Raw genomic sequence first — 134,828 nt, forward strand, 5'->3', positions numbered from 1 at the left:
CAGCTCTAAATCGAGGTTAACGATCACAAGCGCACCCAGGGCCAAGAGGGCGGGCCAGGGGGGGTGTCCCGGGGGGGTCTGGTCTAGTCCCACGCAGCCCACTTCCCACCACCGAGTCCCGTTTGTTTACAGACGAAGCTCACCAGCGCCCGCCATTGGCCGCTGCCGCCGGGACTGCAGGAAAGCTGCTGCCCAGTTGCATGCAAGTCTCAATGCACTTCCGGATCGACGTAGGCAGAGTCGGACGTAGATGCATGCACACACTCTCTTTTGCTCTCACACACACACCATCTGTCTTCTTCTCCCGCCGCTGCTCACACCTCTGCATCGCGACCGATATAGCCAAGTGCCGCCTGTCCCAGCAGCAGCAGCAGCCGGACAACAGACACACCTCGGATCCTCCAGCTGACCACTCGGATGCTGACCATCTCACCTCGTCTGAGCCACGACTTCTGTCTTGCAGCAGCTCCGCAACGGCCGTGAATACCGACAGCATGCCGTACAGGTAGACATGTAAGTAGATGAAACAACACATTCGCCGGACAACATATCTCTGCCTCTGCCTCTGCTCTGTTCGAGTCGCGGCATGCGCCAGCCTTACAATACATGGGTGAGCGGCCAACTGTGACGGCCGCAGCCTTCTCTCTACGTCGGAGCCTCGCAGATCTGCGTGCCTATCCGGGACCTCTCCGGATCCCGACTGCTCCGTTCTGGGCCTTAGGAATGTGACTGAAGCTTACTCCCTTGCCGACAGACCATGACCGCCGAAGAAGACACCTCGCCGGGCCCGGAAACTCCCCGTCGCGCCTCTGTTGCCGCCAACCCAAAGACTCCCAATGCCACACATGCGCGAAAGCTCTCCGCCCCTGGCGGTGGTGCTACTCCCAAGAGTGCCCCCGCCGCCGGGGCTGGACGTCAGCGGTCCGCCACCATGAAGCAGCAGCCTACATTACTAGGGGACTTCCTCCTGGGCCGCCCTTCACCGGCGCGGGTTGCCGCCGAGAGAGAGAAGTGGAAACAGAAGCAGAAGGAAATGACCGTGGAGCAGGTAAAGCAGGAGATGCGCGAGGCCGCTGTGCGCCGAGTGCAAGCGCCCGGTGGTGTGCACGACCGGGTGAAGCAGTGGCAGAAGAAGAACGCAACCTCCATGGCCGACGCCGACCCCTTCGCAACACCGAGCGAGCCCAGCGAAGTGAACATACAAGTCGACGAGGCCAGTGTTACAGAGGAGGACCGCGTCAGAATCAAGAAAGGGATCAAGGCGAAACCACCCCCACGGGTCATAGTAGTGGAGCGGACCAAAGGCAAGGATGACGATTATGAGACTGAGAAAGAGAACCAGGGGGAGTCGCCGTCCGCCAGCCCGCCTAAGAAGCGGGTTGTCAGCGATACGAACTGGATGAAGAACAAGAGGAGGAGCCCCCCGAGGACGCGATCGCCAAAGACGCCCGGAGAAGCAGGCGCTGGATCACCGCTGCCAAAGACTTTCTCACCGCGTACCGCACCTAACCCCACCGTCAAGAGCAAGATCAGAGACTGGGCCGACAAAGTCGAAATCCCCGACGAGCCTCGTGTCAAGCGCTATAATGTCTCAGGCTCGGTTGGTAGCGCGGATGGAATTCGGGTCAGGCCCATGCGCAGTGGAGGGGTTGATTCCAGTGTCTCTTCGGGTCCGGTATCGAGCGCAAAATCCGAGGACTCTGAGATCGTGGTTGAATCGAGCAAACGTCGCAGGTCCAAACCAGCCCAGGACGATGGTATCCGGGTGACGCCGGCAAAAACAAGGACGGGCGACGGCGATGGTATTCGAGTCCAGGCGCAGAAATCATCGTTACCAGACGATGGGATCAGGGTATACTCGGGTGACCGCCGAGCCTCGGAAAGTGCCAGCACGGTCCGGGCTTCCTCACGCCGTGGATCAGCGCGTGCAAAGAGTGCTCAACGAGAACCATCGCCGTCGGATAGAATTGAGGTTTTTGAGGAGTCCGGATCCGACGAGCCTAATACGCCTACGAGGCGCAGCCGTGGGAAGAAATCCTCGAAGCTTTCTTCGCAGTTCACCCAGACAACCGCAGATACAGGAACTACCATGACTGAGGACGTGTCCGACAGCGAGTCGTGGACAAGCGGGTCAGAAGGTGCTGATGACGATTCGGATATACCGTCGAGTCTCCCATCGAAGCTAGCGGATATCCCGGTGGGATATTCGGCTTTCAGCGAACTAGATCTGCCAACGAAGGGAGGGTCGAGACGACCGAAAGCGAAGAGGAATACTAGCTTCAAGGGCGCTACTAACGTCCTGAAGAAGGCCTTCGTTGAGAGCAAGAAGATATTGTCAGAGAGGGCTGAACCACCTCCCAAACCGGTCGCAAACCAGCCAAGAAGCATCGAGTCTTGGCTCAACAAGACGGTTGATCCCTTTGTCGAAAACTCTACTACCGACGCACCGGAGCCCAAGGAGCAGTCCATCGAGGATGATCGGGCTGATGAGAGCAATATACGTGGATCATCATCTGCGTCCAAGCGAAAATCCACAGATGAGCCACAGTCGGAGTCGACTTCCACCTCAAGAGATGAGGACAGCACCATTACCAAAGATGACGAAACCGAGATCTCTGACAAACACGAAGAACCTGAGAAACTCAAGGAAAGTGAGCCTTCAACACCGACCTCAGCTGGTCTGAAAAGGAGTCGTGCTGTTAGGACCACATCGTCTCCTGTAAAGCCAACCACGAAGAAGGGGTTCAAAGAAAGGCTTAAAGATGCTTTCCGGGGAGAATCGAGCATGACTTACTCTGGCGGTTTGGATGATATCAGACACAACGATGAATACGAAGACGAGCGCCGTGAGCGGCGGCGCTCATCGGGTTCGCCGCCAAACCCGCCAGCCCAAGATGATGAGTCGATAACCTCGTCTGAACAATCGAGGTCAATGCCTGCAGCGACATACCCTCGGCGGCGGCCGCCCCCTACGAAAGGTGTTCATGAGTTATCAACGATCATGTCTTTGGAGTCTTTCAGTGCAACAGAATCGGATCTCTCCTCAGTCCTTTCTGATACTACGATAACCCAAACGACTGCCCTTACGGGGAGCACTGGCTCGGGATTGTCGCGTCATAGGAGCAATAAACCAGGCCTCAAACGACGATTGACGAAGCATTCCGATTTGGTCTCTGTTCTATCACTCCCAGACGAAAAGGCAAAGGTTGGCAGAAGCAGCAGTCTCAAATCAGCCCGCAGCGTTCGCAGGACGTCAAATCATCTAGACACCGCAACGGTCGACGGCCTGCTGAAGGAGTTTGCTCAAGATGAGGATCTCTACCAGAGAGAACTGAAAACACTGGTTGATGGAGTTATCCCCGTGCTTCTCAACCAATTCGTACACGGCAACGGGTCTGTTGTATCCGAGGATCTGTTCTCCTCCCCTTCGGCCAAGGGGAAAGAGGACAGCATCGCCAAAGCTGTGGTTCAAATGGGTATTGCATTGGAAAAGCTTCGGAATGCCCACAAGCGCTGTCCCTTGAGGGATGCACATAGGTTGCCGCAATGGCTCGAATCTACGCACTCGATCTACAACAACTACTTGGACGTGTGGCGACTTGGTTTCAACGACTTAATTGTCAACCTCGCCCCGCTCAATCTGGACGAGAATGATTCCCTCGTCAATGCTTTGCCTCGGAACGAGGACGGCGACATTGTCAATGAGGATGGAGAGCGTGTCGATGTTGCCCATCTGCTGAAACGGCCCCTTGTCCGAGTCAAATGGATCACCAGATTTATAAGGGTAATTTTGTATGGCGTTGATCCATGAAAACATAGGCTAACTTCTACTCAGGGCTACCGCACAGTCTCCAGCACCGACCAATACAGAGATCTGGCAGCTAATTGGGAGAAGCTTCAAGAGAAGGCGCGCCGAAGGCACAAAGAAGAGAGCGCGAGGGTTGTCGACGAGGATGCCATTAACACAGATACTACTCGGGTCCGAGACTTGAAGACCCTGGAGCCACTCGACAATGTCAGGATAGACCGCTTCCGACAAGTATATGCGAAGGACCCGTTCTCCTTAGATCTAAGACACAGCAATGGCCAGCGCCTAGACTGCCAGGTCGAACTTGTTTCTCGAGACAACCAACTATTCAAGTCAGACCCTGGCGACCTGCTGATCCGCGAGACGGGTAGCAGTGGCCGCTCATGGCTTCTGTTCCCACCTATTTTAGGTGGCCAATACTCGGCAAGAAAAGGCGATGAAGATGGACAACTCATCGTCATGATTAGAGGCAAGCATGATGAGTGGTACCAGCTCCTGACACTGACTACCGACAACGACGAACAAGTGCAAGATTGGATAGAAATTCTTGGCACGAGCCCAGAACCGCCCACTCTCTCCAAGCCAGACCCAACTGAACTCCAATCGCTGGCCATACAACCCAGACTAAACCGGGAGGAAGCGCCGCTCGGTGAGAGAAAACGAAGATCTCCTTCATCGGCCGTTCAATCACCGATTCGGGCAGACTCGAGTCCGGAGGTTCACACGAGGACCCCGAGTCGACACCACCACCAGCGGACAACCAGCGGGCCAGCAACGCCTACATCGACTTCAGCCATTGTATCTCCAGAACGGACGCCTACTCAAGATTCTTACGCGAGGCCCAAGTCAAGATCGGGCTCGGAGACGTTGTCGCCTGCCAGAGACGAAGGCCGATCGCGTCCTCTGCGGGAGCATATGCGACCTGATCCACTCAGCTTCCAAGACTCGACCCAGGAAACTCAAGCTGAGGAAGACAACGGGCCACCTCCACCACCTGCCCACCGCACATTGCCGTCTAAGAACTCCCCGAGTTTGTCGCCTCCTGCTGACCTAAGAGTCAAGCGACGCACATCATCTCCGCTAAAACATGAATACCGTCCTTCTGATATCTCCTCCGCAGATTCTACCTCAAGCTCAGGTTCTGATGAAGACGATGACTCGGCATCAGATTCGTCTGATGACGAATTAGAGGCGGCTGATATCCCCGATACCATGCCAGCCATTAGCATCAAAAAGTCGGATGAACAGGAGACCCCAACAGACTCTGTTATCTCGGATAGCACGGTCAGCCTCACCCCCTCTGCATCGGCTTCTCAGGCAGGGGTGCCCAAAGTAAGGGGCCAGCAACCAGCCTACGCTTTCAAGTCGATAGCTGCCATCTCATACTGGGACAACAAGCGAGGTTGCTGGAAAGACCTGTGGCCCGATACGTGCTCTATCGTCACTACACCCGGCTTGATTGAGGCATACCCAATGCGTGGTGCGCATGGATCGCATGGAGTATCTCACGACGAAGACCGCCCTCTGATCGCGCTTGATCTGACACCATTGGTAATGCTCCGAAACAGCACCGTGCTGGATCTTGAAATAAGGTCTCCAGTCCTCAGCTACGCGCGGCTGTACTCTAAAGTGACAAAGATCGAGACCTGCTTTTTCCGATTCAGGGCACCGTCCTTCCTGGAATGCGAGCAGCTTTATATGGCCGTACACCGAGCTCGCATGGACAATGCTAAGTTCAAGGCCCTCGAAGAAGAAGCACGGATCCGCAACTTTGGCCAACACCAAGCCCCTGAACAAGATGGTGACGCATCCTCTCGTCGCCGTAGTTGGTTCGGCCGGAAGAACAGCTACCGTGCTTCTACCCGCGCGCCTTCACAATCAGCTGGAAGCACGTCTCACGCCTCCAGTGTTTCTGCGTCGTCCTTCCTCAAGAAACTCATGGGCGGTGGCAATCAAACTTTCGATATCGCAATGTCTTCAGTAGACAGGCAATACCGCGGAGGCTCAGCCGAGGCCTCCCTATATACGAGCTCTTCTTCCTCTGGCACACCACCGCGTTCCCCGTCGGTCAGTGCGGCAAACAGTGGTAACACAGCCAAGATGAGCTTGACGACGAACAATCTGAAGATTCGTCTACACTTAATGGTGTCAGCAAGCAAGTGGGAGGATCACGGTAACTGCTTGCTCGAAATTACACGACCGCCCTCTGGTACCCGTCAGAATTTACGCAAATATCAAGGCATGGAAAAACGCGTTGTCGTGGCTCAAAAGCCGAAGAAGTCTGCCGATGGAGACAAGATGACCATCAAACTAGACGTCGTGTTGGGGTCGCGGTGCTTCTCGAGGCTGGGAAGCAGGGGCATTCTATTGAACGTTTGGGAGGAAGTTCGCGACGAGAATGGCGAGATGGGTGTTGCTCCTCAAGGAGGTGCCAGTTCTGGAAACGTGAGCAAGTGGTGTTTCCAGTGTGCAAGTGTGAGCGAGGCAAGCTGGATCTTCGGCCTGGTGACGCAAGAGGTGGTCATCGGCTGATTTCGTCGCGAAAAGGCGACCAGGGTCCCTTCGGGCTCTGAAGAAGATGAGAGAAGACGAGGCGGTGTCAGGATGTTTAAGGTGTAATATGGGGCGTGAGCTGGATGCTCGGTTATCGTTGACTTGAGATACCCTGTTGCGGAGCGAGCGAGGTGTGGATATTTGCTCCTTGTTTGCTTCTTTCAAACGTACACTTTTTTTTTCTCCTTGTGTGTCAATAATGAGCCATGATTCCAAGAGACACAATGGCTGTCAGGATGGTGTACAATGCATTAGAGGACCCGGCGTAGGGAAGGGTCTTGTTCTTTGTCTGGCGAGATACAACTCAGGACACTATGGTACATAGAAGGGAGAAGGGGAATAGCAGTGAATACATACATTCATCCGTTCACATCTGCGCGTTTACTCACTCCCTTCTGCTGGAAAGTATAAAACACACCAATGCTCATCCAGAAGTATGCTGGGGCCTCAGGCAGACCCAATGAGACACGACAAAAGGGACAAAGACTGTATCAAATAGTCAGGGGTATGTATAGTTGAGTATGTAGATGTCATACTGAGCAAAGCGTTAGTTCCATCTCAGACTCTCGCCATGTCGTGCACACCCATCATCCAGACGTGTATTTAGCTCGCCGCGCACCTTCCAGATGGGGTCGGGAAGCAACCCGCAACCCGTAGGGACATCCATCGAAGATCCTAAGTCAAAGGAGTCAACACCTACGCATCAAGGACCGAAACTACAGCAATGCCCGTCGTCAGCAGACAAGCCCAAACCCAAGCCCCCGCCGCCGTGATCGGCCTGAGCGTGGGCATCGGCGTTGGCGTGGTCCTGCTTGCCATCATCTATATCGTGGTGCTTCGCGTGCCCCGGAGCGGCACCAGACCGTCGGATTCGGCGCGCCGGTGGCCCGGTCACGGTTTCATCCGCAGTCCCGTGTATGGCCGCGCTCCCTGGAGCTGAGCCGGGCTGTTCGCGGGCCGTTATGGCTTAGGAAAAGTTAGAGAGAACGAGGGCTGGAGCAGAGGTAGAGCGCAATGTCATGATGCTAATTGAGTATCCCTACAAAGATTGACTGTCCATGTTACCATTATGCCGTGCCCCATTTTCTGTTTTTGTCTTTTCCATGCTCTGTTAGTAGCCTGAAATAGAAAAATTGGCATCATGACACGTCTGATTTGTATGATGGTCCGTTTGTGCGTCAGGTCATGACTATCTAGCTACTCTTTCATGGTGTTTCAAATGTCTACGAACAGATGTTCATGGCATCTGCGCTGTGTCTTGGCTTTTTTGTCTTCTCTCTGAGCCTGGTGATGAAGATGCCTCACATGCCCAGAACGCTCTGTATACAAATAGCACGCCGGATCTATGTGGCTGTAGAGCAACCCCAGATCGCAAGTTCTTCACATTTCGGTCTTTAGAGCCTGTGGCTAAGACTCTCTCCTTCTGGGACGCACTGCAAGTAGCGATTTTTGAATTCGCCTCTACACCATTGTCTCGTACCCTGAGGCCATAGAAACTCCAAAGGCCACGATTGCATTAGTATAACTCGATACTACTTTTCCCAGGGTGTCTTCTCAAAGGGGAAGAAACGTTCGCTTGGACCGAGGCCGGTGGAGATGATTTGGATTATCCGAAGAAGAGTACCTGCGATGCGCCGTACACGACGAAAATCCCTGATTCCCTAAGCCCAAGAGACTTGGCTATTTTGTACGTCAGCCCACCCTTTTCCCGACCCTCACCTACTGATAGTCATCTGACTAGGGAGCTTCCTCCATATTTCTTCTTTATAGGCGTCACCTTCCTGCTCTACACGGCGGTGTATGTGGCTGACCTTATCACGATGTACCGGATCTTCTTGCCATATCAGTGGCTCGGCCCGGTACTGTCCCTCATCAAGGCGGTCGATGAAAAACTAGTGGCACCCATCTTCGGATCGGCATTCCGCAGCCTGCTCGGCTGGACGCTCAAGGCGTTCGGCATTAATCAGCTTCTGCCCAACGTCCCCGCGACCTCGATGATTTCCCTTTACCTATAAGTTCCGGATTCCCGTAACCTAGTCTGTGGATCAGTGTTGAACCAGTTCGCAGAACATGGTGGTTCAGCCTTCTTCCGGCGATCCAGGCGCTCAAAGCAGCCTTACGCGCCCCCCCCGCCCCCGATTGGAGCCGAAGTCTTCCGAGGACCTTTGCGCTGCAGTTTATGCTGTCTGTTTACATGTTACAGAACCTAGACCCGTATTCGTGCCAGATCCAGATTTGTAGTGGAATAGCTGAGATCGTCTTCGGTATGCTACGGGTCATCATGCATACGACCGAGTACTGGCATCGGTGCAATGCACAATATGTTGACAGGATCCTCAGAAAAAGATACCCGAATGTTTAATACATGACCAAACCTGTGTTCATGCCGGTGCCTAAATGAGGTCTTTGTCTGAATGTCGACTCGCCCTTTTCGGTTCAACTTCGTTTCCAAACAAACTTGTATCCAGCATGAAATCAGATTGAATCACCGAGATAAATTCGTTTCCAAGTTTTAGATACCCTTGATATCAAACAATTCTCACTCGTTCTTAAACTAGTACTATCCACTCACAATTCATGATCGACAGGCACGCGACGGCTATACGTGATTGAGTGGTAGCAAAGCGTGAGCCGCGTGACTATCGAAGGTCTTGTAATAGCAGTAACATTCTCCCAGCGCACCATGCGGCTCTAGAAGCCCCACTACAAAGGCATCCTGCCAACAGAACAAAGTCTCCAGACAAGTGAAGGCTGTCCGCATTGTTATCCAACAACAAGCCCCATTCATGAACTGTCCCTATAAGTACTTATCACTAACAATACCTCTGTCTCCGTGATACGCATAAAATTATATTTAAGGACACAGCATCAGTTGCCTTTGAGGATCTTTCGAAGACGCAACCACTTCCCAAACATACAATTGTCTAACTAGGGTTTCCTCAACATGGGCGGCGATGCAATGGACACTGCGACCGTAGTCGCCATCACACTTGTTGTGTTCATGGTCGTCGCGTTGATTGCGGCGTTGATCGTACACTGTATATTGACAACATTAAAGACCAGGAAGGTCCAGGCAGCCAATGGGATCAAACCGTGGGTGCCGGGGACGAACGGGGGAGGTTTACCCCCGGTATGAGGGCTCTTCTGCGGGCCAGAAAGGAGTTTCGATGTTTTGATTTTAAGAAGGGGGACCATGGGGCAAGTAATTCACAGTAATTTCATTCATCGAAGATAATAATAAGATGTACAGTTTTTTGTTTAGCAAGTTGCGTCATGCTTTGTATATCACAATACTATAATCCACTAGCGTACACGGCTAGCTCTGGCCGCCAGCAACCAGTAGTGCTCATATGAAATGGCCCGGGAATGGGAGGGAGCATCATGGTGGCTCAGCAGAAGATTGGGTCCAAAATATGGACCGCCAGACCGCACGAGCAGCTACAGCGCTTCTTTATACGGGACTGAGACTCCAGAGGGTTATGCACGCTGTGGTTGGATGATATGCAGCCGCCGGCGGCACGTGTGATCGAGTCAACGCACGTCACTATACTCCACATGGCGCCAAACGTGCGACGCCCCTGACTCAGATCCGAGGAAACATGCACGGCTCGACCAACAATCAATCTGCGTTTGTGAATCGCTCCCGACTCTGAAACTTATAGCTACCACTTTTTGCCAAGCCCTTGGGACAGCCACGCCCCATACTCACGAGTTTTCCATTGTAAGCAAACCGCGGGCCGCCCTAGCGATTCAAGATTCCCGGCATGGAGCACCCCACCTGCAGGATCCCCATAGACAAAGAAGACGTCTAGAGTACTCGGACAACGCAACGTGACAATCCCTTTCAAGGTCCTTTTAGCAGGTTCCAGACCAATCTCTTTATTCTGCTCGCGCCGTACAAATACCGGGGGGTAGCCCCTCCCCTGCCGCCGATCAAAAAGTTTTGAGGCATACATTCACTCTGTACATTACCACCTTCTTTTCTTTCCCCTGCACAGGCGTCTTCGGATGCCTTTCTTTCATTAACAACCCCTAGGGCGAGTTGATCTTGCCGCGGGCATATACTAAGAAGACGGTTCCTCGTCACACACCTTCACTTGACCCTGCTTGACCTGACCGGCCATTGCATTGCCTACGAGCACACACCTATCATTTCATCAACGACATACTTTCGCTACTACATACTACACATCAACGTGGTTTTCCTCCAAAGGGATAGGAAAAGGGGAAAAAGGAAAACAGGGAGGAAAGAACAAGAAGCAGAAAATGGCAGAGCACTCGACATCAACACGCATGGCGAAGCCAGCCAACCCTCTAGACTCCGACTGGACGGCCATGTACGTGGTGTTGCTGCTGATACCGATCGTCTTCGTCGCCGTCGCATGCTTTGCCAACTGGCAGGACCGGAAGGTCAAGGCAGCGACCGACATCGAGGCCGTCAACGCGACGTACGAGCAGTATTGGTTCAGCTGGCGCAAGACGGTGGCCGACGGCGAGAGAGGGCACCTACCCGAACGGCCGCCGGTGCTGCCGCCGGTACCACCGATGGCCCTCGCGACGATGGAGGAGGCGCAGAAGCTTGGCCGGCCATCATTCTCAGCGTACGCTCGGCCACAGATGAGCCCTCGTGCGCCGGCCATCACCGTGACGCCCACGGCTGCGACGCCAGCTTGGGGGAAGCACACACGCTCGAACGACTCTCGGGACATGCACGAGACTGTTTATCCTCAGCAGGCCCGAGGACACAGCCCGTGGTCAAAAGACGACGGCAAGGTTCCATTTGACGATGTTGCTTGGAGCTAGATTCATGGTCCCGTCAACATCGATATCCTAGAGATTTAATTCAATGTACAAATTCCTGTGTACACTATGAACCGCACTTACTACCGCCTACGGCCTACCTAGGTACATCTGATTGACAGGCTCTGTCAATCATAAGAAAGTGTTGTAAGCCGACGTGGGGTTCTGATCTCATGTTTCATGTTTGAAGTCCCATGTGCCATCTCATATAGACGCCGAAACAGGCGTTGGCTGCCCGGCAATGCATCTGGTTTATGCAGGCGGCGATCGCTGCTGACAAGGTCATGCATTAGCTGGGTGTCGTCTCACACTAAGCTCGTTCTAGAGCCAGGATTGGCTATCGGCACATGTTTCCCAGTTTCGATTGTCCTATCAAAATCGGCATAGCCATTGATGGGCAGACAAATACGGTAGTTTGCGAAGCCGTCGCATGTGATGGACGGCTATCAAGTTGACTTGATTCTTGTGCTCTAGTGTGGTGTCGCCTCTTTTGTTGAGACGCTGCCGAAGACATTCAGCACTACCAAACATTATGCTTCATATTCCTTTTGTGTTGGCCTTAAAACCGGCAGATGCAACACCAGTAACGTGCGCGAAAATCGACGCTCCCCCATAAACCTAACGAGAACACCAAACGCCAGCCCAATTCCAGATGCCTCATCTAGTGACGAGTTCCGTTTCGCCTCTTTGTGGTTTTATGTCGTGGTGACAAGTATATACAGTGAATCGAGTCGAACGCCGGGTGGGTATCGATGCGTAGCTTTAGAAAGCCAATCGAAATCAAAGCATATTCAGAATCGCAAGTCGTGCTGCTCATCGTCGACTTGTACAGTGAAAAAGTAATGTTGGGTGACAGGAGTTCGTCGCGAGACATCACTGCCCTTGCGGTTTCCAGATACCAGCGCCGAGTGATTTGCTGACACCGAGGCCGACGGCCACAGCGATGCCGATGATCAATGCCGCCATGAGAATCTTGACAACCAGTCTGGTCCGCTTGCTAAGATGGGCCATGCATTTGCAAGATCGGTTCTTCAGCTTGGCGGCGCGGGCCTTCTGCTTCCAGTGGTCCTGACCTGGCCAGACAGAACAGTTGGGGTTGTTCAGGGTCCGGCCCGTGAACTGGGTTGACTTGCGGTTCAGGTTCTCCGAGGATTGACCTGCCTCGACATCGGTATCGAAGGGGCTCAGTCGACGAGCCGAACTAGGCGACGAGTTGGCCGAGTTTCGCGGCATGTCAATGCTGGTCTCCTTGGGCCCCTTCTCGAGGCTGTTGCTGGTTGAGACGGGAGACAGAGCAGCACCATTCTGAGTCTGGAGCTCCGTGGTGTGCACAGCCAGGTGGCCGGGCTGGGACGCCTTTTCTTCCGTTTGTTTCGATGCCATGGCGACGAGGGTGGGCAGTCAAACCGTGTTGGCTGTCAGAGTAGAGTATGTGATGCGTCGAAGACCTCCTCGCACCAGCTTCGGACCGGGGCAGAGATGGTGCTGGGTCGAATATTGGTTGGCAACACGGTGACCCAAGAAGTCTGATTATCGCAGCAGAATCTGTGAGGGGAGGGATTAGTATGTACTTATTAAGCAAGCTCTGAGCGTATTGAAACACGGCCTTGCAGGTGTGGAGGCAGGTATCATGGTTGTCAGTGGCATGAAAAGAGAACGTACCACGCGACAATCGACGAGTGGGAAGGTCAGGAGGTCGACTCCCAACAGAATGGCTCAATGAACCCCGTGATGCTACTGCCGACGCGAAAAGCGACAATGGCAAGCTCCTTCTTGGCTTGTTTTCCCCGTCTTGGTCGTCACGAGGAACGTAGCGGCCAGTGGAAACCGACAGCAACTGAACTCAGGCTTGCTCAGGTCAGAGCATCTGGTGACGAGGGCCAATGAGGGTTGCCGGGGCACAAGACGTGACTCGTGATAGCTCGAAGGTCAAGCTCTGGAGCTGCTGAACAACAAACGAACGAACGAACAAACGATCAATCGGAGAGGGGACGGGACGGGAAGGCGAAGAGAGGGCTTAAGAGGAATACAGAAGAGTGAAGGAGCAAGCTAGAGGGAATACTATGGTACCCTAGTGAATGAAACAAGGTCGGCTCAAGGTCATAGATAGATTGGGTGGACGATGGCAAGAGCGAGCGATGGATGGGCGTCCAAATGAGAGTGAGCGGCCGAATGTGACGGGACAGGGGACTGAGTTAATGCAAGGCACTGGAAACGGCCTGGCGCCTGGCGGGCGACAAACCCACGCACCCGCCCACCACGCACCACGCAACACGCGCACCCTCTCTCCTCTCTCTCTCGCTCTCTTTCAACGAGAGAGAGAGAGAGACAGAGAAGGCCCAGCCCAGACCCAGACCTGGACAGCCAGACCAGCACACCAGCACCAGGGGACCAGCTACGAATGGACGGATGGCTCGATGTTGTGCCCCGTCCCTGCGCGTCCCTGTCCATCCCAAGTCTTGGGGCCACAGCCGCTGCGAATCAGACGGCGGCGGTGGGCGGCTGGGCAGCCGAGATAGGCAATGCCCACTGCAGAGAGCACGCTAGACAGTGGAGCGGGCACGTTGAGTCGGGACCGCCCTTGTAATAGAGGGGAGCCGGTGCGCAAGCCTGGCAGGGGCAAGATTGAACTGACATGGTTCCCTCTCTAGCAGAGTTACACGGATAGGGGGATCTGCTCTCGTTTTTTTCGGGCGCATGTCGTATTCATCAACCGTGCTATGGTACTTGCAGCGGTGCGCACTCGTAGCTACGTAACCGTACGGGTTACGGACCACAGCAATTTGGCCTCTGGTGGCTTTGGTCCTCTTCGTGATGCCATGGGAAAAGGCCCTTTTTCTTCGGCGCCGGCAGATTGAGACCAGCAGAACGATGGGCACCGGCTGCGCCGTACAGCTAGAGGTTGCAGAATCCAGATGCTAGCGTACTGTAGGTTGTCGTTGACGAGCGATCACGTCGCACGTCGTTCATGTCACTTTGCTTCTGATAGCGCCACCGCAACGTCTGCGCCGCCGACCCATGTCTCCCACTTTTTGCCGACTTCTGCTCCCCTGGGACGAGACTGAAAAAGGCCTCCAGTTCCAAGCCATGAGAAACATGGGGGGAAGGAAGGATATCCGCCAGGCGGCAGCATATCTTATCTCGATGGGGGTCTCGAACCGTGCTGTTGCTTGCAAGGCCTAGACGGAAACGTCCAATTGTCGGTTCCCCTCCTTGACATCGTTTAGGGATCCCCAGGACAGCCAGGGCGGTTCATGCACAGCCTGACTCGCCACTACTGCTTGTCGATGGAGCATCGACTCTAGTCGCCGCTGTGATTTTCAGCTACCTGAACATGGGCAAATCTCGCTGTTAACTACATAGATAGTGCGGGTTACATAAGTCGCAAATAACCTGCTGCGTCGTTCCAAGACCATGTATGCATTGCGCATTTACCAGCCAGCGCCTGTTCTCATGCAATCCTTCCAGCCCGCATGGGGACTTTTGGTGAAGATCTCTGGCCGTTGGGCCATCGTCATGGTTCATGAGGCACAGCGAATGCGTCAATTGTTCTGCATGGCTGGTGGTGGTCCAGCTGAGGCTAGGCCTTGCCTCGCCGTCCACACTGCAACCACTACCCGACGCCTACTACTACATTTATATACTATGTATGTGTGTGTACGGATTAGTGTCACGCCTCCGCAAGTATTGAGTCTAGCATTGGCGGCACCATCCTCGATCCCAGGGCTAGCGATGCAGGCTGTCGCGTGGGAGCAGGTTCTACTGAATAGAGCCAGCCAGAGGCAAACAGGCACAGGCGTTCTGCTGGCCTTGGTAGTTTGGATGCGGAGCTGCCGCCGCTCGGCGTCGTTTGACAATTGTACCATCTTCCATGGTCTAAACGCTCTGTCGATGATTGTCTCGGTTGTTCCACACAGGAATCCTATGAATCAGTCACTTGCCTTGTCCAAGAAACGCCAGCTTCTAGAATGATGTCTGACGGCATGGCGCGAGCATCTGCAGACGAGATGAGTCTGCGCGCACGGGGCACGAGAGCGAATGGAGATGAGCAGAGCCCACAGAGCTCACCAAATGCCCATCCCCACTGATCCCCAACGATCTCTCGCTAACCCCCTGTCAATCGACTAGCACCCATGCTTCACGCCAATGATCTTGATCTCGTGTCTAACCAGGAAAGGGGGCAAACTCCGCGGGCTAAGGATAACTTGGGGCGTGGCCTGTGAAGCTTAATCCACGAGCCGACTTGACACCAAGTTGTTCAATGTTGTAAGTCATCGGCAATCGTCAAGTGTTGCTCACATGCACAAGCTTTGCCAAGTTGTCCTCCGCAGCACCACAATCAGACCATGCACTTTTCACGGTGGTAGAGCCGCCTCCGTAGGTCTAGACACGCTCACTTCGCTTATAGGTTAATGTACCACCCTCCGAGTTCCATGGGGGGGAGCGATCCACCCTTGGCGAGAACCGACGGAGCTGCAGTATACATAGTAATACCATCCACTAAGCGAGCCGGAACTGACCCAAAAGACGAGCACGTTACATAACTCACGCAGTATCCGCACCTCCATCAGTGATACCGCTTATAGCCTATCGTAGTCACGTGTCTCCGCGCACACTGCTCTTCTGGAGTATGAAGTCGTGTCCAGCTGGATCCGCCGAAGACACTGCCGCAAATGTGTGACCGACACAATCATCGAGGTTCCACATCAACACCATAATACATCCGATCACGCTGCACGAGCTGCAAAAGCCCGAATAAGCGAGTTTGTGTGATGGCCAAGCTGCAAATATCTACTTAAATTGACAGTTTGCCCGCGTGATCTCGTTAGTTGAAGCCTTCGACAGGTGGTTCCGAGAGATAAGGATGCTTGCTGCACTCACTCTGAACCATGGCGATATGTATGTAGTGACAGCCCTTGTTGAAGTGCGTGGAAAGAGCTGGGGAAACAATTATGGAACGCAAATCAGCGAAATTGTTGAGCACAGTGATTACATGGTCGCCAGCGACAAAATCTGGGAGTAAAGAATTCATCTGTGTTATCGCGTGTAAGCAAACATGCGGGTCATCTTTGCTGCAATAAGGCGACGCAGGCGAGCCCATTTGCCCCCGGAGCCATCTAGGAAACGGTGGTTTCGTCGTTTGTTCAACCAAGGAGGTGATTCTTGCCAGGTTACTTGGCCGTACAAACTTGCGATCATATGTGCTACTATCTCGATCCAATGATATTGCTAATAATTTTCGGGTGAGAAAAAGTGTTCGAAAGTGTGTACTCAACCCATCGAAATATCTCCTCTACTTTGGTCAGTTAATTCCTATGTCACTTTGCCTCTCGGTCAACTCTAATCAAGACATTTCGTCCAGTCGTTCGGCCTGGTTGCCATGCAAATCGCCACTGTCTCTACAATCACCGCGGCCATGGTCGCCATCGGCCTCACGCGTGGTGCCCATATCCAAAACCACATGGACGTACAGGTCTTCGAGGATGCCAACGACCACGCGCTTGGTCAGCCCATCTTCACGCCATACCTGGACGAGAACCTCGGGCCTAGAGAGGAATATCACCGGGTGGGAAAGAGAGGATACTACACTTGCTACAATAGACAGGTGCGCAACGCAAATGACGATTTCCCTCCCCATCATAATGAACACTAACGATAGATAGACCAACTCCATCTCGGCTGACGACTGCCAGAAGGTGATCGATAGGATTAACGGGCTGAATCAGGTCCTCACTGTTCCCAACGGACTATGCATGGTCTGGTTCCAGGGAACCTGCATGTCCCGACTGTGCGCCAAGAACGGAGCGTCCAAGGGCCTCAACACAACTTCCGATACAATTGTTGGCCAGCTGTCTGGCACGCTCCTCAATGACTGTGTCAAAGTCGGCCAGGACGGGGTTGCCGGGGACTGTGCCAACATGAACGGCAACTGCGGCACCTACCGCCTCACCTTCGAACACCATGGCAATGAGGTTTTGGGCGGCGGACCGAACTGAGATTGGGGCCACTGGTGACTGCAGGTCGGTGCTATCAATGATAATTCTGTATTCTCTCTGAGCTCTCGGACCTCAACGTCGCCTGTCACAGTGCTGGCGACATTAGACAGCCAGCTTTGAATAAAAGGTTATATCATAGTCCCCACAGGTTCCAACTTCCAGCCCATAAGTCTTCTCCGATGGCTTTCAATCACTCCCGCCTAGATAGCTTGTGAAAGACATGTAGCTTCCTGCTTCCAAGAGTAGTCGGCGATCTTTGGTAACCTCTTGTCTCGGCATTCTCCCTGTCACACATTTTCCAAGCGGGGGGGTATAGGCAGTATGGACAGCGCCACTCTTCGTTCCATGAGGCCTCGTGACCTAGTTCATCTCCAAGCAGCTTGTGTTCCAATACTCGACGACTGCGTTACCCATGAGAGCATTGGACTAGAGGCTAGGAGACAGTGTTTACATCGTTAGGCTGATCGTGCACGAGGACAGGACACACGTCTGTGAGCAATTAGTAAAGCCCAAAGATGTGAGTATTCATGAGGCAGAACGGGCAGCGCTCGTACGTATCATGGAGTGGAAGAGACCTCCCGGTCGCCTAATCAAAGTCTTGTACTCGCGAAGATCCAATTAAAATATCCTGTGGTTTTATGCATTGACTGTTGAGCACTATTGCCGCTGGCGCTTGACGGGACTGTCTCGTGAATTTCAGATAAAATCTAACGTATTTGCGTCATCATGACCTTGAACCGGGTCTTGCCCGCCAACCTAATGATAATCGTTCGGCGTGCGCGATCGTGGACCTGGCTGACCCGTAGAGTGTGTCCTCTCTATGGATGCAAGCGAAGAGCATCCACAACCCTGAAAGAGACAATATCGCAAACAGTGCTCTACGCCAGAGAAGGGATGACGGGTATTTTTCGTAGATGTATGACCTGGAAATTATCCGTCGCAGAAGGGGGAAATTTGCGACTGCAGCCTTGAGCTCTTCCAGACTCGATCGATAGAAGACAAAGGCGATCAGAGCTATTCCATAACCAAAGACTTGAATGGGTGAGATGGCAGTACCCCATATGAGGACCGATGCGACTACGAGCAATATGTTTTTGAGGACCCCTGTTAGATGGAGGATGAGACCAGAGGTTTTGCCAATCTACATGGTCAGTGTCTTATCTTCAAGGGTGGGCGTAACGAGACAAGCGACTCACCAACATAACGCTCGAGATATTTAGTAGGAACGCTATTAAGGCGTTGAGGAACAGCATTGTTGCCCCCGTCTTCGCAATATCAGTCCACTGGAAAGACTGCCACTCCGCAGCCCATGCAACGAATAGGTTCATAACAGCACAGACGGGTGCGAAGTAGTAGAGGCTGACGAGAGGATCCATGTTCATGCCGGCACTCGACATAAGCGCCTGGATCATGACAACGCGGATCGACTCAAAAGCCAGGCCACCGAGCTGGAAGAAAAAGCCCAGCCATGAGAAATGGATTTCTCCAGCGCTAGCCACCAGAACGCCAAAAACAATCATAAGGATCTTGCAGACAACCAATGTGGTCGGATTCTCCTGACCCCATAGCCAAGCCACCACAAGAGTAGAGAACGGTGACGCGGCCTCCATTAAGTAGTCAGTATAGTCAGCATAGCCTTATAGAGGAGAGAAAAGACCCGTTGCTCACCTTCAACATCTGAATAAATGCAACACTCAGGTAAAGGTAGACAAGGTTGCTGCAGACCAAGCTCCCGCTGTACAATAGGCCGATTGGCACAACTGCGCGCGTGTACAGCTTCTTGGTCATCTTGACATTATGCCGACCATCAAGCAGTCTTGTTGTCTTGGCGAGCAGCTGTGTCGCGAGCGTAGCAAATATCATGTGCCAGAAAGTCAGAATAACGGCTAGAATGCGCTACTCAGCATTTCCAGGTCATTTGTACGTTGTAACCTAGACACTCACGGTATCCTGGAATACAGAATTAGTCAGTGCTGTAGCGGATTTGTATTGTACTCTTTAAAGCAAAACATACTGAAACCAGCATCATCGATCAACCATTTGTTAAAGAGAATTGTTAGGTTAGAGAAGAATATCCAACTCCTGCAGAGGCGATCGTGGTCAGCGGAAAGACACACTACGTTGCGAAGGACTGTCCCACCCAACATAAAACGCCGGATGCCGAGAAAGGCCAGCGCGTCTCTCAACTTGTTTCTCAGACGAAGCCGATATTGGCAGGAGCGGTTGAGGCATGCTTGCACAAAACAGAATGAGCGGACATGAGGCAAAAGAGAGCGAACATGGGATCTAGCTGCTGCAGATATGGATGAAAATTGTAAGAATCTAAGAGTAAGTGGCCGAGGAGGGTGAATAGATATTAACAGGCGGGCGCATTTTGGGGATGTCATGTCACTTCAGCTGTACCTAGGTAGGGGCCGCCAGTGTGACGAGGAATGGGAAGAAGAAAAGGGAGGCTGATGATTCGAATGAGGCGAGTCTTGCCTCCCAGCCATGGTGCGCTCAAGAACAACATCAGCCGCTGCTCCCTTTTTTGAATGCTTCTCAACCTGCACTTCCCAGCTGAATCTCTTGCATCTTGGCACGTCAGGTGGCACCTGACAAGCCCTCTGAAAGCAATAGCCCTTGCCGTATATCTGGCATTGTGAGAGGCCCAGCCACGAACTACGACAGGCGCTGGTCTCGTTCCTAAGACACGCCGCCTGGCCAGAGTGAGACACGTTGCATTTCCGGCCCGGGCGACATCGCCCACCGGATCCGCAGAGGTCAGGTCTCAGCCAGGGAAGACGGAACAACCGAGGAGCGCGTTGCCATTACTCATAATATTGACGATGTTTGCACGTGCGGTGTGTGGTGGAATTGGTGGTGCCATCTACCTAGGTATCGGACGAAGACCTCCCTAGAAGAGGTGGGCCGTTAGCCCCGTTTGGATGCCCTGAATCTGGGGAAAAGCTTGTTTAGGGGGCCTATTGTGGTAGTTCCAGGGTTCATTCGAACAGCCATCAGCTCCCCCTACCTACCTACCTATCTATGTACCTAGGTCAGGTACTTAATAAGGTAAGTTACGTACCGTAACAAGTACCCAGGTAGCCAAGTGGTGCGAACTGTAACCTTGGAACAGTGCCGGGTTTCCACCTGCGTGCAGCTGGCGAGACAGCGTCTGCCTGGGTGCCCCTGAGCTTCAGTGGGCCGCTCTTTGTTTGGAGATAATCCCCCGAGCTATGGGTGTGACGGCAGCGGCGGCGGCTCAGCCGAGACCACCTACCTTAAGCTTAACTAACGACGCTGCGCGATCAACGGCGCCCGGTCAGAACTGTTGCGAACACGCCGCATCCCGTTGAAGTGCCGACACCCTCATGAGCAGCGCTTGAACTGGGGACCGCCAATTCGTCAGTCCCTCGGGGGACAGCTTTCTCTCGCCATGTCCAACTTCAAACGAGCTCCGCAACCTGGCCACGCCATGGCTCCGAGAGGCGGCATCTTGAGTGTGCTGCAGGCAACGACGATGCTCGACTCGAAGCCTGTCCTACCGGCCGGTACGTAGACATCTCTCCAGGTCTCGCGGCTAAATCCGGTTGCTGATTGTGTGAATAGAGATCATCGCAACTATCTTGGACTACCTGCCGGTTTCCGATCTTATTCGCTTCGCGAGAACCTCACGACGCATGCGCGAAATGGTCTACGACGATACGAGATGGGTACCGCGACTGCAAAGCATGGGAGTTTGGAACGAAGCCGAGGCGAGGCAAAGATTCGAAGATGCAATGAAGCGCAAACGTGAGGCGGCCGAGCGTGGAGCAGCGAGCAGCGGTCCAAGTCCAATCACTCCGAGAGTGACAAACACCACCATATTTGATGCTGCGCTGGAAGAGGAGCGGCAGCAGAAGCCTGTGCAACAAAGCCCACAAGCTCCAGAAGTAAGGGTGGACGGCTTCGAAACGCTTACCTTGAACTCGTCCCAGTCCAAGTCGCCTTACGAAGACCCCGAAACCCTTTTAGATGTTTTGAAGACCGTCAAGAGCATACGTGGTCATGCACGGCCTGAGTATGGCAAGGTATATGGAGCTCTGGCCCCCTTCTACTTTGACTTGGTGGAGGCAAAGAGTCATGTCGATCCTGTTGTGTTCCGAGTATTTCGGGATCCGGACCAACAGGCTCGAATGTTGAACAACTTGTTCACCTTTTCCAAGAGTGATTGGGCTCAAGGATGGGCGCAAAGAGAAGAAAAGCTGTCAACTATGGCAAGCGTGTTCGAAACGGCCGTGTTGCGCGAATTCGAGCAAGGCTATGAGTTCTGGGACGTCGACGGGCGAATGAAAAAGTATGCTCATGTTCTGCATGCTCTGAATGGCGGGAGCGCGGCAATGGACCTGTTCATCTCAAAACACCCCTTGTTGGACGATCGCGATGTCTTGGCCAACTCTACGGATTGCGTCAACCAAGCTTCGTGGGAAAATATTACCCTTGAGCCCTCGCGTATGTTTTTTGAAACACTGGCTAAGAAGGCAAACGAGCAGTCCTCGGTTATAGCCCGGATTTTCCCCAATGCAGCAACAGTCTTCTGGGCGCTTCTGGACAAGCTGCAAGAAGATGTCATTACGGATTATGTCACCTCGCTCCTTGATGAGTTACACAGACGGAACAAGGCCTCATACCTGAAGGCTGTCTCTGGGCTCTTTGAGCAATGTCTTGCCTTTGCGCGATCCTTACATCCGCCATCAGGCTCTGCAGAGGAGCTAGAAGAGCATGCAAGACTGATCGCCCTGCATGTTTTTGAGCAGCATCTAGATTTGTACTTGCAGGATGAACTGGACTTCTTCACACAGCATGCGGAGCGAGAGGTCACAAACTGGGCTCAGCGCCTGTCTGAGCAGGATCTGACTGCCGAGTCATTCTATATGAGCAACTTCAATCGGAGGGCAGACAAGAATGACTTCTTGAGTTCTTTCAAGAAAGTCGTCATGATGCCCGTGACGGTGCTGCCTTTCGGCGGTGCTGCAGCGAAGCCTGCTGCAACGCCAGCAACTAATAGAATGAGTCTCCAGCCAAATGGAGTACCAACACCCTCTACCTCCCGACCGCATACGCCTGGCCTCGGAAACCCGCTGGAGAGGAAAGAGAGCCCTCTTCCATCAGAAGCGCCAACCGACGAGCTGAAAGCAAAGGCAGCGCTCATGGCAAGCAGATTGGAAGGTATTAAAACCCTCTGCAGCATCGAGGTAGCTCTCGATTTAGTGGCACAGGCCAAGACGAGTCTGGGTCGAGTCGCTATGTTTGTGCGGCTCGGCGGACAAGCTGGTGGGGAGGCACGAGAGCAGTGTGAGGCTATTTTCATTTCCCTGTTGAAAACTCTCGGTCACATCCATGTGAAGGAAGGCTTTGTCAAAGCCGTTGACCACCTGTCTCTGTACAACCCTAGGGAGGTTAGCGACCACAGCCAAACGGGGGTCGCGCCACTGGTTACTTTCATCGAGCTCGTCAATGTGGGAGATCTCATCTCACAGATGATTGATGTCTTTTACGAACAGCAGCTAGCGGCACCAAAGATCGCAGATCGGAACGACTTTCTCGATCCTGCAGGTCTCGCCAAGAAAAAATTCGAACAGATGCTGGATGAGAGCGTTGCAGCGGGTCTCAACAAAGGTATTGACGTGCTCATGGACGAAGTAGAATATCTCTGCGCCACTACACAACTGCCGACCGACTACAATCCACCTCCGCCATCAGAGGAAAAAGGAGCCTCCCAGGACTTTGACATCGGGCCCTCGCAGACTGCGAAACGGATCAAGGATCTTGTCTCATCCCATACGAACATGCTCATTGGTAGTACCGAAAAGACCATGCTCGACGTTTTCAATGGCGAGGTTGGGCTCCGCTTATTTACAGCCATATGCAAACACTTGAAGCGGCAACGCATCAGCACGGAGGGAGCCATAAAACTAATTGCTGACATGAACTTGTACTTCGATTATATCCGCACCCTGAGAAACCAAGATCTCCTGGCGTATTTCAAGGCTCTCCGGGAGCTGAGTCAAATCTACCTAATCGACGCGAAACATGCAAAGGAGATGGCTACTGTCATTGCAGACGGAGATCGGTTCGGCGGTGTCTTCAGGGCCGAAGAGGTCTATGAATACGCCCAGCGAAGGGCGGATTGGTACCAAGTGAAGCGCAACGTCGAGAGGGCTATGTATGGCATGGATTGTAGTGTCATGTGAGACGACTTAACGCCGCATGACACTCAGAATACGAATGAATATACAAAAGCCCTTTAGTGGCTTGAACCATTATGTCTCGAATATTTGCTCTCGCCGGGCACGCCAGAGCAGATATTTCTTCCTAGTCTTGATTTTCATAACGGGCAGAGACAGGTCGAATAATGAACGCAGAACGCCTCTGCCTCTTACGCTAAGCCGCGACTGGTTCGATGCTTACTGAGCGCCTTTTAAGATTTTGACATCGCTCTGCAACGGGTAATATTTCCGTTTCGGCACAGGTGTGCCCAAAAGTCTAAGTGTGTTATTCCAAAAACCATTGCTTGGCTGCCAGGCAGCCATTTCTATCGGCACTTGCCTACCCACTCTCGGAACCAGTAGGGCTGACAGCCTCCTGCACACCCGTTACAGATTGCAACTCCCGAGTCCTTGGGTTTGGGACCACACCACGGCTATGAGAGATTACTCATCCAGTCATGAAAAGGACGGTCCGGCGAGGTCGAACGCCCCATGACTGTTCCCTATCACGACTCGGTATATCCCAGTACCGGTACGTAACAAATATGTGCACCTCAAGATAAGCTTGATCAACCACCTAGACTAGAGCCAGAATCACAGATGGCGATACCGGGCCGCATTTCCTTGCGAAGGAGAGTACAATCTCGTTGTTGACTTTTCGTGGCCTTTCCCCAGCCAGCAGTTGGTCGACTCCAGGCTCCTGGAGACGTTGATCCAGGCACTATCACCCCGCGCGTGCTATTTTAATCAAACCCACTGACCAAAAAGGGTGGCCCGTACATGAAGCAACGAGATTGAACCCCTGTCATTCGTATACCCAACTTGAGCACCTACCGTTTCTCACGGGAGAGGAAACCAATTTTCACCCCTCTCTTTGACAGCCGCGTGGCCACCCGATGTTGAATCAACTACTACGTTAACATCAAGCATATTGTCGATGCCGTTTACATTCACAGAAGCTCTTCAATATTGCCGGCTACTGTACCCATGAACCTCGGAAATTGAAAACTTCCGGCCCCTGGTCCGTCCGTATTTCCGGTCTGGCCAACCTGAATAGGAAACAAGAGAGTCAAGCTTCGACCAGGAATGGAAACAGGGTCATCTCGCGCCCTTATCCTCATGGTCTACATGCTGTCCATGACTCAAAGGCTCAAGAGTAACCATGCAGAAACACACGGAGAAGACCTGCCCTCAAACAGACACATGACTCCTGTGCTATCAACCGAGAACACCATCCAGTAGCACTTTGGCCTCTTGTCTGTGTATGGCGTTGAGGCGCAGCGTCCCTCTATTGATACTAGGGCCCACGAAGGTTGCCCGACTACTATTGGGTCATTGTGGCTGGTACATGCGCGGTCCGACAACTAGTGGCCGCATTTCACCCAGTCTACTTCGTGTGCGTGGTAGCAGTTGTCAGCACTATGCTTATTGGTTCCCGTGCAGCATTTACACCTGTTACGTTCCACAGCCTCTACCTTAAGGCTGAGAGCCGAATCATGCAGGTGCCACGAGGCAGAAGCTCGGGCGGTACGGGGCTCATCCAAATCCGATTGCAGGTTCACAGGTTCTTGGGGTCTCTCGGCTCGGTGGCTGCAAAAGTTCTAGTGCATGCAGCTTGTGCTTGCCTCCCAGAACTGGCTAAGTAAGATCTGTGTCCATGGTCTAGGCCACCTCGAGCAGTCGACCTGCAGGCATATTTCTAGGATTTTCTCAATCTTAACGACTTTGCCAGCTCTTGAAATCGACATGGGCTCTGGCATGGCACGTCCAATGATGTAGAGTCCCGGGGTGGCAGTTGAAAATCTGCGAGCTTATAATAGATACCTTCATGGAAGAAGTGGCATATCGGAAATATTTGTTGCCACGCCATGATCTCCAAGAGAGGAGAAGAAAAGGCAATTTCCCGCCCGTTCACTCATACATAGAATACAAGGATACATCAACTATGTTCTGCGGTCAAGCCGTTAGTCGACCTTGGTGGACGATTGGGGCCCGTTCTTCACCCTATGATTTGCAGATCAGGATGCAGCCAGCCCTACCAGTCCCAAAATAGTGACCGTTGCTCCTTCTTGGCATTATGTATGCCTTGGAACTGTCTCAATTCTGAGGGGCTGACCAGTAACCAGACCAGCGGCGAGACCAGTGACGGGGGGCCCCAGATTTCAGCCGCTTCTTGACCATGGGAGCGAAGCACTTGGGGGCCACTCAACTGTGAGTGACGTTACAGGCCTTGAAATCTCGAGACGCCACGCAGGAGAGCGGTCTGTCCTGGTTTTCCAATCAGCTCAAGCGGATGGTGATGTTGTTGAGAAGCTGGATGGCCTCGGCTCCTTCATCACAGCTCGAGGTCCCTTTACCTGCCCATCGATACACGTCCACTTGGTGGGGCATTCCAATAATAGCTTGAGCTTAAATCTAGCTTCAACCGCTACTGTGGGATTCCATGCACCACACCCCTGCCTGGCCACCCAACCACAGCCAATCCCCGTTTCCCAGCATCGTGAAGGCTGGTCGCTGGGAGGATCTTTTGATGTAAATCCATACCTCTCATGGTTCCGGTAGAGATTCTCGAGTGAACCGTTACCATTTCATCCTTGAAGCATCGGCATGTGTCAATGCTAACAACAGAACCTCTTTGGGTTAGCGATAGCTCCGAGCTGAACCACAACGGCGTCTTCGGCAGGCCTACCCGAGTACGGTCTAGTCCTTGGTTAGGGATCAGACCGGATGGGGGTTTGACACAGTCACTCGTGCAGAGTCACAATTGCTCGCACCGCATGGCAGTCGTCATCAGCAAGGTGAGCAAGGCCCGTCAACGTCAGTAGACCAGCTATATTGATGCAAGACACGAGATTAATCTTTCGCGGATATAATCACTTTTCGAGAACTGTCGGTTGAAGTAGGGATCCTACAGAGAGACACATCCAGGATTCACGCTCCGCTGTATGAATCATCGGGGTCAGGTGAGAGAAATGAGTCGCCCTGCAGCGAACCAGAGCCAGGCACCGAAAATGCCGCTAACCCCTGATGCCTTGCTAGACAATGGTACGCCCCGACAAATTGCCGTCTGCCAGAATAGTCAATTTCAACGTCGGGTCACTTGTCCACGAGACTCTCTACTGAACACATCATCGAGAGCCCGTTTCCCAATTGTAGACGTCTCGTTCCCCATTGATCAATCACAGCTCGGGGCAGAATTTCGTATACCCCCGACAAAAGTTCTATTTCCGGTGGCCGCCTGCTCCATCCTGTTCCCAGCACGGAATAGCACGGCGCTCGTTTATCTCGGGTTTGATGCCTGTTGTGCAGCCAGGTGGCTCTCTGAGACTTTTTAGTGCCTGTAGATCAATGACAGACCGGCTCCTTCCCGTCGGCTGGAGCGTCCCAGTTGTGCATAACCATTTACTGGGATGCCGCTGCTTTGGATACCGCAGTGCGCTGAGCTAAAAGTGCTTTGCATCGTACTTCGCGTACTCTGAGGGTCCCCAGCGTGCCCAGCCAGCGTTCGCCTAAAGTTCCGCCTAACGGGGCTTCGTGGCATAGTGCCCGATTGGGATAAGCTGCCCCTGGTAATTGGAGGATGCCTTACACAGGGGACTATTGACGAACTCCCTCCACTCCACCAATGCAGCCGCAAGTTCCAGTGTCAGGGTCCTGGCCATCTCATCTTGTTTTTCAGTTTCAGTCATGGGACCCGGCTATTTCCCGTTATGTTTATCACTCATAGCAACAGCAAGTCCATTCAGTGATCGACTACTCTTGCCTGAACCGTATTTCCTCAGGTGTCTATATATGCTGGAGAGGACCTTTGGATGTATGTTCAGGAAGCCTCCTCGTCAGTAGTCAGTCAGCAATGATCCAATGGTCGACGGCCCTTTCATAATTTTTTCTTGACTTTCGTGTATAATACCCTTGTACATCCTGAACTCACTAGTCATACCCAGATTGGGAACCGTGAATCAGCCACCAAGGTTGAATGGTACTCAAACTGAACGGAGTGTCTATCCGTTTCTTTCAGCCGCATCGCCGCTATATATATACGCAAGTTGGCCGTTTCTAGTACTTGGGCCATCTGTGTATAAGATCGATGACTGCAGCCCGAAAAGATTCCTCAGAATCGGCATCTTCCCAAGAAACAATACGAAGAAGTACAAGAGGAGAGCCCGCAGCTCGAATAGAATATAGACAGGCACGTCGTGGTGACCATTTACATTCAACCACTCCTATCAATTCACCTCCTATTTCACCTAGGATCAGGACATCTCGACAAACAACAGTTAGGTTTGGCCCAGAGAGTGAAGAAATCGAGATGCCTTCTTCGTCGAAACATCACGACTCTAGCTCTAAGAGGCATTCATCATCTAAGTCCAAGTCGTCCAAGTCAGACAACTGGGCCGAGGTCTCAGAACCAGAGGAGAGAAGGCGGATCCAGAACCGTCTAGCTCAACGCAAATTCCGTACGCGTTCCATCTTTGGTCCATCGTGAACACACGAGGATCCTGTTTTGCATCCAGGACTAACCCCGTCATCACAGGCGAGAAGGCCAAGGAGCACAAGGAAAAGACCGAGCGCGACTCGCGGAACCAAGAACTCGCAGGCAGCTCCTACCAAGTCGCCAGCTCCGACGACTACCTGCAAGAGGAAGAATGCTCAGGCCTCCCGTGGGGGTCCTTCAGCATGCGGCATGTGGTGGCTCGCGGCCACGAAAGCGAGAGTAGACGAGGCAGCGGCCGTGATGAGCACGCCCGCGATGCCAGCAGCCAGGTCTACGGGCAGTACGGCGGATACGATACCCACCGGAGTTACAGTTATGGTAGCTACAGCCACGGCAGTCACGGCAGCAACAGTGGTGGTGACTTCTTTGACGACAACACCTACTATTACCCAGATTACGACAACACAGGCAGTGGCTCCCACTCATGAGTTTCAGTGGCAAGACCACGCCCGTAGCAGGACCACAAGACGCCATGGCTACAGTCGGATTGTCTCTATAGATCGGCCACTCCCATTTTCTTCCCACTTCTCTTAGCTTCGGTGAATATGGCATGAGAAGCTTGGCGGTACCTTGGTGGTTTGGGCCGTTTGGTTGGCTGGAATACGGCGTGCAATGGAGTTAAGACTCGGCGTGTTTAGGGCTGAAATTCCTTTGATTTTGGCGAACTGTATGTGTGCGTGAGATGTTTCAGCGCTTGGATACCCCCATCTCCTGTAGAAATAGTTGCCTGTTCCCCTTACTGCATTTCCTCACTACTCTACGTCTCCAACTCAGATAGAAGCAACAGCGTGTAGACGATAACGACGAATAGATGTCATTCCGTCAGAACCTGACTAAATGCGTGCATGGGTCTCCTGCACTACAACGCAGCAACTCACACCGAATCCAAGCAGAAGGGCGTGCATGACATGTCGGAGAGTCCGAATAAAGCAGCATATTGACACGAAGGACCTTAGGTGACGACAACAATTGTTGCGAATCGTTATGGGTACTCGACCCTGTCGATGTCAGATAGCAAAGAGCCAAGTTATTCGCAGGCCGCTGCGTTGTATTCTGGCGTTGCTGCCTGTGGGCTTAGGCCTGGTTGCGTACCTCGCGGCTAGGCTGCCATTTCTGTTGAGTCCTATAGGCATATAAGGGCGCGCGTTACATACACGTAACGCAAAGAGGCTTATGCGGCTAAACTATAGACTAGGCTAGTGGCTGCATGTTAATAAGATGACGGCGCGAACGTTCGTTGGGGAAGTATGGGGAATTGGGTCGGACAAGGGCCTGACTGAGTCTGTCTGCCTTTTCCTTGGTTTGGATGCTTAAGCGAGCAGCCCCCGGCAGGCCCCGGTACTGGCGGTCGGTGTGTGACTAATACATCTCCGGACCGCTGGCCTCGCTCGTGCTTTGCGACTGAGGCATCGAAAATGAAGGGCCTCGGATCTGTCGGGCCTAGTTCAAAAAAGGTTATGCAGGTGTGTTATGTCATCATTGCAGATGATGAATCAATGTCGAGGTTTGGGTAACTCACGGAGGCTTGCGACAGCTGACATACTTATCGACCATGCGGAACTCGAGAAATATGGCTCGACTCAATAGCATACAGCGCTCCTGAGAGATGAACACCGAACAGGACATGACCTGCCGCACCAAAGGACAAGTGCAGCTTTAGCCCCGTGGCTATGCCTGAGAAGACTGACGGCCAGAACACATCGGTGCCCTGCTCCTTATCTGTTTGTGGTTAGCTAAAGCGAAAATGGAGATACTCCTTGTGCATTTTTCAGGTGTCCTTGTCAAGCCTGGTTTGATGTTTGAACAAGTATCAAGGGGTTCTTCAAACATTGTTGCCTCACCGGCAACTCTAATTTCCCATCTCACCCTCAAAACTGGCATAACTGAGACGTGTCTGTGCAAGGACGCCCAGGCAGCACAGACAACAATAATATGAATGTGAAATCATGCTGCTTCAGCCTGCAGCACCATACACGTATTGTGGCCGTGTCTGAGGTCGTAGACTATGGTTAGGCAGATCCCGCCCTGCAGGATCTACTGAAGAAATTGCATCTTACTGAAACAAGGATCCAGGCAATGTCCTTGAGCCAACCGACAGATGGCTGATGACGAGTCCTAAATTCGGTCGAAGGCATGATTTCAGCTTACTGTCCTCTGCTGAGGCATAATTCACCTGACATTGTGCAAAAAGTAGGCACCGCATGTTTCTTGGTTTGATTAAGTGAGGGTCACCGGCTCCCAGAGTGCCTGGCCACTTGCCATTGAGCAGAGTCACTGTGCAGAAATACCAGTCGTTGACCCCGGTCCTGCAAAGCGCAATAGGTTGGAACATCCAAAAGCGAGAAAACTCTTGGTTAATAAAGCAGCGTAAACCAAAGTGATAGGTGTTACGACTTTACAGCGCGTTAAGTAGCCAGATAATGTCCCCAGTCAAACCCCTTAGTGGGGACTCTCTTCAGACGTATCGCTGGTGCGAGACAATTTTTGTTCTTTCAGGAAGGGACGCAAGTGTCAGAGGTGATGGTAGGGTAGTGCCGCCCGCCCTCCTACGAGTAAATGAGTGACATGAACCCAACGACTGGCTTGTTGATACATGCAACTCGCAATTTAGTGCCTTGCAGGCTGTGATCATTGACAACTTCTCCTCTACAGTGATTTCTGTAGAGTAATCAGTGCAAGTGGTGCAATTGTCGTTCTCCTTGGCAGTATCTAGGTTGAGAAGGCGTGATTTAAAGAAACCTCGGGTACAGCATTCTTTCTCGACCTCTGCTACCCTTGTCTGTTTTGGGGGAAAGGGGACCTAGGGTCAACCGGAAGCTTTTCTCTGAGATATAGATGATCAACTTATATGCGAGAATGTGGCCAAACGTCAGCATTACCTATACATGGGCTGTCATGAGCACATTTGGATATCTTCAACCAATACAACAGCCGCGCCAGGATGATGGAACTAGACAGAAAAGGTGGCTTAGTTTGAGATTTCAATAGCAAGCAAGATAAAATGCTACATAACGGCAGCTTTGCTGAGAGTACATAGGGTAAGACTGATCTCTACCCTAATAGAAGGAAAATGACGAGTATCATGTACAATCAGCCCCTCGGTCACGACATGTCAAGCCCGCGGTCCCGTGCACGTCCTCGTCTCAAGTCCCTTTTCAAAGACTTGCTGGGTTGGTCCAAGAAATTGAAGTAGCGGGGATCGCTGGGCGAATGCGTAGGGATGAGACCGAGTGCCGTTGAGCTGGGTGCATGTCGTGCGTGTAACTGCTTGAGATAAGTTGAGTTGACTTGACTTACAAGTCGGGTTAGGGATCGTACAAGTGGGGGCCTGCCTGGGCTGAACTAGCCAATTGACGTTTTTGGAGGAGGACCCCTTGAACCCCCAAGACCCCCTTTTGGCCATCAATTAACAATTACCCCCCCAAGAGACGCACTGGCCACTTGCGGCCGGAACGCGACCTTTCGACTTTGACGCGTGGAATTCGCGTCTTTGGCCGTCTTTCTCGTCTCTCGACCCTGCTCCCACCAAGTTACCCATAACGTGACCGCCGTGATCAAGCCCCAACACCTCGTTCAGATGTAACCATTGCCTTTCCCCACGCGACGCAATCGTGATTTTGGCCTCGTTTGACTGCTTCTCTGTTTGTTTTTCCCGTCCCCCTCCTGCTCCCGGGACTTATCATCGACTTGAGCATACGCGACCCCCATCACTCGTGTAATAAAGCTGAGCGACGTGACCCGGTTCGTTGAGAGGCCAGGCATTGGACGCTCGAGATCGAGGGCCGCCGCGCTCGTGCAAGACTTCCAATGCCTCTGTTCGAGATGTCAGCCAACATCCAGGAATCAGAAGCTGCGTTCCGAAGAAGAAGCCACGACCAGTTCACCGATCCCGCTTTCAAGGCCGAAGGCGCCGCAGCTGGCCTGGACATCAAGGAGGAAGAAGCCTCAGCCATCAATGGTTCACTTCGAGGTAAGTCAAGCAAGAGAAGAAGAAGAAGACAATACCTACCCGGTTTCCAGTTCTTGCAATTAACTCTGACCCACTCTAGATATCCCATCTGTCTCTGTCACACAACACGACGTCAAAAGGGAGAGGGATAACAGCCCAAGCTTGAGCTCAGACTCCGACCTCAGCTCACTGAGAGACTCGCCCTCTCCTACGCAGATGGACCTCACACCCTCGACTTCTCCCCTGGCACCGGGTCACAAAGATTCACCTTCGCATCCGACAGCCGACGCCTCTAAACCCGCAGACCCTTCCTCCACACCGACAACATCTGCGCAGCCTGCCACAATGCCCACTTCCGCCCCGGCTTCTTCCTCGGCTTCCGCATCTGCCTCTGCTAAGCGGAAACGGAAGACCCCCGCAGAGAAAGAGGCGGAGGACCGCGAGCGCGCACAGAAGAAGGCCAAGAGGGAGGAAGAGCTAGCCGCCAAGGCCAAGGAAAAGGAGGAAAAGGAAGCCGCCAAGGCCAAGGAGAAGGAGGAGAAGGACGCCGCCAAAGCAGCAAAGGCAGCCGAAAAGGCAGCAGAGAAGGCCAAAGCTCAGGCCGAGAAAGATGAGAAGGCTCGCAAGCAAAAGGAAGAGGAAGAGAAGAAGAAGAGAGCACAGCCCAGTATCTTTGGCTTCTTCAAGAAGCCAGCCGCGCTCGGAGAAGTGTCTCCCAACAAGCAGCCCGCCTCCAAGCTTGTGGATGGCTCCCCCATCCGCCCAAAGGCCGCATTCACGGCGACGCGAAGTCTCAGCCCCTCGGTCAAGGACGTCAAGCCGGAGAAATCAGCGTACGAGAAACTCTTCCAGCCCTTCTTCATCAAGTCGGACGTCACCGTGGCACCGCCTCTGCTGCAGATGGACGACGAGACAAAGGCTGCCAAGTCACGCATATTGGATGAACATCTCCGCAGCGAGCGCAGCGATGTTGCCCCTAGGCCATTCGACCCCGTTGCCGTTTTTCAGTTCAACGGTGTCCCATCTCCACGTGGCATTGAACACCCGGCCGTGAGAAAGGTCATGGCCGAGATGTTTGGAGATCCTCTGGACAACACCTCGAGGACGGAATCGCAGCAGGTTCGGTTCAAGGGTGTCCAAGATCAGTTAAACTCGATTCCCGTCAAGATCCTGCATTTCTACGAAGATGTACGACCCCCGTACGTGGGCACCGTCACGGCGACCCCGAGTGAAAAGCTACGACGACTGGCCAGACGCCCGATTGGACGACTACTTCCCCTCAACTACGACTATGACTCGGAGGCTGAGTGGGAAGAGGAAGAAGGCGAAGACCTGGACGATGAAGAGGTCGAGGACGAAGAGAATGAAGGAGAGGAGGAGATGGCGGATTTTCTGGACGACGCAGACGACGTCGCAGCTGCCCGCCCGGCCTTCTTGGGTGAGACGGAACCCGTCAGCACCGGAGTCTGCTATGAGAACCGCAAGAGACTGTCGCAAAAACCCAACGGAGAGGACTGTGCAACCGTGTACAAATATCGCATGGAATTCCTGCTAGGTAAGAACATCCGCGCAACCACGCGCCCTACTCTTGACTAACGCCCTGCAGAATCTCTCGAGTCCCACCACTCCATTGATCCCTTCTCGACACAGTACTGGAAGCCCAAGGTCGCCGCTGTAGAGCCGACCAGTGCGCAGTCCAAATTAACGGCCGGCACAAAGCCGGCCAAGTCCGGCATGGCACCGCCGCCGCCGCCCGGCTCGGCACCAGCGACATCCACATCGGCGACGGCGGCAGCAGCAGCAGCATCGCAGGCGCAGCCCGACTGGAGCACGCTGGTGCCCAGGAACCTCCTCCGGGACTTCAAGAAGGCCGTCGTCAGCTCCGACATCAACTTCCTGACCAAGGCGGGCATCGTGGACATGCTATCCAAGCGCTTCGACGGCGCGACCAAGAACCAGGTCAAGGCGACGCTCGACTTTGTCGCCGAGCGCTCCGCGTTCCCCGGGGAGAAGAAGAGCGCCAAGCGCTGGGTGCTGCGCCCCGAGCACGCGCTGAACAAGGAGTAGAGCGTGCGCCGGGGCCTCCGGGAACCAGACGCCATTTGTTTTTTGTTGTTGTTGACGATGATGCCTGGCTTGAGAGGCTTGCATTGTGCGATTCTGTCTCTCTCTCCACCATTATGTCGTGGAGTTGTGTCCATGGAATGTACACCACGAAGTCGCTCTAGAGGAACAAACCAGCTAGATCGGGGTACGTGACTGGCTCAAGGCCCAACTTTGTCGGCGGGCGCAGAGACGTTGGGAGCCGGATAGGCTGACAACACTGCCGTTTAATGATGTCGTCTCATGGAAAAGAATATTGGTCATGTATGGGAAGACACAAAAGAGCCAAGACACGTGCTTCTTGTTTTTGCTTTGTTACGGAATAGGGGATTTCTCAGGGACGCAGGCGGACAAGGGGTGGGGGCGTACGGAGTACAACATGTGTTGCGGTTTGTGTCGTGCACGAAATACCTTGATAGAGCGTTTTGCCCAGGGAATATTATGATGATGAAAACGTGCGACCAATTCGGCTTCCTTGTGCGTGTACGCAGTAGTAGGAGCCAAGAAAGTGTCGAGGAAACGTACACCTTCTCACGAACACAGTCGGCTCAGGAAACATTTTCAAAGACCACAATGGCGTATATAGTCCACAAGGAAGTTGTCAATTGCAGAAAAAAGCTATCGCAATGTCACAAACCTCGCTAGCTAACTCTGGGGCAAAAGATCATCCACCTCCAAAACGGGTGGTTTCACATCCGCTGTCGGGGTGGAACTATGCCTGGCCTCAAATGGACCGCCTTTCCCCCCTTCCGCTCCGGAGATATACTTTTCCCCCTTCCCTAGTGACTTGGTGTTACAGATAAAGATACACAGAGTTGGTTGGGTTCGCCACGGGGTTTTCACCCAGTCTGCTGCCGGACCGAGGTCTCAGTGCGCGCCGTCATAGGCAGTGACCACAAAGGAGTGGTGCTTTCCTGTCCCTCGGAAGCGACGGGCACCTGGTTTATCCACGCCCCGTAGGGGCCCGCAGCGTGCCTGTTCACTGTCCTTGCGAACCTTTGCTTTTCAGCCTCCTCCCGGGCCGATTGAAAGATAGTGTGGATCACGAGGCTGGACAAAGTCTCCCTACGACCGCTGCTCCTCCTGTCGTGCGTGGTGGTTATCGTTGGTGGTGGTATTGGTGTTGTGGTTTTGGCGCTGGTTGCGCTTGTTTCCCTGGTTGTCGCCGTGGTGGTTGTTCTGCGCGCGTTCTCGGCGTTGCTCGTCGATGGTGGCCCGCTGGATCATGCTCTCGTCGTGTGTTTTGAACTCGAAGCGGGTCTCGGGCGGGCACTTGAGCAACGACTTCATGGATTCTCTTGTAAGTAGGTTAGCAGCGTGGTGGTACGCATGGCCGTCGCCGAGACAGGAAGGGGCCGACCTACCTGATCTTGAGAACCTTGCCCCCCGTAGAGGCGGTCCAGATGCTGATAATGTCCTCGCCGTTGCGTACACTGATCACAGCGCCGTTAACCTCGTCATTGTCCTCGCACAGCGTCCCACCCACACAGGCCATCAGGATCTCCTCCCAGTAGCGGTCGGCAACGCCCTTCTTCAAACGCAGCACCCACTTGCCACCGCGCTTGTTCTCGTCGTCCTCCCATATCGGCCGGACCCCCTTCTTGAATAGATGGTAGTCGGTGACGAGGGGGAGCTGTGAGGGGGGCTTCAGGTGCTTGTAGACGACCCAGAACTCCTCGATGGTGGAGCACTGGGCCATGGGATGCAGCGTCTTGTCGTAGTCGATGTAGCCGTTGGCCTTGCTGATCGGGGGCCGCGTCCAGAAGACCCAGCTGTCCTGAAGCATGTGTGAGGAGCCCGAGTCACCCAGCGCCGCCGATTCGGCCGCGCCGGGTGTCGGTTTGCCACCGGCCGGCTTGGTCGCGTCTTTCAGCGACTTCTCGGCCGACGGGGTCTTGCTACCGGCGCCCATTCCCACGGAGCCCATGGCCATCTCGAAGGGGTTGCCGGGAGTCTTGGGGGTCTTGGCGGAGCCGAAGGAGGCAAAGGCGCCGGACCCCAAGCCGAAGGCGCTGGATCCGCCGGCGCCTATGGGGGAGGCGAGGCCAGCTCCGGCGCCAGCTCCGGGGGTGGTCGCGGAGAAGGGGTTGGCGCGGCCGTGGGAGGATGTGGCGCCATTGCGGCGGGAGAGGGACGAGAAGTCCCTCGTCGAGGTGGAGGGGGACTCTTGGGTGCTTGTAGTCAACGATAGGTTGGTGGCGCTGGCGGGTGGCATGTTAGCTGTGTGGAGGCGGGGGACGGGGACGGGGAGCTCGGCCGCGGGTGCAACTCACTTGGGACGACGGTTCCAGATCGTGTTCTTGGAGTCCATTACCACCAGCGTCTAGACTACAGCAACAAAGGCGGGTTTGGACGAGGGGGGGCGGTGGTGGTGATGTCAGTGGGCGGTTGAGAAGCTCTGGTCTGGTGAGGCGTGCGAGGGGCGATGGAGATGGAAGTGCGAGTTGGAGGACGTATGCGGATACTAGCTGGGCAAGAGGTGACCCGGCGGACAATGGGAGATGCTGGATATGGAGGTTCGTAGGACGAGGGGGTAGAGTCGTATGTTGCGCGTTGGGGGTCGTGTTTCATTCAATAATACTGGCGAGTGGGAGGGACGTGTTTGGATCGGGATGAATTCTGTAGGTCAAAGGTCAGGTTCGGGGTCAGAGGTCAAGCCAGGTCGGGTCAGGTCAGGTCGGGTCAAGGACCAAAGTTCTTTGCAGCGAAGAGCAAGGCATGGCAAGGCCCCAGAGTGGACGGCCAGCCGGGGATGGGGACCTCGACTTTTCAACGCCGCCCTGTTACTGGTCCAATCCGCGCCGCGGCGCCTGCTGGCCGCTGGCTGTACCACAGATAGTGCCCCGTCGTCGTCTTGATTTTTTTTTTTTTTTTTTTCCCTGCCAGCTTGCAGGCCACGCTGCTCTGCGGCTCCACAGGGGCCACAGCGCCTGGAAAGCCGTTAACCCGCGACCGGTCTAGCGCTCTGGCGACCACCCAGCCGCCTGGAGAGAGGCGCCCATGACGGGTCTGCAACCCGGAAGGGCCTGTCAGCCTTGAGGTCCCAGACAGAGGCCGACACGCGCCTGCGCGCATTGGATGCCACTGAACACTGAACACTGCACACTGCACACTGAACCGGAGCCGCACCGCACTGGAGCCACTGGAGCCACTGGAGCACCGGATAATGGCCGGCTAAATCCACCAGCTCGCGCCGCCCATTTGACCTCTGAAAATTTCGAGGCTGCTACAGTCCTCTTCTCTTCTTCTCTCAACAAAATGCAAGACCACCAACTCAAATCATCGCCAGCCTGCCATTTGACCTTACGCTGCTGACGACTCCGATGTGTGTGTCGAGATTGACCTACGAGCCGTTGTTTAAAACCATCATCACGAGGGCCCCTTTTTTGCGTGTGCTTCCCATGATGCGGTGATGACCTGAAGCAATATCGGACATACTTTTTCTTTTCTTTTCCTTTTCTGCTGTTGTTGAACGATTGCTGCGTGCCAAGTCCAACTGATGCACCCTTTTGAATGATTGATCTCACTGTTCGTGGGAGGACATGGGCACGTACACTGTCTCGCTATCTCTTCCGTGTGGTCAAACACCACACCACCTTGCCCTAGGTAGGTCTATTTATCCAGTTGGAGCGTCTACTGTGCACATGAGGTGCTTTTCTTGCCATGATGACACTAAACATTTCTGGTAATCCGACTCAGCCAGCTCATGTCTTCCGGGAGCCCCTTCGGGTGATCGGGACGCGTGGTTGAGCGTGTCGACAATGGCTCCGTCTGAGCATGAACCCGTTTCTTAGCCATTAGCTGGGGTGCAAGCAATACCGGCAGGACTTGACTGATAGATAGTCTGACAGAACACGTCTGGATTAGAAGAAGAAGAGGATTTACCTCCCCGTCCGTCTCTCGGCTCTCGTGATTCTTGCCCCTCCCGAGGTTTACGTATGATAGGGCCGGGTTACCATGATGAGACCACGTCGAGTCTCTCGCCAAGTCACCTTACGTACGTTTGCATCATGGCACTTGATGCGCCGGCCGGACTCGGGTTCGGTCGTGACCTTATCAAGGCTTGCTATGTGTGCATGAAGTCTGTACGTAGGCCAGCTCCGAGGTGACCATCTCCTCTGGTTATTTTGAGTTACTTCGAGGTTTGTCACCGAAATAGCTACGCATATCAGAAAGCCAGACACACGGTGCGCAACGGAGAAGACGTACGAATGGAGTTTTGGCAGGACGCACCATCCCAGGGAAACAAGATGCGTTTGAAACTTCTTCTGATCTGTAGAATTTTATCACGGCTCCAGTAGACAGTATTTTCGAGATCGCCGGGTGTGTTGCGCTTATGCTCCCGCACAGCATCTCAAGATAGGCGTATCTCAGCAGACCGCCATGGAGATCACAAGCATTACCACCACATCTGGACCGTGTACCTTGCAACGCCGTTCTGGTAACTTGGAAACAGTCCAGGGAGCTCGCGTCACGGACCGAGCAACCCCTTTGCCACGTTGTTTGAAGCTTACCAGGCCGTGGCACAAACGTAGACACAACGGACAGAGCACCACCGTCCGGGTTGCCGGGCACCTCTAGCCCCCATTCGCCATCCATATTGCCCTGCACAGATAAATCCTCCTCCTCGAGTCTCGGGCGGCGCCCAAGAGCCCAACGAAAAAGATGTGTTCTCGCCAGGGTGGGAGCGATGGATTCCAAAAACAACAAAATGAATCGTACCCCCTCACCCGAAGGCGAGGGCTTTTAGACAGTTTTCTTAGGAAATGTAGGAAAACCAGGCTATCAAAAATATAGAGCGAAGCAGGAAAGGAGAAGAGAGTCGGCGACTTGGGGCGGGAGAAGGGGCGCCTTGAATAGTGATGGGGTTGTCCAGGCTACTGATTGTGCATTGTTGGCCTCAGGTCGGCGAGGCCTTGACACTAGGGGTATGACACAAAATGCATACACACAGGAGACTGCAGCCATGCTATGAAAAGCACACCGAAATTTTTGCAGTGCCTCCTTTGCAGGACTAGGGAGATGCTAAACTTTGGGCTCATGTCGACAATGCGTTCGAAGTAGAGTATCTACGAGCCGCATTGGGAGCTTGCCAGTCGAGATTCATGTATCAAACCTGCCGACCATTTTCGGGCCACCTTGAATGAGTGGTAGACGCAATGGCTGCCCTCAGTGGTAGCAAAAACCAATGCAGTATACGTTCTTGACTGACAAGATAGAGAACAAGTGCAATTTGGGGAGGAGTACAAGAATATGGCTGAGTTCCTCCCGAACAGTTCTTCTTTGACCACCTCTTACCAGCCCTGTGACGCATTATTGGCACCACGGGCCGGCGTCTTGTGCGGTTCCTCTTGATCATCTTTGTCGTCCCACTCGGCCATACGACCTCGACCTAGCTTCGCCTCTCTTTCCATCTGCTTCTCTCTCATGTGCGTTGGGAAGGGGAGATCCTGCATGAAGGGTTTGGGGACAATGAAGCGCGGAGAGCCGTCTTTAAGGCAGTCCGTCTTGGCGTTCAGACCATCAAGCATGCCGCCGCTGACGTGGTTGACGAATTTGCGGAACTCGTCCGTTTCGCGGATGTTGCAAATGCGGCTGGCCTGCTCGGCGTGCGACATAGCTGCGGTCATTGAGTTGTAGATACGCTGGCAATGCGGACATTGGAATTGAACAGTAGGCTTGTGAGCCGGCGACTGAAGATGAGCGATCAACCCTTGAGCGTTCTTGAACTTGGAACTGGAGTTGAGTCAGCGAGAGGAATCTGCATGAGAAACGGCGGCTGCGAGAAGGAACATCACGTACTTGCACCGGGGAGCATGTGGGCACTTGAAGCGTTCAAGCAGGGGAACGTAGAAGACAGCAGCATTGAATCCAGGCTCGCTAGGATCATCAATGCGCTGGTGAAGATCGATGTCTCGAGCAGAAGGAGCCGCCTTGGTACAATCCGCAAGCTGACTAGGCGTAGGGCTGATGGAGGAAGTTGCACCAGGAAAGAGGTTTTCCTGGGTATTCCACTTGTTCTCAACCTCTCTGACAGGCGGGATCTTGGGCTTCACACGGACATTCCCAGTCAACAGATCAGGCTGTTTCGAGTAACCGGCCCGAAAGTCCTTGAGCTCCTGGCCGAGAGCAGGATAGTTACCAGACTGCAGGTCACCAGGCCTCTGCTCAAGCGGCTGAGCGCCTGCAGGGTACCAATTCTGCATCTTGAGATTCTTCATTTTACCGGCCAGGACAAAGTCTGCGTTGGCGGAATCCTTCTTCTTCAGAGCTTCTTCAAACTCGACCGCCTTCTTGCGTCGTTCATGGAGCATCTCAGGGAGGAGAGGGCAGGAGCGTTGCTCAACGTGTTGCATCAAGGCGCCCGCTCGGATGAATTCGTCCCCACAACCGGGACAGACGAGCTGTTGAGGCTGTTTGTGGACCTACAGATTGTCAAGTTGGTGTAGGCAGCCTCGAGGAGACAGCAGTAAAAGTGATTTGGCTCGAAGGTAGGGTAAGGTACGGTGCGTGGTGGGAGAGGTAGAGAAGATTGCTTGAGATGGGATTTGGCAAACATATGGACGTCAAGAGCGTTGAGGCCAGCAGTGTCACCTGTATGTTGAACAGGGGAACGTCAACCAAGGGGTGGAAAATTTGAGCTTCTGATATTGGGAGATGAGATGCCACAAAGTGGGAAGGAGTGGAGGGTTCAGAAGCTGAGGGAGGACTGCGTGGCCTTACAACGGACGAGAGATCTCATGGATCACCAGACGAAGACGAGAGGGGAGTCGTGGTTGAAGTCAAACGGTGCTATGAGCATCTTCAGACCACAAGAGGGAGAGAACGAAGTTCAACTTACAGTTCCGTTGTGAAGAAACAAAGCGTCCTCGTCATAAAAGTGCGTCTTACAGAGATCGCACCAGAAGTGGCACCTCTTCTGCCGGTGAGCATTGAGGCCGGCCTTGGTGTGGTAGTCAGGGCTGGGGCATTTGGGGACCTCGCAGCTGAATCTCGGCGGGCTGTCGGGCTCGCGCGTGTCAAGGCTCTCGGAAGCGCGGAAACGAGTCTCTTCATGACCCGAAGGCACGTCGTCGTGCGGGTCGCTGATGTTGCCCAACGCGTACGCGATGTTGGCCGCGGCCACTCGTGTGCCGTCCTCAACGTAGCTCGACATGGCAGCGATGGCTAGAAAGGCAGAATCTAGTTGATGGTTGTTGATGAAAAAATGACCCAGTCGGCGAGAGAAAGAGGGGAAACGGACGGAGATGGAAAATCGTCCTTCTCAAATTTGCGAAGTCAGGGAAGAGGGGTTGCGAACAGATGGTTGGACCTTGGTGGTGTTGGACAGGTCCTAATATCTGTGGACTAGGAAATGTTGCCTGTTGTCGAGTAAGCGGGATTAGTCGACGGCAAGGGAACCCGGTTGCTCGAGAACTCGGCTTGCCGCGCGCCGGATAGGGGTTTGTCAGTTTTGCAGCGGGATATCGTGGACAACACAAAGGTACTGATTGTTAGAATATTCGTTACGCCGCCACAACAAGCCAACAAGCTCATCTAAACACAGCAGCTATTCGAAGGAGGCAAGACCCAATATGCTGCCAAGTTAGTAACCTCAGACATACCAACATCAGTGGTGTTCGCTCTAGCGTAGTGAACCCATGGTCCCTCTCGTATGGGGCTTGAGACGGATTGTATATAGTTTCACGTGCCAGTTAGCCGTTCGCCATCTGGTCAAACTTGTGGCCCCCGATGCACAATCTAATGAGAAGTGAGAATCTTGTTGTGAATAAATCACCCATGTCGAACCTGAGTTCATGGTTTCACATATAGTCACATGGCTACAGACAACGACAGCATGTGTGAGTGAGGAACAAGTACGTTCCTATGCAATCAGTAGCATTGTCCAAGCTTCTGTATGTGGGTATCAGAGGAAATAACCTCCTGTACGGAACTCCTCGCCAGGATTCCGCCCTTGGTCATTGAACGCCGCCCGATGCAATCCCTGCGACGCCGATCGCTGAATAAATCACGAAGTACATCATTCTTCTTTTTATACAGGTGCGCCCCCAAGGTCTTGGCATGTACTCCTCCACTTTCTGGCACAGCGCCAATCATGCTTTGTGTTTTGCCTTTTCTGCTTCCACATCATGAAGAAGACTCTGCATCTGCGCCAGCAAGTCCGGCTCGTTGCTCATGGATCCACTACTCCTGACTCGCTTATGAAGACTGGCTGAAGCTTCACTTCGGTAGGCAGCAAGATCTTCATCTTCCGTATCATCGTGGTGCAGTAGTCTCTTACGCTTGAACGAGACGTTCGAAGCGACAGAGGGCGACCGACTGACGTGGCTTCGTCGGATGCGCTCTCGGGGCAGGGGTGGACTGTCCTCAAAGAGCTCATCGTTAGTCGGCAGCGACAGTGGAGATGTTTCAGAAGCCGTGGCTGGAATGCCGAAGTTGCCCAACCCGGGAAACCGTTTTCCCTCCCGTAGCATTGGCAAGGCGAGAGACTCGTGTAGATACTCGCCGTTGGGCATCTGGACAAGCCCATGTGCCTTCATTCTCCAATAAGGATCGGAAACGCGGCTTTTCTTGGGTTTTGCAACTCGGCTACTATTGAAGCCTTGGCTTGATCGATAGCTCGAGCTGAATGTTGAGTTTCGCAGGCTTCCCGTTGACATGGAAAGTGAATCCCGACCGGCTGCGAGAGCTCTGAGTTTTGCTGTCTTTGTACCCTCCTTCTGGGGGCGAGGGTGTCCGAGTCGGCTGAGCGGTGGTAGGCCATGCTTCTCGCGTCGCTTGCTTTCCTGCTGATATAGCATCTCAGAAGGCAACATACCGGTAGGCTCTTCCTCGTCCATCACAGCGTCACGGGCTGCGGCACGCTCATCGCGTACTCCGCTGAGTATACCGCTAGCGAGCAAGGCATCCTCGACGCTTTGGCTCCGCGACTGAGTTGATTCTCGTAATTTCTTCTCTTCTGTTGCCTTGCCTTGAGCGCTCCTGCGAAGCATGCTGATGGCCTCCTTCTGGCGTGTCTCCCTGGCTTCGGTAGCTTCAGCCTTTCGCTTTGCAACATTCTCTGGTGCTTTCCACTGGCGGAACTTCTCTTTCTCCATCTGAATGCGTTTGACAACCCTGCGCTTCCGGAAGATTTCGAGCCATCGATAGAAATAGGTCACTTGCAAACTGTAAGTCCGGAATTTGCGGGCCTCAGCCCATGATCTCTCGTCCTCCTCCTTTCTTTTTCGTTCCTCCTCCTTTACTTGAAAATTGTCCCATACATCCTTCAAAACCGTTTCCACAGCCCATTCCTCCAAATGATCATCCATCAAACCCCGATCACCACAGACAAACCAGCGGGTCAAGCTGTCTAAGGGGTTCTCTTTTGGCTGCGTTTTAGGAGGGGGCAACTGCGTAGTTGGAGGAAAGAGACTGGTCGCAGTTGCAGTCCCACCCGTGCTCGTTGTGGCGAAGAGAGGATTGGTTGTTGTCGCCGAGGGCTCAGAAGTATTATTGGGGGTGAACATCGGCTTTGCCCCGTCACTTCCTGTTGCCTGAGTCGTGTCTAGTGCTGGAGGTTGGTTTGCGAGTTGAGTTTCACCCGGTGTCTGATTAGTAGAGGGAAATGTGAGAACAGGGGGTGACGAGAGGCTTCTGTTGCCTGCAGCTCCGAACAAAGGGCCAGATGGAGGTGTGCTTGAGTCGGGAAATTTGAAGCTGCTGCCTGAGGTAGAGGATACCCCAGAAAGCACTGATCCGCCTTCCATTTGGCCAGGTTTGCTGGACGAACCTGGGAGGCTCGAGGGGAACCACGAAGCGCTGCTGGAAGTCGATTCTGCGGGTGCAGTTGGCTTCTTGTTATCATTTCCAAGGAAGCCAAATATTCCGGACGGTGCACTGCTGCTCGAGCTGTTGACATCGGCACGAGATTCTATGTATTTGACCTGAGTTTCACCAAAGGTCACTTTCTTCGCTGCATCCGTGGCATCGGGCGCTTTCGCAGTGCTCTGTGTGGTCGACAAACTGCTAAAAGGGCCACCTTGCGCAGGGTTTGTAGACATGCCACTTTGTGACAGCCCGCCGAACAGACTGACGGTAGGCGAACTGCCGAATATGCTTCCGCCTGTGGCACTATTCGACGGAGCAGGCGCCTTCTGAGCCTCAGGTCCTGGTTGTGAGAATATCGAGGTTCCGGGATTAACACCGAGGCTGGTATGCTGTGGACCAGCCGCGCCGCCGGCAGATGGGGAGATACTCGCCATCGGAGGCGCCTGGAGGGATTCTGTGTCTTCGAGTTCAGAGTCTTGGATGGTTGTATTATTCGATGTGTTGGAGATAGCTTGTGTTGATTCAACAAACATGCTTTCTTCGTCAACGTCGGCATTTGATGTCATTCCAGGCTCCTCAAAGATGGTTTCGTGGACACAGTCAGGAAACGGCCTCCCACAGCGTTTCCTTTCGACAATATCGTAAGAGAAAGAATGAGGTATACGAGGCTTCTTGAGCTGCTGGTGAGGTTTGACAAGCAAGTAGCGCAGTCCATTCTCCTCCTGAAACTGTAAGCCTTGCAATTCTGCGAAGGCAACCGCGTCTTCAACACTGTCAAAGCGAAGCTGCCGCCTGAGAAATTCCGGAGTTAGATCCTTGGGTGCGCCTTTCGGGCGAGAGTACGATTTGATGAGCATCTCAAGAATCGACTGCCTGACAACGCCGAAATGGACCTCGGCGATACAGGCCATTGTATATGAGATCTGTGGAGAAGCAATAATAGAAAAGAACATCGATGCGACGTTCACAGCAATCTCAGTCGGAGCCTCAGGTCTCAACGGGCCATGCGCCATGGTTGTGTTCTGCATGGCTTCGATGACGCAGAGAGCCGTTTGAATGGCCTCCGAAGTAGATATCTCCCCCCAGCTCTCGACGATGTCCTTCAGTGCCGGATCCCAGGCGAAAAACAACACGTAGTAGGCGCGGAATTCAGCTTCGTTCTCACAAGCGATTCCCATATCAGCGCAGTCTTTGTATCGTTGCCGTAACGTCATTAAACACTTATTGAGTTGTTCGACCTCCTGCTGTTCGGAGTAGCTCTCATAGGCGAAGCTTGGCTGTGCAAGCAAATGTGCCGAAGTTGCGTGAAATCTGGCGATAGTTTCCAGACAGTAAACCTCGTGCTTGATCTCCTCGGGACTCATGGACGGCGTCTGCATAGATAGATCAATGCGGATAGCTCTCGTGCGATCCCAGGCAAAGTGATGATAGGTTGAGAGCCGATCATCGGACGCAATGAGGTCGTCGATCAGGTAGTCCAGCGTTCGTCTACACGCGGCTGGTGATCGCACGTCCATCGGTAACGGTGCTTCTTGGCCCGCAGCAGAACGTGCTAAACGCTTGAGCATCTTTTTGGGGATAGGAATTCGACGCGGCTGGCCATCCTCATCCTCGTCCTCCGCTCCTTCCGGTTTCCATACACCCTTCTCGGTAATTCGAGTGATTTTCTCCCACTCTGGACACATTTCCTCGCAAATGCCCTTGAAGGGTAAAGCCTGGTCCAAACGGCGGCGCTTGTCGGGGTCGTCGATAAGGTCAGCCTTCATCAAGGCCTCACGCGCCTTGTCCCGATATGCTCTGTGGGCTTGGCGTAGATTGTCCATGGCCTTCGGCTGAAGCAATGCATCGGGGTCCGAGGGCCATACCGGAGGCTTGATGCCAACCTTTGCCAGCTGCTTGTAAATAGTCGCCGCGAACTCGCTCGGGGCACTCTTAGGCTCTGGTCGTTGCTGCCGGCTCCCAAGCTTGGATGTTGAAGGCTTTGTGATATTTGGGCCACTCTTGCGTTTGCCGTTCACCTGCGACGGCCCGTGGCTGGCACCCGTAGGCTTGGCAGTGAAGGCATTCGCCGTCACCTTTGGTCCGCTAGGAGGGTTGAATCCGCCTTGTTTTGCGCCATTGCTTTGGGAGTCTGTCAGGGATGGCTTTGCGGCTGTCCTGGAGAACGGGTTGGGTTTCGGTGATTCAGCATCATCCACAAAGGGGGACTTGGAGGGTTTTCGTGCGGCGGCCGCAAACGGGTTGGTAAGTGATTGCTGAGCTGCGGGCGCAGAAGGCGCTGTGAAGACGTTTGTGCCAGACGGCTGGGCCGACCCCATTTTGGCGAAAGGGTTGACGGGTGTCTGTGCAGCCCCCGAGGGAGCGAAGGCTACAGTGGAAAGAACAGTTAGCTCAACACGGGCATACGGCATACCTGTCTATACTGAATCACACTCTGATCATGGCGATGATGGGTTACGACTGGGCTGACGTCCAACCAAGTCTTGTAGCCTCCAGGCTGGCAGAGACAAGACCGCGGGTTTTCGAGAGCGACGAACGGCCGGCCGTCTTCTCCAAGCAAAAGCATGCAGCAGCAACAACATGGGCCGAAACCAGTCCCTAAGCTCTTTCTAGCCGCTCAGACCTGGCGCGCATGCTATGATCTCCCAGTCGGGTTCCAAACAATTCCATCGCTGTGATCCTTCCCCTCGAAAACATCCCGCCGCTCCCAACTGGATCCCGACATGGTCGCGAGGAAAATACCGGCTCGGAGTCGTCGTGATCGTAAGGTGGCATTGTACGCAGGGTGGCTGGTAGGAGAAATCCATGAACTCACGATTGTTGGAAGCCATGATTTCAGCGTGACGCCAGCAGCCGGGCTGCGGGTCAGTGATGGCGGAGAGCCTGGCGCCGGATCATTGATGGGCGGACGAGCACGCGGAAGGCGGTGACGAGCGTGACGAGGTCTTCACGGCGGCGGCGGCGGCGGCGGCGGTCAGCAGTCGTGATGGCGCGATGTAGAAGCTGCAGGAGGTCTGTCGCGGCGGGACGAGTGCGGCGACTGGACGCGAACGCAGGCGGCGGAGATGGATCCCAGCGCGGTTCAAAAGGCGGTGCGAAGGACCTGCAGCGCTGGCTGGAGCTGAGAGACCGATCCTCGGTGGGCGGAATTGCCAGACGACGTCGTGAGAGGAGATGGCTGGGATTGTCGACGGTGCCGCGCTCCTCAGATTGAAGGTGAGGTTCGGTCGCCAGTGGAAAGCGGGAAGCTACGACCATACGACCAATCCAGAAGAACGGCCCTGGCAGCTTTGACCGGCCCCCACCTGCACGCCGGATTTGGCCTGGTCCGGCCTCACCAAAGACCTCCCGCACTCGCCGCTGGCCGTGCCTGACCAGAGAGACCGATTCACGCATTCTAAAAACAGATTCGGGAACGGCAGTTTGCGTAAAGACCACCAGGACATCCCGGGGTCGGGAAAATGGGTTGAAATTTCGGAGAAGGAGGGAGGGAGGGAGGACTATCAAGTTTCCACGCTGCACTCACGAATGACCTTGTAAGCATGTTTCACGTTGCCCTCCGTTGGATGTCCCAACGTATTTACTATAAGTTTATCTGCGGTCCAGCAATTCTTCGGTTGCAGGTACCGCCCTCGTTTCAATCGCGATTTGGGAAAAGCTGTCTGGGCACAAAGCGGCCATCACGGCTCCCACGCAAAGTACAGCGAGTGTGGTCGCGCGAAGACGGTTCCCGCGGCAGTGGAGTAGATCCCACTGCTTGACAGCTCAACGACTATACAACCGCAAACATTCTTGAGCAAAACCCAGCTGACTGACGGCGACCGCAAGTCCAGTCCAGTCCAGCCCAGGCTGGGCAAGAAGAATCAAATGTTGAAATGTCCTGTGGTATCCCATCGAGACGTTAGCTAGTTGGACCAATGAGGTCATCCGGACGAGCCTTTTCCAGCGCAGGACCCTGGTCCATACGCCGGGAGTCGATAATAAGTTACCTACTACGGCGGTAGCGTAAGCGTGCTATCCGTCCTCCTGCAGCGGCCCCGTCCCAATGGGAACCCAAAATTAGTTGAGCCAGCCAGCCCACTTCAATGTTGCCAGTCGCAACCCAAACCCATCCGAACTCCAGAAACATTCGCCAATGTCGCATATCTTCAGCACATTTCGCGGGCGCTATCCTTGCGGGTGAGCTGTCGAACATTGATCCATACTTGCTGCCGAAGTCGAGCCTGTCGCTACCTAGTTCTTTGCCGCCCTGCAGCCAGTTGACTCGATCCCTTTGGGGAAGCATCTGCTGACCTCGACTTGCACGCTCCACGGCAACGCCAGAAGAGAAGGCCGCCCGTCTTCGGGCCTGACCCGCGCAATCATCGGTCCTCATCTCACGCACTCATCGTCGGCGTTGCGATCAATCGCCATCGCCTAGCCTCCCTAGCGACTGGGGGGTATTCCGATACTCAGCAGCAATCACGCGCCGCCATTCACCACCTAACGCCACAACATGGCGTTTCTCGAAGACCCGCGCCTCCGCCAGCGCTGGAACCAGATCTCGCATACCACCGAGGCTGTAACCGAGAATGCCGCCGCCGGCATCTGGAGTTTTGGCCATAGATATATCAACCCCTGTCTGGAATCCGTAGGGGCCTGCGTTGAGAGCTGCGCTGCGCCTTGTCTGGGCGATCGCGAGGACCGAGCCCGGAGGAGAAGGGATCGTGAAGCAGCAAGGGGCAACGCCGAGTACAGCTTCGACTTCTACGATGACTGGGACGAGGACCTGGGCGGTGAAGATCACGGTGGCTTCATGGGCGGCTGGCGGAATGAGGACTGGGATCGCTTGATCGGTGGCAGTGGCAAAGCCAAACGGGGGGAAGCTGGTGAGGTCCAAGAACAGCCTCGCGGCAGGAAACGCGGCATGAGCTATGGTACGAGAGGAGCGCGGCGGAAATCCAGCATAGCCGAAGACCCGACCATCATCCCCAGCACCCAACCTATCGGCTTTCTGGGAAAATTGCCATTCAAGATCGGGGGTACTTTACGATATAAGCCTAGTGCGGCGAATCTACAGGAACACCCAGGATCCTCGCGGCATCACGATGGAGAACAGGAACCGCTGCTCGGACGCGATGACGACTACCACCCCGAGGAACCACTACCGCAGACTAGGAAACGGAGCGGGACGACAGGAAGTGGAGATACCAGTGATTCCTATCGGTCCAGAGGAGACCTGTTCCCGAGCGACGGCGAGGGTGAGGAGGATGCCGTGCCGCTCGATGATGAGTTTGCAGTCGCGCTCGATCGAGTGGACGATAGGTCAAGCAACAGGACCAGGAGCAGTAAAGGAAAAAGGACAGCAAGCTACGGTATTGCGCGCAGTGGATCACGAACCACTATGGACTCGACGTACTCCCGGCCCAGTTCCCTGAGACCGGCACACAGCCCAATGTTCGAGGCCGAAGATCCTACTCTGAGATTCACCCCATCGCTAGATGACCTTCAGCAGGAGGAAGAACAAGTTCGGCTCGAGGAAGACGAAGAGGTCGAGAAGAAGAGGCAGGCGGCAGCGCAATTAGCGCTTCAACGCGGATTACATCGCGACCATGTTGAAGTCGAGTCCGTAGCCGAGGCCAAACCGGAGATGGTTGAGGTTGAGGAAATTCCAATGCCAGAAGAAGCCGAGCTGGCCGACACTGAAAGTCTCGCAGCCGCGCCGACCCCGACAGCAGCGGAGGAGGGCCAGACCTCGGCACCTAGCGCCGGAAGTTCCGACCCATCCGGAGACAGCTTCGTTCCCGCCCGGCTCCCCTACTTCCGGTGACGAGGACGGCTACGAATACCATAATATGCAGACCAAGACTTACGAAGCGTATGCATTGCACGACCATGAGCAATTATTTCAGCCTACTTGGAGGACTACATACCAACAAGTAGCTATTGCCAATAAGCGGGTGGTGATCTTAAGGCCCTTATCAACATCACCTGTATAGCAAGCTTTAATTGACATTTTTTTGAACTACTTCAGACATTAGGCCAGGTAAATCCTACTTTGGCGACAAGGGGACTCAATCTGCATCTGTAACTCAAAGTGACTATTGGCTCGGGAGCCTCTATCAGCCCGGAAGCCCGACGACTATACGATGCGATTTCCCCATTCGACAAGTCTGGGGTCGGGGCTCAGCCAAGTCGATTAGCGGTGCTGCTCGCTGGCGCCTCCAACGCCATCGCCTGCCACCTGCGGCACAGAGATGCCTCGGCACCGTCTTCCCCCGCATGAACTACCCCGGATGCCCCACCACAGCTCTCCATAACGGGGATGTAATGCGGGCGGCTGAACAGGGGCGTGTTGAACATCAGGGCAATATATTTCATTCGCTGGTGTCCCCGTCGTGGACGCTCGCTGTCCCTGTTCATTGACATACGATTTCAAACGATATCTAGCGCCTTGATCTCTCGTGAATGTGGTTCGGATGACGCAACCCTTGAATACACAGAAGTTCACAAAGACGAACTGCGACTCTTACCACGAAATCTAACAAGGAGTGCAATCTAGAAGCTGCCAGGAGACATTCGAGAACGCTCTCTTGATAATTGGCTTCTGCCCGTGCCTGGACAATCCACAGAACTAGTCGTATCGACTCAGCAAATTCCTGCATTATTCACCATGACGTCTACCAACCCCAAGCTGGCCCCAACGGGTCCCATAACCACCCCCTTGACCAAGCTCCTCGGCATCCAACACCCGATCGTGCTGGCTGGCATGGCCCGAACCTCGGGCGCCGAGCTGGCAGCCGCCGTGTCCAACGCGGGCGGCCTGGGTGTGATCGGTGGCTTCATGTACACGCCGGACCAGCTGCGCGAGATCGTCGCCGACATGAAGAAGCTGCTGCGGTCGCCAGACCTGCCCTTCGGCATCGACCTGGCCCTGCCGCAGGTCGGCGGAAACGCCCGCAAGACGAACCACGACTACACAGCCGGCAAGCTTGACGAGCTAATCGACATCACCATCGACTCTGGCGCGCGCCTGTTCATCTCGGCTGTCGGCGTCCCGCCCAAGCCCGTCATCGACCGCCTCCACAAGGCCGGCATCCTGGTCATGAACATGGTCGGCCACCCCAAGCACGCCGTCAAGGCCCTCGACCTCGGCGTCGACCTGATCTGCGCCCAGGGCGGCGAGGGCGGCGGCCACACGGGCGACATCGCCAACAGCGTGCTGATCCCCGCCGTTGTCGACGTGGCGCGGCGGTACCGGCCGGCGGCGCTCAAGGGGCAGACGGCGCTGGTGGTGGCCGCGGGCGGCATCTCCAACGGGCGGTCGCTGGCCTCGAGCCTGATGCAGGGCGCCGTGGGCGTGTGGGTGGGCACGCGGTTCGTGGCCTCGGCCGAGGCGGGCTGCTCCGAGGAGCACAAGAAGGCCGTCGTGGCCTGCGGCTTCGACGAGACGGAGCGCACGCTCGTCGTGTCCGGGCGGCCCCTGCGCATGCGCACCAACGCCTACATCGCCGCGTGGCACGCCCAGCCCGGCCGCATCAAGGAGCTGACCGAGCGCGGCGTCGTGCCCATCGAGTACGACTTTGACCAGGGCAATGACGTCGACCCCCCGCACCTCATGGGCCAGGTCGCCGGCGCCATCACCAAGGTCCAGCCCGCCGCCGAGATCGTCGCCGAGATGGTCAAGGAGGCGGCGGACATGCTCAACGTCGGGAAGGGTTACCTCGCACCCGAGGGCAGGAGCCGACTGTAGACTCGTGGGCGCCCGCGCCCGCTAGCTGATTTGCACTTGCATGTTTCGTTGGGTGGGCTAAAGCTCGGTGGCTGGAATGGGAATCAAGAGGGGAGAGATGTAATGCAGAGACCGGCGGCAGGAGTGCCGGAGGCCAATAGGATCGACAGGGCCAAGGCTTGTGTTAGTGGTTGCCTCAAACCGGCGCAGGTGGCCGTGCGTTTCGAGTGTATAGGGCGACGGGGTGGCTGAGAACCAGTGGTCTCTCGGCAAGATTGGGTTGCGGTGGCGGCTTGGCCCCCGAGTAGGAGGTGTCGGAGGTCGAGGAGCGCAGTCGTTCCGTCGGTCTGTCTTGCGAGCAAGTCCCACCTGTCAAGTTCTCACAACCGGAGGGACGGGACCGAGATTGCTCATGTGTGGGTATAGCGACTTAGTCAGTTTCGTCCCGTCTTACTACTGTACTTGCAGCCGTCAGAAGCGGCGGGCGGCAGGCAGAGCAGCGATCAGGGTTCAGAGAGCTGCCGCGACGTCACACGTCGGTGGGAATGGCACAATGAGATTTTTGAGTTCCTGTGCGCCTGGCTTGGCACTATGCAGGACGCGTGGAATACTGCTAATCTATGTAGAATAGAGGACGTAACGCAAAACGAGGACTAGTTATCTAAGCTCGCACGCGCGCCCGCCACGTTATGGGATGATGCAGACGGGCCTGTGCAGTAGACCAAACTCGTCAAGGGCCAATAATCCCTTACTGATCGACATCCGTTCTGCTATCCGCTCGTTTCACCATCCGACCGAGATCTGCATCGGTTGCTTTTTGATTGTTTATGTGGTTTTAAGTGTCTGCACTGGCGAAGAGTGGATGAGGGGTCTACTGTTGATCACTCGAGTAACTCAGGGTCTGGTCACTGCGGCGCGGGATAGTCGATTGCTTATTAGTCTTAGTGTACCAGTCGTAGACAAATGTTGATCAGAGGGGTTGCCTTAGTCCGACTTGCCGCAATGAGACCACCGCGTTAACTCATAGATCTTCGGGTTTTTCTTGGAGGGGTAAGAGAGCAGTGACCAAGGTGCAGGCTGTCAGTACTCGTGTGTTCTACTTGCCAGTACGGCCTGCGTCAGCTCTATGGCAATAGAGCCATAGTTTTGCTGGTCACCGGCGAAAGGGTGCGTTTTGGTGAAATGATTGGAAAGAAAAATTGAATATTGTTCTAAATCTCTGAGGTGGTATCATATGGTATCATCTGTAAGTATCGGCGTAAATGCAATCGTGAAAAGCAGGAAGCGCGCAAGTCCCCGTATACTATCATAGCCATCTATCACCACAACTCTTCTTGAACACCGCCGTCACTACGACTGGCTCCTTCTCCCATTGCGCGGGCAGTACCGTCTTCAATGTGTCCAATTCTTCTCGCGCTGCCTCCATACGCTTCTTCATCGCGGCTTCGGGCAAAGGCGTGGATGGTTCCGATGGCATGGCAATCTCTGCCATCTGTATCTCCTCGATCCGTGCCACCAGCTCCTCAATGTCGTCATGCGTGTCGTCCTCGACCAGCTGCGGCGAAGGACCTAGTTGGAGCTTCTCGGTATCGTGGACAAAGATCATCTTTTGCAGGCCGTTGAGGTCAATTTTCTTCCAGCGAAAAACCCTCCAAGCACCCTCTGGTACCACCGCTAGTCTCTCGACCTTATCCATGTCTTTCGTGGCTGACCACAAGGACGAGCATTCTGGCTTGAGTTCCGCGTTGCCAAAGAAGAGGGTGTCTCGGGAAAAGTCGACATATACTCGGGGTTGGCTGATGCCAACGGCTAACGATAGCCTGTAGTGCTTCAAAGCTTCATGCCGAGCTTCAGCATTGACGTGGAGAAGGGCAGGTATTTGCGTAGTGGATGTCCATGTCTCGACATCATCTCCGTGTTGCGCGACTGCGTCTTCGAGGGACTTGGGGCTTGGTTGTCTTTGTGCGTATGGGGATTTGACTGCGACAGTCCTCGGTCCTGGCAGAGATTGTTGCCATATCTTTATGCGCAACTCGGGAGGAAGGTCATTGAATCTGGTGAAGGACCGTGGCCCTTGAGAAGTGGAGGATTGTAACGTAGATAGTGAGGGTTCCATGGTATTGCTGAAGGATTTGTGCAGTTGAGAGCGTTGCCAACTGTGAAAACGAACGAGTAGGGCCAGGGAGTTTATAAACGTAGAAGAACCAAGGGCAGCTCATCAAAGTTGGATGTCTGGGCTGTGCTTCTTGGCATGATATAACCGCACGCGTTGCTGGTGGCAAGGTGTCGGTCCCTGCTGCGCTATAGAATGCCCCGCAATTGGACAGACTGGATGTACAAGCCGGCTTATTGCAAGTACTACGAAAGCTGTTGGTAGCCGTGCGGATCCAAGCTTGCTTGAGTGTTGTCTCCAGAGGGAAGGGTAAAGACAGCACGCCTTTTCTCTCTGTGAAAACTGCGGAGGGAATTCTTCGAGGGTATTCTGGTTTATATTTACATCCCTGGTCAAGCATTGGGGGTCTCATCTCCTCGCAGCCCCAGTCAGTCATGTACCTTGGTACGTACACACAACTCCCAGCTGAAGATGCTAGCCTTCAATGGCAAGCCACTTCAAGTCCAGGCCTCCCCGATCGGGAAGCGAAGCATCTCCACGGCGGCGCTACTGTCAGGTGGGCTGTTTAAGCCCTTCGAGGGTGACTGGAACGTGGGTTGATGAGGAATGTGGACCGCCACAGCAAACTAGATCGGACAGCGAGCAGGCGTTTGCCGGCACCGATTCACCGTGGCCACTTGGCATGCAGGCATGTAGCGCAAGGCAATCCTAGCCGCCTCAAGTCAAGAGCCCAGACCGCAGATTGGACACGCAGCTATCTGTAATGCCATTTAGATGAATAGTCGCAAGGTTCGATGGCAGGAATATCCCGTGGCTGCATAATGTTGCACGGAGGGTCCCCCGGCTTGCCAAAAATAATTTCTCGTCATGCTAGACCTCGTTACATAGGAAGAATTACGGTAACGTCAGAGCAGCACCGATCAAACGAGTACTAGGGATCAACCTGGCTTGTAGGTGGAGATAGTCCTCTATACAACAGCTAAAGTCGACCCAATCGCAGCAAAATCGTCATTTGCGGCACCTGCCGTTGGGGCCGATTATGCATAGTTACCCTATGCTGTGCGAAGGGGCTGGTACAACAGAGGGCGTCTAAGTTATAGTATCGCGATGAGACCGGTTAGATCGACCCACCTTCTTTACCGGAACTTGGGCTGAAAGATGTGACGATGTAGGGGATCTTGAGACCTTTGACTTTCAGATATGTCACAGCGAGCCCGGCTAGGACCAGGTGATGTCTGGATATTGCCAATGACACCAGTGCTGAACCCCGAAGTAAGAACCTGAGTCGGCGTAGGCGGTAAGTATATGCCGACATCTTAGCGGCGGATAGCTCTTTGGCCCACATCGCTTGCAAGCATCGTCTTTTCACTACGTGCTTGGACTGCGATTCATAGATGCGCAGATTACAATCATGCAGCAATACTTGATTGGCAAATGATATGCGGTATAAAATTAGTCTGTATCTCCATCGCGCCAATAGTCAGGCCTCCTCGGTGAACGGAGCATCGCGTTTCCGCAGCCGCTTACATGTATGTATCCTTCTTGGCTTCTAGCAAGGCGAGGGACTACCAACCTGTCAAGCGGATGAGATTTGTTCACTCTGAGGGCCCGATCGTGCAACCATGGCAATTCACGAGACTTAGTGTTTCCGCTAGAACGCTTCACGCCGCATACGTCTATGGCTTCTCCCTGGTGGCATCTGACTTTGTCTCGTGGCTGTATACTTCTTGACCACCTCTTCTGCTTGCGCGTCCTTCTGGTAGAATGAGTCAAGACCCTGAAATTCTTTAGAATTTCGGGTCACGTTCGTCAATTGCTTCTACTGCTCACATCGTGTTGCTTTGACGGCAATGGCGCGTTAACCCACGCATGTAGACCAAGCGTGATTCATGCAAGGAGAACTTTAACGCAGCATGTTGAGACGACCGTGTCACTAGCTAGTGATACGCGTCGGCGAGTCGCAGATTTTGATGCCGACCCCCGACTCTCCCACTAATAACACCCGTCCGAACTGCTGCCAAGACTCGAGACGTCGTCACATCTAGAGGTTAACCAGATCACACGACGGCGTTTAGAGACTGAACAGAGACGCTCAACGCTGTCATGCTTGTGGCGGCCTCGTCAGCTCCTGAGCGGAGGCCGCATGCGTTCCATTGTTGATGAGCAATCAAGTAGGGAGCATGGGCGTATGGAGGAGAGCTCTTCTTGTCTTTCGCCTTCTGGCTGTCTCGTAGCTATTACACATGGAACTACTGACCATTACATTGCCCTTGAGGGTAAAGCAAAATTGTTTCCCGCCGGTCTTTTTTCATTCGCCTCGCCTTTGAAGGCCACTCTCATACCTCTACTCTTCCTTCCTTCAGATAAGAACCACCGATGCCAGACCCTTCTTGCAGCCCTCGGTCCCGTAGTAAAAAATTTTTGGCATAGACTAATGGGACTGGGGCTAGGCCAGAGTAACACAAGGTCTTCGGGAGCCTTGGAGCAGTGCTCACAACCATGTGGTGGGGCTCTGTGTATCCCTGCTCGTTCCCCGCGTTTTCGACGAAGATCAGGGTTGCATTCCGTCAAAGCCGCAAGACTGGGAACGGGATGTGCCGCCACCATTGCACAACTTCTTTCATCTAACCCTATACACAACCGTAGATTGAGTGACACTATCTCTGACTTCCGTCGCCCGTAGCCGATCGAACCTTGACAACTAGTATCCCCGTCAAGCACATTACATTGTGGCCTTCCAGCGACACAAAGAGAACCTGTATCTCATTCGAAGGAAGTTTCCTTTGCATGAACTACCCGATGAGCTAAAACGCCAGCCCAATATTGAATTCTCCTGCTTTGGCCAAAAAGTGTGATATTATGGCAATAACAGAGAGGTCCTCGTTAGCCCGCCTTTGAACTCTGAGGGTTCATCAACTGAGCAGTGTCTCAGAGCCTCAAGAGTCCACACCTACTCTTCTAGACCTTCCATCCAAAGGAAGGGGTAGGAAATGGCAGCAGTGACCGCCATGTGCCTTCAAGCCATTCGATTCAAGCACAATCAGCTACTCGACGCACAGCGTAAGGAACAATGTAGCCTTATTCGTCATACTCAAAAGCCTTCAGCCTGCTCCCTAACAATAGCGACTTCGCTGAAAGGCCAAAATGCAGGGGAGCAAGGGTCATTCCATTTGTTTTTTCCTGCTGCTTGTCTCAGTTGCCATCGAGAAGGCGATCCCCCCATGTGTCTCAGCCGTTCAGACGCACGTCTAATTGTGGCGTCAGTCTAGAGTCTTCCAGACCGCAGTGTTCCAAACTACTGGGAACAACCAGATGTACATGCGGCTGAGTCTAGACTCTGAACGACTCTTCATCACTATAACGCCTTTCAGCCCACTCTGTTGATGCGGAAACGTGGCCCAATACGTCCCATCAAGGCTAAATAATGGAGAGAAATGAAGCTTTCTAGTGTTGATGGGGTTGTGTCGAGTTCAACAAGCTGAAGGGGACGAAAAGCAACCAAGGCTACGGCCAGGCTGGCGAATAGTTCCACCAGGGTACGTCCATAACGACAGTGCATGGGTAGGTGATGCCCAACTTGCTCGTGTACAACTATCTGACAGAAATGTGTGCTTCTCGCTCGACAATGCCAGCCGCCAAGTTCTATATTCACCATCGAGAAATTGTAGTAAACGAAAGTAGAATATCGATTCAGACACTCTCGCTTTCTCATAGCCCTGGCAAGTTATGCCGGTTTTGATTTTCAATACCAAGGAACGTCGAATGGTAACAAACCTCCAAAACCATTGTACAGAGAGATTACTGGTATGAAGATGGTCGCTTGATATCCACGAGTGTGATCTATTTATCCAGATACAAGGAACCTATGATTCGCAGTATAAAGTGTCCCGTACACATAGTTATCATTTTGACAGTGAGAAGCTGTTTAAAGCGGTAACCAAGGGATAGGTCGGCAAGTTTCCCTGCTAGAGTAAAATACCCGGAATCAGGATGGCAATGACCGAGTGGCTAGGAATGCGCCTATGAAAGAGGGCTACAAGAGAGGTTTGTTCAAGTTTCCTTGGATTCAGGGCCCCGCGCAGCCTACGGCGAAATGAGAGATTGACGCATCGAGTTCGGTTCAAGGCAGCCTATTGATGCTTCCTCCAAGGAAAGTAGGACAGAGAAGACATTTGACTTACGGCAGGATTATTGTATCTCATAAAATGCCTAATATAGCACATTTGAGAAGCGAGTACATGCAAAAAGGGGGTCTATTTGCGATGAAGTGATGATCAGCGACAAAATGGTGAGTGTTGCGGAGGAGCTTCGGGCACTACGAGTTCGACCGCCCTGGTTTTAAGGACTACGCCTGTTTTAAGTCTTGTACACCGTTTCTCTCTTTAAGCAGGATATCTATGTATAGCATATGCTAGGATAAAGTCTTCAAAGCCTCTCCACCTATCTGGCTACAAACACCACTCCCACGCTTGCTAACCACTAAGGCTACTGTCAGCCCTGTTGCCACCGTTAGTTCAGCTATCAAAGCAGGAGAGCAGTCGGACAAAGGGAAGATACGAAAACTGCAGCAATCCGCACTAATTCTGCGATATCTCCCACTATAAGAGTCACGCGATCAAGCCGATTATTGGTTGGACCAGTGGAAAGCCGTCGTCTCACTCTCTCAGATGCACGCGGCAGGGTCTCCCATTCACCTCGTCAAGGAGAGCAGCGGGGGGTGTACCTTTACAAGCCTAAGGTTGGTGGTGGCTGGAAATGCGGTCACATTTTCACTCCAATTATCATCCTGATCTATCAGTTTCTCAGCTGTCCAGAGCGGACCAAACCGTGAGGCGAGACGGCACGAACAAGGCGCCAAGGCGGCGTAGGCAGGAGCTGAAAGTCGCGCAATGACACCCGAGGTCTTGGGGGTCCCATGGCTCGACCGAAGTCAACAGGCTTCGAGACGGGGACCATCGCCGAACGCGACAAAAGACACGCAGAGTCCACCGCGGCCCGCGTTGCCGTGTTCCAGTCCACGATCGCCAGTCTGCTCCTTGACGGCAAGCAGGAGTCTGCGCTTTACGGCCCTTGACCCGACCGTCTGGGACGTGAGCAGGGGGGCTTCGCGATGTTCCGCTTATTGCTGACAGAGGGGCCTTGTGCAGCAACCCCCCTGTCGAGCTGTTTGCAGGTTACAGCAGATATGAGTATACCCTTGGGTACTTAGTGATACGGGGCTCAGGTGCAGTCAATGGACTCCACACAGTGCAGGTGGCGATGATAGGAACAACTTCGGAGTCGAGGCACAGGAGGCAAACGAGCGAAAGGTGATACCTCATAAATGGCACTCTTCTCTGTCAGGCCATGATTGCAGGGTATAGAGACTACGTAATCTTTATGTTGAGCTCATGTGCCGAGTTGCCCGCCCGGCGGTGGGTGATGTCTGATGATTCCGGGAATAATAGCGTTACATCGCTGATACCCTAACGGTGTCCTTGAGCTTCGCTGACCTGGCAAGGTATGACCTTACCTCACCGCGTGGCCATATCATGATCCTAATCTTCGCCTACAGCACGTATTCAAATTCATTTTGGGCACATCTCAGACGTGCCTGCCGGCACTAGTGGCACGGTTCCTCATTAGTACCTAGATATTCGTGACCTCGCCATTGGCTACCAAGTCGAACATTTTGGCATAGGGACTACATAGATTGGATTGCGTAGGCACGATTCAACTTGACGAACTCGGAGGCCGCCGGGAGACAGTGCACCGCAATTCGGCAACTGATCGCTGGCAGAGACCAGACGATGAAGTGGAAGGTTCACTAGAAGTCGCCCTTTATGGGATCAGGCATGCGTTGAGTTCGGCAACGACGCGTTGTCCAACTAAGGTCACCACGGCAGTGAGAGGGTCATGCGCTCGTAACCAGTCTACAATCTGAGAATCTGACACGTAAGACACCTGAAAATGCTTAAGAAAGGCAAGCTACAGACGTTATTGCGAATTGTTTGAATTGTCGTGTAGCGTGAGCCCACTGATATTCTTGGTTGCAAAGTCATGAAAGCTAGAAGGCCGCCGGCACCCCAAGGCCAGGCCGGAAACGGTGCTGTAGTATTCCCACGCGATGATGACCTTGCAAATGTAGTGCAGCCCTTGCCAGTACCACGGTCCATGTCGCTCTGCTGCGACATCGATGTTCCATCACATCTGTAGCCCATTCCCAAATGCTGAAATGCTAAACCTCGAAAATGCTCGACATGCTTTGCTGAACGCTGATCAAGGGAACAATAAACATGACTTGAAATGACCCAAAACACCTCAAAACCCTTATGCCCTCTTCCAATGCCGGGACGCGGTGTTCCCTCCATGCAAACATATGAAAACTTTTTTTTGTGCGATTTCCCAGATCTATCTTGTCATTCATCCCAAAAACACCCGTTATATGCGTTTCCCTGTATCATGCCGTGAATGAACCAGCCAAGTGATGTCCTCTGAACCGTGCCAGGGCCCAGGGCATCATTAGATTCGTTCGTACCTTCCCATCAAAAATGCAAATCTGTATCATGGATGTGCCGAGAATCCTTCCAACGCCGTCGTCTGTATGGTCAAATAGGGGGTATTCGCTGTATATCAACTGAATAAGGGGACCGTCGGTAGTCAAGTCGAAGTTCTTGCCAAATCAAAAGAACTCCGACATAAAGATGTTGTACACATTGACGCTTCGCTAATCATAGTGCCTGACTTATCGTACATGCTGATTCACGAACGGGTCAGGGGCTGCTGCGAGTTGTCCGCATTTCCGCTGTCGAGACTGATTTTCTCGATTGACTTCTCTGAAGCCAGTTTCGTAGTGCTGTTCGACGACCGGCTGAAGACTCTGCTCCCAAGGTTCTTGAACTTGCCAACGGACTCCACACCATCTCCAGGATTGACGTAGACATCGGTGACAGGTCCAACCTCAAGGCGACAGAACAAAGTAGAAAATAAGTAACGGTCTCCATTCGGATCCAGTAAAGGCAAAGTACGGTAGCCGTGCTTCAAACTGGTGAGCTTCGCTGTGAAAGTTGCCATTGGAGCGGCGCGGTCATTCGGGCCTTCTCCATTCGCTGAAAGTTTGATGCTCCACCGAATGAAAACCAACTCCGGATACTTTGTGGTGATGCTGAACGGCATCGACTCGTTGAAGACGGGATTAAAGCCATTCTCTCTGACGACTCGCGTAGTCCGCTTCAACGGGCTGTCAGCAACGACGCCTACACTGCTATCATGCTTATCCCTCTTGTCATTGGCGTGGAAGACTTCAACCTCGACATAAGGGTCAAGGGTCCTATTCGCTGCCAAGTTTCCAGGACGCATAAGTTGCTGCGCAGAGATAACTTCGATCTTGAAGGTGACGTTTTTGCGTTCCAGTTTGCCGACTGCCTCTTCCGGAAGGCCGTTGGGCAACATTCGTATCTCACGCATGCAGTGAGGCTTGAGGACATATCCTGACTGGTCTGTGCCAGCAGCGAACATGGCCTGGTTTAGCTGCATTCCAAAGTCGAAAGTCTGCCAATTGAGCGCCGCCATCTGAACTCCTTTCCTCCAATACATCAGAGGGTTGAAGTTGTGAGAGTTGAGGCGGGAGAATTGAGGATACACACGCATCATGTAGCGCATATTGTGGCGATATAGGGCGTCCTTGGATTCCTTGGTCTTCCCATGGTTTCTGAATGTCCCTTCCATAAAGGATAAGATGTGGTAAGGCATCCGACATTCGAGCGCATCGAAGCCGTTGAACGTGACACCCGTGCAATAGACACCTAGTTCACCCAGTACTTGGACAATCTTGCTAGTGTCCTTCTTCGCCTTCGGTGTTTTCTCACTCGGTGTCTTCTCACTCGGGGGTTTCTCATTACCGCTATCGCAATCACTCGTGCTGCTGCTTAGGGTCTCCTGGACCTCACCCTCGGTGATAGTATTGTACCGCTTTGCAACCCTACGACGGGAAGGGTCTCTGGGGGTGAGCATGGGGCTCTGAGAGAGGTACTGGGGTGGGATAGTCGAGTTATCCATGGCGATTGGTTTAGCATAGGGCGAGGTCAAGCTGTTGCCGCGCCGGCGACCGTTGACACTGGGGACCCTGCCGCTGCGTGGCTCCTCAAGAGAGGCGGCCTTCACTTTGACCAGTACACGCTCCTTGAGCTCGGAAGGAGACGGTAGTTTATCAGATGTAGGGTCTAGCGCGGTAAGGATCAAACGAGGTCCGAAAATGTCTTTCATGATGGCAGCCATCTCTGTTTGCTGGGCGGCATTACAGTGAACCTCAAGCGACACCCACAATGGGAACCGGCTTGTCACGAAGGCATACTTGTTGATAACGTTGATGACTTCCTTGAACGATATTGCGTTTGTCATCGCATATCCGTGCTGGACCAGGGGTTGTCCATCAGGGCCATCCCAGCAATCGATCTCGATACTCCTGCACCCTTTCACGAGGGCTGTAATGTAACCCTCGACGCTGGAGATATCAGCGACCTGACGACCGAGGAGGTAGGTGTTGTGAGAGCTAGATATGAAATACTCATTCATCGGTCGATCGAGGGTGTAGTTGGTGGGTTCAGTGGCCAATGGGACGTTGAATGTCGAAGTGAGAAATGCTGCAAATGCCTGCTCAGTCATTCTTGCGATATCTGTGTCCAGACCGCGGGTCTCGTCGCAGGATTTTGGTCGCCGAGTAAAGCGGCTGAAACTGGCTTCCCAGCTTCGGGGATCCGTGTCAATGTCCTCGCCTTGCGTATCGCGAAGGAAACCAGCGAATTCGGACCAAGTGATTCCACTAATGGGGTCGGAAGCAATACTGCGGTAGACTGCTCGAATATCCTCTCTCTGCTTCATTTTCCTGACAAAGTCCTGAAACTCCGCAAAGTTAAGACGTCCGGTTCTAGTGCCGTCCGCAGATTCGAAAGTATCCCAAAGCTGCTTCTGGGAGACATGGATGTGCAGGTTTCGACAGACACGTTCGACGCCGGGGAAGTCGATCTCCTCATCATCGAATGAGTGTGGCTTCCCCTCAAACTGCTTCGTCATTTCGGTGTTCCAGTAGGAGCGAATAGCCTTGTCGTTGAAGGACATGAGTGAAGTCATCAGGTCTTGCCTGTGCTTAGATATCGCATCGAGAGCAGTAACCCAACTCTCGAAGGTTTCCTCGTCTTCAGCTACGAGATGCATCGCTTTGCTCTTCGACTTGTCAGCAACAGCATAGAGGATAGAGAAGAAGCGGCGTTCGTCTGAGTCCGGCACATCATAGTCCAAGCGGTATTGGCGTGTATCGGAACCTATTCGGATCTCTCGAATGTCGTCGACGTACAGGCTTTTGGACGGACGGTTCTTGTCCCACGTGATCTTGGCGGCATCAGAGTCCAAAACGAGGAAGATCTTCTTGAACTTTCTTTTCTTGGAGAACTTTCGGACCCAAGTGCCCTTCCTCAGAGCCATGGGGATAACGGGCCCGGCAGGAGGCTCAACTGGGGTAGTAGAGCCGGCAATGGATCCTGGGTTACTCGTGGAAGAGACTTCACGTACTTGGCCGTCCGTAAGACATAATGGCATGATCTCATCCCTCTCGTCTGCAGGTATAAAGTCGTCGTCGGAATCGGTGAAAAAGACTGTCTCCGTCGGAGGAGCGGTGTTGGTGCTGTCACTTCTCCTCCGCAAGATTCCAGGGCCAATGCTTCCATCCCGGCTCTTTGGCGCAACGGAAGACTGACGGCGTGTGCGGCTGACCAGTTTCTGCGTTTTACTTGACAGACGACGGATCAAGCCAGTCTTGTCCTTGTTTTGGAACTGCAGGGCCTCGGCCAACGAGTTGTTACTGGGAGCTAAGCTAGGGTTCATCGAGTTGTTGCTGGCTTTCCGTTGCAAGAGCGGATCGCCGAGGGTAAAGGGGGTGAGGGGGAATTGTTCGATGTCACGCCCACGATAGGGCTCAGGAGAAGGCTGAATAGAGCTGCTAGTGGTCAACACCGTATTGTCTGGAGACATGATGGGAGAGTCATGCAGAGAACTGGATGCCACCGAGGAGGCACTTATGGCTGACACAGGCATAGAGCCGACGGCGCCATTGGACTGTTGATAGGTCGTATGGACCTGGCTAGGTCGTGTTCGCCTTAGCATCGACCCTTGCGGGTTGCCCTGAGGAGCTGTGACCGGTGTAGTTGTCGGAGCCTGGGAACCAGGACTCGACCGGGGAGGATTTGACCATGAGGCGGAAGACATTGCGTCCAGATGTGAATAGTATGTCGGCATGCGTGGTGGGTTTCTGCGCTGCGGAGCGGGGAGGTGCAGCGTATGCAGTTCCGGCTCAGGTGCAGAGGTCAGACATCTATAAAGCAAGGGCTGAAGTTGTCCGCCTCATGATCAGGCCTATATAAGTGTTTGTAAATGATACCCGCCAGGTTACAGTGAACGGGAACAAGACACGGGCAGGGCCGTGAAAATAAGCCGTAGGAGACCTAATGCTGTTCTGGGGCCTAAGAGCCTTTATACAGCAGGGCCAAGGGTTGCGCTGCAATACTGCAACAGGTCAATCAGTGACTCCCACGATGTGTATGTCGATTGCGGTGATTTGGGGTCCGATGCCGACAGCCAGCGAGCCAGGGCAACCAGGTGGGTGGTGTGGGAAGTACTGTAGGAGTACAGGTACTGTGTTCCAATGCGGGTACCTGGAGTTACAGCTGCTGTATGGGCTGGCCGTACAGCATGTGTGCGTGCCCCCAGGTAAAGAAGGCGCGGATATGGGCCGCGTTGTAATAGTCCACGGCAAGAAATGATGAGCTGGCAAGCCAGGTAGTATGGTATGCACCTGCACGTCGCTTGTTTGGGATACCCAAAGTTGGGGGGAGCGGCGTCAGATAGATATCCGCCACAAGACTGCCTGTCCTTCGTGCCCTCCCGTCAAGAGAGACAAAAAAACCCAGCCCGTCGAGTTCTGCGTCTTCCTCCTTCTTTGCTCCTCTCTTCGGGCGCGGTTGAAGCCAACGGCAGGGCTCGACCACTTACTTCCCAATTCAGTAGGTTCCTACAAGGATTGTCCGTCTCTCGTGTTTCTTTCTGCTCTTTCCCTTTCCCGTTCCCTCTCGCCTCCAAACAAGAGCGGAAGAGGAGGAATAAAAAAATTGTTAGACAAGACAAGCTTCCTTTGCTCCTGGTGAAGGTCCAATCCGATGTGTTGATTCAATATTGCGCCCGAGAAATATAAGGCGGTTGTGGGCGCGGGCGCGCTCGAGGGTAAGGCGATTCCAGAGGTCGATTTTGTTGCGCTGCACAGTGCGACGCGGCTGCGCATAGGTGGGCGGCCCCCTATGTCCTTACGGGCGTCTTGCTTGGTGAGTGAGCTCGGGGTCCGGTTGTTCAAGCAGGCGGCCACCTAGGGAGCTCGTCTCCGGGCGTGGAAAAAGGGTACGACGTGAACGTGGTGTGTGTGAGAAGGTTATCCAGAGGTTTTCAAGGCCGTGGAAACCACCTGTAGTGCAGCAGACGGGGTCGGGAAATTATTAGAGATGGTGCGGATGGGAAGGGATGAGAAGGCATGGCCGACAGGGAAGGCGGCGCAGAGGTACGTACACGGCTGGGTTTAAACAAGTCCACAAGCCGCTTGCTCCCAGAACCTAAATGACAGGTGCGATGGGGGTGGAGTTTAGCTGTTTGGAGGTGCAGACGCCAGCCGGTGGTGAGGTGAGGAAAAAGGGAGAGGCCCAGAGGAAGCTGGCGCGCCTGGGAAGATCGATGACTCTTTTCGGCGGTACAGGGCAGAGAGGAATGGCGCATCAAAATCTCAAGGCCGCTTGTGGTCGCTCACGACGAGCAGGGTCATCCCAGGCCGCAATGCCAGCCCAGGACGGTACGTAGCTACGCACTTACAGGCAGGACCCGGCCGCGAGGTACCCAAGTACTGCGGTACTGCCGTACTGCCGTACTGCCGTGCCTCGGATTGGTGGGCGCGCCGGTGCTGGGCTGCGCTGCGCTGTGCTGTGGGGGAGGTCTCACACGGCCAAGGAACTTCCTCGCTCTGGGGGGGCGCATGGCCGTACGAGATGGAATTGAGGGCTGACCGCCCGTCTCTAATAAGGGAAACCTAAAAATAATGGCCTTTCTGGAGCATCAGCATGCACGACGAACAATGACAGCTCCGAGCTAGCAGGCCAGGGAGGACTGGCCGTTGTGCTAGCACGGCACTAGAACATGATTTCCTTTCACTGGACCTCCTCGACTTGGTGGGGATCTCGCTTCTCAGGAACGAGGGCGGCGGCCCCTTCATCATGGGTGGGATGACCGCACTACTGTGGTAACTTGGCTGCTTGGGTGCTATGTAAATTACGTCCTAGCACGTTTGGTGAGTAACTAGCACGCTGAGGACGGCGCCCTGCTTGTGTACGGTAGATGGGAAACAATGAATACTTGTCCGCCCAGCATGGTTTTCTGCTTGGATCTTCCGTGTCGTAAGATGGTAAAGAACAACACAATTGTGGAGGACGAGAGCACGCACAGTCAGATCCGAAGCGTAACTAGAAATTATCTCAGAGATTATCTCAATGTGAATTTGATTGAGATGGCATGACTGGCCCGTCCCTTTTTTTTTTTTTTTTTTTTTTTTTTTTTTCCCTCCCTCCTCCCTCCTTCGTAGCCTTTTTTTTAAGCATTCCATCGATACGAGTACCGAGATGGGCTATCTGCCCGGAGTACCTGGTTGGGGCCCATTATTCGTCTGGTCGTGCCCTCAGCCTAATGTAGTGTCCACCTTGGGGGACTCGGCAAGCTTTTATGACATTTATTTCGACAGCTTGAGCCGAGTGCACACTATGCGCGTTCTGTTCCTGGTCTAAGACGTGGCTATGACTTCATTCTCGTGGGCTAAGTTGGCGCCCAAGCTACCCGTCCGCTTGCGTCGGATAATGTGAACATTCCAGCAGACTGACGAGGTGCAACGCGCGCGAGCAGTCTGGACGAACATTGGACACCAGTATCGACTGACTTTCTTGCACGGCCATTGCGCAAGCCACACTGTCGATTCCTTCAGGTTGATTAAAAAACTGGATTCCCGGAGAGACAAAGGCGACCAAGCCTCAATGGCGTGCCGCCGAGGTAGCTGCACAGTGCCGAACGTCCATGGATATCATGCCTAGCTCGGCTGGTTGCGAGCGAGGCTCCTGAACCGAGACAAAAAATTTCAGGTGGCATGCTTGCTGAGGATGAGCAGTGGCCGCCAGTAGGCCCGGTGCATGGCCAAATGCTCCTGGTGGGACCATCACTACATCATCGCCCGCCTAACCCTGATCGACACTAAGCTTGCCCTCGATGACCCCTGTTGGATTGACGATACGCCGGACCAGGGGGTATGACTGCCCAAAATCCAGCACGCCTTTGTCCTTGGGCCCCCTGCTTTGACGTGTTCCGATTACCGGGTGCGCTCAGCATTGCTCAGGCTTCAGCCCAGATTCGCGACCTTGGGCCCATCCCCCAGTCAAAGCCCCGCCGCTTGTCGCCAATCATTGCGATCGCTTGTCACGCGCTCACGAGTTTGCATCTTCGCCGTACAGCGTCCAGAGGCTGATTGCCCTTCGAACCAAGCGGTGAGACTCGAGGACCCAAATGCCCGAAGCCGGTGTTGGCCTGATATCATTCCGTAAATGCAGTTGGAGTGCTGAACCTTGTGTACGCCCAGAGGTACGAGTTCGGACTACCTGTCTTGCACCGAATATGATGGCGTAGTGCTCTGCAAAACCTAATCATTCGTTCATGCCACAGTACGTAGCTCTCGGACTACGATACGACATGACATCCTCACCCACTCTGTTGGAGACGGCAATGTACACGGTAATCTACACAAACAGGAAATTGAGCAAGCCCGAGCTTCCAGCTCATGGTGATGGCTCTCGACTACCGCAGGACGTCTACGCCTGTGCGGCTGCGCTGGTGACTAGTGACACCGGACCCTGAAGATCTCTGTCTCTGTTACTTTCATATACAGATTCAATCTTCGAGCCTTTGGCCCGCTCCTACTCTTCGACCGGATCCCCAGTCTCACTCATGGTTCGACAGCTACCGAGAAACTCAAAGAACATAATGATTATGCCACGGGCTACCTCCTCACCCCACAGTCCCTCAGGATCTGGCTTGCTAGGCAGCCAGTGTGGGATTGGCTCCGGCCAGCTCCTCCATTCGTCAGAGAAGCCCTCTCATGCTGCAAACCACTGTATATTCTTCTCAGATCGCCAACCCTATGCGATCACTGGCCTGGGGGTTTCAAGTGTGAAGGAGTGGAGCAACCTAGTCTTTGCGAACCCCATATGTACTCTATCTGGAAAGCTCCGCGAAAGTTTGGTGGTCGTCAGACCGGCCGGCGCTCTTGCGGGCTTGGAAGGGACTGCCAGGCTCGAAGAAACCTTATGTATGGCCCTTCTAGTCTTCCTAGCCGATAACCTCACCCCACTTGCGCAGGGCAATGATGCATATCGCGCTCATCACCATATGTTGATCTCTTCGTAGTACCTACCAGGCAATGTGGGATCAGACAATCGGGAGTTGCGTGAGAAAGATCTCAGTATGCGCAAGCGTCGATACGACCAGTTCTCCACGTGGTTCAATTGCAACAGTATGTTGCACAGACTGATAAGTCGCCATCACCCCCAAAACGTGCGCTTGTGCATGGTTGAGAATAGTGCGAGTTGGGCAGACAACTTTCCCCGCAAATGTGAGTGCCAAGAAAACTCTAGCTCTCCAAGGCCTATATCCAGTGAAAACTGTCTTTGCTTGCCCTGCCAACATTTGGTCTGCCCAATCAATACAGTCTTATTCGAAGCCCTGTCCGCCTTGTTCTGCTACACCTCATCATCTCGTCACATGTGGTACTCCATACTCGCAACATCCACGTTGATTCGTGCGGTGTTCAAGGACTTGTCAGCCCACACTCAGACGTCTCCAATGCCATTGGGCTACGAGGCCCAAAGTGTAAGAGCGAACGCGGCGAGCGTGGTCTTCACCGCCAGACTTGGCACGAGCATCGCCACATGTTGCTTGCCAGTCATTGTCAGCATTATATTTGGACGGTAGGCGCAAGTGATTTAACCTGGCTCGGGACGATGCGATTTGACCAAATGCGGTTGCCTGTGCCCCAAATTCCCCGGCTATTCGGCCTCCCTGTCATGATGCCTGCTCAGATCCGTAGAGTTCAAACCGTCCGACCCTGCCAGCTTCCAACAATTACGTATACTAGTGAGCCTTCACCCAACTGCGTGCTGCCCTTTCGCTTGTTATCCTTTTGCCCTACCGGCTCACTGCTCGACTTGGCGCGTCAATTAATAAAGCCTTGCACATTAAGATTCTCCTCGTCCAATCGTAGGTGCGCTTATGGCTTTGGAGACGCAGCACGGCAAGCTCGGCTGATCATCGAACAATCACCACTTGAATGCTTGCTTTTCTGAGGTACCATCGCGATGATTGAACATCCGTGGGGTGCCTTACTGTGTTGCAAGGGGGCCACGAGAGTGCGGCGAATGAACTTGCAGAGATTCGCCGTAAAGCCGTTGCCAAACCCACCAACGGCCTTCGGCAACACGATTCGCTAGATCTCATTTCGGGCGCATTTTCTGGAACAGCAATGGAAATGCAAGGTGACAACACTGTGAATCACTCTTGAACGTTGCGGCGTCTCAGCAGAATACGCGCCAAATGGAGCTGATGCGGCCAGCTGTTGACCTTATTAGCATTCTACCCCTGGACATGTTGAGACGAATAGGAAGCCGCAGCAAGAGTCGTCTTTTGCACGTTTCTGTAACTCTGATGGATGCTGATTGGTGCAAGGCCGCCGTCCATTGGGCGGCCAGCCGGAAGCAGGCCAGGGGATAGTGTCACGAGGACGCTTTTTGCTCGTTTAAGACATGTCCCTCATGCCAGGGCAGCCAGCATTCGATCAGGGGTTTCTCGGCGGGCATGTAACCAACCAAGACATGCGGCCGTATTAGATTCCTACGTATAATGCCGCTTATCTGTGTTGCAATCGGATATCCATTTTGAATGTTCCCGAACCAGCGGGAGGCCAAAATCTTCTAGCTCGCTCTTCGGAGCTGCGTCGATGAGAGGAGACCAGGGGGTCGGTGATGAGACGATACCATCCAGCCGGTGACTTCCGGAGGGGCAGAGTCAAAGATCCTCCCACACTCCGTGCGTCTCAGTCAAGGACAGTCCTGATACGTTATCAAACAAACAAAGGCGTCCATCCCACAGCAGTTGTGCGAGGTTGTCAGCCTGCAAGCTGCCAGCAAGGTGGCACCCAATTGCTTTACGGATGTAGCCCCGAACAACCCCGCAACCAATTGAGAGCCTCACTCATATTAGTCATGCGATTCACCACAGCTATAGCAAACAGCAAGCCTATATCCTCGAGGCCCTTGCTGCCCTGTGTTCTCACCAATGAGTACTGTTGCACGCGATGCATGCCCAATATATCAAATATGCCGCAAGTCCTAGGCCCGACATGACTTACAGCGTCATTATGCATATCTCGACCCTTCCGCTCAGAACAATCCTCTACCTCCGCTCCGCTGATAACCTCCACTGAGATAGGAGTTATGTAATGGGGATGGGGGTCCCCAGGGTGGTCCAAATTGGCCTGTGAGTTTGAACCAGATGCTCACGGGAACACACGGTCTGAGTGAGACACAACAGACTGGCATTCAACGCACTAATCAGCGAAATCTCCTTTAATGTCGAATAACATTGGAACGCCTTGTCGTGTGTTCGCCGCGCAGTACTCACGGGCCTTACGGGCTGAGAGACGATGGCACGACCCCTTTGCTGGCTAACGCCCACGTTTTGGAATACGCTCCTTGATCCAGCCTATGGTAATAGAGCTAATAGATATCAAGCATTATCAGCGACGAGAGCAACCTCTTCCCCCCAAACTGCAGAGTATTTTGATGCAATGATACCATCCAGGTTTTGCGATGGTTTCTTAGCGCCTTCCATGTACCAAAGAGTACATAATACCCGCGTGGCTGAGGCTACGCAGCGGGAGTGCCCGGTGTTGCGGTGCAACATAACGAAATCGCAGCCGCTGCTGCAAGCGGGCACGATGATCTCTTTAGATGTATACTCCGTAGGTGGTCCGATCCTAGATGGGATAATGTACAGCCTGCAGCTCCCTATCCACGGAGATATCACACTCAAATCAAACGTTGCCAAAATGCATTGCCCGTCAGCCCCTTACTTCGCGGGTATCGAATCCGGTACCACAGCATATACGGTAGATCTCCTGCACGGTTGAGAGGGTCCTACGATTTAACCTCTAAGTTGGGCTTCGATGGACAGCTGTCACAAATGATCTATCCGATGCGGTGGCCGTCTGCTGGATAAGTACAGGATCAGCCCCTCCTGAACGACTCATTTCCCTCCTTACATTTGAGTGCATATCAATCTACCACGTGCGCTGCAACTTACCATTCGAGGCGCAAAGGGCGGCAGGAGCCAATGTTGATCCCGTCCCTTGAACAGCCGCGCTTCGACGTGCAGACCTCTGATATGAAGTTCCGAACGTTAGAATCCAAAACCACCAGATTTGGCTCCACTTGCGGGCTCAAGACTTGCCTAATACAGAAAATTCATGGAGAGCTTAGGGCCTTGCTGATGGGTCTCAGGCACTCAGACCCAGTCAACCTGCCCTATGTCGTCACACTCGCGTGGGTTTTCCCCTCGTTATGGATGCTTTCTGCAGAGTCTCCCACTCTGGCAAAAGGGTCTTGTGTTCCTCTGCCCCGTTCTGCTCGCGGAGGGGGATCATCGGTAGCCTGCCGCCGACCGAGGAAACCAGGATGGGCTGGAAGTCTATCGCCTATCATCTGAGGGTTGGGGCCACCACGGTGGCTTTCGGCAAGCCACTGGACTGACACAACGCTCTGGCTGCATCTCTTACCCATCTGTTACGCAAGCTCGACAGGGAAGTCCGTCGTGTGAGAGAAAGAGAAAGAATCACGTGGTTTTCTTTGATACGCGTAACCGTCCATAGCAAGGTCTCTGTCCGTTGCCCTACACAGTACAAAGTCATCCCTCAGTCCTTAGGTTGAGAGGGGAAGTTGGGCAGCTTGGACGAACCAGGAGGAGGTACGGCCGGCACTAATGTCTGGCCTACATGGCCTATGGGGGGTCGTCACCTCCACGCAGCACGCTTGCATGCTGAGGTATCCTGGGCGTTCCCTTGGGAGAGCTACCAGCAATTTCTAGGGGCATGATAGACTCCAATGCCTGTAGACTCTCGAGAAATTTTGCTCGTCTTTTCTTTCCCCGTAAGTTCGCCAGAGGCTCGCCAGGGGAACCCTAATCAATCTGACGCTTTGACAATATGCACATCATTTCTCGCAGCTTATTTACATTGTGGGGAACAGGAAGACGATCCGAATGCCGCGCATTGGGACTACGAAATGACGGATGTGGAGAAGCTACGTTTCATGGCTGGCATGACACGTACAGCAAATACGTATCTTGGGTGAGGATTTATCTCGAGGTAGAATAGGGGTCATCAGGCTAGTGTCTGCCTACCGAGGGAGCGCAAGAGAGGGGGAAGAACGAGTGAGTACATAGTACCTTGTAGTCAGAAGTGCAGTGCCTACGGCTCGGTGGCTAACAGAAATGCCATCTGAAGCACTGGATTGCCATGCAGATAGAGAATGGGCAGGCCAAGGTTTTCCTCGTGTGGGCTGCAGCTCCCCAACAGGGACCATACGTCCACGTGTGAACTCTGGGTGTGTGCATTCCCCACACGCAAGATGGTTGGGTGGCCTGCCTGCAGTGAATCGAGAGAGGTTGAGCTCCTTGACAAGACACCTGAACCTCGATTCTTGGTCGCTAGTTAGGAGGCATGTTGTGGGGTTTTAGAAGCCATAAGAGGTTGGATCGGCACGCAATAGACTTGGAATTCACATGTCCTCAAGATTTGGCTCATATCATGCCGGTATTATACTCTATGTTACCCCTTCTTGCAACTCTGCATCAGCCTTCGCCCTCTGGGTGTTCGGCAATTGTCAAACGATTTCGCATCATGACACGGGTATTGCCAAGACGAGCACGATCATTTCCAGAACAACTGGAAACAGGCCGTGTGTGTTGGCGAAGCGCAAACGGAGTACAACGCAAAGTCGATGCTTGGCTGTCGCCCGCCGCCAGGCATTCGCCTTTCTAGAATCCTTCCATCTGCTGTAGCATCCCAGCAAATCTCCGCAGAAAAACTGGGCCGCCTACCATCGTGTCGGATCCATCGGATCCATCGGGGGATTTGCTTCTTCCTTGTCGCTGCTGCCCCGTGTGGGCCGGGATTATGGACATTGCATAGCCACTCCTCCGCGCCGCCGTCGCGCCGTTGGTTGTTTTGCTCTTCTTTTGTGGGATTTCTACGTTTCAAGAAAGCTAAACATATTAATAGTGCTGCCAATTTACATGCATAGCACTGGCGTCCGATGCAAGCAACGATTATCCCATCCGGGGAAGCGATTCCTGGAGCCAGTCCATTTGACAAGTGAGGCTTTGCACAGCGGGAACGTCTCCAGCGACCCTGAGGGGACAATGTTTCTGAAACCTGCCACGGGACCGAAATGTTGGCCGCTGCTATTCTGAGCCTCAGTGGCCTGATCTGACTTGGAAAAAAAGACAAGCGCTAGGTTGTGGTGGGTGCTCAGTCAGTGACAGCAGTAGGGGAATCAGTCTCGCGCAAGCAATTTCAAGGTTCAATACGGCAGTTTGCTTGTCCAATTCCTAGACATGCCGGCCCGACTTGCGAGTTACACGCAAACAATCCTTCATCATCCAAGTTTGATCGATCGCGCCACTGACACGAATTAACAGGGCCCAACGAACCAATGGCGCTCTTTGGGAATGTCTGAATTGAATCCTCAATATTGCTCGCATATACGACCTTGGGGCGAAGCCTCTGGGTCTTGGGACTGCATATGATGTATCATATTTTCGTGCCCCTCCTCTCGGCCACGTGGGTAGGGGTCTTGTTCGGCCTGGCCTCATCAGCAGTCCCGGCGATTTGGTGTCGCGATCTCTTTATGGGGAACCATGTCCACGGAAGCAGCCGCCCATGGGGAAAGGCACGATCTCTGATCGTGGGAATGCAAGTGTCTGGGTTCCCAGCATCGAGCCACTCAGCCCAGCCAGCTGGTATTCTGGCCACTGAGAGGTTCTGATATTACCTAGGCGTAGCCCGGATCAGACACACCGGTTTCGATATGCAGCTGCCCTGGCACCCTCCCAGAGGCTCCAGGAGATTCTGCGGGTTCTCAGCGTAGCCTCCAAGGTCCTAGTGCAGATGCCTCGGCCTTTGAAAGTGTTGAAACACTGCAAGGTGTGGGAAATGGTTACCTGCACGTGGCTGTTTGTGGGCAGAATTGCCAGCACAGTCTCGGTACTATTTGGAGACATGGCACACTGCCCGGTGAGGTGGACCAATCCTCACCGAGGGCAGCCTCCTTGAGCTGCAAGTGTTGACCTCTGTCATACATGACTGGTCGTCACTGGCCATTCCCGAAATGCTACCGGCATCAATCGACGAGGTTTACGCCCTGAAGCGACATTGCTACCACCTCATTACACGAAATGACAGCAGTCAGAAGGCTCTTCCACCATGACATCTGTACGGAACTTCAAGACGTATCAGGTGACTGGCCAACTGGCCAGTGCACAACATTGGGATCTTCACGCTGACTCCTTGGAGTATCTGTCGAGGTCTAATGTCCGTCAGCCTTCTGCAAAGTAAGCCACGGAATAACGCAGTCCAAGTTGATAGGTCACATAGCGACGCTAGCTAGAGCACTTGCTCGCCTCGTTCGCAACAGCTGCAGGCTTTGCGCTGACTTAGGATCCGGGATGATCGGGCGGGTGCATTGTGATGCGAGCAGTTACTTCTGGTATCCACAGTGGTATAGTTTCGTACCCGGTACTTCGTAAACTTGACTGACAGCCCTATGGACCCGGCGGTCCATTCAACAGGGGCAGGGAGCTTGACTACCATTCAAATGATATCGCTAATGTAAGAGGTCATGATCAGCAGAACCCAAGCCCATGTGGGAGAACCCTTGTGCGTGTCCAGGGGGAGTTGCAGTGGTACTATCAGCGAGCTTACGCAGCGCCCCTGTTACGTCGGGACACTTTGTGCGTTCATGTACTAAAGGCATCATAACGACAGCGGCACCAGGTATGCAAGCGCAAATTGAGCCATCATGATATCTTTGCTAAAGCAACCCCAGTAGAGGGCGCTCGAAATAATTGGGTCGATTAATATATGGAAATGTGACCGTATTTTTGCTGCAGCCCATAGTAGGACTTGCTAGAAAGCTGTAGCCCGACATCTGGATCTCATACACGGACATTGAATCGATGTCACCATCATGCTCGCAGCCGCGTTTCGGCCGGCAGTCGCCTGACCTCCGCAGAGCCTCCCCTATCTGACTCAGCAGTATATCATGACTGCTTCCTAGCTTCGGTCTTGATATGGCTTGTGTTACAAGACCAATCTTCCCTTTTCGTCAGGTGCACCTAATTAGGAAATCGACGAGTCAAATATCAATTGAGTCTCCCATTGTCAGGGCATCTGTTAGCGATAATGGAACTTATCGACTGACCGCCTGATAGCTCTGTGCTGCGCCCTCTTCCGGCAGTCAGCAACATGCAAGGCTAGATCCTGCCCCCAGACGGGGCTGGACCAGGAATGAGCTGCAGCTATACTCGCGTCAATCTGACTTGATACCTTACGCGAGGTGGCGCTATCATCTTCTGCTGCAACTCTTTTGACGATTAGGCACGTTGGCACGGCCCCCAGCTCCCAGTCACCTGCCACCGTCATGCAGGATGCCGGAGTAGCCAAGCCCGATCCGTCCAACGTCGTTGCAACTGATAGCAAACCCTGCCGAACAAGCCGTCAACCCGAGACCGCTTACTTACGGACTGCTAGTATTCGGGAGGTGGCTGCCGACGTTCGTCTTAAATTGGGCTGAGCTTTGTTTACAAAGCCGCCCATGTAGGAAAAATTCAATGACGAATACATTTTGTCCTAGTGACAACTCAATTGATCGCATTGTCCTTCCGCAAGTACCAAACGCTTCATTTCCTTCCTGGCGTGTGTTACTCCTGCACGTGAGCCTCAGTGTATACGTCTGGCGTGGTCGTACTTACACGCAATTGGGGCGATAGCAAGCATCAGCTGGCCTCGTGGCTCGCAGCAGCCCTGTTTGCCCAGTCAGGCGGGACTTCGAGTTGAGGAAAAAATTCCTCCGCTTGTTGTCGGGCGGAGTTCCGACTTCTGTATTCTCTCGCCTTGTTATGCACGTCTCATGGGACCCGCCCGCCCTTACTTGCGCGCGGCCCAAGAGACAGTTTTGGCTGCACTGAGAAACACATGATGACACACACATAGATTTCGGCACTCTGCAGTGTTCAGCGGGCCCTGCAATATCCCCCCTGCTGTCTGCCGGGCGGCCGTGGTACCTGGCCGCCTGGCGTCCGCCTCGCCGCAATGACAGCTGTTTGGTGGATTAACAGACAGGAACGCAACGAGAGCATATTTTGAAAACGCTTTCCCCTCTTTTCTGTGTAGTCTGATATTTCTGGTTCGATCACCAGCTAGCTTTCGGCCGTGAACAGAGTTGACCCCCAGACATGTGCTTCAAGACTGTTTGATTTTCTGTGAGGCACCTGGAACACTTCGGACGCCTTGTGAGGTGTACAGCCGCTTCCGTTACCTCTTTACATTAGCTCGACTGCAACGGAGCTATCATGGGAAGCCAGATGTAGATGCTCCGGCAGATTGCGCAATCGGAGGGCAAGCTGCTCACGGGTACTTGCAGCAGCCGAGTTCGATGAGGTATTGCTCAAGAGCTTTGGCGCCACACGCTCACAACTAGCATACAGGGGCCTGAATTCCATGAGATTATTGCGCCTCTATTGCCCTATCTACCTGGCCAGAGTTTGAGTGTTTGTTGAGGCGTGCCGTGTCAGGTGACAGGGTTCCAATACGGCAAAGGTAGTTTGTTTGTCTCAGTCTTGGCAGCTTGAAGCGCTCTGCAGTCAAGGTACGCCTTGCGGCTACCTTGGTATAAGACAGGTAGCTGAATGTATCGTTCTGAGAAGTAAGTAGCGGTACAATGTGCTGTCACGCAAAGCCAAATTGGACTGAACCTGTGGGCCGATCATCTGGCCATGCTTGCAAAGCATATCTACTCCATCACGCAATTTCAAATAATCATGGTTTCAGATGTTGTGCTACGCGGAATTTTTACCAATCTTTCCCCATTCTTCGAATGCTGTTGACTTAGAGTACTTTCGGTTTCCGTAGTTAAGGGGAACACGTGATCACCACTGCCCTCAACGTCGTGGTACTAGTAGACCTGTGATTGAAGAAATAAGCCCATCACATATTTATTGTAGTTTCATAGTCTCTTTCACACATGCGGCGAGGAATAATCATTCAAACTGACTCTTTACCAGCAAAACAGAAAACCAAGGCTCGACATGCCAAGATCCGATGATCAGTCGGCCTCTTTACGGTCTCTCGTAGGCATGCGGATCTGGGACACGTCATGCATTTCGTACTCATAGAGTCCACAGGCTATCCACCATTGTTCAGGACAACTCATGACAAGTGAGTCAGGAATACGGGGCACTTACAGGATAATGTAACATCACAACGGCCCCAGGGTCCCCGAAGGCACTGATCTGCCCTGCAACGGCTACGTGGCTCCAGCATAGTGCTGAAATTTAGCAGCCGACTTAAACTTCAGGAAGCTTCTATCTGGTGACTCGACACGGGGGGGTGTGTAGTCATGGGTATCTATCGCCAACGGTACCCTTCCCGCATGCAGTTTATGGCTGACGACGCTGTCCTCGTACAGGATCCGAGACCTTTTTATAGACTCGCAAAACTTTCTCGATTGGCGGCCACCATTCCCTTGGGACCTTGATAGCATGTTTTGCGCTATGCTATCGGCAACAAAGATATTGCGAAGCGATTAATGAGGGAATCCACAACATTCTTCTTTCCCTTCCAATTTCCCTCTGCCCTCGAGGGAAACGGGGCCGCACGTCTACTGTGCTGTTGTCCTTTCTCCACAAATTGCATACAGACGGAGGCTGTTGCATTGCATGGCATGCATACATCGTACAGCCCAGCGAGGGCCCACTTGCCGCGAGCCAACCCGAAGGCGATACGCAGGGCTGGGTCCGCAGGATTCGGGGCGTGACATGCGCAGCGCAGGGAGCACGACTCATGATCTCGACGAAGAAGCGCTTGTTGCGGCAAGGTTCGTTTTGGTATACCTGAGACTGGTGGCCGATTGGATCTCGCTGGGTCTCGCGACAGCCGAAACCACCTCGTCGGCGACTCAAGTCCGTCTGGGAGAAGGCTCCGTTCTGCGTGCAACATGGTGTTGAGTGGTAGGACCTCAGGGATAGCTGCCTATTCTATCGCGTGGCATTGTGGGCGAGTTGGGCTTGGCGGTCAAAAAATGTATCTTCTCAAGATGAGGCTCCTATGCACTGTGCGCAGAATAAGGACCCGAAGTCGCATCTAGACGCTGATCAAGCCAGGATGCGGGTAACCCCTTAAGGTTGAATAAATAGAGATGCTCTCGTGGGCCCTGACAACATTTGTCGCCCATTATTCATGTAGAGATGCCGTGATATTATCTTCCAATGACTTTGACCAGGCTCTAAAGCGATGCCTCTTTCTCCTAACCACGAAGGCGGTGGCATTGCAATAATTGCCTCATCAGGTGCCAAGTCCATGAGCGCGCAAAGTGGTCGATAGTTCTCACACTTCCCACTCAAACACGAAATACGCTCTCTAGTTTCGGTCCTGTCATTTGGCAAAGCGCAGCAATCATTGTCAGCGAGCACCGAAATCAGGAAGGCGTGCCAGGTGACAAACATGCACCACATCGTTCTGTAAGTGACTAGAGTCTTCATGAAGCTGGATCAGGAGTGGTATAAACGGACAGGGGTAAGCCACCTTCCCGTAATGAACCATGAAGAGAATACCAAAATAGCGCGCTCAGCCTCGGCAGACATGACAGTCACCACCAGTAGTTGGCTTGTATCAGATATAAAGTAATATCGAAATCAAATAATATCACAATAATAGAAAAGCACGTGGACCGTTTGAGTATTATTTACGTATAAAAGCTTCGTATCTCTATTCAGATCCCATGTTGCCTGAGCAAATCCAAACGTGCAATGAATCCTCTAATCGCTTCTCGAATTTCATCTCGCCACGCTTGCAATCAAAGCGTTGTTGTTGTCTCCAAAAACCCGGCCATAGTCCATGAAGCCATGAACACATTGTAAACGCCGCGTACCATGCATAAGCTCCGCGACGTAGAATTCGACGAAAAGACCCAAAGCAAAGACGAACGAATTCCATTCCTGATACTACAATATGATAACATTTCAGTCTACCTCGTCGTCGTGCTGTGCTGACGCACTCGTCGGGGAGAGCCTCGAGTTTGTAGGCTTTCTTAGGAGGCCGCTCGCACCATTCCTTGCCCAGCGACCGTTGGTAACCACGTTCATGGCTCTGTGTTCTGCCGCCGCCTGGTCCTCATCACTGCTCGTGTCATAGTCATCATCCATCTCGACCCCGTGAGGGGTCAGCTTCCTCATGGATACTGATGTCGATGGCTCATCTGCATACAGGTTAGGATCACGGCCTAGTACTCGATCGGCCTTTGAAGGTGTCCGCCGGCCGGCTGAGGGCACTGGCGACGCCAGAAACTGTCTGGTCACGCCCACGTCTTCAGGGGCGTACGCAGGGCTTCGGACGAACTGAGGCGTCTCGTTTCCCCAGCCCGCTGCCTGCTCCCTTTGTCTTTGCTCATCGCGCTCGCGGGCTAGCCTTTCTCGGGCCTGTTCCCATTTTGGACTCGCCTCCCACGACCAACCATTTCCACTTGTGTTGATGATGGGAAAGAACCAGAGAAGAGCAGAAGGACCGAACAAGTGCAGCAAGTTCCTCTTTGCACCAAGGTCGAACGCATTTGGGAGCTTTTCCGAATCCTGCTCATCTAGATATTCTTCATACCGCCGTCTGGCCCGTTGTCTCTCCATATCTTCGTACGACATATTAGGGGGCATGCGGTCCTCGTGGCCGCCGTCGACGCTGATGCGAACCTCTCCTTCCTCCGGTCGGGTAACGCCAGGAAGCGCGTTCGCGTGAATATCCAACAACTGCTGTCCGTACTTGGGAAGCGGTACACCCTCCCCGTTGTGTTGCGCAACAAATTGGTGCTGCATCTGCTTCCGCAATGGCCCCAGGTATCTAGTCTTCTCGAGACATTCGATGGTGGTCTGACCCCGGCTGGCAAGCAATATGTGCCAAACGGTAAATGCGCCTACGACCAGGCCGATAATACCTGAGATGACAGCCAACATGATGTAGTTGACGGGTAGGAATGAGTCGACATATTGAGTCTGGGCCACCAGCTCTGAGTACACCCAGGAGCCCGAGACGGCGAAAGCGTAGAAACAGAACAAGGTCGTATATATGAGGAACAGGAGGAAAGCCTTATGGTTGCGCAGACCAATGCAGGTGGCGAGCCAAGGGCAGTGGTGGTCCATCTTCAGAACACATCTTCGGCAGGTGCTGCAGTGGTGCGCGCGATCCGGCTTCCGGGCCTGGCACTTCTTGCAGAAGCGCATCTCGCCATTAGACTTGACGGTGAAGGATGTCGCATTCGGCGGTTCGTTCGTAGGGAGTGTCGAGTAGCCGTAGGCATTCGTCGTGCTGCCCGGGTCGGTAAAGACGGCCGTGGTATAGCACCAGTTGAGCAGCGCATAGAGCAGGACACCGCCAATGGAGGATTTCGTGCCTGGCGGACGAACCCATTAGTACGGGCGATGCTGACATTGGACCCTACAATTCTCCCAACTTACCTATCCAGTTAACTTTGTTTCTGGCACCGCCAATCCTGACGATTACCCATACAGCCCATGTCGTGAGTCCGTAGACGAAGGCCAGGGGAAAGTAGGTCAGGCATGCGCAGCAATAGCGTTCCACCTTGCGAGCCCAGCGCCGGGCCATATTCGTCGATCGTAAAGAGGGTGAAGGGCTTCTGGGGGAGTCCTCATCCATCAAGCAGGCAAGCCAGCGGAACAAGGTCCAAAAGAATCCAACTGGGTAGCCCGGAAATGAGCGACAGGTGTTGACTGCAACCACGACTACCTCATCGCCAAGTTTGCTGGATACCGACGCATCTGACGCGTTGAAACAAGATTACGAAGATTTGCTGACAACAAGACCCAGACAGAAGACCTGCATGCACTAACGTAAACCGCGGAGTGCACTAACTCGTAAATAGCTGAGGACCAGAACGGACGTTCGTCGTTGGTCGTTGGTCCCATGTCGTTTGGATAGGGGAGGCATCGGGGGGAGGGGCACAGCCGGTGGCGGTGCACGGCCACGGCCACAATCCACGTCCACGTTACGTCGACGTCCACCCACATGGTAGCACGGATACATCGGCCACAGTGGTCGCCATGGGTCGCGTCCGTCAGCGCCTGGCGCTCTCTTTTCTCTTCTCTCATCGCCTGCCGTCTCTAGGCGACTGGTAACTAAGCTGGGGGGACTGACAGACCGCTAACCATGTACGGAATACCCTAGCAAACGCTTGCGACGGTGTCCAGACCAGAACCAGACCTCTGGGGCACACTTTTATGGGACTCGCCCGGTCTCTAAATTTGATCGTCGTCAAGGGCCCTACGGGTAATCAAATGCCGGCGACGTTTGGAGTTCTGCATGCCAACCACACGTGTACTCAACGTGCTGCCCATCCATCTTGAACAAACAGCAAGAGCATCAAGCTTCCGGCAATCCCCCCGTCTGTCCGCTCTAACTACCTGCCACCTACTCTGTTACTAAATATATCGCTTACTCATATCTATATATCTATGGTATAGACCTTGTCCAACGGTGCTTGGGCTTTCCTATTTCCGTAGAATGGGACAGCCGACGGGGCTATCAACAATACCAACGGACACTGATTACTTGCTTTGCATATCTCTTTCATTTGGTGACACTATGTGTGTTCCGGCTGCAAACGGACTCATCACGCTATCCTGGAAGGCAAACTCAGGATGCTCTTTTTAATGTTTGAAAGTGTAACAGATATGACATCTTCACTGTAGTTACGGCGTTCCCGACACGATCGACTACGTCGCATACCTTGTCCGAACGCGGCACGTTGCATCTGGGTACTTACTGTTATCTAGAAGACAGCGGCACATTGTTCTTTTCACTTAATGACGCCGTTCCTTGCGTGAAGATTGTAGTCCCCAGCATTCAAGGTCGGTGAGGGTTTCGAATCAATGTCCGTCACCTTGCACACTTTCTTGTTGTGAATAGGCGGCCTTATTGGTGGCCCTTGAACTCTATGCTGCTATGAAGAAATAGGGAACGAGGCAAACTGGAACCCTGCTCCATCGTCGGAGCGGCCAATATACAGGTTACAGTTCGGCTTTCGACATACCAGAACAGGATGCTAGGGCGCTGGTAATCCAAAGAATAAAGGCATTGTGCTCAAAGCACGTGTCGTTCAATTTGAAACGCTACATCATGCCACAGTTCCAATGCACGACTTCTTATATTATACTTGCACTACAGTCGAATGACTTTAAACGTTGTCAGAATCGTTGCCAGAATCGAAAGCTATCCAAGTGAGGTCTTTGCAACATGTGCTACGTGCGTCGTGTTTAGCTAAGAAACGCATGCTTGATACACTGTATCTCTGAATTTCTCACCAGATACGCAGCGTGTTACGGAATAATTTGTCAACCTAGCCGCTGCTGGGCCCTGAGCTATTGTAAGTCGAGGGCGTACGTGTGTCCTCGCCGCCCGTTCCAACCAAAGATCCCTGCTTCACTTGTCCACGCCATGGCGAGACTTCACACAGTTTAGTAGGTCTCGCTGGGTGGTATCACCAGGATCGATGGTTCCCTCGCAGAACTTCCAGAACTTGACAGGCAAGTTCGAGACCATAAGCTGGGCAAATGTCTCCAAATAATCGTTTCCACGCTTTTCGAGTATAACTTCTCCCCACCGTCTGACTAGACTAGTTAGTTCGGGCAGATTATGCCGGTCCTTCGATGCCATAAGCTTCCTCGAATCCGCATACGAACACACACCCGAGAAAAAGAGCCTGTCCAAGGGGTGCAAAGTAAGGTACCTAAATTATTGTATACCAATTTACCTTCTCAATCCACAGTCATTTAGAGCGGTCATGGACCGAGGCGGCAAAAACCGAATCGTATATATCACCATCAATGCAAGGCAAACCGCAATAGCATTCTGCGATGCATACCAGACTCCTCTCAGCAAGACATTGGTGATGATCACGCTTGTCCATAAGGCCACAAGTACCCGTATTAGCTTGTCGGATTTTTCCAAGAGCCGAGACTAGTTGGGCGATATCCCTTCATGATTCTAGTTCACGCGATGCCACTCCCTTCTTGAAGGCTTGAAGCTGTTCTGTTGGGTTCGGCAGGGCCTTCACGAATACGATGAGCGGAATTTGAGGCTGATGCCACCCTGTGGTCACGAAGAACTTGCGGACCTCGGCGTGGCGGCATATCTGCTTGATGAGTTTTGTCTGCTGTTCACTCTCGTCTTTTGGAGCCAAGCCGGCATTTCGAAACAGCTGGTGAGCTGTCTCACTGTCACTGTACATAGTCCCCGTCGCTCGAAAGCCTATTACGTGAGTACAAGCCTTCGTGCTGTAGCAGCCCAAGGGTTTTCTGGGTGCGAAAGATTTGCTTAATGAAATCAGGGTCTGGAGTGCTTGCTTTTTTAGATCTAACCACCGTCTTGTAAGGTGCTTCTGCATTCCTCTGGGTATTCTTGTGTGGCCTTTTTGGCGTGAATCCACTCTTTGGCTTTGCAGAAATATTGAGCCGCTCTCGCAACCCCTTACGGGTGTGTATTGGATGGCAAAAACCCTGGTCCACGATGGTGTCCATGGTGCGGTCCAAAGGTACCTCCAGCTTTTTCGGAAGCGGAGTTTGTAGTTTCCACAGCCCATCGTCTTCTTGTTCAAGGTAAATCTCTTGGTAGTAAACCATTTTTGGCGAGGTCATCTACGCAATATGATTCCACACGAAGGGCCATCTAGTTGGTAATGTGAGGAGTATCGCTGGACTGCTTGTCCAACATTTCAACAATGTTCGCAGTATCGTCTGTCTTCTGAAGCTTCGTATCATGGTGGTGGGGCACAGGAGAGGTTGGTCGAGCAGGTTTGGGGCCTGAACTGAGGCCATCTTGACAGTATTCCATGCTGGACTTCGATGGACCTTGTTGTAGCGCTGAACTCTCTGGACCTGTCACCGACGGGGCCAATCCTGATGTGATCCAACTTGAGATGATCGTTGGCCTCCCAGATAGGTCACACATGAGCAGAAAGTAACTCAACCACTATCATCACTGCTGCGGGTGTGACGAGTCGAGGAATGTTTGTTCGACCTAGGGCATTGCTAAGCGTAGGACGAAAATTTAATTAATTGCCGCGTGACGAAGTTCTGAGCGGGGTGTACTTGCAAACTTCGAAGGGCCTGGGAATTTGGGCGATTTGTGCAGCTGCGAGATCCGAGAACTTTGGCAGCTACGCATGTGGTCCCAACGTAGCTTGCTGTTTAGCTACGATACTCGCTTTCGAGGTAGATTTGTGATGCCTCATCGTACGCCAGGCTCACCAAGTGTTAGTGACTCAAGCAAAATCTTCCCCGATGAACTATGGCGACGTCACAAGTTCCAATCATTCTAGGCCCGTGTGAATATTTTGCAGGAATTCTTCGCTGACTTTAGAGGCATTTCAATGGGTATAGTATCAGTAGCTCACGAGCACCAAGAAGACTTCCCTGGCGCAAAAATACAGGTTTAATACTCCTGACACGTCGCTAGATGTCTCATCAGCTGAGTACTTATGAACTGGAGCCCCCTTTCAAGCGGACTAACCACAATCATGACCTGGGTTGGAAGCCTGGCGGATCAGTCAATCTCTTGTGCTCTAGAAGACATATTTCCGTGCCTGTTGAATCAAATAAACATAATGCTACGCTACGCTTGTATGTAACTTCCCAATCATCGTATGCTCCTTAGTGGAAAATTCCCTACTCTTTGGACGCAAGAACGTTTGTCGAAGTGCAATTCGAGTTGCCTTCGGACTTGTCGCCGGGTGCCTCCACCGCCGTCTCTTCACACTGAGCTACCCCTTCGTCGGCACAGTTGATTGTGTGATCGTCTCCTTGACCGCCCCCGCCATCTTCCATGAGGGGACCCTGATCGAAGGCTTCTTCTTCTGCACGACTCTTGTTTCCCGACCCGCTAGGGGTATCCCAGTCCTCTAGATCCCCGCTTAAGGGGGTCACCTTTTTACCACTAGACCGATGTATGTTGCCTCCTGCCAACCTGTGCGAAGGGTGAGCGCCGCCGCCTGGGGGTGTTATGTGCACGCCTTGCCTCTCGGTTCCGTATTCATTCAGGTGGTTGGTCGCTTTCACCACTTTTACGATAAGCTCGGCAATGTTCATCTCGATGTGCAGCTTGACAAGGTATACCAATGGGTGGAATTGGAGGTAAATAGTATTGCTCGGCAGCGACATGACTCCTATTAGAAGAACCTTCAGAGTTGGTCAGTTAATTGCTCTTGCTTGTCAGACGCCGTAGATATGTCTTACGTCCAAAGACATTGAGATGAAACTCATCATCATGTTGAAGCGGAAAAGCTTCTGGTACTTCGTCAACCCATTGGCGATAAGTCTCGAACGTATCAGGTATACAAAGTATAGATTGAGACCAATGTCGACGGCGCCGAATAGTGCCTTCTCGACGCGGTCCCACCAGTTGTTGATCCCGATCCACTTCTGAGATATCTGAAGCCGAGCAGGTATCCAAATGATGAAAACGCTGATGTTGATGAGACCAATAAAGATGGCAACAGTCCATTTGAGGTGATCAGCCCTCCTCTGATCTGTCATCAAAAGCCGCACACGGTTGATAATGATCTGGAGAATACATTGGATCTGGATTACCCAAAGACACACTCGAGTGGACAGTTAGCGAGTGCGATAATATTGTGTCAAAAGCGCCCTGACTTACGGAGGCCGAAATACAACCAAAAGCTCGGCAGTACACTCGAACTTGGGCTCAAGAAAAGCCAGACGACGACGGATATAACGACACAGACTGTCCACTCAGCCCAGACCATGACAATGTATGGGTTCCGTATTTTTCCCCTCTTATATGACCTCCAGCTTTGCCGAATTGCCTTTTTCAGGGTAAAGACGGCACATGCGAGGGAGAAGCCCCATATGATACTCGCAATGTTCAGATCGTAAAGGTTTGGCGTTTGATACTCATACCATGGTGGAATGAGGAAGCCGTCTTTCTTCTGAGGTAATGCCCCCTCCGTACCGCCGTCCATCGTAAGGGAGATTCGAATGATCGTAACGCTCCCTCCTACCCCCTACCACTTCTGTCCCCTCGTAGGCTCGTCGTCTTGGAAATGTAACCTCTATAGTGATGACCACTCGAGGCAGGGAGGTCGTGCAACACTCAGCGAGACGTCTCCGTTGACTAGATGCTTACTGCGCACCAATGGAAGCCGCTAAACACAGCGCTGAAGGATTGTATACAAACGAAGTGGAACCCCAAAAACTGGGACGGCCAGTGTAAGACCACGATGGTGAGAGAGTGGATTTATTACCAAAAAGACATCCTGTTCGTGACACTGACGGTTTTCGCAATCAATCGAGCAAAATCTCAGGCTGTATGAGCGCTTGTGGAAGGCGTGCATTGACCATCCGGCAGCGAAAAAGGAGGAGTATCTCTTGCGCACGGCTGGGGATCTGTTGAAAAGCCTTTGGCACTAGACACCAGAACCAGCCAATTGGAAAGATCTAACCCCATGTACAATATGATGTAACTCGAGACCTCGAGGGCAATAAAGTTTTCACGAGTCAGGTTTCGTACTGGCGATCCAAGACCCCGGAAGCAGTTCATCCCCGATGCGGTGCTAGCTTGCCCGAATTAGACTTTGGCGATCGGCACATGGCTGAGCTATCTGGAGCTCATCATCGAGAATGCATGCTTTCCCAGGCGCTAAGTGTACAACTACTGGCGGCTATGGACGGAAACGAGTCCCGTCTAGAACCTCCAGGGCGGCCCGCCTCCGACAATATGCATCCCTTACGGCCTAAGAATTCGTCATCTTCAAGCCGTTTGCTATGTCGAACCTGGAGCTTTCCGTTCTCAGCTTTTTCTTCATGGGGGCGGACGGAAAGTCGGGTTGACTTGATAACTACGGCTCAATAGCTCTACTTTGTGGCCTAGACTATTGAGGAGTCTTTCGACATTGAACTTCATCTTTGATAGAGCTGGCATAGAAGTCCCGAAGGACTGTACGCCAATCGTATCAAGGTTAACTCGTCGAAGGCAACGAGTTTTGACAGGAGAGTTCCCACCACCCAGCTTTCAACCTGCATAGCAGCAGACTTTGGGCCTAGATGATTAATCATTTTGGTGTGGCATCGAGTAACAAGCTTTCAGGACTCAATTGACCCCCTATTTGGGCACTTGCTACCAGACGAGTCAGAATATATAGTCTAGAACAAACTCAACGACTCCCCACTTTCCTGTTCCTGCACTACACTGAGGATCTAAAGGCTTTCCAATATTCGTCTGCCAAACCTAGCCGGGTCTACATAGTACTCTAGTAGTGGTGCTGACGATTCACGACGTTTATCAGAGCCTTATTCTCAGCCAAATTCTCTAGGTTTATCTCCAGAATGTCCAGAATCCGGTCCCAGTAGTAATCACTCAGCCAGCTCACATGTCTGTAGATGTAAGTCAGAAAGTAGACGGCACTCGATGCAAAACAGATACAGTAAGCCTCTGTTGCTTCAGGGTAAGCCACTTACGGTGTAATCAACAAATTCGGAGCTTTCCACAGTGGATGATCCCTTGGCAACGGTTCCGGGTCGGTGACATCTAGCGCGGCACCACGGATCTGCCCCGTCTCCAGGGCTCGGATCAAAGCTTCCTGGTCTATATGCCCACCTCTCGCTATGTTGCAGACGAACGTCTTGTTTACGCTGAGGATTTCGAATTGCTTATGGGAAATTATGCCACGAGTCGACTCCGTAAGTGGCAGACTGATGACCAGTATGTCGAGATTCTGGCCAAGAAAAGTGTCAACCTCGTCCCGCGATGCGCCATGAAACCACTTTGATGGTATTAAACCGTCAGGGTCACCGGTTCCCGACACGCAGTAGCTGTCGTCTTTGCGGGATTCTGCCGTCGTCTTCTCCGTCCGCGTGTATGCGTACACGTCCATCCCCATCGCATTAGCTAGTCGTGCACACTGTCTGCCTATTGCTCCATAACCCAGTATTCCCCTATTAGCGGTTAGTTTCGAGTACATGGAAGGAATGCGAGAAGAGGAAACTTACATCCGAGCTCTTGTGGAATCCTGCACTCTTGATGAGTATGGCGGCTCCCAATACCCACGTCGCATTTGGGATTCGTATCGGGAGAAGTGATGCTGGTGGGATATCCAGGTGCCGATTACCCATTCTGCAATCTGTGGACTGCATAATAATGTTCCATCAGTCCATGCATGCTCGTCAGCACTGTGTTGGCCGGCAATGTTACTCACGGATGGATTCCATTCGTAGTACAAAAGATGACGCGGTGATCCTTGTAAGTCTCGTGTTGCATCCATTTATCAGCACCAGCAGATGTCAATTGGACGAATCGGACATTCCTCAAATATTTAGCTGGAGGTGGCGCAAAAGCACACAACACCGTCAGATCATCCCATACCTCGCCAGGGAGATGTTCATAAGAAACCAAAGCGCCGTTCTCGTCAATTGATCTGTGCCATCTGATTTGGATACCCGGATATTTGACTTGAAGCTTCGACGTCCATTCCGGACGAGGGTCTTCTGGGATAAAGATCAAGGCCTTGTCTCGGCTGAGGGATGTGGCGGGCTCAGGCATCGTCGACTGGTGGAGAGGTTTGGTGTTATCGACCGCAATCGTCAAGACCTGTCAGTAGACGCAAGTAGAAACTTTGTCTCAATGCCCTTCCTGAAAACACTTAAGAGGACTCAGATGATCACAGCGCGATGACTGAGCATAGAAATACTACTGGGGTATTCTTATCAACGCCGACCGACATCGCCGACGGACCCGCGCCGTGAATCGCCTAGGCTCCGGAGCGCTCCGCCTCATCGGCCGAACCACAGTTTTCGCCGATTACAGCGATCACTGAACCTATCCACAACCTGTCACGACCGACTGTGCAGTTTTTACGTAACTTGTGACGTCTATGACAAGAGTAAGAATGCGGAGCCTGCTCGTAACTGCCTTGTGGAATATACACAGCAGATCATATAATTCTTTCTAACATCCTCAGTCGTTTAAGTCAGATAGGTTCGGCATGAATTCCATTTCAAGTCACCACTCGACTTCTTCGTAGCACACCTCAAATATCTCCTGAGGGCAGATATTATCGCACTCTTCTTCGTCCTCTTCGCATTCCAACCTGACCGCTTTATCAAGGGCTTGGTCATACCGTCCGTTGTCGCCATAATGTCTCTCCCAAGCTGCCTCGCCTACCTGCTGCCATGTGTCAGACACAAATGCTTCGACTTCTGTCTCGATGAAAAGCCCGTCGCATGACTTTAGCGGCTTCAGCGGCTTGATTTCTAAGCTGTAATCCTCGTTCATAATGATTTCTCTTAAGGCTCGGGCTGCGATGGCTCGCCACAGCAGGCCGTAGTCGTTCGCGGGGACATTAGGCTTGATCACGCGGGTGAAGAGGTCCTTCTGCTTTTCGTGTTTGATTATAAGCTCGTGGTACTCCATGCGAGCAGAAGGGAACTTCTCCAGGGCTTCGTCGCGGACTGCCTCCGCAGACATCGTTGTGCCCCAGCACCGGCCTTTGCACGTGGGCACGAAGTCACGGATCCATGCTCTGAAAATAGGACGAAACGCTAGTATCTGCTGATCCGACCACTCGAAGTTCGTGCCCTGGAAGCCGCGGAAGAACCGGCATTTGGTTGTGTACACGAAAAGCTCATCCAAGCTGCTGAACTCCCTCTCCCATTCTTGCCCATCTGGGTCATACCCCAGCAAGCGTAGAGCCTTCTCAGGGTCTTTGGTGATCAAAACTTTAGGCTTATTATGAACCATCTCGCGAATCTGTAGGTACAACCCTTTGACCGTGACGGTAAGATTATAGGGGCGCATCATGACGCGGAGCATGGAGAACAGATCCCCATGTGCGTAGAAGAACAGCCCCCAGTGGAAGTCTTCTAGCGTATCGCATACGTGCAAGTCGATCTGTACATGGCGGTACTCTGGTTCAGGGGCCTGCTCGTTGGTCTCGTCCAAATGGATTGGCCACTACATTCCTAGTTTAGCGGAACGCGCCTTGTTCTCAGATATTCACGAGCCAAGGTTCGAGGGACTTCATCACCCTCCGCTAGAATAGGAAGGAAGTGAACTCACAGGAACGGCAAATTGGGCGCTGGTGTTGACCAGACCCTTCGTCTTAGCATGTGTGGCTCCTAGCAGCTGTGTGATATCCTCGAACCCACCAAGCGGTGTTCCAATGACATCCCAAGTAACAAAGATGTCAACGTCTCCATAATCGTATTTTTCTGGGCTTTCGATAGGTGAGGCAACCACGAGAAATCGTTGTCTGAGAGCAGCATGGCACTTATCGCGCATGTGACGATAGATATCCGGCGGCATCCTAGGAGTCTTCAGGCACAGAGGACTATCAGAAAATGCTCGACCGCCCATCGTGGTGAAGATGACAACAAGACGTGCGAGACAGTTCGGTTCATCAATATTCGAAGTGTCGTTCCAATAAATCCAGCTATGTAGTTTATGCAGGAGACGCACATGGAACGAGAACCTGTCAGGCGAGCATTGGGAGTTTGATGAGAGACCCGCTTTTATATATATTTATATATGTGTTTCTTCACCGGAGTGAGCTGCTTTTGTGAAAACAGGTTCCTAAGGCATCTAAAACCGCACCAAACTGGATGATTTTGGATACAACGGGGCGCCACACAGGTAGATTGGGCTCCTGGATAACCAGCAAGCCAACTCGCATCCTAGATATTACCAGGACCACCACAGCTCAGGCTTAAACTGGACACATTGTTGTAACTTCGGTAGAATTCCAGGTAACCTCATCTATCGATACTGAAGCACGGCGTATCACAGTATGATTTCAATTTTGCTTCGGTTGCTGTTTCCAGCTTCTCTGCACCACTTCTCTTTAGTGTGTTTGTGACAATTCAGCTTTTGGTGACTGAGTTTGCTAGCCGTGAAAAAGTAGGAAAGGTATTTGATGGGACAGTTCATGGGACAGCCCAGGAGAATTACACCTTACCCCCAGACGTCAGCCTCATCCACCAGAAATAGGTGACATGTGTGCGATTGACCTGTAGTGTTAATGCATGGTTATCATAGATCTCAAGTTGCCCCTTTTGACGGGATACTGCGATGTCCTTGTAGACCATCTTGCGGGTGTGGTGCTGCGGACGGCCGAGTGCTGTGTAGGAGGATTGTGGATCAGACGTGTCACTCCAGATAGACGGACACGCTGCCGCAGACCATAACCGTTTTTGCCATTCAGCATATTCCAGCCAAGATCGCTCTATATCGCTGTTCTATCTGGAACTCTCACTAAAAGGAGAGAAGATGACGCCTGACATTTTGTTTTGTTTTACTTCCTTCCCAGATTGTTGACTAAGCCGCGCCACCCCCGAACTTGGTCAGCCATTCGCCATACGCCTTCTTTTGCCTATCCCAGTCCTTCTTCAACTTCTTCGTTTGGCTCTTCGGGATTTCGCTGCCATCCTTCATCTTGGTGGGCATACCCTCTGCGTCCCATTCACTGTACTTATCTGCTGCCTCGCCGGACTTGTACATCTCCTCCGGCTTGACCTTGGCCTTCTCCCACTTTTCTGCGTCGGCGCGCTCCCGGGCCAACCGCGCCTCCTCCTTTGCTCTGGCTTTCTCGGCAGCCTGAGCTACCTTCTCCTCACGTGCTGCAACAAGCTCGGCTGTTGGGATGAACTTGATGAGAGAAGGCTGGTTATCGGGCCTGTCGTCAAGGTATACTCCGAGGTTGGTGAGGTCGAAGTCCCGTATGCGGTCGCTTAGTGCTAAGATGGACTTCTTGGTCTCAGCAGATGCGGTTGGTGCAATACGACGGAGCTCGTCACGGAGCTTCGAGACACCGCGCAAGTAAGGAAGAGCAAGTTGTTCGGGATCGCGGTTGCCGGACTTTGCTAGAGTATCGAACTCCGAATCGGGAGATTGTGAAAGAAGCTGCGATACTGCTTCTGCACCAGGCAGGTCGAGAGCCTTGACGTCTTTTGTCACGGCTTCATAGACGGCCTTGTATGGAGCCACAGCTATTGAGGGCTCAAGGTTTGCTGCAGCTTCAGCGGAAACCCAGCCCAGGCCGTCATATGGTGGCCGGGCATTTGCATCAAGACCCAGAATGCCCACAATCTTGGTGACCCATCTGGCGATAGCTTCGACCGACTTCAGATCTAGGTCGGACTTGTGCTCGCCAATGTGGATATTCGCCTTGCGAACGAGTTCAAGGATGATGCGCATCACCTGAGGGGTATCAAATGAGTTGGTGAGCGCAGCCTCGGTGTCCTTCTTGGCCTGTTCCAGGTCGGTAGACAAGCCCTCAGCCGGCTTGTCGCTGAGAGTAAGATCCTTAAGCTGCCCATCGATTGCTGAGGCTGAGCCGCTGGCCTCATAAATCAGAGACTTTGTATTTATGAAAAAGTTCTGGTGTTGTCAGTCTCGGGTTCTATCAAGGCGCAATTAATCGAGTGCAGATGTACTTACGTTGACGGTACTTTCCCAGCTGTCTGCTGCCGCCCTCATGTCAGGAGATATCTCAACACCGTCATTCCAACGGCCCATCAGGAAGACGATTCTCATGTTACGAGCTGTGTAGGTCGACGCGAGGGCATCCTTGATAGTTTGGAAGTTCTTCAAGGACTTGGACATCTTGGAACCGCTGATGGACAAGTGTCCCATGTGCAAGAAGGAATTCACCCAGTGGTGCTCATGACCGCCTTGGCAGTAGTAGGCCTCGCTCTGTGCGAGCTCGTTGTCGTGGTGAGGGAAGGCAAGATCAATGCCGCCAGAGTGGATATCCATCTGAGACCCCAGGACGTCTGAAGCCATGACCGAGCACTCAATGTGCCAGCCTGGACGTCCGTTGCCCCAGGGAGAGGGCCAGTAAGGCTCGCCCGCTTTGCTGCTCTTCCACAGGGCGAAGTCACCCGGGCTCTTCTTGCCTCCTAGGTTCTTGGAGAGTGATCCTTCACCGTCTTCCTGCAGGACCTTGTCATTCCGACTGTCAGGCCTTAGTCGGGCATATGGGTTGCCGGCCTTCTCGAAGGCGGCAATATCGAAGTAGACGCTGCCTTCGGCATCATATGCGAAGCCCTTCTGCACCAAGCGCTCCACGAAGCTGACGATCTGGGGAACGTATTCCGTAACCCGGGTTACAACGTCGGGTCTCATGACATTTAGCCTGTCCATGTCGTCGGTGAATTCACGCTCCATGTACTGGGTCAAGTCGGTGAACATGGTCTGGTCGCTCGTGTCGATCGTCTCCTTGTACAGGGAGTCCAGGTAAGGGAGCAAAATCTCGTCGGCCATGCCGAAGACGCTGTTCTTGCTGATGGCAATGACTGCCTGGGTCATGTTGCTGATATGCATCTTCAATTTGGCCTCGTCGTCGCCTGGCTTTCCCTCGCCTGACAGGGTGCCCCCCGCCAGAACCTTGCCATAGGCAGCATCTCTCCTTGGTATGTAGTTCTGAATGTCTAGCTGGGGCCCTTCCGGGTCGATCAGCAGGGGGAGGTTGCTCTTGGCGTAGGCGTGGAAGGCGGCGTTGGCGAGCTCTGCAACCTGCTCTTGGGAGTGGCCCTTTTTCTTTTCAAGATCGAGCAGGCGCTGTCTCCTGGCCTTGATAATGATCTGGTTTTACATCTGTCAGTGGTGTCGCGTAGAGCAGGGAGAGCTCAGAGGGACAAGCGGGTATGTGGGCGCGCGCACCTTGTCGTCTATGTCGGTAATGTTCATGACAAAGTTGACCTTGAAGCCAAAGTAGTGCTGCAGGATGCGACGGATGATGTCGGTGGACACATAGTTGCGCGCGTGGCCCAGATGGCTCTGGTCGTAGACGGTCGGGCCGCAAGCATACCACTTGATCTTGCCGGGCTCAATGGGCGTGAAGGGGACCGCGGCGCCGGGCTTCAGCGAGTTGTGCAGCTTGATGGACTCCATGGTGGAGAGGGCTGCGATGCCTCTTTTCGCGATGTGCGGCAGACGGGCTCGGGGTCGGGGTCGGGCTCGAGGGAATGGGACCGGGTGCTTGACGAACCGGAACAGCAGCAGATTCATCAAGTAAGAACGGGAAGAGAAGAGAGCCCCGGAGGCAAGAGAGCGAGGAAACGTGTCATATACCGGAAACGCAAACGAAGGAGAGTCAGCTCGCGGGAAGCGGCATCGATCGCTATGCAGATGTTCCTTTTGAGTCACCGCAGGCTGGAGCTGCTACAGTCACCCACCGGTGCGGGACGGGCAGCTGCACATTTCCCAGGGACCCCATGGCCCCCCCAGGGCCCCCAAGAAAAAGCCACAAGGCCTAAATTTGGCACCCGAGACTCGCACAATCGCTGCGTCGAGCCCACTGTAGCCTTGCAGATCCCCGGCAGAGCAGGGGTCCTGCAGAGCCCGTGATTCGCCGCACCAAGCTACGACACAGCACGGCGTGGTGGGATGAGTGCCACTAAGACCTCCCCGCATCCGACCTGACCTCCAGCCTCGTCTGAAATTTTTGGAGCGTCCACCTACTTGGGTAGAGCCGCCAGGACAGCGTTGAGAGAGCATCGAGGGACCTACAGTAGCACCCTGTCTCCATTGGAGCCTCAAATCCAGCAGCAGGCCTCGAGATATACTCTGCCCGAGTACGCGGCCCCGCCACGATGACGAAGCCCTCCCCCTTCCTCAACCCTGGCCAGACCACAAAGGCCGGCTCTCTGGCCATCGTTCACCTGTCCCGCGACAACCTCGTCCCGGCCATCCTCGACGACACCGTTGGTGAAGTCAATGGCTACGCAGAAGGCACCGTGATCAACACGAGGTTCGGCTCGTTCCCGCATTCAACCCTCATCGGCCAGCCATGGGGCTCTCAGATTCGTGCATCCGTCGTCGACACGGGCTCGAGGGGCAGGAAACGCAAGGTCCGCGACGACACCGACGAACCCAGCAACGACACCGAGGAGGCTGCCTCGGCGAAGAAACCCGCCACGGCCGCCAGTGGCTTCGTCCATGTCCTCCCGCCAACGCCCGAGATATGGACAATGAGTCTGCCTCACCGCACTCAAGTCGTCTACACCCCCGACTACAGCTACATATTACACCGAATACGGGCCCGCCCGGGCATGAGGATCATCGAGGCTGGCGCTGGCAGTGGCAGTTTCACCCATGCCTCGGTCCGCGCCGTGTACAATGGCTACCCTACGGCCGCAGAGGATAGGAAGGGAAAGGTCTACAGTTTTGAATTCAACGAGGCCCGTTTCCAGGCCATGGAGAAGGAGGTCAAAGCTCATGACTTGTCCGACTTGGTACAGATCACGCACCGGGATGTTTACAATGACGGTTTTCTGGTGAATGGCGAGAGCCCCGAGGCCGATTGTGTCTTCTTGGATCTACCCGCGCCGTGGAAGGCCTTGCCGCATTTGTCGAGGCATAGGCCAGCCACAGAGACCGTGAACGGGCAAGACCAGCCTTGGGTATCTCCTTTACGGTCAGATCGGGCGGTGCATCTATGTACCTTTTCGCCATGCATTGAACAGGTCACCCGCACCGTCGATGCCATGCGGAGGCTTGGCTGGATGGAGATTGAGATGGTCGAGGTTGCACACAAGCGCATTGGCGTTCTGCGCGAGCGCGTTGGCTTGAACATGCCCGGTGATCGGGGTTCAAATCAATCTCCCTACGACGTGGCCGAGGCCGTCAACCGCCTGAGAGAGGTCGAAGGCAGGTTCAAGGAGTTTCACGGCCGCAACCAAAAGGCCGCCAAATCGGCGAACGATGACGATGTGGAAATGAACGACAGCGTCGAGGCTTCGGCGGCCGAGACGAATGGTGCAGGTCGGGAGGCGGCGGCAGAACCGCCGTCCGATAATGCGCCATCTGTGCCGTCCTTCATGATGGGCCGTCTGGTACACAGGACAGAACCCGAAATCAAGACTCACACGTCCTACCTGGTCTTCGCTGTCCTGCCCCAGGAGTGGACAGAGGAGCAAGAGGCGGCGGCTTTCGAAAAGTGGCCTTGTGGTAAGGAGAGCAAGGTCATCGGCAGCTTGGACAAGGAGACCCGCAAGAAGGAGAAGAGAGAGCTGCTCAAGGGCAAGAAGAAACGCAAATCCGAGAAGTGAACGTGGGCGCGCAGGACGGAAAGCCTTGCTAGCCGACATAGCTGCTATAGGCAGGCACTCCCTCTTTGACTTAATTGATACCCCATTTCCAACCTAACGTCCTCCGAGTTCCCGGATATTCTCCGAAGTAGTGAAAAATGAGTGAGCCTTTGGGTAAGCCCAGGGTTTGGTATACGCTGAGCGGTCAACTAGTCCCAGTCAGTTTGCCAGGTATAACCCACCCCATCCTCTAGGTTCATTACGGATGCGAGCGTTGAGTTGGCAATGAAGGGAATCCCCAACAGAGCCCAAGTGCTGGCATTCGAACTGAGAGTGAATCAGCCACGTGCACTTTACAACGCGACCCCTGATGCGCTATTGAATGATACCTGGTCGTCTTTTTGTTTTGCAGTATCATAATGCTAGTCTGACGACAAAGCGGGCTAAAGAGTACATTCTTCTTGATACAGCTCATAACGCCAACAAGGCTTTGTTACTTGTCAAGAAATACAATGTGATCTCCGTTGTGCACATATAAGCCTGTGGCAGTGAATGGCATTCGGGATGGCCGGCGACGCGACACACTTTGTCTCTGCTGGATATCTGTCATAGGAGGCACACTTCGTTTCAACTCCCGGCTTCTTCCCAGTTCTGAAGGCAGAATCGCTAATCACCTGCTGTCATAGTGGCACTGCAATCATCGAAATGACAAGACGCCATTCCTTCCCTCAGTTCATCGCGGAGCTCCTGGATGGAGTCTCGATCACGTATCTGGGGCATGGCTCTCTGTACACGTTTCGGAACGAAGACACGGGCTGCCAAGCGGAACTAACACGCCAGCGTCTAAGAAACACAGAGAGAGGAATGCACTTCTTCCAGCAGATTCTCCAATGGGAGCACGACGAGGACTGCGGGTGCATCTGGCCCGGCAATGCTGGAGAAGTCACCCAGGACTCTCCGCCGGCGCTGTGGGACCATGCCCAGGATCTGGTCAACAACGGCGTCATTCATGGGGACATGATCATGCTGTTGATAGGTAAGCTGTTCCTTGGAATCTCTCTCCCCTCTCCCATCCGTTACCAAGGTGAGCCTTGCCGGGACACAGAGGTACACCCTGACTTGCTGGAGTTCACGAGCGACTCGGACAATGCTAGTATTTTCGACCCTTTTGGTGACAGGTGGGCACTGGTAGATCGGGAGAGCGACTGTGTCGACCCCTTAAGCGACTTGTCGTCCACAGATGAGGAGGGGGTAATGTGCCCTTTTGACCCGCCTGACGGCAGTGACGCCGAACTCCCTCTGATCGAATTCGGAGACGTGGACGACCTGATACTAGCGATGGAGCCTATAGACTTGTCAGATTCGATGAGCGACTGTCGGTTTGATCCAAATGAGACGTTCTAAACTCGACACTTCGCTGGCCAGAGAGTTGCAGGTTGTGTAGGCACAAATTAGGCAAGTGTACCTGGGTAAGTATCACCCAGATTGGGAAGTTAATTGAGTAGAAACGTTTCCAGTGGAACAAGTGTCCTCCCTGCGTAGCCAATGAACTGCACGAGATTTTCGTGGCATACAATCGTGAATGTGCGTCTCCAACGTATTGAAATGGGTCATTAGATGGAGTTTCATTATTACCGTTGTAAATGAACTGCATTGGGATTGTATAGTTTCGGTCATGGAAGCGAGGAGTCTCCTCACAAGGAGGTCACCGCGACTTGTTGAATGTACTCTCTGCCGATAGCCGTAGAAGAGTTACCAAGTAGATCGTGCGCGAAGAAGTATAAGATAAGTTAGGGTGACAGGGGAATGAAGAGGGTGTTCGGACGTTAACTCGGATATCTCACAGATACCACAGCGTGGCTTGACCAATGTCACTACGTCCTGGATGGTACCATTGCACGCCTTCCTATGCCAATTTCCTAAGGAGTATTCTGTGGAACATGCTTGCTTGCATCACACAGCAATCATGATCAGATCGCCCTGGGCTGTTTCCACATTCGAGCCGGCAGTAATGTGACTGAAGCCGGGAATGTTTCAAGCTGCACGATCCACGGTGGAGCATGTGCCGTTTTGTCCGCTGAAAGTGATTAAACTGCGAGAGAATGCCCACTTGCCATGAGCACTGCCGATTGCCCGGGCAGTCGGGTCAGTTTGACTTTCTGGAAAAAGCATCTCCCAGCGAAGGTGATTCGGCGGTCGGCAAACGGATTGGGCAACTGGTCAAGTCCTGCGACAGCGGGTACGCCCTTCCCAGCTGGCCCCTCGTGGGAAGTCCGTCGGGGCATGTCTTGGTGCAGGCAGGACTATGTATCATTCAAATAGGACCGTGGATTGGCGTCATCCGCTCGGACGTACGAGTCCCATGCTTTCATTGACTTTCCCCAGACATCCGACATCAAATAACTTCTTGCGACCCCCAGATGCCTCGACGTCTCCCTTCCAGATGTAGTTCACGATGGTTGCACGACGGGGCTCGTTGAGCTGCTGCGGCATGTCGATCCCGGTTCTAGCGCGCAAGTACTTCTCCGTCGTGTTCGTTGGAGCCTGCTTTTCCATTCTGCTGATTGGTGAGTGCCGTCTCCCCCAGCTTCCGCTAGCTGTGTTGGCAGCTAGCAGTACCGCGCTACTGCCCCTGGAGAACGCCCTAGACCCCATCCCCAGATTGTTCATGAGATAGGCGAGATCTGTTTCACTAACCTCAATTTGGGGGCCACAGTTGTTTCCCTGACCGACACGGTAGGCTTCGACACACAATGGATACACCATTATGGCAACTCTCTGACCGCTAAGCCGCCCATCGCAGGGGGTACGCCCTTGAGGATTATGGTGCTGGGGGCGTCGGTCTGCAAGGGCGAGGTATCAAATGGCACCGTGGGATTCCGCAAGCCGCTGCGCGACAAGCTGGTCTCGGTCGGCAACAAGGTCAACATGGTTGGCTCGGCCAGGGTTGGGGAGATGAAGGACAACGATGTCGAGGCCCATGGCGGCAACCGTGTAGACCAAGTCCACGGTTGGGCAACGAACAGCGTTCCGCAGGCAAAGCCAAACGTTTTCCTGATGAACGTTGGGTCGAACGATTGTCTGCAGCGCTGGGACACTCCAAATTACCATGTGCGACTGACGGACTTCATTAACTACCTTCTGGGCACATCGCCGAGGGGTACCGTCATCATGTCCACCCTGTTGACCAACACGGTACCAGATATTGAACCATGCATTCTGGACATCAACCGTCAGATCAGGGAGGTATATGCAACGTTGAAAGAGGAGGGTAGACCAGTGGTCATGGCTGAAATGCACGACCAATTTGTCCCCGAGGGAGACACACTCCCAAGGCCACGCATAGAGAACATCACGCCTGACGGTACCCACCCGGATGATGTAGGCTACGGCATGATGGCCGACGTCTTCTTTCAGACTATTCGCGAGGCGGACAGCCATGGATTTTTCCAGCAGGCGGAGGATGTTGGCATCCCGGATGACGGTGATGCGGAGAGAGATGCAGAGGAGCAACAGCGGCTAGCAGATGAACAGGCAGGTGTAGCACAGCCAAAGGTTAGACGCAGTCTCAGAAAAAGACAGTGACGATGGGAGCGTGCCAGGAATGAGAGAATCAGCATATTCTACACCGAGAAAGTTTGGCAGCAGGCGTTCTAGATTCCACAGCTAGATATCATGTATCAACATTTCAAGTTCTTAGGATTACACCGACTTGCATGATTTCATTAGCTCTCAACAAAACTCGAAGAGCTCAACAAGAAATGTTGTGGTTGGTCTTTACAAAGCAGATGCTCCTTTTTATATATACTAACAATCATAACAACATTGCTAATATGCAGGCTACCGCAGTCCAACCCAGCGGGATTTTCTTTTACCTCCTATTGGATTTTGGTACTTTGCAGAAACATTCTGCACGGGTTATCGCAGAAATTATCTTTTCCGCGAAATGGATTTGAAGAGATGACTCACTGACGCCGAAATCGTTCAGCCTCAGCAGAACGGCAAGGAGAACTGGCACCAGTAGAGAACATGCAAGTCCGATGCATAACTTGCTGGCATCAAGTCTTTGGATGGCATTTCGGCACCGATCCAAACCCCTTGGTTCGTCGGATTCTGCCGGCTCGTCCACGCATGAGGACGTTTCGGTCTCAACTGTATCTGACAGCCATGGATGAACGAGAATGGAAGACGTATCAATTCGGTCCTCGGGTGAGTATTTCATCATTTTTCGCAGCAGCTGACTCAGGGCCAGGATCTCCTCGCGAGAATGATCGTCACTGTTGGACTCCGGTTGAGCCTCTTGAGCCTCATCCGTCTCCTCCTCGTACTGACCTGTGCCCTCCTTCCCTATAGCTGCGGCAAACACATCCGAAAAGCCGGTCCCGGAGATGAGATCATTCCTTGTGGCTAGGAGGGCACCCATGGAGCAAGTGGCTGGCGAACCAAGAGCTTCTGTCTCATCGTCCGTCTTCACTTCAATAGCCGAGCTTGGAGCCTCGAACTCCTTCTCATCCCATAGTGCCCGGTGCTCTTGAGGCAACGGCCCGAGAAAGGTTTCTATCTCGTGGACTATCTGGTTGATTTCTGATCCGTAGAAGCTTCCGCCGAGTAGCAGGTCCTTACTTTGGATGTTGTAGAACGTGCAGGCCAGCGACCAGATGTCTGTGCCAGGCCCGAGACTGCCCCCCAACAAGACTTCCGGGGCAGCATAGGTTGGAGGAATCCCACTAGTGGATCTGGGATCTTCAATTAAGAAAGATTCCCCAAAGTCGACAATGGCAATCTGATCGGTGAATAGGTTTTTGTGCTTGAGAAACGTCGCAGGGGCTACACAGTATTCAGGGGCTATCGGGCGAGGATCGGCTCCAGATGTGGTCTCGACTTCGATTTCATCCGGTTCACCAAGAATTTCCACCATCTCCTCCTTGTCCAATTGCTGGATCGCTTGCTGATCGAGCTTAATGAGAATATTGTTGGGTCTCAGGTCGTTGTGACAGACCCCCTTTTCGTGCAGAAAGCGAACTCCCTTGGTGATTTGCCTGCATGCGGCTTTAATCCAGGGGCTTGTGGCCTCATCCCCGTCATCCAGTTTCGAACGCCATGTAGATACCGCACACCCCATTATAGGCATGATGAAACAGAGATGCCGACCGTTGGGGCCTTCTAGCCAGAACTCCTCGAGCGGCGTTGCTATGTAGTTTTGTTCCAGGTCCTCTAGGGTTGCCACACTCCTAAGGTGTTGAATGACCTTTAGATCTCCAGCTTGATCTGACTGGCTTGCCGCGATGATTTTCACAGCCCTCCACTTGTCGAACTTCTGGTCTCTGCAAAGCCACACTGTACCAAAACCGCCGCTGCCGAGTTTGTGGACGACCTGGAACCGATCATCGAGTACGTCGCCCAAATGGACTGGATGAAACCCCCCTTTATTGTATTTAGCCATATCTTCGATGCCATAGTCCTCGTACATGGGATCCCAGTGGTACTCCTGTAACGTCGAGTCGTCGTGGCTGGCCATCGCGACTGCGAGGCTCGTATTCAGACACAACGGTTTTGACGACAAACCGATGACTAGCTACCGCTTTCCAATTGAAACGGCGGCCTCGGCATTAATCAAGATCAAATTGTTTTTAACCCAAACTGCAGCTGCTTCGACTTATAGAACACTGCAAGCTGTGACAAGAGAAATGATAGCTAAAGAGCTAATATGATATTTGAGCGTAAGTTATGGGTCAGTGTTCTGAGGTGCTGGCAACCCTTTGATCACTTACTCTTGATGTCCTGTGGCATTTTGCAGCTCTTTGTGTCGAGCCGGAAACTGACAAAAACGTCATATGTGTTCATGCGGGTATCAGAACAAAGGCACCAGCTACAGTGAAACGAATCTCCGTCGTCGCAACCTCTCGCCGTTTTTGCGCGTAATTATTAGCAATGACTGGGGATATACATCTTTAATGAATACCTTGAATAGCACCAGTATCAAACACGAAAATGCAAGTTAGCCCCATGCATAGAAGTAGATTATTGTTCTGCGTCGAACTATAGCCTGTCTAATCTGTGTGGTAGATGTACAGTTATTTTTGGCTTCCGGTTGCTCTCATGGAATACTTGCAAGTTCATTGGTACCTTAGATTATGGTAAAGCGACAAAGCGTCTCTCCATTGTATACTTAACAATTCAGTGAAGAAAAGCTTATTACCCTCTTATCGACGCCTGCTTTATGGCTCCGTGTCTTTGTCGAAAGAAGAAGCAGGTCGTCCCTTGTGCAAAAGCTTGAGGATGGCCGACCATTCCAGCTGGTTCTGCCGTGGGAAGTCCGACTTTCTACACAGCAGATTTATAAGATACTAGATTATAATATGCCGAGAATATCTAGACTCAAGGGAGAGTCGATCTCATGGATCCCGGAGATGGTCCTTGGCCCAGGAGCCCCTCCAGCGGGTGGTGGCAGTACGGACAGAGCTACCGAGCTGCAGATGAGGTTCAAAAATGTGGCTTATATACATCCAGGGAGCGATGGAGTTCCCGAGGTGCGGACTTCACTTGATGCTATAGGATTTACGTTTGGATCCAGGTTAAGACTGATGATTCACAGGTTCAATGGTTATGCAGACCGCCGGCACACAAGCTACAACGGGCTGCTGCGGTCGAGCTAGTCAGGAAAGTTGCAAAAAGATGCCGGTGCAACATCATTTGGATCATGTAAGCAACTTGATCATCGTCAGTCTAGTCGGTGCTAATCATATCTCCAGGGGAGGACTACATAGCCAGGCAACAACAGGGTGGGTGAAGACAGCAACCGGCCACGTCCGAGAGATGGCCGACGACGACTGCCACATCACTGTGCGCATGGGAACCGCCGAGAACATCTGCAAACTCCACGGCCATATATATATCCACAAGGAGAAGGAGTGGATAATGACGAGCGGCGGAGAGCGGAAACTAGATATTGCGCGGAGACTGATGACTGAGTCTGAGCGGACATACGTGGGGGGCTTGCCATACCATCTCTGGATCTGGGGCCCCTATGCGCCAGTCTCGGCAACTTGGCCTCGGATCGGACCGAAACTACCTGAGCCACCCTTCGTGAGAAAACCCGAGTATAGTCATTTGGACGAAAAAAGGAGGGGTCGTACTACTTCTTAGGGCTCTTCAATTCTTTACATGGAGTGGGGAATTATTGACCCTATCAAAAAGCGCGGACTCGCCCATGCTTTGTTTGTGCTCGATGGTACCTTGTCGTGTTTGATTGTCTGGTGATGTGGTGGGAGTCACGACGAATTGCATCTGCGGTTTGGGCGAATATTAGAACTAAACCAACCAAAGACCGAATTGCCACGTCACTGTTCTTGCAGAAATCCCGAGGGGGAGATCTGCAGCCAGCTTCGAGCCTGCTCTGGTTGTCTCTTGGAAGTGATAACCTGAGGCACACTTGGACGGCGCTGCATAGTTGGCGGACGTATAGGCAATCCTGAGAAATAGCCATGTACCCAAGTATACATGATCTCCACACTTCTGGGCTGTGGTTGCGGGTAACTCTATGCGACGCACTACAATCATTTTAGTACAACTAGTTGATCAATCACTGGCGTTGATCGCGATCCGTCGCTCCAGGATTTGCTTCCTTCTGGGTAATCCTACTTGGTTACGAAGAGATCTGGCATGTTGAAAGCACTGCATCTTCGGCTTCATCTCTAACTCCCCGTGTTCAAGTCTTTGCCAAGTTGACCTAACAATGATGTCACCATGACACGGCCCACTGGTCCTGTCACCGGATTTAAGCTTGTAACTCTAAGAATGCCTTAATGAGTGGGTATAATGCATCACGGCCAACTATAATTGAACGACTCTGAAGACTAGCTGTATGTCAGGTTCAAATGAAAGCAGGTTCTGGGGTTGACACAGTTGTTTGGATGAAGCATTCAGGCTCTATCTGACTCCATACTAGCAACGGGTAACGGGATGGGTCCTGGTGCAGATAGGGAGCGTTTTCTCGACTCCCACAATCTTGCTATGTCGGCATTGGAGTGTCAATCTGTTGCCAAGGAGCTGATGTCTATTGAAACGATGCTGGTTTACCTTGGGTCACTGGTTGACGGGTGCGCTGAGCATGCGGTGAGCGCCCCGGATCGTCAGCAACATGTGATATTAGCATCAACGTAAGCCATATATAGCAACGTTATTTCATGTGGCCATGTGGTCAAGGCTGGCTGCCCCCCAGACGGCAGTTGGTCCTCGTTTGGTTACTGTGTAACTGCCTCGTAGGATCGTCTGAGCGTCATCCCAGCCCTGTCTCAGGAAGGCTGACGTTGTTTCTGCAAACATCGGGAAAGCATCTGCACGCAATTGACGGGTCGACCGCGGTTCTGGCCAGATTGCTGAGTCGACGGTTTGGAACGTGACTTGACGGCACAGCAGAAAGAGTTGATGACTCCTTGCAATGCAAGAGCCTGCCTGGGTCAAGGGAAAGCGTGCGGCACAGCTCGCAAATTGGGTCATGGTACATGCTGCCGGATATGGTTGAGCCAAACCCTGGCTACCCACAGACCCTCCACAACGATTCGGAAGGTTATCGGAGGACAGGTTTATCTAATCACATCTCAGGATGCCGCTGCTGTACAACTTTTAGTCATCTGCGTATCTGGTCTGGTCTGGTTGCCGGATGCCGTTGAAGTCCTTGGGATGGTTGTACAGGGTAAATCGATTCGAGAATTTGCCTCCTCGTGTACAGATGCTTGGCCAGAGTCGAGGTTATCGGCCGTTGCATCTGTGTGCTAGAACCAGAAAGGCGACCGACGGGCTTGGGCCAGTCACTGTGCAGCCCGTTCAGCCGTGGTCCGCGGGCGCAATCAAAGTGGTCTAGCCTTACAATAGCGGGCCAGACAATTGGCTCGCTTGCGATTTTGGCCTGTCATCGCGAACAGTAGTCCTCGCAGTTGGCCAGCGGCGCGCATGAGGGTAGACCAAATTGGGGGTGGCTATGTCCAAGGCAGGATCGCTGTGGAGCCCCTGCGACTTGATGTCACACAGCGGCGTTCGGGGGAGCAGCGCCAGTGGCAGCACGAGGAGCGACGGGCTTGGACGGCGGGCCAGAGTTGAGCGGCGTGCGAGAGCCATGAGCCATGAGCCATGAGCCAGGCAAGCCAGGGCGCCGGGGGGGCGCTGGCAGGGTTTGGATCGGCTGCCAATCTCTGCCTCGCGGGCTCGCCCCGGTCTCCTATTTTCTGTCTCCTGGCTGGCTTTAAAGAGTCAGCCCCGGGAGGCGTGCTTTTTGGCTTTCCTCACAGCCTTCGTCGCAGCACGCACGTACAGCAGCCGACCGACGGATTCCAGGACCGTCCAAGATCTGACATGCAGTGCTCGTGGGGCATAGCGTGCAGCTGAAACCCAATGGGAGACCAGCAATCCTCCTGCCAGTGATCCTATTTTGGCACGCTGCAAAGCCGGATGCCTTGAGGCTGAAGGGTTTTTTTTTCCTTCCCGTCGCTCCAACTTGGCTCTCGTCACGATCCACTGCGGCCAGGGTTTGCCCATCTCACCCCCAGGCTCATATTTAAGCCCAGAGTCCACTGGCACCCCCGCGCACCTGCGCTCCTTGCTCCCCTATTGAAAGACACCGACCCGGCGACAACAAGGCGATACACCCTCTTAGACCTTGGACCTTGGACCTTGGACCGACGACAGGACGAATTGGCTACCGTTGACCTTAGTCCCGAGCTAAACTAGTCGCGTACCAACTATATTAAAACACAACCGCATCTGCTCAACTAAAACCGGGGGCTGGGGAGCTCAATACCAAAGGGCAACAACACGACACCAAGCCTCGACGGGCGACTGAGCGCGCCTTCAGCCGTCACCACCACCATGCTCACCACCAGGGAATCGTCCGACTCGGCGGCCATGAGCGGCCGTCGCGTAGGGAGCCACATCGCGACATCGAGACGCGACTCGTACAGCTCCGCCGAGACCTGCGCCGAGCAGGACGCCTGGGACGCCTACTACAAGGACAAGCCAGATTATCGCGAGTTTCGCATCCATCAGATGTCGGTGTCCAAGGAGCTGCCGGGGTGGGCCATCGCGCAAATCGGCTTTCGCATTGTGTCGCTCTTCCTGTCTGGCGTGGTCGCAGGTTGCAGCATAAGAGGTTACCTGACCGGCCTGGTTCTATGGCTTCCCTTGGTACGTCGGGCGCGCATTTGGGGGAACCGACAGAGTTTGTTTTTGCTAACACATGAGTCTTTGTAGGTTGCCGTCATCGTCATCTGGGAAGTGGCAGAGCTCCTGGTGTTTGCAGCAAACCGCACACACGGCATCAACCCGACGGCGCATATAATTATGGAGTTGATCATTGCTCTCGGCGCTCTCGCGTACACCGGATTATCGATATGGGAGGTCTTTGTATTTCGGGGATATAGGAGCATTGTTGAGTTTGCCGTGGTGACCGGCCTATGTGGGATAATATCGTACGTCCATTCCCCCAACCTTGCCTGCCACCGAGCACCTTACTGACCGATGCGATAGTGGCTGCCATGCCATTCTTTTCGGGCGCGCCTTAATAGACCACGGGTCGAGACGGAGGATAGATGGAGGGAACCTTTACCTAGACTAATGGCGGCCGGGACTATCGAGCTGCGCACTACAACTATTGCATTTCTATGATTTTCTCGGCTGGGCATTCTGAGCGTTGGCGTTTGGGCGCATCATTCTAGAGCGGATACCCTGGACATAGAGCACCCTCGATTCTCTTCGTGCATAATGTCACTCGTTTAATTATCCCTATGGCAAGAACTGGCATTTTCTATTTGACAGTAGTCTTCGCTGTGTGGCTCCACGAGCAATGTTCTGATCTGTTGAGCCATGTGTCTATACCAGGCTTCAAACTGACCTTGCAGAAACTGGGGTTTACTTCCCAAATCTTCCATATCATAATCGCATCCTTTGCATGTCTCTCTAGCCAATCACGTCTCACGCGCGAGGAGCTGCATTCTATGAAACAGACACTCTTCTGAAAGACATGCAGCTCTAGATGACGATACACGAATCCCCATGCAGGGAGGTTGTCCTCTAGAAAGACAATCGAAGCATTTCGTGTGTGGCGAAACCCCTCTTGATCGGCACCCCATCTTGTGACCATGCAAGGCCATGCTTTCTTCACATGGCATCCAAGCACCGATGGCTAAGCGGGCACAGAGGTGCTGAAGGTGCTGAGTTGGGGGCTGTGTTTCCCGAAACAAATCGGCCGGGTCCTTAAGACAAGAGCCAGGAGTGAAGGATTCGCTCAGCCTGGGCACGCTGCAGCTGATCCCATCCCCTCACTCAGAAGGTCGCGAATTCGCATGAACCGTATGTACCCAGCCGACATCCAACGTAATTCGTTCGTGGTGCCAAGAGCCAGATTTGGCCTCATTGCATGCGCTGCTTCATTCGACGGGATACGCAGACGTTGCGTGTGAGATATCTATCTGCTACAAAATCGCCAGGTTGCAAATGCTAAATCACAGGGTTTCCGGCCAGACGGCTCGACTGTGAGTCGTCCGCAAATGGTACGGCAGTGCATTTTGACATCATCCGACATGACTCGCAAGTAAACTCATGGGTCTGTCATACCCAAGCAGAATTGTTGCAACCATCCTTGTCTCCCATTAGGGTCCAAATGCACCCCAGGGTAGATAGCGGGAGTGCCACTAACCAGCGATTCCTGCCCCGTTGAAAGGGCAATCACGTATGCTTGGAAATGTAAGCTTATCAAGACAGTCTCTCAAATGCTCAGCTGAGATATAGTTTGAAAAGAGTCCCAAAGTGAGTATACACGAATAGGATCAAGCCACATTGGATGCCAAGCACCATACCCTCAAGTTGATCAGTATAAGCTGGTACCACGCTTATTTAGAGCACCTCCAATGTTTGATAACGAGGACCTACCTCGTAGAGGCATCCCCCACATGCTACCGCATAACCAGCACCTCAGGTGTTTAAGCCTCTGATAAATTACTATGTAAATGTTCAAGTTACCTGCTATAAAAAGCCGGATCATTATACCAAATCATGTCTACTTACTCGGCTCCGCACTGCCGACAGCCCGAAACCCCAGCACGAAGCATTATCAGACATCTCGAAGCGGGGCTAATGTGATAGGCGCACATCTGGCACTTCAAGGCGTCAATTGAATAGATTCTTTAAATGATCAGACACAGAGGCGCATGGGTGGCCTGCCATGGCGTTGCGAGTCTAGATTGACGGCAGGGTACCAAAATGGCTGCCTAAGCTCCAGCCTACGAAGCGACGTGCAGATGGGGAGATAGTTAGGAGTTTTAGGTTGGCTGGGGGTTCGTTGTCAATGTCGGTTACTACCAGCTACTACCACATGATCAGCTCAGGTACAGTTCAAACGGCTGCTGCCTACGTGATCACCAACACTTTGGAGGGTTGTAACGTCCCACGGCAGAATCATGACCGAGAGGCGGCCAGGTACAGCATCCGGACCGGAAGCGGTTCCTTCGGTCGGTGTCTCCGCAGCCGAGATGACTAGTTGGACGACTGTGCCGTTGACGCAGCGTCCAAGTGGACTCCGGAGCCACAGCTATGAGCTCTCGCCGGGGACGGAGTCGGGCATCAAGGCTACCTGGACCTCCACAAGCCGTGCCAAGGGTTTCATATACCTCAACCTCCTGCGATGGGCTTCGCTGAGCATCTGTACTGTCATGTTCATCGGCGAGGTCTTCGTCGCCGCCTTTAGCCTTCCGTTCTTCGATACGTACTTTGCCATCCCATGGGTATGTGAGCTGTACAGAAACTTGGAAGTGAAGGCGTGATCTAACCACACGTGTACATGTAGGCTTTGGTAGTGGCGGGCTGGGACGTCTGGCGACTGGTCCGGATGCATAAGCCACGAGGTCGAGTCTTGGTCTCGGTCTCGCATCTTGTTGTTGATGGCCTCATATTGCTCATCAGCCTCGTGTCTTGTGTTGGGGTAGGCTGGGCCTTCAACACCGGTGGGTGGTATAGGGAGGAATCTCGAGCGACTGTTCTTATGGCAGGTATTGCAATCATGACGTACGTTGGCAATGTCTCTTTTCCGCCCCTCAACTCTCTTCTAGTTATGAGCCGGTGCTATCCGCTCAGTCACCATCTTTTCCCCCCTTCTGACTGGAGTATAGGATCGTACATATTGTCATATTCATACGGTCGTGTATAGAAAAGCGGCATGGTTTGCCGGTGGGCGGCACTGACGAGCTCGAGCTGCCGATGCATTCGACTACGCAGCAGCAACAGCCGGCCCAGATCATTGTCCGATACGTGCAGACATGCCCGAAGTGTGGAAGCCATAGCGAGCCGAAGCCTGGGGAGGCAATCAACGAGTCTATGGCGGCCCGCGGCGAGCTGCAACCCCAGGGAATATCACCTACGGATTTGCAGCACGTCCACTGAGTTCTGGGAAAGCCGTCTGTTGATGAAGAACGTTGACACGGACATGCCTGAAGCTTGGTCGCTTTCCCCCTGGTGGGAGAATTGTTGGAGCTGTCATCCAAGCCTTGTTGATTGTTGGCCGAGGAGAGAATTCCCGGGACTGGTATAGTGAATCACTTGGTTAGTCTCACGTGTAGGCTGGAAATCATGAGAATGCGACGCTTATCGTTCATGGGTACTGACTGAAGAGTATAGTACGGTCCACAACACCGATCTACGGCACCGGGACAGTATGTCGCCAGCAGACATGTCACTTCAGAAACCAAGTGTGGATGGAGTATTCTATGATTCAAGAGAGAATAACGTCTGATGGGGAGGCATTGAGTTGGTTAGATTGGCCCAAGTGAGACTCACTAACTTTGGAGTTGAGTGGCCATGCTCCGTCGTTCTATACACCTGGGCAGTCTGAGATTTCGGCTGACCCAGCACTCTCGCTAACTGGGCCTCGAGGTATTTAGCTATAACTGTGGCAAGACGAGCGAGACAAAGTGAAACTGCTATATGTAGACAATCTCTTGACTATAGTGCACCAACTATTCCGGAGCAGTTATTCTAGCCGCTGGAGACGGGCTCTGAAATAGATTTCTGACGTCAGAATGAGTGACTTTGACTGTAGGCGGTGAGGCCGTGGGCCTGACTCTTGTGACACAGGACGGAGACCGGGAATTGTTGGTGCCTGAGGAAGAGGTGGTCCGCCGGCCACTGTGGTAGCATCTTGCAGGGCCAGCAGGGCAAAGCAAGGGCAGTCAAAGCAGTCAAAGCAGTCAAAGCAACCAAGGCGGCAGAAACAGGATGGATGATGGATGGATGGATTTGGATGGGGGTGGTGGGGCGGGTTGCAGGTCAGGCACTTATCGCGGTTATCAGAGTTTTTGCGGGCGAAAAAAAATCATAACCCCACCATGGGAAGCGAAGCAGTGGAATGGATGGAGTGCGCACCGCACCACAGCCCACCACGGCCTAAAGTAATCGCCTCGCTCTCCTTCGCCCCCCCCTTCCAACTCGAGCTACAGAGCGTCGAAACAACTCTGCCCGGCTGGGATATTTTTTTTTCTTCTTATTCCTCAGCCCGCACAATACACGCCCTGCCGGACGACGACAACAGTCCCGCAACCCTTTCCCCCCTCCCCTCTTGATTCCCGGACCACATTCACTTGTGGTCGCCCATAATCATCAGGCTTCACACTCGAAGCGGGGTACAGACCATCCTTCCTTTCCTGTTCCCTCGAGGCCATCATCAACCCCTCACTCCACACCCCCAGCCTGCGCTGAAGCCGCCCTCCCCCCGAAACCTCATCCATCACCACACCACAACCCGCCAACATGGTTTCCGCATCCAAGGAGAAGCGTCTCGCCAAGAAGGCCGCCGACGCCAAGGAGGGCAAGGGCGAGAAGAAGACGCTCGTTTCCCGCTCCAAGGCCGGCTCCAAGGCCGCATCCAAGAACGCCAGTGCCACCGGCTCCGAGGCTGGCGACGACAACCCGCCCCTCGACGATGAGGTCGCCACCTCGGGCGACAAGCTCGACAAGGCCAAGCGCCTCGCCGAGCAGCGCGACCGCGACGGCCTGACCGACCGTGTCACCACCGGTGTGCTGGCCTCGACCCAGCAGAGCAAGGACGTCAAGATCATCAGCACCAGTCTGACCTTCCACGGCCGAGTCCTCATCACCGACAGCACCCTCGAACTGACCATGGGCCGCCGGTACGGTCTGCTCGGTGAGAACGGCTGCGGAAAGAGTACCCTGCTCAAGGCCATCGCCGCCCGCGAGTACCCCATCCCCGAGCACATTGACATCTACCTCCTGAACGAGGGTGCGCCGCCCTCCGAGCTGGGCGCCCTCGAGTGGGTCCTCAAGGAGGCCGAGAACGAGATGAAGCGCCTGGACGACCTGGCCGAGAGGATGCTGGAGGAGGAGGGCCCCGAGAGCCCGGTCCTCCTGGACCTCTACGAGCACATGGACCGCATGGACCCCTCGACATTCGCTACCCGTGCCTCGCTCATCCTGACGGGTCTGGGTTTCAACAAGACCACCATCCACAAGAAGACCAAGGACATGTCCGGTGGTTGGCGTATGCGTGTCGCCCTCGGAAAGGCCCTGTTCGTCAAGCCCTCGCTGCTGCTGCTCGATGACCCCACTGCCCATTTGGATCTCGAGGCCTGTGTGTGGCTGGAGGAGTACATGAAGAAGTGGGAGCGTACCTTGGTCCTGGTCTCTCACTCGCAGGATTTCTTGAACGGTGTGTGCACAAACATGATCGACATGCGCAAGCAGCAGCTCCTCTACTACGGTGGTAACTTTGACTCGTACGTCAAGACCCGCTCCGAGCAGGAGGTCAACCAGCAGAAGGCCTACGAGAAGCAGCAGGCCGAGATTGAGCACATCAAGAAGTTCATTGCCAGCGCCGGTACTTACGCCAACTTGGTCCGACAGGCCAAGTCCCGAGAGAAGATTCTGCAGAAGATGCACGACGATGGTTTGATCGAGAAAGTTGTCGACGACAGAGAATTCAAGTTCCGTTTCGGCGATGCCGACAAGCTCCCCCCGCCCGTCCTGGCCTTCGACGATGTCACCTTCTCGTACTCGGGTGACCCCAAGGACGACCTGTACCGCAACATCGAACTTGGTTTCGACATGGACTCGCGTTCTTGCTTGGTCGGCCCCAACGGTGTCGGCAAGTCTACTTTGCTCCGTATGATGACTGGCAAGCTCAGCCCTACTCAGGGCTCCGTCCGCAAGCATACCCACTTGAAGCTGGGCATGTACTCGCAACACAGCGCAGAGCAGCTCGACCTGACCAAGAGCGCGCTGGACTTTGTCCGTGACAAGTACCGCGAGAAGTCGCAGGATATCCAGTACTGGCGCCAGCAGCTTGGCAAGTACGGTGTTTCTGGCAACACCCAGACTGCTCTGATGGGCACTCTGTCCGAAGGACAGAAGAGTCGTATCGTCTTCGCCCTGCTCGCCATTGACGGCCCCAACATGCTTCTGCTCGACGAGCCTACCAACGGTCTGGATATCCCCACGATCGATGCCCTCGCCGATGCTATTGAGAACTTCGATGGCGGTGTGATCGTCGTCAGTCACGACTTCAGGTGAGTAAACCACGTACATTGTATCAACTCCAACAAGCACTAACTCTTGTAATAGATTGCTCGACAGAATTGCAAAGGAGATTCTGGTCTGCGAGAACAAGACCATCAAGCCATGGGACGGTTCCATTGGAGACTACAAGAACTACCTGCGAAAGAAGATGTTGGCATCTGGTGCTGTCCCGGCATAAAGAAAAAAAGACGGGAAGATGGGAAGATGTTTGCGTTGGCTTTCTTGTTATATCTGGGTTGTGCAGGCTAGATGCATGCCAAAAAGGACTGCATGCTAGGATGTGGCTCGTTTTATAGATTGGGCAGCATAGAGCCGCAGCCTAGAACGGAAGGGAACCTCATAGGCGCCTTCATTTTGGAGCAAAAGTGTACCCAAGGGGTTCAAAATAGAGTTCATTACTTGCTGTTACGGATGTATTATTTCAAGCCCTGAACATGCCAGTGATATTGTGGGAATACTCAGCATAGAGTGTCAGTCTATCTCTATAACCTTTCATAGCGGTAGTCGAATATGAGGACTTCAAGGCTCACCCTTTTCGGGTGCCTTCTTCTTTCTGGTATCGACCCATCCCATCCCCCATGCCGAAACAAATCCCACGAGCGAAGTGGCAATCAGCAAATAGAAGACCTTGTCAACACTATTGGAGAATGCCAGCAGGACACCATCTAATTCAGAGCTTCCGGGGGGTACAAGAGCACGCACCGCGCTCGCGCTGGCTCCGGCTGCATGAGCTGCTTCTGGTGGAACCGAAGGTGCATGTACGGCGAGCTCAGACGTTAGGCTCTGCGTGAAGATCACGGTGCCCACCACCACAAACACGGCGCCAGAGAAGTTTTGGCAGAAGATCATGAACGCGATGCCCACCGGGATCTGCTGCGGCAGTAGTGCGTTTTGGACCGCGATGAGGCCCTGCTTTTCGTCAGCAACTTGCGCCTTCCTTTCTCTCGACATACGTGGACCGGGGTTTTGTTGGGCTTCTTACCAATTGCATCCCGAGGCCTCGCCCAGCTCCCGTCAGGATCTGGTACCCAATCCACTTGGGGGTCTCCGTCGTCGGTGAATACATCGACAAGAGACCGTTGCCGATCGCACTGACGGTTCCGCTGGCGACGGCAAAGGGCAGATAGTATCCCACTTTGGATACTGTGCTCGAGGGTCAGTATATACGACTTTTGAAACTCGGGTACCCTCAGCGGATGACACTTACCAATAGCCCCTGACACAACGACCGTGAGCAGCTGGCTCAGAATGCTCGGAAGCAAGTCTACACCGCTCATCGTGGGCGTTTCGCCCCTGACACCTTGGAAGTAGATGGGCATGAACTGTGAGGCCACGAATATCGTCGCCATCAGGGCCATGCCGTTGACCGCGCTGCTCAGCACGATGCGTTGCCGGATGATGGGGCCCGGGAGCATGGCCCGGTCGCCTCTCCGCCTCTCCCACAGGACGAAGATGACGGCCAGGGCCCCCGCCCCGCAGAACAGCCCGATCACCACGGAGCTGCTCCAGGCGTAGGTGTTGCCGCCGAACTGCAGGGCCAGCAGGAACATGACAGCCGCGGGCGCGAAGAGCGCGAACCCAGCCAGGTCCAGCTCGGGGATCGTCGAGCGGACGTGGGCAAGGGTGAACGGTGGCTTCTTGGTCAGTTCGGGAAACGAGGTGAAGGTCATTAGAAACGCTACGAGGCCACCGACGGGAAGGTTGATGTAGAAGCCTGTGGCAAATTGCGTCAGCCTCGTACCTTTCGGGGATCGGCTCCGATAGACTTACACCATCGCCATGTTGCATATTCGGTCAAGGCACCGCCTACGAGAGGGCCGCACACGATGCCGAGTTGCGCAACTGGATCGCCGAGTTAGTTGGGCCGCAATAGTTGACTCAATATGACTCTCAGCAGGGATGACTTGCCTCCGAATAGAATTCCTGTGTGTACTGTGTGGTTCATGTCAGTGAAAAGTATCCTACAAATTGTCATCTTAGCCCATTAATTGACATACGGGCTCGTTGATGCAGAGGAAGTGCTCCTGCGATGATCGTCATGGCGCCATTCATGAGTCCAGAGCCCCCTATTCCGGCGATCGCCCTGCCGCCGATGAGCATGGACGACGACTTCGCCAGTCCGCATATCAGGGATCCTGCTTCGAACATGAAGAGAAACACGAGATATGTCCACTGCAGAGCACTCTGTCAGCCTTGGAGATCCGGTCTTTGAAGCGCGACAGGAACAACGAACCTTGACCCTGAAGTGCGTGTACAACTTGCCCGTCAGTGGTTGTAGCGAAGCACTATCTCTCTCGTCAGCCTCGCCTAACAACTTGGAAGACTCTGGACTGCCCAAACCAGAGACTGTGCATACCTGGCCAACTGATACGCAGCCGTATACCACCCAACGTCGGGGAGCGAGTGGAAATCACTGGTGATACGTGGAACCGCCTATCGTTTCAAAGTCGGTATCAGCCCATCTGCCGCCCCAACGCGATTAGACAGACCATTAGAACCTACGGTACTTATGATGGAGATGTCAAGCATCATCAGGAAAGCTGTGAGCGTCACGCTGCTCATAACGGCCAGGAGTTTAAACCCCGTGATGTATTCCACGGGCTGCTCGTCCGCATCCGCAACCTCACCCGGGCTGTCTGCCCCAGTGGTGCTCCCCTCAACCTCCTTCTCATTTGCTGCCCCGGCCAACACATGGGTGCCATCCGACTTGGATCCTATGCTTCTCGTTCTCGCCATTGTCAATTCCGACCCCATGGCCTGGGGCAGGCTGTGTGCCCGTGTTTTTGGTGTAGCAGTGATACAAGTGAGGGGCGAATGGTATTAGTGTCAAGTTTTACAATAGAGAGGACCAGGTCAAAATCGGATTTATCTTCTCCCTTTCACAAACACTAGAGAATCTCATGCCATGCTTCCCAGTCTCGTGATGGGCGAGCCAAGACGTGGTGGTATTTACTTTTGACAGTGGTGCAAAATTGAAGCGGAAAGCGGAATAGTTGCGCAGCCAATCCCGAATCCCGCCCAAAACTTCCAGTCTACAAACAAACCCGAAATTGGATAACTCCATCAGCACAAAGACCTAAGGTTCTGCAATGTACGCGGGATGCATTAGATCCCATAGACTGAGCTGGACAGGTTTCTAAGTGACATGGGCTACAGCGAAAACGAGCCTGTCACATCCTAAAAAATACAAGGCATGAGATTGTTAGTTGCGATTAAGGGTTTCCACAACGTGGTCACATTATTGGACGGTTTAAATGTACTCGATATGCACGTGTGTTCTCTACAAGAGCCCTCGGCTGTGGAACGGAGTTTCAACCCAACTCATACAATGAGTTAATTCTAGCAAAACGAGTAATCGTACATCTATCTAGCTAACTTCCCGGACCTCTCATCTGGTTTCGTCCCACGATGAAAACACGTCGGTCAACCAGGTGTCATCCGTGAAGTCGATCAGCATGGGATCGACCGGCAGGTCTGGATTAGTACGGGCGGTAGGCCTCGCTGCTATAGCCCCAACCTGCTCCAGAGCAGCGCTCCATTGGGGGATTGTGGCTCTCAAGGCCGCTGCCGACCTCGTGAACACGCCTTTGTCAGAGCCATTGATACTGTATCCACATGCCTCGTGGGCGGCTGTCATCCTGACGGCGGCACGTTCCAGAATCTCTAGCACATCAACAAACTGCCGCACTGCGCTCCTATCCCAGCCAGGATCATCCAGGAGCGAAAGCCGGTAGATAGCTTGAGCGCAGTGAGCGAACTGGATCATCAACCAGAGCGGGATGCCACAGTACTCGGCTGGCTCAATCTGCAGGAATACATCCATAAAAGCCTTGGCTGACTCTAGGCACATTTGCAAGTACTCCCGCCGCCTGTAATCCTGTATCTTATAGGCAGATGATGACGTCTGCGGGGACAAGGCCAACTCGTAGATGGCAACTTCGGTGCTGCGTAGTTGAGCCGTAACGGTTTCTGTCAAAAGTACATCAGTATGAGCTACCAAATACGAGCTCATCAACCTCCAAGTTACTCGCCTGTACTTACGATTATCGAGTAAATCTGGCGGAAGGTCACGTTTGACTTGCTTCAAAGATTCCTCCAATCCTTTTATATGGAAGATCGGAGAAATCGAGTCGTCGGTGTCCTCTGGTCTGCTGGCCATCCGCACCGCCTCATCTGCCACGCCCATTATGCGTGTTATTGCTACAAGCACCCTATCGTTGGGAATCTCTGGAGTCTCCCATAATTGCTCGAGACAATCATCAATGGTGACCTTCGACCGAGCAACATCGAGCTTCATGTATGACGACATGCTGGATATATGATAAGAATACGTTGGTCCTCGAGGAGATATCAAGTAGTTCGGCGCATACTTACGTTACAACAGTTAGAAAACACCCCAACACCGCCCGCCGGTCTTCATTCGTGCGTGCTTTCGGGGAGTCGCTTGCGTAGGTAGGCGGTTTGGGGAATGCATAAGGCTTGAAGCAGTTGAGCGATGAGTTCGACGTTGTTTCCTGAGGAACAATCCTGTTCAGACGGAGGTCTGATGCGGTGGCCAAAATCAAATTCGTGAAGGCGCATATATACGGCTTGCCTCGCGCAAAATACATCGACCTGTTGGTATCAGATAGTAGTTCAAGACTGCAACTGTAGACATGCTCACCATCCCATATATGTGAGCATCCCTAAGAGCATATCGATGCTCCGCTCACAGTCGACAATAAGCTGCTTGGCCAGTATCTCTCGAACCTGATCTCCAAGTGCATCTTGCTCCACTGCCGACTGGGCGCATACAGCCCGTATGACAAGCCACAAAAACGGCCGTTCATGTTGCAATTCCCGGGCCGATGTCGTATCAGGTAGGTAAATCAAGGGGTAGAACTTAAGATGCAGAGTGCGGAATAATCGCAATATTTCCTCTGCTTTAACGTGTGATATTTCGTCTATGCGGGAAGACTCAGGGGTAGATGTTATGGTTGTGGTTGGTGTGATAACCATGCTTTGGTCCACGTATGAGCTACTCCCCCCAGACGGAATATTCGCTGTGGTGTCCTCTACCGGAAACCGATTGGACAGGCTCGTACGACGAGTGTTTGCATGTCTTCCCGGGGAGACGAGTGCCGTTGGATGAGCCGAGACCTCACCGGTGGCATTTTGTGAGTTCTGCGACTGAAGTAGAGTTACTAGGTCCTCCAATTTTTCTTCCAACTTTTTCCTTCTGCTGGTAACGATACTGCGATTGCTTTTGCGCTTACGAACCGTTGTAGATGGGATACATTCTTTTGTCAGGCGATAGCATCTTTATAAATCAGCCCTTATAACTCTTGTAACACCCGCTAGGCACACCGCCTATCTAAATGATTGAGACTAACCTTTCGCATCGACCTTCTGCACGGGGAATACATTTAGTCTTGGCTTTGGAGCAATTGGTACAAGCATGACCATAGGGGGCCGAGGAGGGAGACCCGGATGTATGGGCATGTTCCATCCTGAAGAAGTCCGAAGCAGCAGTGGGTTGGAACGGGTTAGGCATTCGAGCTAGGGCCACCCAAGCCGGACTTCAGCCCAAACAGAGGATACAGCTAATTGAAACCCGATCGTGTTTTTGGACAGGATATTGAATGCCTGGCAAATTGGCAGAGGTGTTGTCACCGAAGTCCGTAAGAGGCATTACAACTATAGGTACGGAGTTGGGTGCGCCGACGCGAATACCGCCGATCGAGAACGGGTTTTCTTCAAAGCCGAATCCCGACTCCGCTTGCCTTCTCGACAAAGGGCTAAGCTCACCGTAAGCACTTGAAGTATTCCGTGCCCCATCAGCCTTTTGGTTTAGACAAAGCCAAGAGCCAGGCATCTGCCCAACATTTGCATTAGGCATCCTACATAGTGCCAAGGAAGGTCAATCGCATACCGCCAAGGTATGATCTAAGTGAGTCGCATTCATACTGATTGTCTTCACTATACCAAGAATTAAGGCTGATCGGCTTCTTCGGTATGGTTACCCAATGATGGCCCAAGAGCGGGCGCACTTAATATTGACAGCTGAGTAGACTTGACAGCTGCACAAAGCGTTCATGTAGGCTGTGTTCTCAACTCAAATGCCTGGACCTTTCAGATCACCTCTATGGGCACTGTAAGATTTGAGGGCCACTGAGAGTCACCTCTGATGGGTAGACTATGCTTTACTCCAACAAAGATTGGTCTATCGCAATTCTACTCATTTTGTGTAACTTCGAATAAAGTCCAACGATACTCTGAAACAAAAGTACTAACTGCGTAGTTGAACATGAGAGGGCGAATTATTTCTTCGAACCAAGGTTCAGCTCGTTGATGATGATATTGGCTGCCTTCTCCCCAATTACAAATGCAGTATTGTTAGTATTTGCTCCAATGTTCTTCGGCACGATGCTTAGGTCAGCCACTTTCAAACCCTGAACGCCATACACACTCAAATTGCCATCGACAACTCCCTTCTGCTCACGTGGGGCCATCTTGGCTGTCCCCAAAGAGTGCCACGTCGTGTTGATGTTTTCACGAAGGAAGTCTGCGATGGCCGCGTCATCTTCGGTGGAATATTCAAGATCGGTGATCGGATGGTCCTTCGGAACGCCGCCATCCTCGACCAAACCGGCCCTCGAGCCGGCCGGGAACCTGGGATGGCCGACTGGCACTTCACCACGATACAAACTTGTACGTCGCATGATCTCGCGACCTTTTTTGTAAGCCCAGATATGCTGTTTGATATCAATATCACCGGGGTCGCTGAAATACCCGACGTCAAAATCCAGGGGATCATTCCACTCCGGGCCCGTGATGTGAATGTAGCCACGGGAGTAGGGGTACGTTGAGAAAGGCGCCACGGAAATGTACTGTCCTGGTTCTACCCCTGCCGGGTCGGCCGAATACCTACAACATGTCAGTTGTGAAAGGGAGGTTTGCCCAGAAAAGTAAGTCGTCTTACCCTTGTACTAGAGCCATTAGCATGAGCGGGCGATCGGGGTGGTCTTTGAAATCGGCGTTCCATGACTCTTTGAAGTCATGACCCAGCTTCGCAACATCATCCTCAGAAGGTCTGAGTTTCCCTGCAATATCACACGAGTTCCATCCAAGAATGGGATTCTTGCTCGCAATGGCCTCTGGTACGGATAGCCTTCCGCTAAAGAGTTCATCAAGGGTTTCATCGGCCCGGGCGGCTGTCTTGTAGGGCCATAGAATCAATGTGTGATCTTGGTAGTCGTGCCCAACGCCCGGCAGATTCTCAACGAGATCTACGCCAGCCTGTTTAAGCACCTCAGGATCCCCGACCCCAGAGCGCTGCAAGATGAGTGGGGAGCCGCATCCCCCGGCGGAAAGGACGACAAGTCTTCTGGCCTTCACCTGCTTCTTGAGATGCTTTGACAAGCCAATAATTGGTTGGTAGTCTGGATTTGGTGTGTACTCAATGCCACATGCTTTCTTATTCTTGTCAAACAAGACTTTGATGACCTTGGCCTCAACAAGCACATGGAGGTTTGGGTGCCTGCCATCTTGCAGCAGGGGGTGGATATAGGCGTGTGCCGAGTCTGATCTCTTGCCTTCGGGCGAAACGTAACGCAGCCAGCGTTGAAACCCGTTGTTTGCATCCAGAGTTTGCAAGTCTCTTATCTCAGGAAATCCCATCTTCTGCGCTGCTTGCATCCAATCGTCTTCAACCCTCTTCGCTCGCCACGTACCGCTCGAGATTGAGACGGGACCCTCATGGCCGTGAATTTCGGCATCCCCAGGACCATGGTATGTCTCAAGCTGAACCCAAGGTCAGGATTGAGTATAGGCCTCATAATCGGGGATAGCCTACCTTGTTCAGGAATGGTAAGAGTTCGTTAGTGGACCACCCGGGAGTATTCCATGAATCATAGTCAGATCGCTGTGCTCGAGTATACCTTCAAAACATCTTATATCAGTCTTGAACGATGATTCTGTTACAAGGTATATCGAACTAACATCATGAAGTTAGTCGAGGAGCCTCCGCCAAGGATACCACCAGCTGGCACAATAGCCTCCCTGTCAGCGAGATGCTGCGACTTGATGGCCTTATAAAATATCGACGTTTTCGCTTCGGGTAAAAGGTGTGCCATAAAGAGAGCCGGATGGATCACAGTTGGCTCATCGTGATTGTCTGTGCCACCTTCAATGAGTAAAATTGATATATTTGGATCTGCTTCAGCCAGACGTCCGGCTACAGCACAACCAGCGGTACCCCCTATGTCTAGTCAGTTCAGTTTCTTCCAGAGGCCATAATTTAGTCATACCTCCTGCCACAATCACATCTACTTCCGCCAAGTCGTCGGCTGACTGTTTGTATAGAGGCATCTTGGATCGATTTGACAGAGCAAGGCGGGCAAAGAGCACATGGAAGAATTGCAATTTCGAGATTGCGAGAGACGAAACAGGGAACTTTCAAGCTACTGTTACATACCTATATATCTATATATCTATTTACTGTCGTCAGTTAACAAATCATCTCGACATGGCAACCTGCCCATCACCATAGCCTCGCTTGACATTGATACCTACTCCCCGCACTTCCCTGGGAGGCGCAGAATCCCCGCACAACAGACGATGCCTCGGCCGAGGCAGTACTATTTTGAAGTCCTCATTCTCCCTTGCTCCCAGTTTTGAGGGGCTGATATCTTGGACTAACTAAGTCAAGAGCTTACGCCGAGAAATGAGCAAGCCCGTGAATAAGCTGGGATGGCAGAACGAGCGCTGGTATCTAGTGCAGGTGATAAGTGCTTCTGCAGCATGCGAGGTCCCGATGTTTTAACAGGAACTCAAAAGGTTGATGTAAACATCATCTCATTAACGACGATGATATTGAGTCCGGAATGGCATTCTTGAAACAGAAAGATATTGGACTTTATACGTATTGGGGATGTTACGTCTGTAACCCAGATGCAGCCCATTGGTACAACTTGCACTTACACTACATAGGCTGCGTCGATCAAGGCATACTGCGCATACTACCCACTGATATGTGATGCAATGTCACAATGCATAGAATACTCCTGAAATGGAACTAAAAGCCAAAGTCGTAGCGACTCGTCGGATGTACTCCGCATAGGAATTATATCTTTGAACAGGGTAACGGTATGACGTAGACCCACCAGCTCGGGATCGCCCTCCGATCCAACGCCGGCCTCCTAAAAATTTCCCAAAGCGGGAGCCGAAAACCCTCAATTGGCGTTGCTAACGCGCAATTATACCAACCTCTGGTTCCACCAGTACTCGAGCCCTTCCGCCCAGGCCAGCGACTGAATTGTCTGCTCTGCTAAAAGCCAGTAAGGTACCCAGCATGGTCAGACCGCGCGCCCTCCACCTGCTGCGCGCAGTGCGCCAGGCCCCCGCGGCCGCCCCTCGCACACACGCCGCCCGGTGCTACTCGTCGGGCGCGCGCGTGGACCTGACGTTCGACCACCACGAGCCGCCGGCGGGCCGCGAGGCGGCGGCGCCGACCGAGTCGCCCATCCTCTTCATGCACGGGCTGTTCGGGTCGCGCAAGAACAACCGGAGCGTGTCGCGGGTGCTGGCGCGCGACCTGGGCCGCCACGTTTACACGCTGGACCTGCGCAACCACGGCGAGTCGCCGCACCACCCGACGCACAACTACAGCGCCATGGCCGACGACGTCGCCGAGTTCGTCGCCAAGCACCGCCTCCAGGCCCCGACCCTCATCGGCCACTCCATGGGCGCCAAGACCGCCATGGTGCTGGCCCTGGCCGAGCCGGACCTGGTGAACGACATCGTGGCTGTCGACAACGCCCCGCTGGACGCCGCGCTGGGCTCTGACTTTGCCAAGTACATCCGGGGCATGCGGCGCATCGAGGCGGCCGGCGTGACCAAGCAGAGCGAGGCCGACAAGATCCTGCAGGAGTACGAGAGCGAGCTGCCGATCCGGCAGTTCCTGCTGGGCAACCTGCACCGGCCCAAGGGCGAGACGGTGCAGCGGTTCAAGGTACCCCTGGAGACCCTGGCGAAAGAGCTTGACAACATGGGAGACTTCCCCTTCAAGGACCCGGAGAAGGTGCGGTTCGAGAAGCCGGCACTGTTCGTCAGGGGCACCAAGAGCAAGTACGTGCCCGACGAGGTCATACCGCTGATCGGGCGGTTCTTCCCGAGGTTCAGCATGGTGGACGTTGATGCTGGCCACTGGGTCATTTCCGAGAAGCCCGAGGCGTTTTTGAAAGGTATGTTGGAAATCTCTCTTGATCCGAGGAGCAAACGACTAACACGAGTATGCAGCTGTCATCGAGTTTCTGGGCCCCAAAGAGTAGGATACATATCAAAAGGAACGGATTCTGCATAACTGCATTGTGATACCCAAGTAATAGACATAGACATATAGACGACGCTCGCGCAAACACAGGGATATCAGTCGCGAGAAACACCGAGTAAATATACACACGAAGTCAACCTTCCTAATCTCCTTCCATGCATCCCGATCTGGGATACACAGAAATGCTGCTGCTGCTTCTTCCACCCAAGTCAACGACATTCAGCACGGGCAAGCTGACGAGTAGTCTGACCCAATGTTGGAAATGCTGAGCGTGTTGTTGTTGGCGTTCGGGGGCTTCAGGAGCTGTGGCTTCTGCACGATCCTGTCGACCACCTCAACGAATGGCCGCCGTACGTTCTCACGAGTTTTGGAGCTGAGTTCACAGAAGCCTGCGCCCTGAGCATCAGCGAACGACTTGCCCTCCTCAGTCGATACGGCACGGCCTCCGGAGGCTACTTTATCGAGTTTGCTCCCAACCTGAATGTCAGGTTAGTCAAGACGGTGTCATCTCGTTTGGGCATGAGTCAAGGGAGAAGTACGATATAAAGCACGGCCTCGGGCTGGGCGTTGTTCCTGGCCTCCTCGATCCACTTCTCCATGCTCAGGAAACTCGACCTGCTAGAAATGTCGTAGACGAGGATTACGCCATGCGCTCCTCTGTAGTAACTCGTTGACAGAGTGCGGAAGCGTTCTTGACCAGCCTAACCCCAACATGGTGAGCTCCACTGCGTCGTGAGCGTTAGAGTTGCATCTCAACTCACAGTATCAAAGACATTTAATCTGTAAGCCTGCCCTCGAACTGACAGCTTTTTCGTCTGGACATCCGATCAGCGCCGACCAAGACTACTCAGCTTGCTCGCGTGACTCTACCTTGAAATCGATCCCTATTGTAGCGGTAGAGGTTTCTGGGTCGAAATGGTCCTCACAATATCTCAACAGTACTGCCGTCGCGTATAAGTACGAGTGTGCAACAGGTATGTTTTTGGCGCGCAGCTCGGGGACCTACAAGCACTCTTGCCAGCGCCGGACGGGCCGATGATGAGCACCTTCAGGACGGGCAAGGCATCCTCGGACGTCATGATGCAACCGGCGCCCGGAAGAGACGTTTCCGCGGGACGTCCAGATCAAGGGGACCGCAGGTCTGTTAATAACACGAATAACAAGATTCGACTAAGGGTCGGATGAGACAGGGCACGCGACGTTGAAACTATTTTAGGTTGTGTGTCTTAGGTACGGCGAGATGGGAACGGCGTCGGAATCTTGGGATCATGCACACGCCTCGGCCTGGGCCCTGGGGCGGACGGCGGCGGAACCTTGCGACATGTTAGCGCCCTCTCTGGTGCAGCAGACGGCGGATGGCATCCGCAGCTCAGCGTCTAAGCGTCCTGTGCCGACTCCCAAAAGCAGAAGACCGATGCCACACACGCACCTCAACTTACTACTTTACTCACTGCGGGTGGAAGAAGGCTATTTCAGCTTCCGATCTGCTCTGGAGTCGCTTTCTTTACCACTTCTGTTCTTGTAGTTCTGCAGTGACAAAGGGATCATCAGGCTTTCAACAGAGTTTCGTTGTGGATTTCGCCAAGAGAGCACGACTTCGACGGGCGGCAATGTGCCAACATGAAGAGCGAAGTAAAAGTTGAAAGACGCGAAAGGGAGTTCCGAAGAATTGACTGTAGTATATCACACGTGCACAGCTGCCAAGGCAACGCATGCAGCATATTGACGATGACGTGGAAACATGTTCGAGCTGATAGGTTACTGACGGAACTATCACAATGTGTGGTGGACTACCACACGCACTTATCAACGGCGTCTTCGCAAGCCTGTAGACAGGTATGTACGAGTTCCGTACCGTGGACTGATACGTAACATGATTTTCGTCTTTTTACGCCTGCTGGAACATGGCACGGTTCGCTCCATATCATGGAGGTGGAGGACTTGCATTCCCAAGACAGAATAGCGAACCTAAGCCCTACCTAGACCAGACGCTTCCTGCCAACCATAACACATAAACACGTAAAAGGAGTTTCACCATGGCACCGAGGGTCATATCTTCGTAAAGCAAGCATCCCATTTTTACTTCTCTGAGAGGCCGCTTTAATTCCGCGGCTTAACCATTGCCACGCCGAATGCAAGCAGAAGAGACCTAATATGCCATTGCGGGAAAACCCTCACGCCGTTCCATGTCCTGAGAACTCATCACATTTAGACCTCCTCGAGCACCCGCTCCTTGAACTCCCGCTCAATCTTCTGGCCATCCTCGTTCGTAGTCGACTCGCCGTGCAGTGCCAGGAGACCACCAAGGTCGAACTTGGGTGCCTTCAGGAGCTTGACCTTGCGGATGTGGACCTAAAGGGGGGTAAAGTCAGTAAAGCGCGAGGGTGGTGGGTGGCCGGTCCGGCATGGGGAAAAGACGCACGTTCTGGAGGGGGTAGATGCCCTGGGTGGCCTTCTCGATCTCGCGACCAATGACCTCAGGGATGAGCTTGGAGACCAGCTGCTGCAGGGTGCAGCTGGCAGCCTCACGCTGGATGATCTCGGTCATCTTCTTGCGGATGGCACGGATCTGAGATGATGCAGCGTAGGTGGTCTTGCGGATCTGGTTGGGGCGGCGCTTGGTGAAAGCGATGGCGAAGAGGCGGAGCAGGTAGTCATCAGTGGTCTTGATGGTGATGTTGGCCTCGATCAGAGACTGCCACTTGCGGACGAGCGATCGCAGCTTGTCCGAGGTGAAGTCGAGTCCGTGGAAGTTGGTCAGGCAGTTCTTGCCCTGGACCTCGTCAACTCGGAGCTTGACCTTGCGGAAGGCGTGGTCCTCGTCCTTCTGGAGATCGGCGAGGGAGACCTCGACGATGCGGCCCTTCAGAGCATCGTTGGCGTTCTTGAGACCAGTGGTTCTGTTGACCAGGGTCTTGCCGACGCTAGAGTGTGAATGTTAGAATGTGTGCGGCAGCAAAGATCGACTACGCGGGGTTGGGAGGCGGTCATACTCTCGGATATTGAAAGGTGCCGGTGCCTGTGATAAGTCCTGTCAGCGCCCTGATTCCGCCTCGTCTCGTGCGAGATCAACTCGAGGATATATATCGGCATACCTTGAGGGAGTACCAGTCCTTGCGGGTGAAGGGGTCCACGGTCTTCTTCTTGAGACCCTTCTTGCCCTTGGACAATCTCTTGTTCCTGTAGGACGCCAACGGTTAGCACCAGAATTTCCCACCCGGTTCGTTCATGATGTTGAGGCAGTGCGGGAGAGAGATGGTCGTCGCAGGGCGGGGGCTCGGAGGCTCGAAGGCTCGAAATCCTTGACGAGGCCGCCGCCGCCGGGCGTTGTTCGAGATCGCATAACAAACTGGCCGGCGACTTCGCAGCGAACCTGATGACGGCGGCGGTTGCGGTGATGGTGTGCAGAAGACTCGTTTGTACTCACTTTCCAACAGCCATGATTGCGAGCAGTCGTGAAGCCGCGCAATGAGGTCCGGATTGAGGTGTTGAAAAGGCGGTTGATGGTAGTTGACTTTTCGGAGGAGGGCCAAATCTTAGAACGAAATTGTGAATTTTCTCGGGCTGCGCTCTGTGTGGGTTGGACTAGGCGAATTGGAAAGAGCTAGGGCCGGCGTTTACCCGGGTCTGTGCACCCGCCAAAATTTTGGTCCACGGTGGAAGCCCCCGAGCCACGAGCTTTTTCCCCTCCAGTCGCTGGCAGCCGCCCGCCAGCCGTGCACTGGAAACCCCCACCACCTCACTCAGCCATTGCCCAGGGCCCCATGCTTGCCGTGGTGGTTGCCAGGCAGCTAACGAATCCGGTAGTCCAGTATAACTAACGATTACACACAAGGGGACAAGTTAGTCTGTGAGTGATCTACATACAAGACAAAAATATTTTGTGAGTAGAAACCAAACTAGTAGTTAGGTAGGTTCTCAAGCCTAGAATGGCGCTCACGTCTACTTTTTTCCCTTCCTCTTCTGAGCCACAAAGAACCTATTGAACACCCTCGTTTGCAGCTCCGTGCTGTGAGTGAGGTCATTCATCGTGGTTGTACCCCGCAGCGTAGCACGCTGTTTACATGGTCCAGGCCTAGGGCGGCCATACAATTCTCATTAATATAGAATTGCACTATACAGATCAGCAATGCACTGCCTGTATACAGCAAGCCGACATGTGTCACTTGGACAAATGGCTTGTTTCACAGCCTGCGGAGCGTTTTGATTGATCGTTGATTGGTAGTATTATCCATAGGCATTTGCCTCTCACTTTCTATCTACAACTCCGGCCAGACACGCCCCGGCCGATCTGCTCCCATGGATAGCACAGAAATCATGCCCGCGCAGTTGATCACGACATGTTGAATCTCTGCCGCGAGAAACGAATCACGTAGTCCCGAATAACAGCTGTACTTGCACTGCACGCCTCTCTCCCTCGGTGTCTAGTTGTAATGTGTCTGTATTACGGAACGTGTATTTGGGTCTTCCGAGTATAATAAACCCTCTGTCGATGTGTGGTATCATAATCCCTCCTAGCCCGACCGTATCTGTTGAAGGTCGAGCCCGTGTAAATGCTGTAATACGCCCAAACGCCTTGTGATCATCTCCATTTTGATGCATCACACGCCCGTCTCGTCCAAGTTCGCTGATCCAAGTCGCTGATGTAGTCCGCTAATGCAAAAGTCGTCCCAAGCGTGAAATCGTCAATCATCGTCAAATATGCTCCGATGACCTTTATGAGACATCGAAGCAGAGACGAGAGTCTTTGCTCAGGTTCCATCCTTCCCCTCGTCCTGTTGCTCGCCCTCCCATTCGTCAAAGTTGGGAAAGCTGAAATAGCATGCCGAATCTGGAAACCGGTGTCAGCAAACTCGCTCACAAAGACGGCCGGGACGACGTGGGGGCCATCCTACATGGACTGCTGTTGCTCCTCAGTAGCTCCCTCTTCTCCGCCTCGGTCAAGCCAGATGTCGAGGTGGGCGAAGAGCTCAGGAGACCCGAGCTGGCAGTCGCATTGGAGACTGCCACGCGGCTGAGCAGCTCCGTGGCCCGCCTGCTCGAGTTCGGGCTCGTCAACACGCCCTTGCAGGCGCTGGATGTGGTGATTGACGGCTCGGTGGCACATGCTCTCAACAGACGGGGCCGCCGCCTGCTGCTGCTTCGCTCTGCCCTTGGCGAGGAGTCTCGCCGGGTGAGACGGTGCGAGTCTGGTGACGCGGATGCCATTCTTCCCATATTTCAAAAGAGTCTCGGTGGTGCCAATTAGTTGTGCCAGAGCCGGAGACTGGTTATGGGACCGCAAAGCTGGCAGCAGCACCTTGTGATATCAAAGAGGTGCACAAAGACAACGACAACATACGATGGACGAGAACAACGAGGGATATCCCCTGCGGCCGTAGCCTGCCGTCCCTGGGGTTAAAGAAGGCACGCCTTCACAGAACGGGCTCCCGCGCATCCGCTACACCACCGCTTGCGGGCACCAGTTTCGCGACAACCCCCCTGGGGGGAAGGGGAGTGCCACATGGCAGTCTGGATGGGGTCGCCCTAAGTCGCCAATAGAGCCGTTGGCAAGTCGTGTACGCCGCTGTGTGGTGGCATCCGGGATTTTGGGCGTACATACATGGGCTGCAGTTGGTCTCTAGGGTGCTGCAGTCGCTGCCCAACCGCCTAGCGACTTTGTCCAGCGGTCCCGCATGCTCCTCCGGGTGGGGCGAATAGCGGTTGTTCGCGAGCAACGAGCCCACCGCCCGCCTGGAAGCCCTCCCCCAGGCTCCCTATGCACGGCGACAACCACTCACCGTCTGCTCGTAGGGCGGCGCCCAACCCGACTTCCTTGCTCCCGACCCCTGGGCGTTGCCAAGGGACTATACTCCTCTCGATCCTGCAGGCTGCTGCTCCAGTTTTCTGGACATCTTCACTGGGGCGTTCCCGCGCGCCCTGGAGGGCTGACGGTGCCCACCGTGCTCTCGGCCTGTGAATACGGGGACACCTATCGCCACCGCCTCGAGACATCCATGGGTACATTCGACGCTTCTGCCGCTCATACAGTAGTCTCTCGGTGCTCTCCCGACCCTACTATGTACATTTACTGACTGTCGGTAAGCCTGCACCACTCCAGAAACGCTGCTGCAGATATCGGGTCCATATGCCCGATGGCCTGTCACGGATCCCAAACGCGCATTAGCAATGGAAACCCGTGGCCCTTTCACTGACGTCCTGTGCATGTTCTGGAGCCCGAGCTGCATTGCCGAGCACGGAGACCCAGGCAAGGGAAACATAACGCGCGCAATTCCACCAAACACGCCCTGTGTCTCATCACAACGGTCGACCGCCTCCCTCACCCGGATGAACGACATAGCAGTTCCCTTGGCGTATTGGCCTGGCCGTACATCACTATAACTGGAGACACGATACCCACGTTGCAGCCACAAGGTTTGGGACGATTGTCAAAAGGCATCTCGATTTGTCTGTTTTATTTCAACCTCCTACTTTTCCTAGTCCGAACGCGGGCATTATGGCGCATTGTAGTTGCTGACTGCTCAGTATGTCTAATAAGCCCCCGCGCGCATACATCACATCATATTCCCGTCACCCATTGCATCGGCTCTCGGTCGGCGTTAGGCGGATACGCTCAGTGGTCGATGCTTTGCCGCAGTTAGCATTCACGGTCCCTTGACTGGCTACAGTTGTGCGCGACTTACTCTTCCCACATACGGCCCTGGACAGCCTTCAGTTCCTCGTCTGTCATTCGGTGTCCTGTTGTGAAGTATCCTGCAAGTGTCTCCCGCGTTAACTCTCCATACCCAGACATCCAATGAACCCCCCACGGGTCGAGAGATAATGTTAAGTGACATACCGGCTGTAATCTTTGCATCAATTTCCACACGCGAATCTTCAGGGATCAGCTCCTCTGGCAGCTCGATACGCTCGTGGATGGGAATGCTGTGCCTGCGTTAGAACGGACGTGATTACTTAAAAGGCAACTATCACGGCAATCTTACCCTTGTCCAACAATAGCATCATGTTTCATGCTATCCGCTCGTTAGCCACTCACTGCTTTTAGCGTTGCGGGGGTCGACAGCAAAACTCACTTGCTCATGCTGAGCATGCGGTCGATCTTCTTGATTCCGAGCCAGTGTAGGATATCAGGCATCAAGGCTTGGAATCGCATATCCTTCACTCCGGCGATGTTCTCGGTTCTCTTGAAGTAATCCGAGGCGCGGTCTTCACCTCGCTTTCTGGCGTTGTACACCACTGTGGCAGAGTTAGTTTGTCGCTTCCAGCTTGTAGGATTCATGCTGGTCCTTTATGCATCACTTACGGTACTGTAAACCGTTAGTATCAATTTCTCATCTTCCACTTAGAATACTTACCTTGGTAACTTCTCCAAGAGCTCTGCCTTCCTTCCTGAAATAGATGACGACACCGCTGCCACCATTCTGTGCCTCCTTGACAGCTTCTTCGATACCGAAAATCAGGTAAGGTCTGCAGGTGCAGATATCTGAGCCAAAGACATCACTTCCATTACACTCATCGTGGATACGAAGGGCCAGCTTAACCTTCTCGTCGGACATCTTGGCCGGATCACCGAAGCAGTAGACCGTCAGGCCGCCTGTAGCATGTCAGCATACGTTGGGGGGAGGTATTATGACCATATCAGCTTACCGATTGGCGGGAGGAAGACCTTGATGTCATTTCTGGTGATCAACTGAATGGGTGGTCAGCAATCGTGGCGGGTATCGAGGTACTGGAAACCATTACCTCGGGGTAACTGCCTCCAGTATGTTCAAAAAGCGACCGTCGCAAAACTCCCTCGTCGATGCCGAATCTCTCGGCAACACCAGGAAGGTACCAGACCTGGGTAGTCCAGTTATTAGATTACTCGGCATAGCAGTCTTGGGCGTAGATGACTTACGGGCTCAACGGCAAACTTCGTAACAGCAAGTTCTCCGGAGGCGTTCAAGCAGATCTTACCATCGGGAACTCTGATATCTGTCAGTTGTGATAAACCATCTTGAACTAGATGTACTCACATTCTACCCTTGCGCACACTCTCCTCGAGTTCAGGCAGCTACCATTGGTCAGAATAAACCTTCGAGTTGCAAAGCGGTATCTATACCTTCATATGCGCCTTAGTGATAGCAATTGTGGGTCGAATGTCAACTGTATCGTAATTAGTATAGATGTGGACCTCAATGATGGCCAACACTAACCGTTCTGCTTCTCAATGGTGTCGGCGAACAACCAAGGGCCCAAGTGGCCCCACGGATCCATGGCTACAATCTTCTTCTTGTCTCCCCATTGCGGGAAGGGCCCGATGTTTGCAGCTGGCTCCGTGTTGGTGAAATCCGGCCTGGGAGCCTGTCAGCTTTTGGCGCTCTTTGCCATCTTCGTGATCTATGGGTTCTGACACACCTGTGGTTGATATCGAGTTGCTTGCTTGCCAAAGCGAGAGCAAAGTAGATGGAATAAGACCCTCCGTGAGCTAAACCAAGGTAAGAAAATTATCCAACGCAGCTCTTTCAAGAGATACACTTGCCTCCAATAGCTGTTATCATGAATGGTGGTTAGAAGTGTTCCTTTTCCGATTCTGAAGCTCGAAAACTCACCATTTCGCTTGCCAATGGTCGAAGACGATCTAGACACAACCACTGGGCCTCTCTCAGTGGGTTCGGCGGCACCCCAGTTCAATGGCAAGGGATCTATTCCAATCTGCTTGGGATAAGTGCTACAACGACGTATTAACCCCCGGACCTAACCAATTCGATCAAGTGGATCGCAAATAGCCTGATCACTCACGTCAAGATGATCCTCGAGGTAAATCCAGACTTCTGGGCCTGCACAGCCGCGGTCTCCTTCTCCGCCGGGCCCGGGGATGCCGTTGGGGATGTGGGCGCCGGAATCGGGCTGGAGCTCAGGCCAACGCCACCGCTGGTGCTGTTCTTCCGTGCTGCTGCCACCACGGAGCTCTCAGGTGACAATTGGTCGAGCCGCTTCGTCACGCTTGCCAAGCCATCCGTAAGCACCGATTGGTTATCCTGGATCGACCTCAGCGCCTGAAGAACAGCTGCCATGTTGGCAGAGTCCGATCCTTGACTAGCCATCTTTTGCCAATTACACACGGAGAGGTTGCCGGGGGAGTAGGGGTACAAGACCGGAGAGGAGAGGAAAGAGGAAAGAAGAGAAGAAGAGAGCGAGGGAGAGCAGACGTTATATCTAGATAGGAGGACACAGATTGGGGAGCATGTGACTTGGGCAAGGCGAATAAGAGTTCACGATGTGCCGGGTCGGTCAAAGGTGAGCGAGCCAACCGGGGAAGAGAGCCGGAGTATCACAGATAAATGGTTGGACGAGAGCAATGTGTCACGAACTAGATAGGCACAAGGAGAGCAGATCGAGCAGGCACGCTTAGGCCGTCGTGGGACACTTGGCCTGACCCGCAGAGCTGGATAACAGACTGAGCACTCAGGAGAGAGCAGTTTTGGACAGCTTCCGACTGGTCCTGAGCTACTCATGACCACCCCAGGGATGGATCTAAGACAACATGGGAGACGCGGGCGGCCATGCAGTTGTCGATGCCTCGATAGAGCAATAGGTTGGGCCGCCTGAATCCGTCGGGTGTCACATGCAGGCGCCAGTGCGAGGGACCCCTAGACGGAGTCCGGAAGCGATCACGAGGGGCCTTGGACGGCGGGGAACTCCCCGGACTAGAGCTTGTAAGTCCACGCCAGGGGAACGGGGCGCCTGCGCTCTCCTGCCGCGCTGTCGGCGATCTCGTGGGCATCCTTGCCTCCTCTCGGCCGTCGACGGGGCATTATCTGTGACTTGCTCGTTGTTTTCCATTACTCAAGACAACGGGCGGCCGATAAGAACGGCGGCCACGCATCGGAGGGGGCGTGCCCCGGTATGTGCATCTGGCTACCCCGCTATACCCACCCGCTACGATAGACACCAAGTGAAGTGATAACATCTGGGTTGCTGGGCGGTTTTAAGGTTGCTAAACCTTGCGGCCGCCTTGTGGGGCATTTGCACACGGCGGCGACGTCAAGCTTGCACCCGGCTCACCGGAGGCCTTTGTCTGCTTGACCGAGAAAGTTCACGAACATCAAACGCGACGTCTCATATTGCCGCTACCTAAATTGCGACGACAACGAACCGGCTTTTGTTGATTGTGCAGGTTTTCGGCGACTGTTGTGCCCATATATTATTGTCTTGCGCCCAACGGACGGTACACCCCGCCCACCCACGTCGGCGACCTCAGCCAAGCTGCGATCCCGAAGTGCGACACCGTCGAGCGCCCAACTAGGACCTGCACCGGCTGCAAGGACTTCTGCACATCATGGTAGGTGTCTATGGGGTAGCGTGGCGGCGCTCGTTGGCAAGCGACGAAAGCTGACTGAGCTGGGACGTGCAGGGTAAACGCAAATCCTCGAGCAAGCCCCAGGGCCCCAAGAAGCGCGAACCGCTCGCAACCACATTCACTTGCCTCTTCTGCAACCACGAGAAGTCCGTCACGGTCAAGGTCGACAAGAAGGCTGGCGTTGGCACGTTGCAGTGCGGTGTCTGCGGGCAGAACTTCCAATGCGGTGCCAACTACCTGAGTGCGCCCATCGACATCTACAGCGAATGGGTTGATGCTGCGGGTACGTTTCTCCAGCGCGGCCCTGGGATGGCCTTCTATTTTGGTCCGATGGTATCATAACTAACAAGTGCACAGATGCCGTCGCAAAGGAAGAGGCAGCAAGTGCTCCCAGAGCTCCTGCCGCATCGTCACGCAAACAGGCGGTCGATAACAGATACGACGATGACGAGGACGACCGACGTTACGAGGGAGAGGGTATTGTCGGCGACGACGACGAGTACTGATTTCGGTTCAGCCCGGCCGATTCGGGGGTTGGACATTGTATTATAGCACCCAGGTATTGAGGTGTACGGACAGGTTGATTGAGCATTGGAATTGGGGGCTAAACTGGTTACAACATCTGCACACTGGCGAATTGTTCATGGGCTTTTTCTTTGTGCCTCAATGTTTGTCTAGCGTTAGGCAGCCAATTGATGGTTTGAGACCCCGTGGTTTTCCTTCTCGAGAGAGGGGATTATTCAGGCTCTCACATAGTGTAGTATCTGTCGCCAAAGTCGCCCAACCCAGGGATGATATAGCTACACCTTTGTCAGTGGGATGGAAGCAGCGAGCGGGGGAGATACGTACTTCTTCTCATCCAATCCGGCGTCAACAAAAGCGGTAACGACCCTCAGCTTGGGGAACTTGGTGGCAAAGTTCTGGATGCCCTCGGGACTGGCAATGAGGTTCAGGAACAATATCCTATCCTCGGGAACGCCACGCGACTTCAACACATCAACCGCCATGATCGCCGAGCCACCTGCAAGAGAGACTACAGTCAGAATCTGCTCATCCTTTTATACCAAGAACAAAGAGACAGAGGGTAACAAGAATGCTCACCGGTAGCAAACATGGGATCGAGCAGCAGAACCCAGCGGCTGGCAATGTCCTCGGGCAGCTTGTCATAGAAGAGTTTAGGCTGGGCAGTTTCCTCGTCCCGCTGAATCAAGATCTTTCCGATTCTAACGGAACGGCAGCAGTCTCGTAGACCCTGTTCCATGGACTCTCCCGCACGCATAATCGACACACCGCAAATCTTGCCCTGGAACTGAAGACCGGCGTAGGTCCGTCCTACAGGGGTGGTGACCGTCTGTTCAACTACGGGCAGGTGGTTCAGGCCTTCCTCGACAAGCAGGCGAATGATACGGTTGGAGTAGAATATGAAGTCTGCGCGCTCCGTGTTCTTGTCTCGGATCATCCTGTGTCAGTGTGAGCCACCGATTCTTCGTGATCGTATCATAAGTA

The 134,828-nt window shown here is 53.4% G+C and overlaps 41 protein-coding genes across 41 annotated transcripts in view; 19 read left to right on the forward strand and 22 right to left on the reverse strand.

Annotated features, from left to right (window-relative positions):
* Positions 1-757: 757 nt before the first annotated feature.
* JN550_009390 (uncharacterized protein) lies at positions 758-6,340 on the forward strand (the record flags this gene model as incomplete). Its single annotated transcript, XM_049321457.1, has 2 exons — positions 758-3,784; positions 3,836-6,340. The coding sequence occupies 2 exons, from the start codon at positions 758-760 to the stop codon at positions 6,338-6,340; spliced, it is 5,532 nt and encodes a 1,843-aa protein (XP_049168545.1).
* A 745-nt stretch (positions 6,341-7,085) lies between these two features.
* On the forward strand, positions 7,086-7,301 carry JN550_009391 (uncharacterized protein; the record flags this gene model as incomplete). Its single annotated transcript, XM_049321458.1, has 1 exon — positions 7,086-7,301. One exon carries the CDS (start codon positions 7,086-7,088, stop codon positions 7,299-7,301), a length of 216 nt encoding a protein of 71 aa, XP_049168546.1.
* A 3,326-nt stretch (positions 7,302-10,627) lies between these two features.
* Positions 10,628-11,164, forward strand: JN550_009392 (uncharacterized protein; the record flags this gene model as incomplete). Its single annotated transcript, XM_049321460.1, has 1 exon — positions 10,628-11,164. One exon carries the CDS (start codon positions 10,628-10,630, stop codon positions 11,162-11,164), a length of 537 nt encoding a protein of 178 aa, XP_049168547.1.
* An 870-nt stretch (positions 11,165-12,034) lies between these two features.
* JN550_009393 (uncharacterized protein) lies at positions 12,035-12,544 on the reverse strand (the record flags this gene model as incomplete). The annotated part of the gene is made up of 1 exon (XM_049321461.1): positions 12,035-12,544. The coding sequence occupies one exon, from the start codon at positions 12,542-12,544 to the stop codon at positions 12,035-12,037; it is 510 nt and encodes a 169-aa protein (XP_049168548.1).
* Positions 12,545-16,541: 3,997 nt separating this feature from the next.
* JN550_009394 (uncharacterized protein) lies at positions 16,542-17,157 on the forward strand (the record flags this gene model as incomplete). Its single annotated transcript, XM_049321462.1, has 2 exons — positions 16,542-16,766; positions 16,825-17,157. The coding sequence occupies 2 exons, from the start codon at positions 16,542-16,544 to the stop codon at positions 17,155-17,157; spliced, it is 558 nt and encodes a 185-aa protein (XP_049168549.1).
* Positions 17,158-18,320: 1,163 nt separating this feature from the next.
* Positions 18,321-19,389, reverse strand: JN550_009395 (uncharacterized protein; the record flags this gene model as incomplete). The annotated part of the gene is made up of 5 exons (XM_049321463.1): positions 18,321-18,761; positions 18,826-19,043; positions 19,102-19,107; positions 19,172-19,239; positions 19,298-19,389. 5 exons carry the CDS (start codon positions 19,387-19,389, stop codon positions 18,321-18,323), a joined length of 825 nt encoding a protein of 274 aa, XP_049168550.1.
* A 1,186-nt stretch (positions 19,390-20,575) lies between these two features.
* JN550_009396 (uncharacterized protein) lies at positions 20,576-23,372 on the forward strand (the record flags this gene model as incomplete). Its single annotated transcript, XM_049321464.1, has 2 exons — positions 20,576-20,690; positions 20,749-23,372. The coding sequence occupies 2 exons, from the start codon at positions 20,576-20,578 to the stop codon at positions 23,370-23,372; spliced, it is 2,739 nt and encodes a 912-aa protein (XP_049168551.1).
* A 4,324-nt stretch (positions 23,373-27,696) lies between these two features.
* JN550_009397 (uncharacterized protein) lies at positions 27,697-28,310 on the forward strand (the record flags this gene model as incomplete). The annotated part of the gene is made up of 2 exons (XM_049321465.1): positions 27,697-27,844; positions 27,922-28,310. The coding sequence occupies 2 exons, from the start codon at positions 27,697-27,699 to the stop codon at positions 28,308-28,310; spliced, it is 537 nt and encodes a 178-aa protein (XP_049168552.1).
* A 3,394-nt stretch (positions 28,311-31,704) lies between these two features.
* JN550_009398 (uncharacterized protein) lies at positions 31,705-33,898 on the forward strand (the record flags this gene model as incomplete). The annotated part of the gene is made up of 3 exons (XM_049321466.1): positions 31,705-31,852; positions 31,932-33,386; positions 33,438-33,898. The coding sequence occupies 3 exons, from the start codon at positions 31,705-31,707 to the stop codon at positions 33,896-33,898; spliced, it is 2,064 nt and encodes a 687-aa protein (XP_049168553.1).
* A 1,101-nt stretch (positions 33,899-34,999) lies between these two features.
* On the reverse strand, positions 35,000-36,149 carry JN550_009399 (uncharacterized protein; the record flags this gene model as incomplete). The annotated part of the gene is made up of 2 exons (XM_049321467.1): positions 35,000-35,231; positions 35,299-36,149. The coding sequence occupies 2 exons, from the start codon at positions 36,147-36,149 to the stop codon at positions 35,000-35,002; spliced, it is 1,083 nt and encodes a 360-aa protein (XP_049168554.1).
* A 3,079-nt stretch (positions 36,150-39,228) lies between these two features.
* On the reverse strand, positions 39,229-41,090 carry JN550_009400 (uncharacterized protein; the record flags this gene model as incomplete). Its single annotated transcript, XM_049321468.1, has 3 exons — positions 39,229-39,670; positions 39,737-40,359; positions 40,776-41,090. The coding sequence occupies 3 exons, from the start codon at positions 41,088-41,090 to the stop codon at positions 39,229-39,231; spliced, it is 1,380 nt and encodes a 459-aa protein (XP_049168555.1).
* A 937-nt stretch (positions 41,091-42,027) lies between these two features.
* Positions 42,028-46,062, reverse strand: JN550_009401 (uncharacterized protein; the record flags this gene model as incomplete). Its single annotated transcript, XM_049321469.1, has 1 exon — positions 42,028-46,062. The coding sequence occupies one exon, from the start codon at positions 46,060-46,062 to the stop codon at positions 42,028-42,030; it is 4,035 nt and encodes a 1,344-aa protein (XP_049168556.1).
* Positions 46,063-46,609: 547 nt separating this feature from the next.
* Positions 46,610-47,140, reverse strand: JN550_009402 (uncharacterized protein; the record flags this gene model as incomplete). The annotated part of the gene is made up of 1 exon (XM_049321471.1): positions 46,610-47,140. One exon carries the CDS (start codon positions 47,138-47,140, stop codon positions 46,610-46,612), a length of 531 nt encoding a protein of 176 aa, XP_049168557.1.
* Positions 47,141-48,239: 1,099 nt separating this feature from the next.
* JN550_009403 (uncharacterized protein) lies at positions 48,240-49,553 on the forward strand (the record flags this gene model as incomplete). Its single annotated transcript, XM_049321472.1, has 1 exon — positions 48,240-49,553. The coding sequence occupies one exon, from the start codon at positions 48,240-48,242 to the stop codon at positions 49,551-49,553; it is 1,314 nt and encodes a 437-aa protein (XP_049168558.1).
* An 843-nt stretch (positions 49,554-50,396) lies between these two features.
* Positions 50,397-51,476, forward strand: JN550_009404 (uncharacterized protein; the record flags this gene model as incomplete). The annotated part of the gene is made up of 1 exon (XM_049321473.1): positions 50,397-51,476. The coding sequence occupies one exon, from the start codon at positions 50,397-50,399 to the stop codon at positions 51,474-51,476; it is 1,080 nt and encodes a 359-aa protein (XP_049168559.1).
* Positions 51,477-52,761: 1,285 nt separating this feature from the next.
* On the reverse strand, positions 52,762-53,571 carry JN550_009405 (uncharacterized protein; the record flags this gene model as incomplete). The annotated part of the gene is made up of 1 exon (XM_049321474.1): positions 52,762-53,571. The coding sequence occupies one exon, from the start codon at positions 53,569-53,571 to the stop codon at positions 52,762-52,764; it is 810 nt and encodes a 269-aa protein (XP_049168560.1).
* A 6,738-nt stretch (positions 53,572-60,309) lies between these two features.
* JN550_009406 (uncharacterized protein) lies at positions 60,310-63,807 on the reverse strand (the record flags this gene model as incomplete). The annotated part of the gene is made up of 1 exon (XM_049321475.1): positions 60,310-63,807. The coding sequence occupies one exon, from the start codon at positions 63,805-63,807 to the stop codon at positions 60,310-60,312; it is 3,498 nt and encodes a 1,165-aa protein (XP_049168561.1).
* A 15,210-nt stretch (positions 63,808-79,017) lies between these two features.
* On the reverse strand, positions 79,018-80,647 carry JN550_009407 (uncharacterized protein; the record flags this gene model as incomplete). Its single annotated transcript, XM_049321476.1, has 2 exons — positions 79,018-80,435; positions 80,500-80,647. The coding sequence occupies 2 exons, from the start codon at positions 80,645-80,647 to the stop codon at positions 79,018-79,020; spliced, it is 1,566 nt and encodes a 521-aa protein (XP_049168562.1).
* A 2,389-nt stretch (positions 80,648-83,036) lies between these two features.
* On the reverse strand, positions 83,037-83,679 carry JN550_009408 (uncharacterized protein; the record flags this gene model as incomplete). The annotated part of the gene is made up of 2 exons (XM_049321477.1): positions 83,037-83,308; positions 83,532-83,679. 2 exons carry the CDS (start codon positions 83,677-83,679, stop codon positions 83,037-83,039), a joined length of 420 nt encoding a protein of 139 aa, XP_049168563.1.
* Positions 83,680-84,723: 1,044 nt separating this feature from the next.
* Positions 84,724-86,036, reverse strand: JN550_009409 (uncharacterized protein; the record flags this gene model as incomplete). The annotated part of the gene is made up of 3 exons (XM_049321478.1): positions 84,724-85,233; positions 85,291-85,655; positions 85,712-86,036. The coding sequence occupies 3 exons, from the start codon at positions 86,034-86,036 to the stop codon at positions 84,724-84,726; spliced, it is 1,200 nt and encodes a 399-aa protein (XP_049168564.1).
* A 1,287-nt stretch (positions 86,037-87,323) lies between these two features.
* On the reverse strand, positions 87,324-88,612 carry JN550_009410 (uncharacterized protein; the record flags this gene model as incomplete). The annotated part of the gene is made up of 4 exons (XM_049321479.1): positions 87,324-87,447; positions 87,532-88,008; positions 88,063-88,200; positions 88,269-88,612. The coding sequence occupies 4 exons, from the start codon at positions 88,610-88,612 to the stop codon at positions 87,324-87,326; spliced, it is 1,083 nt and encodes a 360-aa protein (XP_049168565.1).
* A 459-nt stretch (positions 88,613-89,071) lies between these two features.
* JN550_009411 (uncharacterized protein) lies at positions 89,072-90,424 on the reverse strand (the record flags this gene model as incomplete). Its single annotated transcript, XM_049321480.1, has 2 exons — positions 89,072-90,022; positions 90,128-90,424. The coding sequence occupies 2 exons, from the start codon at positions 90,422-90,424 to the stop codon at positions 89,072-89,074; spliced, it is 1,248 nt and encodes a 415-aa protein (XP_049168566.1).
* A 957-nt stretch (positions 90,425-91,381) lies between these two features.
* On the reverse strand, positions 91,382-93,958 carry JN550_009412 (uncharacterized protein; the record flags this gene model as incomplete). The annotated part of the gene is made up of 3 exons (XM_049321482.1): positions 91,382-92,443; positions 92,504-93,649; positions 93,728-93,958. 3 exons carry the CDS (start codon positions 93,956-93,958, stop codon positions 91,382-91,384), a joined length of 2,439 nt encoding a protein of 812 aa, XP_049168567.1.
* Positions 93,959-94,659: 701 nt separating this feature from the next.
* JN550_009413 (uncharacterized protein) lies at positions 94,660-96,117 on the forward strand (the record flags this gene model as incomplete). Its single annotated transcript, XM_049321483.1, has 1 exon — positions 94,660-96,117. One exon carries the CDS (start codon positions 94,660-94,662, stop codon positions 96,115-96,117), a length of 1,458 nt encoding a protein of 485 aa, XP_049168568.1.
* Positions 96,118-96,801: 684 nt separating this feature from the next.
* On the forward strand, positions 96,802-97,500 carry JN550_009414 (uncharacterized protein; the record flags this gene model as incomplete). Its single annotated transcript, XM_049321484.1, has 1 exon — positions 96,802-97,500. One exon carries the CDS (start codon positions 96,802-96,804, stop codon positions 97,498-97,500), a length of 699 nt encoding a protein of 232 aa, XP_049168569.1.
* A 1,051-nt stretch (positions 97,501-98,551) lies between these two features.
* On the forward strand, positions 98,552-99,681 carry JN550_009415 (uncharacterized protein; the record flags this gene model as incomplete). Its single annotated transcript, XM_049321485.1, has 2 exons — positions 98,552-98,663; positions 98,813-99,681. 2 exons carry the CDS (start codon positions 98,552-98,554, stop codon positions 99,679-99,681), a joined length of 981 nt encoding a protein of 326 aa, XP_049168570.1.
* A 286-nt stretch (positions 99,682-99,967) lies between these two features.
* JN550_009416 (uncharacterized protein) lies at positions 99,968-101,614 on the reverse strand (the record flags this gene model as incomplete). Its single annotated transcript, XM_049321486.1, has 1 exon — positions 99,968-101,614. One exon carries the CDS (start codon positions 101,612-101,614, stop codon positions 99,968-99,970), a length of 1,647 nt encoding a protein of 548 aa, XP_049168571.1.
* An 892-nt stretch (positions 101,615-102,506) lies between these two features.
* Positions 102,507-103,242, forward strand: JN550_009417 (uncharacterized protein; the record flags this gene model as incomplete). The annotated part of the gene is made up of 3 exons (XM_049321487.1): positions 102,507-102,626; positions 102,692-102,798; positions 102,849-103,242. The coding sequence occupies 3 exons, from the start codon at positions 102,507-102,509 to the stop codon at positions 103,240-103,242; spliced, it is 621 nt and encodes a 206-aa protein (XP_049168572.1).
* Positions 103,243-105,960: 2,718 nt separating this feature from the next.
* Positions 105,961-106,652, forward strand: JN550_009418 (uncharacterized protein; the record flags this gene model as incomplete). Its single annotated transcript, XM_049321488.1, has 3 exons — positions 105,961-106,275; positions 106,342-106,546; positions 106,618-106,652. The coding sequence occupies 3 exons, from the start codon at positions 105,961-105,963 to the stop codon at positions 106,650-106,652; spliced, it is 555 nt and encodes a 184-aa protein (XP_049168573.1).
* A 1,893-nt stretch (positions 106,653-108,545) lies between these two features.
* JN550_009419 (uncharacterized protein) lies at positions 108,546-109,524 on the forward strand (the record flags this gene model as incomplete). Its single annotated transcript, XM_049321489.1, has 3 exons — positions 108,546-108,869; positions 108,932-109,149; positions 109,254-109,524. 3 exons carry the CDS (start codon positions 108,546-108,548, stop codon positions 109,522-109,524), a joined length of 813 nt encoding a protein of 270 aa, XP_049168574.1.
* Positions 109,525-110,886: 1,362 nt separating this feature from the next.
* On the forward strand, positions 110,887-112,846 carry JN550_009420 (uncharacterized protein; the record flags this gene model as incomplete). The annotated part of the gene is made up of 2 exons (XM_049321490.1): positions 110,887-112,658; positions 112,714-112,846. 2 exons carry the CDS (start codon positions 110,887-110,889, stop codon positions 112,844-112,846), a joined length of 1,905 nt encoding a protein of 634 aa, XP_049168575.1.
* A 341-nt stretch (positions 112,847-113,187) lies between these two features.
* Positions 113,188-115,404, reverse strand: JN550_009421 (uncharacterized protein; the record flags this gene model as incomplete). Its single annotated transcript, XM_049321491.1, has 8 exons — positions 113,188-113,577; positions 113,651-113,811; positions 113,876-114,382; positions 114,439-114,510; positions 114,666-114,840; positions 114,902-114,953; positions 115,025-115,101; positions 115,171-115,404. 8 exons carry the CDS (start codon positions 115,402-115,404, stop codon positions 113,188-113,190), a joined length of 1,668 nt encoding a protein of 555 aa, XP_049168576.1.
* Positions 115,405-116,056: 652 nt separating this feature from the next.
* JN550_009422 (uncharacterized protein) lies at positions 116,057-117,666 on the reverse strand (the record flags this gene model as incomplete). The annotated part of the gene is made up of 4 exons (XM_049321493.1): positions 116,057-116,637; positions 116,710-116,978; positions 117,043-117,282; positions 117,332-117,666. 4 exons carry the CDS (start codon positions 117,664-117,666, stop codon positions 116,057-116,059), a joined length of 1,425 nt encoding a protein of 474 aa, XP_049168577.1.
* A 1,301-nt stretch (positions 117,667-118,967) lies between these two features.
* Positions 118,968-121,017, reverse strand: JN550_009423 (uncharacterized protein; the record flags this gene model as incomplete). Its single annotated transcript, XM_049321494.1, has 5 exons — positions 118,968-119,574; positions 119,630-120,450; positions 120,503-120,587; positions 120,649-120,907; positions 120,957-121,017. The coding sequence occupies 5 exons, from the start codon at positions 121,015-121,017 to the stop codon at positions 118,968-118,970; spliced, it is 1,833 nt and encodes a 610-aa protein (XP_049168578.1).
* A 982-nt stretch (positions 121,018-121,999) lies between these two features.
* JN550_009424 (uncharacterized protein) lies at positions 122,000-122,978 on the forward strand (the record flags this gene model as incomplete). Its single annotated transcript, XM_049321495.1, has 2 exons — positions 122,000-122,891; positions 122,947-122,978. The coding sequence occupies 2 exons, from the start codon at positions 122,000-122,002 to the stop codon at positions 122,976-122,978; spliced, it is 924 nt and encodes a 307-aa protein (XP_049168579.1).
* Positions 122,979-123,199: 221 nt separating this feature from the next.
* Positions 123,200-124,059, reverse strand: JN550_009425 (uncharacterized protein; the record flags this gene model as incomplete). Its single annotated transcript, XM_049321496.1, has 5 exons — positions 123,200-123,457; positions 123,520-123,681; positions 123,742-123,795; positions 123,851-123,921; positions 123,987-124,059. 5 exons carry the CDS (start codon positions 124,057-124,059, stop codon positions 123,200-123,202), a joined length of 618 nt encoding a protein of 205 aa, XP_049168580.1.
* A 1,129-nt stretch (positions 124,060-125,188) lies between these two features.
* On the reverse strand, positions 125,189-126,421 carry JN550_009426 (uncharacterized protein; the record flags this gene model as incomplete). The annotated part of the gene is made up of 5 exons (XM_049321497.1): positions 125,189-125,332; positions 125,403-125,904; positions 125,974-125,999; positions 126,076-126,160; positions 126,408-126,421. The coding sequence occupies 5 exons, from the start codon at positions 126,419-126,421 to the stop codon at positions 125,189-125,191; spliced, it is 771 nt and encodes a 256-aa protein (XP_049168581.1).
* Positions 126,422-127,802: 1,381 nt separating this feature from the next.
* JN550_009427 (uncharacterized protein) lies at positions 127,803-128,228 on the forward strand (the record flags this gene model as incomplete). Its single annotated transcript, XM_049321498.1, has 1 exon — positions 127,803-128,228. The coding sequence occupies one exon, from the start codon at positions 127,803-127,805 to the stop codon at positions 128,226-128,228; it is 426 nt and encodes a 141-aa protein (XP_049168582.1).
* A 1,365-nt stretch (positions 128,229-129,593) lies between these two features.
* Positions 129,594-132,066, reverse strand: JN550_009428 (uncharacterized protein; the record flags this gene model as incomplete). Its single annotated transcript, XM_049321499.1, has 15 exons — positions 129,594-129,606; positions 129,664-129,733; positions 129,819-129,904; positions 129,964-129,993; positions 130,054-130,216; positions 130,332-130,574; positions 130,628-130,670; positions 130,724-130,819; positions 130,878-130,947; positions 130,996-131,033; positions 131,082-131,125; positions 131,176-131,315; positions 131,378-131,447; positions 131,572-131,690; positions 131,762-132,066. The coding sequence occupies 15 exons, from the start codon at positions 132,064-132,066 to the stop codon at positions 129,594-129,596; spliced, it is 1,530 nt and encodes a 509-aa protein (XP_049168583.1).
* A 1,235-nt stretch (positions 132,067-133,301) lies between these two features.
* JN550_009429 (uncharacterized protein) lies at positions 133,302-133,828 on the forward strand (the record flags this gene model as incomplete). The annotated part of the gene is made up of 3 exons (XM_049321500.1): positions 133,302-133,304; positions 133,377-133,605; positions 133,680-133,828. 3 exons carry the CDS (start codon positions 133,302-133,304, stop codon positions 133,826-133,828), a joined length of 381 nt encoding a protein of 126 aa, XP_049168584.1.
* Positions 133,829-134,122: 294 nt separating this feature from the next.
* JN550_009430 (uncharacterized protein) overlaps positions 134,123-134,828 on the reverse strand; it is a gene marked incomplete at both ends in the record, with an annotated part of 1,001 nt that continues 295 nt past the window's right edge. Inside the window, 2 exons of the mRNA XM_049321501.1 lie at positions 134,123-134,343; positions 134,424-134,782. Coding sequence (XP_049168585.1) covers positions 134,123-134,343; positions 134,424-134,782 — 580 coding nt within the window. The remainder of the gene's footprint in view (positions 134,344-134,423; positions 134,783-134,828) is intronic.

The sequence above is a fragment of the Neoarthrinium moseri genome (assembly GCF_022829205.1).
Source record: "Neoarthrinium moseri strain CBS 164.80 chromosome Unknown scaffold43_Wmoseri_CBS_16480, whole genome shotgun sequence".
In the NCBI taxonomy this organism is placed as follows: domain Eukaryota; kingdom Fungi; phylum Ascomycota; class Sordariomycetes; order Amphisphaeriales; family Apiosporaceae; genus Neoarthrinium; species Neoarthrinium moseri.